The sequence below is a fragment of the Tympanuchus pallidicinctus genome, unplaced genomic scaffold, assembly GCF_026119805.1.
Source record: "Tympanuchus pallidicinctus isolate F22 unplaced genomic scaffold, pur_lepc_1.0 scaffold7, whole genome shotgun sequence".
Classification (NCBI taxonomy): domain Eukaryota; kingdom Metazoa; phylum Chordata; class Aves; order Galliformes; family Phasianidae; genus Tympanuchus; species Tympanuchus pallidicinctus.
In genome coordinates this window covers 15,653,698-15,759,267 of record NW_026294791.1, presented here as the reverse complement: position 1 = coordinate 15,759,267, position 105,570 = coordinate 15,653,698, and the positions used below count along the sequence as shown (strand labels likewise).

Genomic DNA, 105,570 nt, shown 5'->3' with positions numbered 1-105,570 from the left:
GGGGTGCACATCAACACAGGTGGCATAGTTCAGCTGCCAATAAACCAGGAGAGGTTTGTTCTGAAGGGTCACTGTCATTGTTCCCTTGCCCAGATGGTTACAGGACTGGAAATCTCACCAGAAATGAGCAAATGACCCTTTACAAATGGATTTCAAGTGAAAATGCTCAAATCAGCAAGCCTAAATCCGCAGCAGCAGAAGGATCCTTCTTATCACTGGTATACATGGGGCAAAGAAGCAAGCAGCAATAGTAAGCAAACAGTTACACAATCCCCATCACTATACTATGAGACATATACAGTTATCCCAACTTGGAGGAAGTGTCTTCATCTGCTTTCTATCCAGCACTAGCAATGAAGCAAGCAGCTACTTCTTCTGTTAACATATGGCAAGACTGTATGTCATGACTTCAGAAAGAACTCTCCTGCCCTCCTCTCTTTTTCATCTTCTCATAATATTTCCAAAGTACTTGAACATACAATCTCCACTGTTGCATTTTCAATTTGAGACATAATATGCTTGTAGTTTTTACCACAGAGCAGGCAAAGCCGAATTAAATTACTTCCCTCTCATATCAGTAAAGGCTTCCTTGTGTAGAAATTTCAGGGGGGGGAACAACAGATTTTGAGAACCTATTAGATGCTGTTTAATAGCCATGTTCAGCTTTATACCATCTCATTTTGCAAACAGCTCCCTTGCAGGAAGGAGCTCAAAAATAATGACCTGTCACTGACTTTACGGTTGTTTATTTTTATCCACATATTCTAAGGCAAGCTTTCGCCATAAAGTCAAGCAAAAGCAAGGGCTTTCTATGCTTGATGCACAGCAGAAAAAAAAAATATATTGTATTCAATACAAAATGTGTAAAGCTTTGAAGAGTCAAAAACAGTGGCATTTTTCTAAGCAAATGGCTCTTCTTTTGAATGTTAGCTTGTTTTTTCAAAACTGGTTTATACTTGTTTATATACTTGCTTATATACTTTCCTTGCCACAGTGGCCACATAAATATCAAGTAAACAAAAGAAAACGCACAGAAAGGCATAAGCAGCTGTACAGTATTATTTTCCATTACCTAACTGTATCACACAGCATAACACCGACATGATACCCTTGAACAAGACAGTACTGTAAAGTTTACCCTTCTACAGACGGTTGTCATGACCACAATTCAATAAGGAGGGAAAATTAGATCCCGGGCCACTTACTCTGCATTGTTAAAGCATGGGAACAGTGAGAAAGCTCACCTGGGTTCTTCCAATCTTAAATCAAGATAAATATGGCACGTCTGTTCTTACATAAGCTTTATAATTAGTCAGACAGTTCACCTATGTGAGTTGGTTATGGCTTCACTCAGAAAAGAATCTTCATTTTACAATCCTAAAGAATAGGCAAGTGATTTTTTTTTAAATTTTTTTAAGATAAAAGTACTTTATATTGTCTTACAATCAAGTAGCAATTGTTACCATAAAACTACAGCAATTATTCAATCTTTACACGAAAGATACAAAAATAGCGCTGAAAATATTTAAAAATAGACATCTGTAAATATTTTTCTAGATGGACAACAATGTGAATAATTGTTTTCATCTTCATAATAACAGCAATACCAAGGAAAATAAATTGATGTTACTGGATCTGGTATATAGGCTGTTCTGAAAGTAATGCCTCCTGTTTGTTTCTATGGAAACCATAACAGATGCAGAGCGCACAGTAACACTATTTGAGCAAATTCTCAGCTACAGAATGCTATTTCTCAGCATAGTCACCACCACTAGATACGCATCTTTGCAAGCAAACAAGAGCCTGCATGCCATGCTTGTACAAATCTGCACCAGAGGTAGCCCACTGTCACCATTGCTGAAATGCACCACCCACCGCCTCAATGTGCTCATATCCACTGTTAGGTTTCCATAAACATTCAGCAAATTCAGTTAATGTCAATGGGTGCCATGCTTTCTGCGTGGAGGAATTCAGTGACAAACCTTTGCTTCATACACATCCCATGTCACATGCCATTCTGCCAGGCTGCCCCTCTGCTGCCATCTGTCACACAGCAACAAACTGTAATGGAATACTGATGAGAAGCTGTGTATAATCAATGAATATTAAGATGTTATAATTATGAAATAAACAAGAGAGTTTGACAGAGCAGACTATGATAACAAAAAGAGAATAAGTAGAAGGCTTACCCTTATCCTAGGCTCACTCACAAAACTCCAGCAGAGCCAATCTCCAGGACAGATCCTTCCCCACTGGTAGCCAGCTCTTAAACAGGTCTAGGAGGGGTGCAGCCAGGCTCCACCCCTTGCGACAGCACAGGTGAATTGCCTTCAGCTGTGCTCCTCTGGCTGACTCATGGCTCGCCTCCGGTGATCAATCAGAGGTTCAGGCCGTGACTCAGCAGTTTCCATACAAGCTTCAAGCTCTACTGCTGTACCACCAACATCCATGTCTGATATTGTCTGCCAACACAGTAAAATAGGAAGCATTACTTTCAGAGCAGCTGTTGCAGATGAATTGGTCTTCACACATAAATGTTTTTTTCTAGTTCAAGCATTTTACCATTTCCATCTTTGCAGGAAGGAACAGGAATTCCTGAAAAAAATCCGTTTACTCCCTCACCTTCTCATTCTTGCTTGACAAATCTTAAACTGAATATATTTATTTAAATATATATTCACTATCACACTCATCGTTTAGCTAACTTAGACCACTGAGTCTCATAAAAGCAACCTATTTTCTTCCTAAGTAATTCTTTATTTATTACTTTTTTTATTATTATTATTTATTTTTTTTTTTTAGCAATCTACTGCCTGCATCTTTTGAAGATAGAATACCCATAGAGTCCGGTCCTATTTTAGATTGTAAGTCTGTAAAGCACTTATACATCATACACAGGGAACAGCAATTGCTCTGTGGGATAGTATATATTTGTATAGCTTGTATCACAATCTTTATTAGCCTTTGAACTAAGCCCATTTAATCTTGAACTGGAACTCATTTACTTTCTGCAAACTAACATTTAGCAACATAAATCTGTTCTGAAAGTCTTTCCCTAACACAATCAGATACAGTACTGAGGACTCAAAAAACACAAACTGGGACACACCTATAGATGTTAGCTCTTCATGTAATAAAGAACACCTCAGATGCCTTATAAAAATAAAATAAAACAAGTGACATCTTAAAAGACCTGAATTCTTAATTTGCTTAAAGTTTTATTTCAGATGCATAATCTTTCTGAAATTACTTGTAAACATTACATCAAGACTCTGTATGCTTGCTTGGTCTTTGGTAAGTTGCTACGTAGTTCACGATTCAAAGCACCTAGACATTGTTAAATGTTCCCATAATTGTAATATAAGAACCTAACTGTTCCTAATTTGCAGTTCATAGCCTACCACTACTGAAACCTCGCTGTTGGACGTGGCTGAACAAGTCCCTCAGTATATATACACACAGTAGAAGACACAAAGCTTTCAGTAGGTAGAGATATTTCAGAGCTGAAGTAGGGGGGTTGACATATAACATTCCTGTGTTATTTACAGCATATTTGAGCATGCCAGCTGAAGAGAGGCTTTCATTGTGAGGTGCATGTGAGTATGCCTCTGACATCAACCTTGGATAAACTATAACTCCTTATCCTGAAGACAGTGAGTGAAAGGAAAAAAAAGTACCTGTATGTGTGCATCTGCACTGAGGATGCTTAAGGGCAAGTCACTGTGTTCTTATTGGTAATAGTGCCTTTTCTGTATTGAAGACTTATGAGCATATGTAGCATTGTCTTAACTTCTGAAAAAAGCTGTGAGAACTGTGTCTTCCTACTGTACTAGCTGGTGGGAATTCTGTGGAGAGATGCAAGAGTAGTCCCAAGTAATCTTTCTTCCTGAGGCCAGTGCATAAAAATGAGCTTATTACTCAGAGCTGGAATTTAAGAGAGGTTTAATTCTCTCTGCAGTGTCGCTTTGTTGCTGTAGTCATATAATCAGCTTCTTTCAGAAAACCAACAGCTGCCAAGACTAGAAATTCTGGTAAATTGCCTGGATCTGAAAGAGGTTCCGGTTCCCAAAGTCTCTGAGAATTCAGTCATACAACGGTGTGATGCATTCCATTCCTCTGCTTGCTCTCTAAGCACAGCTCTGGAAGCAGCTACTGAAGCTTTAGTGACTTGAGTAAAAAAAAAATCCATAGTCAGCATTTCAGAGTGTAAGCCTAAGCAAAACCCTTAATATTCTCTTCAGCTATGTTCTGCATAGTTGCAAAACTAATTAGTCTCAAATATTTTATTTCACAGTGATTATAATATAACTTCGAGAACTGCGGCATCAGACAGTTTAATGGCAGGGTTTTGTTTGCTTCTGCATATACTGTAAGAACGTCTGCTAGAGCAGAATTCCCAGTTGTTGCGTGGTTAAATTTTGTAGCAGTACAGCCAGACCTACCTCTCAACTCTAAACTGAATTAGAAAAAAAAAGTTTAACATCCCCTCAGGACAAAGTTACATGGCAGAATATTGCTGCTACGCATGCAATGAAAAATCTGTTCTGGACATCAGTCTGGCCGGAGGGAGAATTAGTACAGCATTCCTTCTGCACTCCCACCACCTGGAATGCAGTATGGGCCTTCTCACAATCTTTCAGCAGACCTGCCAAGCCCCACTCAGATGGAAAGTCCCTCACTTTTTTTTTTTAATAGCAGCTCTGTGTCTGATGAAGACAAAATGCTTTTGAACGTCGCAGAATGACAGAATCCTTGTAACACTCCGAGCTGCTCGCACTCCTGTAAACTCAGCTGCAGGCGCTGAAGATAGAGCAGTAACCCTTTCTGTTGCTGCTGCCAGTGCAAGAGGGCTGAGTGGGACAGAAGCTGGTGTTCCCAGGCTAACACATTGGTCCAGTCATGAATTCCATACATCATTTCTCCACTGCTTATAGAATAGCGGCACTGTTATATTTGTTAACTTTGATATGTTTAAGTAAAATGTGCACCCTAAGTATCACTGTTTTGGCTAGTGTAAACGTAATGCATTTTCTTGCTTATACTTCAGTCTTTCCTCGTTCATGCCATGCTATCTCAGCCTGAAAGCCCTGATTATGTTCAAATCAGTACTGCTTATTTCTATTCAGCTAGAAAGACCAGAATCAAATATAAGGTCAAAATTAATTCTCATTACATCTGACACGCCTTTTTTATTTTTCAACAACCTTCACACAGGCATTGGTATCCCTATTTATATAGTCCTGGCTCCATCTGGGGCTGCCAAGACAGGACATTTTTGTTTGTTTATTTGTTCCTCCCCCCCCCCCTTAATATTGCTGTAATTTTAGTGCTAGGTGATCTTGAGATGAGTTAAAAAAATTAGCTGAAGATTAGTATAAGATCAAAGCAACAGCATGTTTGTGTACAAGGGGCTACAAAAACGTACCATAAACCAGATAGCGCCTAGCAGGGCTCCTCTGGTGCTACAGAAAATCTTCATAGGCAGTATAAATCAGCCCCCCAACCCTGGTGATTTTCCTGCCTATTATACACTAAGCTTACTCCCTGGGGGAAGTGCTGGGCCAAAGGAGGAGTCTGGCTTTTCTTTGCAGTGGGAGCTGAGGATACAGTTTCATGTCCCAGCCAAACGCATCCCACAGCTGCTGCCATCTAAGGTTGCACTCTCTCCTGCTGAGGAGGAGCTGCCTTGTCAGCTCTGCTGCCAGTGCCACGCACTTGCAGCCACACCACTGGCTGGATCAGATAAGTGCTCCAGATAAGAAATACTACTTTTATGCACTTCCGTATCTAGAACACCTACGTATGCATAAAAATGTACTTGTTTTCAGCCATATCATCTTGCAGTAATTTTGTTGCTTTAAAATGGATTGAGGGGTGCTACCTTTATTATGAAGCTGTCAATATGTAGAGGTGAGAGGACATAACCAAGGCAACACAAAAGGTTACAAAAATATTAATTTTAGAAAATGGAAATGAAAAGAGGAAAGGCTTATTTCTTCTTCTGTTCCAGTTACAGAGTGGAGCATTCAACAAGAACAAGCCAAGAAAGAAATACAAATTGACTTCCAGCTTTCTTCTGTGGATTGCCATCCCTCCTTCAGGTAACTAAATGTATGTTCCATGGTCACAGGCAGCTTTTGAGGTGAGAACTGCAATATTTCTCACTATGGGACAGGCAGCCTGCTTCCTGAGTCAGGAAAGCAGAAGTTTGCCAAGCAGGACTGCCAAGTAAATAAGACGACCCTGGGAATTCATTAACACCAAGAACGCTCAGCGTTGAATTGAAGACCATGGACCTTCCCAATGCAGGCAGGACTGGTGCTTGCAGCAGGGTGCTGATGGCTCTCTGTTGCAACAAATCCAAGTCCAACCTCCTGCCCATGAGGACAGCAAAGAGATTATCCAGGCCCAGCATAAAAAGATGCAAGGACAACTTTAGGATGAGAAGAGTCATATTCAAAAGGCCTGCCTGCAAACAAATACCCCTTAAAAGCTGATGCAAATTAATTGTATGAAGACAATGCACAAAGGTAAAGCACAGTAAGTATGGGTGAGGATTATCTAATTCAGAATTCATTTTGTGAGAGTTTAATTTTTGTTCATGTTACAACAGACTACTGAAAGTTTGCCTCTCCCAGAACCTTCACCAAATTATCTCAAATTTCTCAGTTAAGAACAATTCTAGAGTCATACTTGCCAAGAACAGTAGGAAATTCAGGCAAGAATTGGTAAGAAATTGTATTCACATGTTAGGTGACTACTGATAGCAGAACTGATTCTTTCTCTCTTCTGGTGAGTTCAGCAAACAAGCTGACAGTCAGGTAGCAATGGCCTGAAAGGACTTCTTAATTTACTGCAGATTCTGTGATTTAAGATGCCTGTGACAATGCTATGATACTAGTCCTGATTTAATGCTGTATCAGATTACTAATATGATTTAAGTACCAGCTGATAGCCTGTGGTAAAAAGGGCATCCTTACTTGCTAGACCTGTAAACTTAGGTCAGAATCTGCATTTTTTAGTATAAATTAGACAAGCAATGATCATGTAATTTTCTTCTGTTTAGAATCCACCTTAAATCATACATAGTGGCTGGAAGAAGATATGAAGGAAAAAAAGGAGACTCCATTTTTTTTTTAAATTAAAAATTAAAATGATTAGTTACTATTAATTACTGACATTTAGGAAACAAGAAGTGTGGTTGGAGATCAACTTTGTCCATAAGAATTACTAAAAGCCTATAACTTAAGTTATCTAAATGAGTTCAGTTTTGAACAAAATTGTGCAGAAAGGCTTTTACAAAGACAACTGTAGGATAGGAACAGGACTGTAGAATAGGAACAAGAAGATGAAATAAAACACGGGTGAAATGTAGTCAGCAAAATATCAACACACAGTAAGTCTGTGTATATAGGGACACTCACAAAATAAGTTAGAAACTGCAAACCTCACATAAGGTTAACCCAAGCTATACAAAATAGTTACTGACAAAATAGAAAGTAAGCAATTCTAGTCCTCTGAAATGCTTTCAGAGCAACTATGCTGTCATGGAGAATAACTGCATTGACCCAACCACCAACCAACCTTATCAGAAATGTAACGCATCACAAAGACCCTTTATCTCATAAAAAGTAATTCATCTTACCTTGCTCACTACAGCCTTTCTTTTGATGACTTTTTTTTGTTTTTTTTTTCTCTGTTTTGCAGGTATACTCTTAAGCCCTATTTGTTTTTATAGGTTGGTGCAACAGAAGTGCTAAGCCACAGCCTGAAGCAGTGGTTGAGCACCTGGTGGGAGGACAGGGCCAAGCCAGGGAAGCTCAGCTGCATGCAATGCCCCTAAGTGACAGGAAGGGGTGGAGTCAGGATCCACTCCTTCCCAGACCTCATTTAAGGGCTGGCAATGGAGGTGAGTGTATTTTGTTGGAGATCCACATGTACTTGAGGTGTTCTGTAGGTAAGCAGCTTCTTTCTTTTGTTTTAGAGGGTATGGCTGTTGTACTTGAGTAAGCCCTCCTTTGCTGTAGCTTAGGACTTTGCTTTGTTGTTATTGCTTTTTATTACATTACAGTTGCAGATGTAGATTTGTGAATCAAATTTTATTTTGCATAGCTACTCTGATGCAGAAAATCCAGGAAAAGGCTTGATTGCTAGTGAAGTCAAGAGGAAATGCTTTATCTACTGTGACTACTACTTGAGTGTGAGGGTATTAGCATTTTAATGCTCTGTTTGGAGAGAAGGTTCTGAGTGTGAGTATGAAGTGAGCTCAAGACAAGCACAACAGCAGCACTGTTCACTATGACAGCAATCAGTATGTTCAGTATGGTCATAAAGGTTATATTTCAATAGTTTTTTTCTGAGTTACAAAAAGCATTCAATAACTAAAGTAATTTATTCTTTGTACAGACAAAAAAGTAAATTTATTTCCCCCAGATTTAAATCTATGTGAGAAGCAAAAAGTCACATGAAATGAAACTTGCATAGCACGTAAGCCTTGGGGAAAATAACTTCTGATGTGAACTTAAAAGCTTCTGGAAACCTGTGCTCCAGAACTGGTCAGTGTGAGCTGCTGTGTTGTATGGAGCTAGGCTTATGCCTTGCAAAAATAGGGCATAAGCCTCTTCTGACAAGATACTTCTACAGCATGCTAATCAATGTGCTGTAGTTAATCTATGGCCACTTCTTATTGCTCCAGTTTAATGAAAAAATAATTCCATATACCATATTAGCATAAGCTTGGTCATATATTTATAACTTCAAAACATTACTCCTCCAAATTGCTTTCTACCATATGACTGGGAAAAAAGTACTTGTAGAAATGCCTGGTAGTTGGTGTTGTCATTCATTTAGATTTCTATACAGCTGCAGCAAAAATATCTGTTGTTCAGAATGAGAAATATCATACTCAATATCACTTAAACTACTGAATTTATTTTGCTTCCATGTGATTAATGTAGGAAAACATGTGACTGCAATTCCTTATTTTGCTTAACACAGTGTTTCTGCTTTAAACAAATTTAAGAATAAATAGTTTTTGCTTTATAAGTGATGGCGTTTATAGTTGAAATTGCTCCTAACTGCAATAGGAATTTAAATATTTCAGTAGATACTTTATGCCTACTGAGACTTTCTATCAAAAATTTAGCAGTATTCATAGAAAGTAGGCTATGGAAATTAATTAATATACAATCAATAGACTGCCTACTCCAGGGATCACGAAAGGCATGTGCTTTGTGTCTGCCTGGCTGTTCTGGTAACTTAAAGGGGATTTAAAACTTTTATCTACTTAAAAAAAAAAAAAAGAAATCCAACAATAGAAATTCAATGTAAATACTTAGTACTTAGTTAACTGCTCAGAACTTAAAGAAGGCAATACTACTTATAATGATAAGCTTTTAAAGAAAGTTCTAATGAAAATGACATTATTTACCAACTCTGAGTAAATATAGGGTTAAAAAAAATCTAGACCTAACAAATTAATAATCTTTACAATTAGAGGATTCTTAAAAAGGAAACATCAGTTTCCTAAGTATTTCTGCTATTCATTAGTGCTTTTACAGAGTGCTTTCAAAATCGTCTAACAATCAGTACTGAGCTGCTTCATTTCACGTATGAAGATTCTGAATGGAGCAAAACTAGTAAGAGAGGTGCTATATTTTAAGTAACTCTGCCTGTAACATGAAGGCTGTTAAGTAATTCTAGTACCTTGTATTAATTCCCACATATGGTATAAGGTCTAAGTTCTCAGTTTTTTTAAAGACTAAAAACTGAAGTAGAGTGACATATATTAGTTAAGGCTTGAAGGAATCATTTGTTCAGTTCAAATTCCAACATAACACAATGATTCATTCATTCTGCCTGACAAATCACTGAGCTGGGATATATATTTTAGGGAGACATTCTTCTAAGGGTAGACTTTGAAGGGCTTTTCTTGTCATGTGTTAAGCAGTTCCTGGTTCTGCTCCTGTATGGGAACAGTTGAGTCATGGCCTGAACCACTGATTCATTACCTGAGGCAAGCACTGAGTCAGCTGTGGGAGCACAGGTGTGAAGGCAATTTACCTGTGTGACTGGAAGTGGTGGAGCCTGGCTGCACCTCTCCTAGACCCCCACTTAAGGGCTGACTGCCACTGGGGAAGGAGCTCTTTCTGGAGATTGCTCCCTTTGGAGTTTCTCTGTGAGTCTAGGATGTCTGAGCATTTTCATTTAGTTTTTTTCATTTAGTTTTGATTATCTCTTTCCTTCTAGTTACATGACCTGTAAAATAACAACCTAACTGTGCCACTCTACTAATTATGTATTTGTTGATTGTACAGCTCCTTAATCCAAATGCCAAACTACTCTGCCTTTATGAATATCAGTCCTTTGAGCTGCATGCAGAATCAAACTGGAGGGGAAGATGACTTTTTTTTTCCCCTTTTTCTGGGTTATTTTTAGTTTGGGCTCAAACAGTTCACCATTCAGCTACGCAACCAGTTATGTGACAGAACAGAGAGAAGCACATGGAAGGAGGTATAAGCTGTAGAGGACAAGGAAAGGGTTTCACAAAGCAGCTCCGTTATCTGTAGTTGCTTTTCTGCCTATTTTTCTTCTCCATACTGTAATTGGCAGAAGGGAAGGCAGAGCTGTGGATCTGAGGATCGCAGTCTAGTATGTTGGTGTGAACTAACTTTCACAGGCAATTAAAAGCAAATATGCTAGACTGTGAACTAAGCAGTTCTGTTGTGGAAATGTCCTCGGGCAGAGGGGATGGCAGGACAGCTGGGTATAGCAATGTATTAAACACTGCAGCTGTTTTTCTCTTGCATTTGAGAGCTCTTCAGTATACTGTGTTAAACTTACCACTAAATAACTTGTTCCAATACAACTTCCTATGGAGTTATGGATATTATCTTTCTGAACTTAATTTTTGCTGTTATCTCCTTCCTGTTATTTATGTTCTTAAGTGTCTAATTTCAGTACTAGAACTTAGTATTTAGACCACAAGTAGGATTTTTGTAAGAGTGTGTGTGGACTAAATTTCACATGTTGTCTAGTTTGCTGAGCTATACTATAGAGAGGAAAATGGAAGCACTGGTTCAGGGTAGGAAGTTTGGAAAATGGCAGCATGGAATTAAAAGTCTGAATGTTTTCTTATTGTTATGGGAAATTCCACGAATAACAATTTGTGGAATTGAAGACTAACATTCAGATTTTTAAATCGGAAGGTAAGCAGAACAAATAAAGTATTTTACTTTAAGTAGTTAGAAGTTCCCAGTAGATTATAGCTCTATTTCACTGTTAATTCAAATAAATGGACAACTAATCAATATTTTCCAACATCAAACAGATTATTTTTGCCAAAAAATCATAAAATGATTTCTCAAATAGAATAAGATTAATGCTAGCAAGTGTACTGACCACACTTTCAAGTGACCTACGCTTAATCCCCATTAATCTTAAGAAAAAATGTTGGATATCATAATGACAGCAATTAATAGAGGAAGCATACATGAGATTGTGTATGAAAGAAAATTCATTTTATTGCTTGATTGAATCTGAACTGTGTTGTTTTTGTGGACTTTCAAACAATGAGAAAAATGCTAACTGTTGTTTCAGTATTTGCTTATGAATAAGCATTAACAAGGTAGTGCTTTCTTTCAAATCTTCTGAATGGAGTATCTCGGGAGTTCCCTCAGTCCTCTAATCCATAAAGGAATCAAATTTATAAAGATTTTTATTTTCAGTCTGTAACCTATTTACTGTAAACATGTTATTAAAACTTATTTACTGTAAACATTTTAAGTTTTCTAGTACATTTTGAACTTTAAATGGCATAACAGAAAAGCTAGTAGACGCTGTCTCCCAAAGCAAGGACTGGGGGGTTCAAACTTAATCAGCATCTCTGAATGTTTAATAATAGTAGGATCTATTGAAGAATGAAGAGCTAGTAATGAGTCACATGTGCTTATCACTTATCTGTAATAAAGCAGTATTTCTCATACAGATGTTTAAGATAAAAGCTTCAGTGGTTAGAAACAACCGCTTCAATTTCAGCATAAATTCAAGGTACTGACGAAAGGAGTTGGACTGCCACTAACCTAACCCAGAGAGAAAATGAAGGACAATTAGTTCATAGTTCAAATTATTGTTCTAGTTCTTCACACAATAACAGAAATGGCTGTGCCAATCCAAGAATGAAAGTAGGCAGCAAGAGAAGTGCGTGCTGCTGCTGCAGCAGGCTAGATTTGTATGTATGGCTTTAGAAATGAAACTCACTGGCTAAAAGATGCTGCTTCCTCAAATAGTTTAATGATTTGTTTATAACAAGTTAAGCCACAAGGGAATTCTTAACAGGCTTTGTTTGCTTTCTGAGTGAGAGATGGCTCCACCTATTTATTCACTAGAAACACTAACATCAGTAAGGATTTGAGTGCAATAGGAAATAATATTGAAGGATAAAAGTTATCCCCAGATCTTCATTTTGTTCCACAAATACAAACCTGATGATGGAGTCAGAATAAAAACAAATTTCTGGCCAGATCTCTGAGCATGCATCTTGATAGCTAAACAGTGCAAAGAGTGAAACTTTGACATTTTTATAGACCTCATTTTAGGGAAAGTAGTTTTATTTAAAATCATTATCACATGTCTACTGTGTAAATACATTTATTAAACTAAAAAAAAAAAGGTAACTGGCAAATACCAACACATTCCATTCCTACTGGTGCTTAAGCTGTGATGAAGTGCAAGCTTGTAAAGCTGCTGTGAGGAAGAGAAGTGGTTATTAACATCAGAAGTCTTGTGATTACGTACATTAGCCAGAGGCTTCCTGCATTAATATGATGGTGAGAAGAATGTGTGAACCCTGAGGATTTCCCATGGAGTCTCCCATGCTAGAATCAAGTCTGGTTACATTGCAATAAATTAATGTTTAGCTTTTAAATATGTTAAAACTGCTACTTGAGCAAGTAATACCAGATACTGCTTCCTTCAAAAGAACTTGGACAAAATTCTGTATTATAATCAAAGATGCACATTATAATCAGTACCTTGAAGAATGTAGATTTTTCTCTAGTTTTCTATTATCATTATCAGTCCAAAATTCCTGGATGCTTCAATACACATAACAGCTCTTAGTTTTTTCCTGAGTCATACTTAGTATGCAGTGAGTATTAAGTTGTCACGGAATTGAAAGTGATGGTATGCAGTTATAAGGCCACATTTACCTTTAATGCTGAGTAATAAACAGTGCATGTGTATAGCCATCAGTGGATTTGTCTCTCCAATCTTTACATGGCTGGATAGGATGCAAATATTAACAGGTAGCAATAAATCAGCATAACTTCAACTGCTTTTGCATTTGAGATGTGGTATTGTCATATAAAAATGATGTGTAAACTACAGAATGGGAAGGCATGAGTGAATGGAAAAATGGTTCAGAAAATACATCAGTATGACTTATGCCCTACCTCTGTTGCATTGCTGCATCTACTCCCTGGTCTTTAGAATATCCCTTTGCATTTGCACATGCAGAATGTCACAGGCTTTGCATTTACCAAGGCTTAACTGAGTATTTGGTGTTTAAGGGATAAGCTGAAAAGGGCTGAAATTGCCTTACTTTTTATCATCTAGCAAAGCCTGGACACAAAGAGTACTTAAAGAATAACTAAACACTTCAGTGCTGGAATAAAGCAGCTGCTCTCACACATGACTAAGATCACATGCACTAAGTGAAAAATATATCCCCTAATGAACATATGCCAGGAACTGTTTTGATCCAGTCTTAACAGAAATGAAACATTTATGTCCATGCCTGCCATATGGGAGAAGCACATTTCATGATTACTCCCAGCCTCTCCTTCCAAGGACTGACACAGAGCACTAGATGAAGTAAAATCACTTCAGATTATTCAGCAAAACATTTAAATGTCTGCTCTGTAGCTTCCTGGTGTCACCTTTCTGTTGCATGCCCATAATCTTGCTAAGCTTGTGCAAACTACTGAACTGTAGAGGGAAGTGATGCAGAAAGCGCAGCCATCTGGGCCTGCTGAATAGGAAGAGAAGAAAACACTCACTGCAAGAGTGTTATTAAAGCCAGGATTGCTTTTGCAGGAGTGCCAAATCTTACTAATTAATTTTCTGATTTATTCTTCAGTGAGAGCCTGGCAGTGATTCTATTATTCAAAAAGCAGTCACGGTCTATTTCTGAATCTTAAAGAGAGAGTCTCTTTACATCTTGTGGATTTTCAGTACTTTGTGACCTCCTAGCATTTGGTTTCCAGATACACATCTTTCCTTAAGACTCATCCCTGCCAGAATCCCTGCTGCGGATTGCTGCCACAGGCATGCGGTGAGGCTGGAGGCTGGGCCAGCGTGCCATACTCTTCCCCAGCAGCCTGGCCCAGCCTGCCCTCCTGTTACAGTCAGAGGCTGTTGCTATGACAAACCTAATCATGGCTTTTTTTTTTTTTTTTTTTTTTTTCTTCCAGCAGCAAACCCGCTATTGTTGTTGCGAGTTCAAGGACAGGAAGGTACGCACCTGCCTCCAGAGCGGGCCCGGCGGGAGGGCGGAGCCGGGCTGAGAGGGAGCGCTGCCCCGCCGCCGGTACGGCCGGGGGTCCCTCCTTAACTTATGGGTACCAGTAGGCTCTCGGCTGGTTCTAGCGGCCAGCCGAGTAGCAGACAGGAGCCCGCTCGCGGTCAGTGGGACGTGTTATTCATTCGCGGGCTTTTGCGTAATTCTCCGCGGTCCGGCCGCAGGAGCTGCCCGCATTCCAGCGGACACGCGCGGGGAGCCGCGGGGCAGCGCGCGACACTCTCCTCCCGCCCACCTCTTGGCGCCCACCCGCCGCCCCATAGGCAGAGGGCGGGGATAGAAGCAGCCCCGCCCCTCCCGCTCTCGCCCCTCTGCCCCCGGACGGCCGCTTTCCTCCCCTCCCTGTGGTGCGGCCGGCGCTCGTTGCGTCCCCGACGCTGACAGCTGCCGGCTCGGCGTTGCGCGTCTTACGCGCTCCTCGTCCTCCCTTCGCCGCCAGCGCGCCCAGCCGAGCCGGCGACGCGGCTCCGTAGGCAGGCCGGGCGGGGAAGCGCTCCGCCTCCGCCCGCCGCCCGCCGCGGGGATGTGTGATTGCCATGGCGAGGCGGCTCTTCGCGGGGGCCTGGCTCAGGAAGCCCCACCACGCGCAGGTAGGCCGGGGGCGGGCGGCCCGGAGAAGCCGTTGGCGGCGGTTTCCCTCGCGGCGTCCCCTTACGGGCGGGCGCCTTCAGCGCGTCCCTCGGCCACCGGTTCTCCCTTACCCCCCCTGCCCGCCGCCGGGGCCCGGCCGCGCCGTGCCGTCGATCTGGGGTGGCGACGGCGCGGCCGGGGGGGGCGTGGAACAGGTGTCGGGCGGGAGCGGGGCGCCGCGCGCGGGCCTCCCGTGCAGCCGCCGAGCGCTGCCCGTAGGTGGGAGCTGTCAGCCGGCGCTCGGGCGCGGGGCCGCACGGCTGCGGAGGGTCGGGGAGCGCCCCCCTGTCCGCGCCCGCAGCGCGCTGAGTCCGCACCGCTCCTCTGCTGCCCGGCGGTGCCCGCTGGCGGCGTTCGCCTGCGTGTTATCGGCCTCGCTCCTGCCTCGATGTGCGCAGGTAGGCGCGGAAGGGTGCTCTGGCCGAAAGCGCCGTGGTTTGTGGTGCAGCAGGAAGTTCTGCTGCGAGACGTCGGCGAGGGCCTGGTGGTACGCTGAGGGGTGTTCTCTGGGTTTCCTTCTGTCTGTTGCACTGTGCTTTAACTCATTTGAGGTTCAGCTGAGTTGAGGGGGTAAATGCCATATTTACATATATGTGCTACTTACGTTTGTCACCTATTGCTATATTACTAAATGCTTTCTACTAATTGGCTTATTGAAAAAGTGTGGGCTTCATCCTTATGCATTGTAAAAACCCAAGTGCTTTAATTCCTTCTCATCTGGAGCTTTTCTGATGCCGTTCTCTTTTTGAAAGTGCCTGGAATGAGATGTCAAAGCTGAGGAGCAGTGTTTAGGTGCAGGTGTAAGCTCAGCCCCTGCAGCATTTCTGTTCACAAATGTAGATCATGTGTCACCTGATTTTTGACCAGGAAACGTTGTCCTTGATCTCCTTAACAAAGCAGACACTTTTTAGTTCCCATAGGAGGAAGTCTGTGGCACGCGTGAAGTGAAAATCAGCTCACCGTGCCTGTACCCGCTTTCAAACTAGGACTCTGCTAATTGTTGACCCTGCTATAAGTTCTACTTTGTTCATAATATGGTGATATTGGATAACTGTTTCTATTTATTCTTCTCAATATTTAAAGGCATTGTTAGCAAAATGTATGATTTCTGCCAAGATCATTTCTTAGTCAAGTCAGAAAGTTAAATATTTGTGTCAGTTGGAGATGTAGCAAAAGTATTTTTGTTGATGCTTTCTCACACTAAAAGCTGTATCGGAATATTTTACAGATTTGTTTGGAAGAGAGCTAATGTGAGCTTTATGAAAATGACCTTTCTTTTCTCTTACATAGTTGAATGTGTGCTGGTAGTTGATGTCCGCAGAATGGCAGCATGCTGTCAATGTATTGACTTTGTGACTGCGTGTTGCTGTTGGTACGTGACAAATGCATTCATGGTTGAGCTGTACTGATTACTCACGGACTGAGTTTTTGCCTGCAAAGAGGCCACTGCTCTCTAAGTAAATGCTAGACTTAACTCACTGAGATGTAGCTGTGGTGAGATGATTAAGACTTGTATGGTGTTGCTATGCAATATTTAATGTGGCAGACCAGGGAAGAGGGTTGTACAATGGAAAGCATTGCTGACTGACTTCCAAATTTTGTTGGCTGGTGTTCCGTACTTTTTGAAAATTGTGCTGTGGAATAAGTTGAGAACATCAAGTTCTGTGACGAAGAACTTTATACCTACTCTAGATTTTCTGCTCTGGTAGTGGGAGCAAGATGCTGTTGGTTGGTTTGCAACCAATGTTCCGTGCCAAGTGTTCTATTATTATTTATTGTTATTATTTGACACACACTTTAGCTTGCTTGCAGTATGCACTAATCCGTAGGTAATCGCTCAGCCTTTCTAGCTAAGGGCAATCAAACAGCCTCACCTCTTAAAGTGAGCAGGACAAACTCTGAGGACATCTTGGCTCAGCTCAAAGTTTAGTGATTGGGATCCACAAAAACAGTGCTGAAACTTCATTGCAAAACGGGCAGTGACTGTGAAACACAGAATTTTCCCACTGTTTAGTCTGCAAGACTTGTAATAGTAGAAAACCAAATAAAACCAGAGCAAAAAGCTCCAAACCTTGACAAACTTCTAAACACCTAAATAATGCCCCAAAATATCAGTATTATTTATTGGCTGTTACAGTTGGGAGACTAACGCTGTTCTGCAGTGGTGATTAACGTTTCTTGAGAAGACATGAATGTCCCAAATTCAGGAAACGTGGTTCCGAATTTCTTTCTGGTAACTGTAGTTAATAACTGTACTGTGAGGCTGAGGTCAAGCCAGTAGGATACACACATCAATAACGTTGTAAAGAACACCGCTATGTTTGGGAGCTTTCTGGCCACTAGAGATTCTGGACCTCCTTTACAGACTCTATCGGGATGTTGTGTAACTGCCTGTAATGTAGAAGACTTTGAAGGCCCAGGTTTCAAAGGCCCCCTTAATGTATCATCATCATTTCCTCCAAGCTTTTAATTCTCTTCTTGTTGTTTAACCTTTTAAGTGGAAACACCCTGTTTTCTTTCTTGATTGCTATCCTTTATTTCAAAAGATACATTCTATGATGTTTGCTCAGCTTGACTGCTTAGGATACAAGTAAGTGAAGATGACAGCGTAATCCAAAGTGTGCACTGTAAGCTCTTAGAAACCTGAAATGCTTGCTATAAACCATAAATCAACCTGAACTTAAAGAGATCTGTAACATGCATACAATTTTTTGGTTCTCTCCTATTGCTGGTGTGTTGAACAAACTGTGTGAGTAGTTTGGAGTTTTGGAGATGTTTACTTGACTATGGTTATATGAAATACTTGACTGCATGAAGTTTTCTGTAGTGCAAAATAAATGAACACTTCCATACTTACTAACTATAAAAATGTTTTAAGTAAGAAGTACTCTTATCAAAAAATTGGCAAATGGTTGCATTGCGTCTGGATCTGCTACTTTCCATATGCTTTGGAGTGCATCCAGGCTTGAATTCTGCCAGAAGAGGCTTTCCAGTTCTGTTCCAGGGAATGAATGTCTAATTCTTATTCAATGCACATGACTCAGTTAAATGCACAAGTGATGGATGAAGTTGATGCTGTAATAACCTTTTAAGTGTTACAAGTGCTTTCCTTTATCCTTGTGTTCCCTGACTTGTGTTTCATGTCTTGATGGAAGAGTGGAGCATAAAAGAGAAATTATATTTCCTGGTTTTGGACTTTCTGCCCTTTTTGATCATTTCAGAACTCTCAGTCCTTCTGACATCCTGAATATTAACAGTTTTCTGGAAGTTCGTTGTGATTCCAAATGAAGCTTGTCTATAAGCATTGCTCCCTAATTTCTATCTGGGACTTTGTGCTCAGAAATATGCTCAAAAAGCCGCACGACGTGTGCAGTAAGTGTGGTGCATTGAGGGTGTACTGGCACATACATGGCCTCACCAGGCTTACTGAGTCTGTGTCCTCGCTGCATTAATGCTGCACATCAGTTCTGGCACTTCCTAGATGAGCCTATGTTCTTAGATTTTAAGGAGAAAATGCAAAATTTTTAGAGAGAATTTGTGGGAAGAGACATAAGTAATTCCCTCTAAACTGAACAGAGTAGAACCTCGTGGTCCTCTGAGCAGCTGCGAGCTCTGAACAGGGAGTAGTGCTGGAGACCCATCAGTCAGAAGCTGTGTGCCTGCATTGGCACAGTGCTGAGCCTGAAATAAACACAGCTCCTCCAGCAGCTCCTCCAGAACCTCACGCCAAGTCTATGATGTAGTCAGATGGCGTTTGGGGAGGGTTTTCTGTCCCAAATGCATTCTCTCTGTCTTTCTGAGACGGAGGACAAATTTGGATAAACCCTTATACAGAGGATTATTTCCTGTGCTATGAATACAGTTGTTACTCAGCCGTGATCCTGAGGCTTGTGGACGGCTGCTAGCCTCAGATTATACAAAATGCTATGCTTGTAGTGCAGAGCTGCTTTAAATAGTGCTTGGGAGTAACGTTTAGTATTGTAAATGTGCATAGGAGGAAGTGGCAAGAAGCTTTGAGAAAGGGGGGCGGTTTGTTGTCCCAGTAAGATTTGGGAGTAGTTTTTTAGAAATGAAACAGCTTTGCTGAAAAAAATCAAATTTATTTCAAATAAATCTGTATTAGATTTTATCTGCAATACTGTGTGTTGGTGTCTGTATTTCTCCCATAAGGTATTAGAGCTATTAGAAGTAACTTCTCTTCTGGGCTGTGTCTCTAAATGAAATCAGTATCTTTTCTTTCAGATAGATGGAGGATAATCATTAGCATTTACTTGTTGTGATTCTTGGTTCATAGGAACTTGATTTTATTTGAGGAGAGAAGGAATAAAGAAAATTATCTCACTAGAATTTTTCTGTAATTCTATTAATAGAAGAAAAATTTGTAGAGAAGGGTCTTGTGACCCTTTAGGCTGTAGGAACAACACTGTTGAAATTTGTAGAAATGAGGAAGTGATGAAATCAGTTTTCCCTGTAGGTGTTCTGCAGAGTTTTATTAAGGACTGCGTAACTAAATAGTTCTGAAATATTTACTTCTAAAAACAAAAATCAATTTTGGAAAAGCAAATGCTGTTTTTCCTCCTCACACTTTGCCCCAAGCATCCCACTCACAGCTGTGGAGCAGTAATCCCTCATACATTTTTATTTAGAATCTGTAAATCACATCTGTGTCCTTGTGGTTGTTTGTTCATAATCATCTGCAACTCGTGTTTTTTCAGAAGTTTTACAAGCTGCTGTCTCACACAGATGTTGCTTGATTCACTGAAAACTGCGTCGTGTAATGGTTGGTATCCTTTCTTGTTTGTGGGTGCGATTTCATGTGACACAAGAAGTTCTTGTGTTACTTTGAATCTTTGGAAGTGTGCATACTGAAGTTTAAGATCCAAACTGGGGCTGCTTTGAGCTTGGAGGCCCAGGAAGACATGCTGGTGATTTGCAGTAAACACATCCAGAAATCCTGTGCTGATGCAACTTTAATCATGGGCTGTTCTTGTTCGTGATATTGGAGATTTAAATGTGGAATACTTCTCAAATTATAACCATTTCTGGCAAGTCGTACTTCTTAGGCAAACAAAACTAAAATTTGCTTTTAAGGGAAAGTATGTGGAAGTGCCATAATGTCTGGCATTCAGCAGAAGAAAAGAGGTGCCTTGCTATAGCTTCTGCCTTTATTCAGTTACTTTGCTTTGGGATAGTATCCATTTTATAGCAAAAGATGAGGTTTTTTTTCTTAAGAAAAGTGTTTAACATGATGGGAACAGGAAAATAAGCCCTGGGTATGTTAAACTTCCCCATTTGAAGGAATAAGATTTCAATCTGCTCCCCATCCTGTATGTGAAGTGGCAGTTGGTGAAGCTGTTTCATCTGGGCACTGCCACCAAGCAGAGGTTCTGAGATCAGCCATTTCGGTGAGGATGCTGATGTCGCGGCAGAGGAGGTTCTTCAGGCACTGAGATGAGCAGGGAGGCTCGCGCTTCTTAGAGAAAGGACAGAAGCAGCTCTGCACCAAGTGATGATCTCTGTCCTTTGGGAAAATTGCACTAAGACACAAATCTTCATCCTCAAAGTTTGTGTTAGAATAATGAGATAAAGATGGATTGCAAAACTAGACCAAACTGAGTTCTCTACAAAAGGATAAGCCACCCTTAGGGAGGATATTGGAGTTTGTGAAGATGTTTTGTTTTTAAATAATTTGCTGTGCCCATGGATTTCAGAAAGAAATGGTGGGAGTGGTGATTTCCCCCCCTATATTCTCTGTGAAACTTGAATAACAACTTTAAAGAAATGGTTGGAATCCATTATAGAATACATTATGGGGTAGTCATGGACTTAGACTGCGTGAAATAGGTCTGTGGCTGCCCCAAGAAAGCTAGGAAAATATAACATTAACATTTAACAGCATGTTTATAAGCATTGGCATTCATTACATGTGTTCCTATCAAATGTAATTTTAGCATTGCTGAGTTGTAAGTTGAATCAGTTGAATAGTCAATCCTAGCAAAAAATAAGTATGAAAAACTAATGAACATGGCTTCGCTGAATAGTTACCAGTCATTGAATATGACCTGATTTTATCAAAACATCACGCTTTAATTATAAAAAGCTTTTGTACCTCTCTTCAGGTACTGCTGTATCTCGCTGTCCTTGCAAAGGGGAAAATTGTTCTTTGTTTGGTGCTGTATTGGGTTACAGAACCATTAGGCCAAAGAAAAATAAGCAGGAGACTCACCTAGGCAATCTCAGGAGCTGCTCTGTATGCACTCATTAGTTTCATTACTATGCTTAAACCAGTATAAATAAAGTTTAGATTATGAATGCATAGGTTTTAGTGGGATATAAGGACAAATAAAAGAAAAAAAGTAAATTATTGCTTAAGTCTTTAAACTTGCACGAATATACTGTGGTAGTTTTTATTTGCAAGTGCTACAGCTACTATGTAGTGTCTGCCCTTCAACCAGGGAAAAGTATGAAGGTGGCAGAAAAAGCCCAACACATAGTGCTCTCTAGACAGTGTGAGAAAAATGTGATTGTGTATTCACAGCAGAGCCAGAAGAGGCAGCCATCCATACTGTGCCTTGAATGCTTTGGCTCTGCTGGTTCCATTCACCTCTTGCTTCAAACCTGTGTTTCAAGAGACCTCTGCTGGAGGATTGCCTCAGAGCTGGCGAGCTGGGCTTCCTGTGCAGATTTGCTGGGGAAAGATCGATCTTTGTTGTTGTTTTGGTTTATTTTGTGCATCAAAATAACATGCCTGACAGTAAAAAGTAAACTATGCGGAGAATCCATCTGCCCTGCTTACACCTTAATTTGTTCTGAGGTGAGAACAGGGAGTGAGACGCCCCTGAAGACTTTGCTATGCTGTCTCAGCGCTGTGAAAGAGGGATTCTGAGGGCAATGAGTAAATTCTGTAGATGGGCAGTAGCTCAGGACAAGGATTCTTCAATAGGCAAGTTGTGCTGGGAGGACTGAAGAAGCAGACGAGGTGCTGAGTAGTGTTGGGACCTGAGGCTAATATTGTAGAGTTGGATGGTGTAGAAATAGACAGCAAATGGCTGGAAGAAAGAACAGCAGATGATGTGTGGCTTGAGAGGATTGTCAGGGCAAGCAGCTTGAGATAGATGTTGAAGAGAAAAAAAATAGTAGGTGAAAATTACAGGTGAATAATATGGAAAACGGACTGGAGTACAAGAGAGATTGAGCTTCAGCTGAGCATGAATGCAGATATCATCGTTCTCTTATGTATGGAGAAAATTATTCCTGAACCCATTGGTAAAGTATCCATTCTTGTTATTGCTGGTTCACATCTCAGGTGACTCTTACTGCTTCTCATCAGTCTGTTCGAGTAGTGTGGTTTGCAAAGTTTGTGATTCTTAATGTTGAAAACTTGTAGATGTGGTATTGCGAGGCTAGCAAATTAGGTTAAAATCTTCCAGTTCTGTCCCTTCAGTAGTGTTCTTTCAGAGAGAGCGTGGTATTTCTTTTTGACTCTCCCCAACCCCTTGCCTCCAGTATTTTTTTTTTCTTGGCTGTTCTGTACTCATCAGCCCGTTTTCTCATAGGTTTTCTAAATTGTTTCTAAACGTGCTGTAAACCACACAGCATTATTGTTGGTCTCCTTTTGTACTTCATCCAGTTCAGGTCTTCATATCCATGTTGTGGATAACATACTTCAGAGGAAATTATGTGTTACTCCAAGGGTCTTCATGGCTCTGGTAAAAACAGCTTAAATTGTTCCTCTCTTACAACACTCCCTATAATGTACCTTCAAAGAAAAATTGGTTGAAGGAACTTTCTGGCCAAGATGAATCCCCAGGAAAAAAACGTAGCTAGGTGAATCTTTTTTTTAAGTAGGCAGTTCTAGGTTACAGTTAAGTGGGTGTGTGTGGAGGAACAGCAATGCACAGCCACTGTGCAGGAAAGGGGCGGGCAGGACTGCAGCTGCATGGGCTGGCATCGCCTCTGGATGTTGTGGAACTGCCTTTTAGCTGTTTACCTCTTTCCAAGTGGAAATGGTGCTGGTCTTGTCTTCCACCTAAATAAGTCAAACCGACCTCCCCTGGCATTCTACTTATTTTAATCACTGTGAAAGTCAAACTCATTTGCTTTTACTGCTCTTACCACTGCTAAATGAACAAAATATTTTTTCTTTGTGTCCTCTAGGTACGTTTCTCTTATATGCGGATGAAGTATCTCTTCATCTCTTGGTTAGTGGTGTTTATTGGCAGCTGGGTCATGTATGTCCAGTACTCTACCTACACAGAACTATGCAGAGGACATGACTGTAGGAAAATAATAGTAAGTATGTTTAGCACAGTTTGCTTCTTAAGTATTTGCCTTGACTAGTTCCACAGCTCTTTTGGTCAGTGCCATGCATAAATTCATCAGATGCTGCTATTCTGTAATGCTGAAATAAGATCATACCTTCAATTACAGATAACACCAGTTAACACAGTTTTAATACAGTTATTGAAATTTTCTTTGACCTTCCTCCACTTCTTTTTTTTATTTCAAGAGCGAGATGTTGGGAGAGAGGTGGATATTGCTTACTTGAATGATTTGTTGAATATTTTTGTTTGTTTCAGTGTGATAAATATAAGACTGGAGTTATTGATGGATCAGCATGTAGTAGTCTTTGTGGAAAAGAGACATTGTATTTTGGAAAATGTTTGTCAACAAAGCCCAGTAACCAGGTAAGGCTTTAATCATTCATCCTAACTTTATCAGTTCCTACTGAAATGTCCTGTATGCACGTGTTACACCAGCTTTTCTCTCTTGGCTTCGATGAGAAACAGACTTCTTGGCTGAGAGGCTAGAGGTTGTAATGTAGCATTTCCCTTCTGCAGGTTGTCTGTCCTTATAGACACTTAAATAGAGAAGCTCTGTCACAGTGGAAAGAAATGCTGTTCTGCTCATGGTACACTCTTTGGACTTCAACATGTGCTTTATGGATGGTAACTGCTGTGCTGCAATCTGAGAGTGTTTGAGGCTGGTGATAGCTACATTGGCCCACCTCCCAAGGATTTGGATGAGCTGGCTAAGGCAGCAGATGTGATTAGAAGAGTTGCAGGCTTTCTTTTGCTTGTAGGGCATTAAGCAGTAGTAACTTTTCTCATGAGGTGAATAATGCAGTTGTAGAAAGAGATGTGAGGATATCAAGACAGACTCAGGAGCAAGAACCAGCAGCCATGGCAATAGCCTCTGTGTAAGTTGCTGCAGCTACCTAACTGCAGTTTCACATCAAAGCCCAAGTATAGCACAGATATGTTATTGTTAGTCGCTCTTTTTCTCTGAATATGTTCCATGAATGTATTCAGATAGGTAAATATTTGACGATTGGTGTTATGTGGATCATTTTTGTCTAGCTGTAAACAAAGAAATATTCCACTGACTGGATCCTCGTGGACGTATATACTAAACTAGCAGTAAATCTATAACTGCCATCAAGACTTTTTAATTTCATAGTTACAGAATCCAGTTTCCAAGGAGATGATCAGATCCTTGCACATTTGGACAGAATACCTATACTTCTGTACAGCATACCATTTCTGCACTATCCTGCTTCTCAAACAAAGTCAGCAGCCTCTTAGCCCAAGCAAAGAGTATAGTAATGCCAGTATACTGTTTCTCAACCTGTCTTCATATTTTGATAGGGCAGCATTCCTAAGTCCCTGCATAATGTATGTGAAGCTGCCATTGTTGAATTTGCTGTCTGTAAGCAGGACTTGGTTTTCTGATCTGTGCTGCTGCTCAACCACAGGGAGTGGTAGAAGTTTGGATGATGCTTAGGTGAAGGACTTAGGCAATGATTTTATCTTTTCCCCTATTTTCTTGCATAGATGTATTTAGGAATTTGGGGAAATCTGCAAGGGGTTATAAAATGCCAGATGGAAGAAGCTGCTCAGCTTGATTTTGGTACTGATCCAGAACCAAGGAAAGAAATAATCCTATTTGATAAACCAACAAGAGGAACCACTGTAGAGAAATTCAAGGAAATGGTTTACGGTTTCTTTAAAGTAAGTATATGCCTAGCTATTCTATTCTGACTGAAAGGCTTTTAACAATTGTTTATGCATTACAGTGGCTTTGTCTCTAAGATTGGGTGTGCAACAGACTTTTAGATTGGAGAAATGAGGAATGTTTGTGTGACTTTTCTGCATGCATTGGTAATAGTTGAAATTACAATGCTTCTGATTCCAACAATGGCTTTTTTCTTTATGTTGTTACAATGGAAATAGCTGTACCAAATAGCAGAATAAAGTATTTCAGTACATTTAGTCTGAATTCGTGCCAAATAGCATGGTACTCTGTATGAAGTGTAGTGGATAGTGTTATTTCTCTACAACTGAGCCTTAATCAGCTGAAAACCAAATTCTGTCTATATAATACATACTTACTGTAAGAAAATACTTAATGAGCTGCTCTGTTTTTCATTAGACTGGCCTTTAGAAAAAGACTGCCTTTTGAATTCTAGTCCTTGCATGCTGAAATGCAAAGAGTGCTGTTACTTTCAGATCATACACTAGGTGCCTTGGAAAACAGAACAGAAAGGAAGTTCATCAGACATCTCTAAGCAATAAGAACTAGAACATGATATACTCTCTAATACTAAAACAACAAAAAGATGGAGAACTACAGGTGGATTGGCAGTAGTTAATGAAATCATATATAACCTTTTTTTGTTTGTTGTTTCTAGGCAAAGTTGGGTGAACAAGGAAATCTTTCAGAACTGGTTAACATCATTCTATCTTTTGCTGATGGAAACAAAGATGGTAGAGTTTCTTTGCCTGAGGCAAAGTCTGCATGGGCACTTCTGCAGCTTGATGAGTTTATGTTAATGGTGATGTTGCAGGATAAAGAGCATACTCCCAAGCTGATGGGTTTTTGTGGGGATCTCTATGTGATCGAAAGAGTTGAATATACCTCTCTCTATGGAATCAGCCTTCCATGGATCATAGAACTTCTAATTCCTTCTGGATTCAGGAGAAGCATGGACCAGTGGTTTACTCCATCGTGGCCAAGGAAGGCAAAAATAGCTATTGGACTTTTAGAATTTGTGGAAGATATTTTTCATGGACCTTATGGTAACTTTCTTATGTGTGATACAAGTGCCAAAAACTTGGGATATAATGATAAATATGATTTGAAAATGATGGACATGAGAAAAATTGTGCCAGAAATGAATTTAAAGGAAATGATTAAAGATCGCCCGTGTGAATCAGATATGGACTGTGTTTATGGTACAGACTGTAGGACTCTATGTGACCAAAGTACAATGCGGTGTACCACAGAGGTTATTCAGCCAAACTTGGCAAAAGTGTGTCAGCTACTCAAAGACTATCTGCTTCGTGGTGCACCTTCAGATATCCACGAAGAACTAGAAAAACAACTGTATTTGTGTATTGCCCTTAAAGTCTCAGCAAACCAGATGGAAATGGAACATTCTTTAATACTGAATAACTTAAAAACATTACTATGGAAGAAAATTTCCCACACAACTGATTCTTAGTTTCTCCACCAGCAGAAGATACTGTCTGCCACTCGGGGTGGCCTACCATGTTTGATAAAAATGATCTGCAGCATTTTGTAAAAACGTGTTCTCAGATTTCATGAATGGCTCTTCAACTCTTCCCTTCAGTCAGTTCCTTGTTACAGGGCTTCTGAAAGGATGAACTTACCACCAAGCGATCCGGCAGAAGCCAATAGCACTCATGGTGTTCCAGTGCACTGCTGGGAAACAAAAACAATCCTGCATGCTTGACTGTTCTGTGCACTTTGTTGGAGCTTGAACAGGATGCCATCACATCAAGTAATACAACGTCTTAAAATTCTGTGAAAATTGTTGCTCACTTGTGAAATACCTGCAAAAGATTTTTATGAGGAACCACCGCTATTGCAAATATGGTGGCTGAGTCCAAGTTGCTGTTATGAATAAAATGAACTGAGATTGAAGTTTACTAATACCTTGGCATGGCAGAATTTGCACATCAATAATTTTTAAACTGTGGAAAAAATTAAAATTTTATTCTGGAAATGATAGGTTGTAATATGAGATTTAAATTGAATTCTGTTTACACCTTGTTACCTCATACTTTCATCTTGAATGTTTTAGTTCAACACTTGAATAGTCCTGATACAGTACACCATGTTAGGAGCCAAGATTTTTAGAATGTTACTACTTAGAACATACTTGTATTTTACATTTTCAGAAACACATTGCTGCTAAATTATTTTTAGGTACTGACAGCAGAATCATCCTAAGTTTTAAAAACAACACCAAAAAACCCTCCACAGTAGGACGGTGGTTTATGACAAGTGAAAGAAGTAACAGTTGTGGATGAAGTCTTACTACTGCCCACAGAAATACAGCTATATGCTTGTACTGAAATCATCCTGAATTATTGCAGAAATTATGCAAGTCAGAACTAGATCATAACTGCCAGACAAGGTGGATTGCTCAGGACCCCAGAATATTGCTTAAATGGGGACCCTGTGACTAGTAACAGCTAGGGACAAGGTGGAATAACGGTACTTTGTAGTATGTTTGTGTTCTGCTGTTTGTTTTTTTCCAGTAATATCTGAGTTGAAACTCTCAAGTCTTAAACACTGATCCAGGCACTGTACAGGGCATGACCACTGCACCACCTTCAATCATCAACCCTACTGTTCTACAGATTTTCAGCTTGTAGAGAGAGATGCATAAGACACCTTAATGCCGTGCTCACTGCATACATTTAATTTATATGTTTTAGGTATGAAGCAGTTAAAAACCTTAGTGATTTTACTGGCAGCTGTCCTTATCCCTTCACATAGCTGACCCCTTTAATCAGTTACAGCATAGTAAAAATGAGCTTTGTTTCACTATTTTAAAAGTGGTTGAGTTGCTTGAAGGTTCTATACTAAATGCGTTCCTTGACTAACATCAGGGAATTTCTCCACACTGTATGTAATAATGTGTGGCTTGGGCTGTGTGCTATTTGTAATCAGCTTTTTAGTTGAAAAATTACTTACTGTTTACTATTATCTAATTTAGTTTTTATAACTAGCAATGCACTGTAATCTAAAGCAGGATATTCTTGGTGGAAACACGACTAATTGCTACAAGGTTTGGGGCAAAAAAAATTACTGAACCCAAAGTACCAGTGGGCATTTTGAACAGCTTCTTGGAAAAACTAGAAAACATGTAATAGTGCAGTTTACTGTACAGAACCTCTATTTTTATTGGTGTTGCACCAAGCTGGAGCTGTAACTGAAAAAATATATATGTATACTTTTGTTTCCAATTAATAAGAGGCTTCCTATTTTTTTTTCCAATAGGTAGACTTCCTGTCATCAGTATTGTAAAGCAAAGAGTTCATCAGTGTATCCTACTTGGTGAAAGCATGCAAGCAATTTCAGTATCTCAGTTTCACAGACAGCTGTAGAATAAGGCAAGCTATAACCTCCATAATTAAGCAAACATATTCAACTTCAGAGTAAGTTCTCTTGTCTAATCCCTAAGTAATAGAAAATATTTAATCTTAAGATAGTACCTGCTTCAATAGCAGCCAGAACCTTTAAGTACTTATTTCACTTTGTGGAGGAATGTTCAATATGTCAATGTGTACTGCTATCAGCTATACTCATTTTCAGTCTGGGAAGCACTACTATTCATGTTCCTAAAAGCTTAAGGCTATCTGCAGTGGAGGTTTGTTTTCCTTAAGATACATATACATCTCTCATAGCATTATGTACACTGAAATTGTACAGAATTGTCAAGTGCCTGTAAAGATTATTTATTTTTAAGTCATCCTCTAGTTAAAAGGAACAAATTCCATCTAGTCACAATATAAATTAATCAAAATTATTTCCCCTTGCCATGGAAATAATTCTAGTGTGGTAGCTCTGTCTTTACCACTTACCTTCATTGAATGAGTTTGTATTGAAAAAAAACTGTAAGGCTCCATAGTATGTGGATTATAAAAAATATTCTGATATTTAAGTTGTATTAATAAGCCAGTCTTACACAGTTGCTTAGTCAATAAATTTATTGCCACTTTTTCCAAAGCTTCATAGAAAATTGTGGAAGTTGTCTTAACTGTCAGCTGCACGCTCCTGGGCCCTGAGGAAGCTAGCCTTCTTCTGAGCAACACGGTCTTTCTTCTGGGCGAGGGACATCTTGGTACTGTTCACTCTGCAGTGTAAACACACAATATAATATATTAACCAAGAAAGAGGCAAAAGTGGCGATGAAGGAAGCTGATAAATATCAAAACTGTGACTGAGAGTTCTGTGCTAGAACCACTTCCGTGTCATGCTCTATTTCTCAAGTTCTTTAGTTAAGGCACCACAAAGAAGTTTCTCAGGAGGTAAGCTCTTAGGGGACGAGGCACCATCACGTCCATTCCAAAATCTGTGCCTCCTCTGAAAAAACTGAAGTAGTTTAGTGCTGACATGTAAGTCAGCCTGCCCTCTCCTAAAGGGAAGTAGCCTTGCCCCTGAAAACATCCAAGTGTTAAAATACACACTTAAGGAATTCCAGCTATTCAGGCTAAAGACATGCTTTACTGCTCAACTTTGTTGCTGTTGGTTGTTTTTTTTTGTGTTTTTTTTTTTTGTCACAGTTAAAAGCTTTTTCTTTCCTGACAAAGTTATATATAAATCATTGTATCTTAATCTCATCTAAAAATGAGTGCCATAGAAATCAGTCCACTTAGTGCCATCATTAATTAAAATCTCTTCAACAGAGAAGTTAAACTTCATGTTTACCTCTTTTTCTTGACTTCTCTCTTGGGTTTCTTTTCATGGACTGGATTGTCCCGTATAGCAGCATGGGCTTTCTTATACATTTCTTCCATCTTGAAAAAGGAAAAGTTGTTACAGTTCTCTAGTGGTGCATTGCAAGGTTGTATCAAGTACTAAGACATTCTCAGCATCGAGGGCACTAGAACCAGTTACCATCACAAAACAGCTCACAATTATTCTCTTTAATAGGTTTCCTTCATGCGAATCACTGTTAAAACCTACTAGAATTCCTGGCCATCACAAGAAGTATACAAATATTTAAATATTAAAAATAAGTTGGATACAAAACTGAGGAATTACTTTTATCCTTAACTACAGACTACAGGTCTCCAAAGCACAGGCTAGCATCTTGGAGAGGAAGAGCTTACTTCCTATGGTCTAGTTTCCTTACGCTTAAATTGAAAGGCAATACAGAATCTTATTCCACTTCTGCCTTGAGTAAGAGCAAATAATTTACTTTCCTTATATAGCTTAGTGCTCTGAAAACTTAGTTCTTAAACCAGCATTATTTTACATGAACCTTTTCATCAGATGCAATCTTACCACTTGTCAGACTCTACCCCAGTATACATTACAAAGCTGCTTAGTAAGAAAAGTTGTGTGAAAGCAGCTTCTATTAACCAATCACATGAGATCCTGCATCATCCCCAGTAGCAGCAGTCTGCTGGCACCCACAGAAATAAATTAGCACGTTTACATCATTTCTGACAGCTGATACAGTACTATAACATACAGACCTTGGGGAAGCAGGCCAGTATGCAGAAATAATTCTTTAACATGTAAACAGGAAAACCGATCTGTCCAGTCACATAGATCAACAGCTGAAGCTACCAGAGGACCTATTCTGCCTCCTTTCTCCCCAGTTTCAGTATCTTTGCTGATGACTAATTAAGACAATAAGACATTTAATAGCAAAATCTTCTCTGAATGACTGCTTGTTTAGCAATGTATACAAAGTTGTGTTTACAGTAAAATGTTACTTGTTTTTTTACAACCCATAAAATCAACATAAAAATGTTCCAAACTTCAGAGCCACTGATAACAGAAACCAAACAGCAGACAAGTTATCTGAAAGAAGTTAAAAAAGGACCATGGTAATTTTACCAATCCTCTAGTGTTTTCTGTGGTATATTTAAGATTTCCCAGTCATGCTGCCGTAAGACATATAACAGCAGGTGTATTTCTCAAGATGGTGAGTTCCGCAACAGAACTAGGTTGGCATTTTCTGTATTTGCCTGGAGCCTACAGCTACCAGCAAGGTCACACGTTGCAAAACTGATTTGACAGAAGGCAGATCCTCAGAAATCACAGCTGCAGTGCAGGATTAGGAACAAGTGTGTAGCCATGCACAGAAACTTAAGTGTTAATTTCTCTATCAGAAAAAATATATGGTCTGTTTTAGGATGCAGTCTAAATAAGCAGGATATTAAACTTCAAAGCAGGAAAGAAGTCCTCATGTTCAAAAAACCCACAATATGCTATAGAGCCCTCAATAATGGAAAAAAAAAACAGACACATTTTTGCTTGTCTGGGGAACATACAATATAATCACATTACTATTTTACATAGTGAGCTTAATTGCATTATTAGAGAAAACCCTGTACATGAAGATCTACATAGCTACTAAAGGACAAGAACTAGACAGATAAATCTTACCCCATCAGGTGTAATATTGTTCTTTATGTACTGGGAGAACTGTTTTTTGTAAGCATCTTCATCCTCCTCCATCAGGTAACGCATATAATCTGCCACGTTTTGGCCCATAATGTGCTTGCGGTGAACCTCCGCATTGAATTCTTTACTTTCTGAGTCGTAACCAGGGAAGCGTTTGGTACTGTGAAAGAGCAGTTAAATGCTGAGTAACACATATTCCTCAAACACTCTGATTCAAAGGCAGGTTCCACAAAGAAACGACTGAGCTCATATTCTGCTATAGGTAACTGAGAAATAGGACACTAATTAAAAATGGAAAGATAAAGAAAATGAATATAAAGAAAAAAAAATGAAACAGAAGATTTAAAGTTCATCTCAGCTGCCATCAGTCCCGTCTTGAAACTATGCAGTCCATCATTTACACACCATGGACCTATTAGAGTGGTCAGTCATTGGGGTATCATCACACAGCAGCCAGGTTAGAAACAAATGAAGAATTAGTAAAAACATACAAAAAGACAAAACAAAAACACGAACAAGATGACACAACTCCAGGACAGCAAGAGAGAATACAAAAATCCACAACAGAGATCAGATGTTTTTTCCCTTCTTTGCTGTCTGAAAGAAGCAGGCAAGTGCAGTGACACTGCTAGTGCCAAAAATCTTGATTCCGTCACGTGTTACCTCTGACAAAAATGACCAAACCTCAAATGGCTTTTTTTTTTTGTTTCTGGATCTCATATGTACACACAGCAAAATTAACACCTACATGCAATTTGCTGAAGTCTTGAAACAACAGGAAAACTAAGGAATATTTACTGAAGTGCATTCAAACACCGGATGGTTTTAAGTGAAAGCAGTGAAGTGGTTCCTTGGCTTCTAAAAATTTAACAGCATCTCTTAGTAGTCACAAGAGTCATTGCAGCACTACTAGAATTGCAACTTGGAGTAAAAAAAGCCCAACTAAACAAAAAAATATTCCAGAACGTACGCTAAATTAATCATTACCAGGTTATAAAAATAGCTATCTCAGCATAAAAATGACACTACAAGTAGGCTGTCACACACAGAATTGTCTCAGGTAACTCCAAAGTAGTTTTTCCAGAGATGATTACCTGTGAGGGATGGACAGACCACCATCCACTGCGCCCTTCAGAGCACCAAAAACTTTGTTTCCAGTAGTAGTTCTGGCAAGACCTGCATCAAGGTAACATGTGAAAGCACCAGGCTTTCCATCCACACTTTCCACATTGTATTCATCTCCAGTCACTTCCACTTGGCCTTCATAGATCTTATCAAGACCAAATTTATTCAGAAGCTGCGGGGAAAAATAAAAGCCAAAACAATAGCAACACTTCTGATCTTCTGCCCATTTAAAGCCAAAATGGAGAGTCACAAAATTAAAATACAAAAGTTGCAATGGAATCTTCATACTTTCAATGATTTTTTTTTTTACAAAAATTACACATTCCATACTAGTATTAACGCTTATAATAACCACTGAAATATAACAGTCATGTCAATTGCAATCTCCTGGTCCAACAGGTACACTAATAATCTTCAGACCTATCCACAAGCTCATAGGAAAATGGATGAATACAGCTTACATGTATTTAAATTCTTATTGAAGGTACATTTCTTACATTTTTGTCCTGACTCCCTCCCTCCACCAAACTTAAGTGCAGAGACTTAAAAGTGGGCTGCCAGAGTTGAAACTGCATGTTGTCATACTTCTCTTTGTGATTTGACAGTCACAAGAGGCCATCAAATCTATATGGTAAAGAGTACAAGTTAGCATTCAGACAAGCCCACAGAATCTAGATCTATACTTCCAATACCACTTAAGACAGTGAGCTAGCTTTCCTGTTTTTAAGAAAAACAGAGCAACTCCTTCTAGACAATTTGACAGATACCTACCCTGCGTGCCAACAGCAGACCTGTACAGTACGCTGCTGCATAATTGGTCAGGCCAACCTTCACACCATATTTTGGCAGCTCATGGGCATACGCAGCACAGACAATCATGTCGCCTTCAATCCTGGCATAGGCAATCTGACAACAGTAAAAAAAAAAACACAACACAAAACAACACAAAACAACCATTAGTTTTCTCACTGTAACCGTGGGCTCAGTTTACCACTTCTTTGATATCTACTTAAGCCAATAGGAACTTTGTATAGAAATGTCCAGCAAACTGCTTTTCTTGAGAGCTCAAGGAGCTCTGTTTCATTTTTCTTTTCAGAAATTTCTTATGGCGTAATTAACTCCTCAAGTACTGAAGTATTCAAATCCATATTTGGCTTTGAGAAAGTAAATGATGGCAACCACTTTTATTTATGTCTTCATATAAAACGAGAGACCAGGAAACCGCCAACAAAAGCAACACTTCAAAGAATTTTTACGTATGTAGATGGATTCTGTCCTACTTTCTGCACGTAGTTCTCAAATAACACAGAACACTACTCATCTCCGAAAAATGCAAAAATATGAGTGTTTGTGAGGACACTTCATTACGAAGTGACTGCATTAAGATATAAGATCCTTGTAATCTCAGGGGTCTCCTGTGAGACAGCAATAGTATCAGAACCGTCTCCCTTTGACTTCCACACCTCCTCTGCCTCTAGAAGTTGCTCCTCTCTCTCTGGAGTTTCCACCTCTGGAAAGGCACAACTGGTCAGATGATACCTGCCACCACTTTTTGTTTTGAATTTCAGAGATAAAGCAAGCTCATCAAGGTCATACAGTTTAGTCTGAGCTGATTAAAAACGGCACTCTTTACTATTCTCCATAGATAAAACTATTTAATGAAGAAAGAAACAACAAGAAAACTTTCTACCTTCAACCTTACCAATGTGTATTATGATAGAACGTTCTGGAAATGAACCAGGAAAATGAATCACAGTAAGAAACTGCATTATGTGATGCAACATACAACTGCATACCACAAAAAGGTGCTTACTACTCTTATTTATCAGTCTCCTTTAATCTCAGTGAAACGATCTTAAGGCCTATCAGCTTCACATGATCCAATATCACAGTAAGAAGTCCTGAAGGCCAGGGCACCTTCAGATACTACATAACAGAAGTGAGCTGACAGGTCACACAGCAGTTTTCAAGCAAACAAAAAAAAACACCTCTCTTTTCAAAGCTCTTCAAAGACAGCAGAAAAGATAAAAAAAAGTTTTTCCCTAAAACCTTTAACATACTTCAGCATCTTTAGAAGAGTACAATCTCATATCACAACCTTGTTTTACAATGTTGACATTAGTAAAATTATTCTGTATTGTGACTATGGTGTGTTACTGACATTGTGTCAACCTTAAAGATCGTTCTCCAAGAAGCCACAGAGCAATATAAGAACTGCTTAGACTTCAAAACAACCAGCAAGTGCCCCATCAATCCCCCTTTTCTGTTCATTTCCAGGAGGCTGACAAATAAGTGGCAAGCACCACAGAACTTACCTGGCAAATGATGTCTCTGTTAGTAACACGCACAATCATTCTATACTTTGGGGTGTTGTACTTGTTTTTATCCTGAATTACCAAACGCTTGCGAGCATAGTAATCCGTTTTTCCCTCTGAAAAACAACAGTTACAGTGTGGAAAACATTTTAGAAAGAAGTAACAATATTTGTCAATATAATGTAATTCAGCAATACAGGGAGTTGAGCCATACCTCTCCTTCTCCTGAATTTTACTTGGTATCTCTTGAAGTAGGCCTTATTCTTGACAACTTTCACAAACCCCTTGAATAAGAAAAATAAGATGTTACTGACCTGGAACCACATAAGCCAAATCCATCCAAACTAAATGAATCATTATTAATAAAACTGTAGTGGACCAGGAATAAAATGACAGGTTTTCTTACACAACGAGATTAAAACCATCTTAAGGAAGAGAAAGCAGGATTTTTACCCTTAACACAAACTTTTCTGCCCATGACTTCACGTTTTCAAGAGAGAAAGAAAAATTTTATCTACTAATGACACGTTTTCTGCATAGGCTGCCACGACTACTCACTGCCAGTCACTCCCACAGAGCAGTCGCTCGGCCATTTCACCCCGACTCCCCCAACCAAAAACACGAGCCGTCCTAGCACCGCCCCGACTCAGACGCCCCCCACGCCCGCTGCTCTCAGGGCAGCTCCCCGCGGCAGGACGAGGCCGGCCTGTCAGCCGCCCGCTCCCCAGCCACGACCCCAGCGGGCCCGGCCCCAGCTGCCGCTCGCCCGCCCGCGGCTCCCGCTCGCCGCCACCCGCCCGAGGCCCGGTCTCGACCCGGCACCGTGCCGGCCGCGGCCAAAGGGTGAGCCGCGAGGGGCTGCGGGGGAAGGAGACGGAGGGGACGAGCCGAACCGTGCCGGAGGACCACCGCAGGGCTCCGCCGGAGCCGCCCCGATCCGCCTCGCGGCGCAGCCCCGGTGCCGCGGGCGGCCATTGCCACGCCAGAGCCTCAGCGGCCGGCGGCGGGCTCGGGTTAATCGGGCTCCATCCGGACGAGCGGAGTCGCGCGGCGGGCGCGGAGCGGAGGGCAGAGCACTCCTATGCGCGAGGGTCCCGTACGGGCCGGTACTGACCATCGTGCCAGGTACTGTCCGGTCTAGGCCTAGGCCGGGGCCCGCTCCGCACGACAACTGCAACGACTGCAGGGGGGAAAAGGCCGCTCCCACTGCGCAGCCGCGGGTCCTAGCCTGCCCAGCGAGGCGGGGCGCCGCCGCACGCCCTTCCTGTGAGCCCGGCGCGCGCCCTCTGCCGGCCCGGAGGGGCGCTCGCACCGCGCCGCTGCCTGGGACGGGGTGCGAGGGCGGGAGCGCTCCTCTGAGCTCCGGAGGTGTGACGTGCGCGGGAAAAGCCACCGCCTGCCGCCCCTCTGCGGCACCCGGCGTAGCGCCGCCCCGCGGTTCCCTACCGCCTGCCTCGGCAGGTGCCGGCACGGGGCGCGCGGCAGCACGGGATGAAAAACAATGGTTTTGGTATTAAAGATCTTTATCATATTAAGTATTTTATTCACTTTTTTTCCTAGGGAACGTTGTCGCGGTTGACCAATCAGTAAATAACTAGAATGGTAAGCTGACCAAAACCCAATTCAACGCTATTGCTAAAATAGAGCTGCTGGTATTTGGTCGAAGAAACCAAGAGCGCGTTACAGCTGTCGGATGGATGAAAGAAGGAAGGAGGCAGGAAGGAAGGAAGGAAGGAAGGAAGGAATTAAGGAAGGAAGCAAGCAAGCAAGCAAGCAAGCTCCCCCCGGTAGGACAGAAAGCGGCGCGCTCCCCTCCAGCTGCGGAAGCTCGGCGCTTTCCTTGCTAAGGGCCGCCGAGCTCCCACGCCCCGCCCCTCCCTCACAAATTCGAGGCCTCGTGCTGCCAGTCGTGATGCCGGCTGGAGCCGTGGCTGCGGTTCGGAAGGGCTCCGAACTCTTTGAGGTATAAGCTCCGATTTTTGATATTGCGATGAAGTAATTTTTGCAGGTAACTTTCAATAGCAGCAGGAGGAGCGTGTGCGTGTGTTTTCTCAGTCCGCGCTGTTCGCGGTGCTTCGGTGAGCTCGGGGTGCAGAGCCGCGCCTTCTGAAGCCCGCTACCCGCCCGGTCCCCAATATTGTCGTTCCACGGAGCAGCACGCGCGTCTGCTGGCAGAGTTCTTCGTTTCTGTTTTAAGCTTTCAGGAGAGTTCTAACTACCGAGGACCCCGGCGGGCTTCAGCCTGGAACTGCTCGCGCCTCTCTGCGCGAACGCGGCGGCAGGCGGACTCGCGCTGGAGCTGCCCCTGGCCTGCAGCGCCGCTAGGGTCGGGCCGAGGCCTGCGGCCGCACAACGTCGCCGGGAGCGGTACGGTGCAGGCGGTACGGTGGCGGCTGCCGGGCGGGCGCTATATCGACACCGGGAGACGCTGAGACGGAGCGGGCACCGGCCGTCACCGCCTCGCGCGAGGGGCGGGCGGCAGCGCCGCGCGGTGCGAGGCGGCGCGTCGCGTGGCGGGCGGCACGCGGGAGCCGGCGGCTGAAAGAGCCGGGACGAGGTGAGGGCCAACCCGCGTCGCGTTTCGCCGCCGCGGTGCTGGGGTGGCGCGGAGCTGCGGGGAGGGCTCGGCGGACCCGGCTTCGCGGCGAACGAACGGAGGCGGCGAGGCCAGAGACACGCGGCCACCCCGGCCGTCGGGCCAGGCTCCCGGCCGCCGAAAGTAGAGCGGCCCGTTATCGGCGGCCACGCGCGGGGAGTCCGAGCCGGCCACACCCGCGCTCACGGCGGCGCGAGAAAGAGGTCCCGGCGGGCCGGGCCCGGCGCTGCAGGGCTGCCCCTCGCGGCGGCTGCGCGCCGACTGCGCCTGCGCGGTGCTCGCGGGACGTGGCCCGGCTGCCGGGTCGGCGGGGAGGCGGGCCGGCGGGGGGGCGGGAGGTGGATCGGCGGGCGGCTCGGCGGAGGTCGGCGGCGGGCTACGGGGCGCGCCGATGCTCGCGCCTCTCCGTCGCGGGCGACGCTTCCAAGGTGAGGCCCGGGCGGGGCGCCCTTGCCGCTGAGGGGCCGGGGCCGGGGGCGGGGCGCGACGGGGCCTAGGCGGGGTGCGGCGGCCCGGCCGCGCCGTCCGTCCCGGAGCGTCGGGTTGGGCGGCGCGGCCCGAGTCGCTCGGAGCCGGGTTCTCCCCGCTGCGGCGTGCGCGCCGCGGAGGGCGGCCGGACCGGGGGCCGCGGGATCCGTGTGCCTCGGCCCGGCTGGGCGGGAAGGTGGGCGCTGCGGTGCGAGTGGGGAGAGCGTGACTGCGCGGGGCTGGCGGCGCTGGGTGGCGAGAAGGAGGAGTGCTCGCCTTTGGTCTGCGGTGCGCTCGTGGGGGTATATCTATGAAGGGAGATTTTTCTCAGTCGGGGTTTTTACGGAGGTATTTTTAAGCCGAAGCGTTTGGGTGTGTGGTTGTTGAGAAGGAGTTTTCAAAGGGTGCTTCAGAGGTCTGTCTTAGTGACACCTCGTGCTGCATCTGCACTGACTTGGTTGTGTAATAAGGACAAGAAGTCGACGATGGTGTTGTGGCTATTTAGGGTTCATTTCGTCTTCGGTATCCAAAGGTGTTCTGTAGTCACACGGAATTTCTGCTTATTTCCTGTGTTGGTGGTCAGAGAGCAATTTGCATGAGGTTGGTGTGGTGTTTGGAATTGTCAGTATGAGCTGAAATGAACAGCAAATTTTAAAACATTCTCATATTGTCCTGGGACAGTTTTTTGTAACAGGTGGCCTACAGGAGGTGAAGGAAGGAGTCACATCTGTGCAGAGGGGATCTGGCAGCATTTAGTGTGTTTTACTTATCTCTGAAAATGTTTGTCAGAAAACTTCTCTTTTCTCCCAACATTTTTTTTTATTCACTTGGTGGCTAAAAGATAAGGTAATTGGACTCTGTTTCTTTTAATGGTGGATATTTTGCTTAAATGTATCTATTTATTTTCCTTTCTAGCCCCCAGTTTCTGCTTCTGGTCATGGTTATACAGCTCTGCATTTACATACACACATCAGTATTTAAGGATATTTTGAGATAGCTAAGTGCAATTTCATGTAAGGGTTAGGAAAGGAAATAGAGGATGATGAAAGGGGGACAGGATCAAGCGGAAAACACTAGCTATTATGAATCAGCATTGCCTGAATTTGATTAAGCTGGGATGAGGACAGCTGTGGTGAGTATCCTTGAGGTCCAGCCAGCCCAGTAGTGCCTCTGAGAGTAGCAGATGTTTGCAGAAGAACAACTGAAAACAAGAATCTGCCTCCTCCTCAGATCTCCTCTGAGAGGCTGAGATTCAGGCACTTCCTGAGCTAGAGGTCAGTGGATTGGATTCTTTGTGTGTCTTTTTTCGTTGCCTTCTGTATGTTTTTCTTCTGTAGGCTTGTCTGATGGGTTTTGAGAAAGTAAGCAGGAGATGCTGAATGGAATAGGTGAAATGAAGTTTGTGAAGAGGAGGATGTGGGAGAAGCTTTTCAAAGTTGTCAGGAGAAGGGGTGGAGGAAAGTGAAGTGCTTAAATAGTTAGTGTCAGCTGCTTCTTTGGATAAGACTGAGGGAGAAGTATTTGAAAAATGGAAAAAAGAGGGAAGTGAAGTCCCTTCAAGTAGATTTTGAAAAAGCAGGGCTGTTTATCTTGCTAATTCAGTGTTCTCATAAACAGTCATGTAAAAGAAAAAAATCCTGGTGGTTCTTTGCTCGAACAACTTCTTTTCTTACCTTCATTTTATACTCTGAATTCAGTATTTTTTCCAATTTTTTAATAATAAAGATGTGTACTTAAATATAAAAGCAAACAGTCAATACATTAAGTTTATAATTTTGATTTTTAAAATAAATCCTCTGAGGTTTTAACTATGTGATGGTGTTCTTAGATGGCATGCTGAATTAAAGCCCAGTGTCTTATTTACCTTGTGAAAACCAACATCATCTGTTGGTAAATTTTTGGTTAATTTAAATGGGGCATACTGTCTTCATTGTAGTCATCTGCTTAAATGCCTTTGGTTAAAGAGCGTCTTGTCCTTCTGCCGCACGTGGCGGTCGGAACAACTGGGGGTTGGCATCTGACGGTGGCTTAGTCATAATGGAGGGGGACTTAGCTTTGCTCAGCTCACGTTCCGCAGGGAGGTATTCCTGTTGTTTACATGTATGCTTAGCAAAAGCTGCGTGCCCACAAGGTAGAGGCGGAAGTGATTGAGTGAAGTCTGGCTTATCCTTGATTGCTGTTCACTTGTTTAACAGCCTCAGAGCTCTGGAAACTATTGAGTTACCTGGGAAGGAGTGTTCTGGGGAGAGCCTAGGAAATACCTGTTCTGATTTGAGCGGTGAAGAGCATGAATGCCTTTTGGTCACGTTGAGAGAGACACTGCAGCGGCTGTTACTACAGGCTGTATTAACTGTCAACTTTGCTTGCTAGTTTTCTGTAAAACTAACCCTTCCAAGTTGGGTTGAGGCAGTTACTGTGTATTTGGGGTTGAAGTACAGTACCAGGGTTGGGCTTTTGGACTAAAATGAAGATGTTGGCTTAAAGAGCGACTGTGGACACTTAATCTGCTTGTATTGGTTCCTGACTTGAGAAACAGCCAAAAGCTGCTATCCAGTGTTATTTTTTTGTCTGAACAAATTTTGTCTGTCTCTGTAGTGTAGTATCAAATGCTTGCTTGATGACATCATAAAACATTCTTGATTTTTTTTTTTTTTTTAAATTTTGGAAAATATTAATATTGCAATGACACAGATCTCTGATTCACCAGTATTATATGCTGTATTAATGCTGGTGTGGGTTGGTTTTGTTTTTTAAATACGGTTTCTTCAGTCTGTCAGATGGAGCTTGTCTTTTACTAGTGGGTTGCTGCTATCAGAATTTGGCAGTGCACTTGTAACTAGCAGGATGTTATGGGACGAGCTTACTGTTACCTTTAAGAGAGGAAAAACTATTGTATGTCATTTAAAAATGGTAGCTATGTCATTTAAAAACTAGTAGCTAGTCACAACCAAACATTTGGAAAGTGTTGTTTTCCACATCACTGTGTAAAGTGATGTATGTAAGAACTTAGCTGTACATCTCTGAGCTGCTTGGCTTAGATGTAGTTTGAATGGCAGACTAGTTAAAGACTACTTTCAGACATGGTGAAAGAATTTCCAACTTCACTGTTCTCTGAAACAGCAGAGCTAAATTTCATTAAGCAGAGCAGTTATGTTTCTCGATGTTATTGTAGTTTTTATTTTGCCTTGGAACATATTAGTGATTGAACTTCCAGGGTTTGGCTCCAGCTTCAGCAAGTATTTCTTAGACACTTGGACAAAGAATTGCTAGATATTTTTAAAGACAAAATGATGGATGCAAGTTAAAATTCTGTGATAAAGTACATACCAATCATCATAAGACTTGGGGGTTTTATGTAATGTTTTTGGTGTCTCGCTGGCACTAAGGATGATCTTTGCTTTGTTGATCTTTCTTGCATTTTTTTCCACTTATTAGTGGACTTGTCCCACTGAAAAGACTTGGGAAGTTGGTGATTGAGGTGCAAGCTGTGATATTACTGACTATTGGTAGGTGATAATATGAGAAAAATCAAGAATATGTGAGCAAACCAGCATTCTTCTCAGTCTTGATCTGAATTGAATGAAAGAACTGGGAGTATAGAAGATGCTGATGAAGCCTGTAGTGAAACCATGTTTGAGGCCTAAACTAGGATTTTAGCTTGTCAGGAGGCATGAAAATGGGGTGATTCACCAGCTGCTGCTTCTGTGTCCTTCACTGAGTCGGTTCAGTTTGTTATTCCGGTATTAGAATGTTATTAACTTCTTGAAGCAAGCAGGATCTGGGTTTGTGGAATGCTATACAGCTTGCTTGAAAACTATGTATGTTCTTCGACCATAATTGTGTTAGACTTTCTCTTTATATACAGAGTAGTATGAGAACTACTTCTGTTTCCTTAGGAAGAGAAGAAAGGGTAGAGAGCACATGAAATGTACAAAGTGGACATTAAAACGTTAGTATTTCTTGAGGCTTGCAGTTAGTTTTACTTTGTCGTACAACAACAATAGTTGAAACAGCATTTCTGATAAGTGAGACACCCATAGCTTTAATACATGTTTCTTTCAGGGAATGCAGAGGTCAAACTCAGTGTCTGCAGAAACATGTATATAGATTGCTCTGAAAGTAATGCCTCCTGTTTGTTTCTATGGAAACGACAGCGGCACAGTGACACTATTTTTCAGTGCAGTTCCACCATTAGGTGTGCATTTTAGCTAGCAATGAACAAGAGCCTGTGTGCTGTGCTCAAAAATCTGTACCAGCCACGTGGTTTGGTGGGGTTCCTGGGTGCGGGCTGGGAGCTGAGTTTGAAGTGCGATTAATCTGCAGGCTCTGAAGGGAGACCTTTTGGGGGAAGCAAACGTGTTCTCGGAGTTGATTGAGGCTGTGGTTTTGCTCATGCAGAAATAATGATGATCAGTAATGGTTTGGTCAGCTGAATGGTTCTCTAGATTTGGTGTGCATCCCAGGTGTAGTGGGTTATCTTTTCTGCTTTTCACATTTAACTTGAAATTCAGCATCTGAAAAATGCTGATTTAACTGCTGTCTTGCACAGTTTTGACTGTACCTTCTCTTAGTATTCTTCACCTAATCCATTCCTACAGACTTTTACATGGCTTTTTAATGCGCTGTGATCTGCTGCTAAGTAAATTCTAGGTTTTTTTCCTACCTCCTCATCCACTTCAGATCTCTGAACTCAGAGTGTGAGTCTTGCATAAGCTGTACTCAGCTTGGATTTATTTTCGCACCTTGTCTTAATTACTTTGCTTTGTAGTATTTAATCCATTTGTATCCTTACTTCTCCCTGTTTGCGTCACAGGGTGCAACTCTAAATCAGTGCTTTTCTAATGTTTATATGTGGATATCTGCTCAAAACAGAAGTGTGACTTTTGGCAGTTGTTTGCTGTATTCTTAAGATTGTTCCTGTTTCTGCCAATGTTTACTTTTGGAGTAGTTGTGTTGCTTGTCATGTTTGAAGCAGTAAGAAACCTTTGAGAAAATACTCAGTCCTCTTAGCAAGTGACGTACGTGTGTTGTCTGTATTATAAATCTGTTACTTAAAATGAAACATGAATAATTTGCGCTTCAATAGCAATAAGCTGAAATATTAATGAATATATGAAATTTGAGTCTGAAATCTCTACCGTATATGTTATAAAAAGTGGTGTTGAAACCTTAGTTTTGAAAGTGCATCTCCAAGGTGAGCTTTAAAAATTTATGGTTTTTTTTAAGTATTGTAATACTGGCAAGGACAGTATTGCATTTCCTATGCATGTTTCCTATGCATTTGCATAGGAAAACCTAAGTGGTGCAGGAACCAAGTGGAACATTTCAGGTGCTTTTTGGGGGGGCCTGTAGCAGAAATGTTAAGTCACAGCTTGAAACAGTGGCTGAGCACCTGGTGGAAGGCAGGGCAACCCGGAGGAGCTCAGCTGCATGCGATGCACCTGGGTGACTGGAAGGGGTGGAGCCAGGATCCAGTCCTTCCCAGACCTCATTTAAGGGCTGGCAGTGAGCTGGAGGTGGGGGCATCTTGCTGGAGATCCCTGCCTACTGGAGGCCTTCTGAAAGTGAGCAACTTTTCTTTGTTTACGTATGCGTGGCTGCTGCGTTTATGCTTTCCAGAGACAATATTAAGCATACAGAATTTAACTTTTTTCTACATGCTGGCAGATGCTAAGGACTCCTGTACTTTGGTGTAAATCAGGATTGTGGTGCATCTGTTCCTCTTCCTCACACTGTAGAGGATTTCTGTTATATTCGAACAGCAATCAGCGAAGCTTAGGATTTACACTGATACATTCCTGCTGCTTCTCTGTCAGTTATGAAGTAGTTGACTGCTTCCTTATCTGTCCTTCTGCGTGTCCTATGCTGTTATTATCTTCTCAATTCTCAATACATTTTAAATAGTGGATTTTTTTTTTCTGTAGTGGGAAGTCTGAACTGAGCTGTGGTATTTCTGTACTGCAGAAACCAGTTCTGTTGAACAAATTCCTCTGTATTTTTCTAGTGTATTAGCAATATAGTTGCATGTTATTTCTTCTGTAATACTGAATTTCTATCATTGCAGCTTTTATTGCTTCTGACAGCTTTGGGTCTTCTGCAGAAATAAACAATCCCAATGTCAGTTTATGCATATTGTATCTTTTCCCTGTTCAGTGGAAGTAGTTGATTGAAAAGGTGAAAAAACAAAACCCCACAGCTGTTGTAGCCTCTTCTTGTCATCACAGGTGGCGACAGACAAGGTTGCAGGCAAGCTGAGCTCTACTCTCTCATGGGTGAAGAACACTGTATCACACACTGTCAGTCAGATGGCCAGTCAGGTGGCAAGTCCATCTGCCTCTTTACACACTACATCCTCCTCTACCACTCTGTCTACACCTGCATTATCACCATCCTCGCCAGCACAGCTGAGTCCAGACGACCTAGAATTACTGGCTAAACTTGAGGAGCAGAACAGGTAAATGCAAAACTTCTCGGTCTTGACTATAGTGATAAGATTGAATTGGGTTATTGTAGCTTCAACACTGAGACTGTTAAAGGAGGTTGCTGTTCATGGCACAACACCTTAATTTCAAGGTTAAGAATTAATGTTGTAGAGATGTGCATTCTTGAAGAATTTGTTTTTGTAGAATGTTCAAAATAGTTGGCTTTCTGGTTTAAAGAAGTGCTCATAACTGCTGCTTATTCTAGAAATTTGCATTGGAGTTGCACGATATTCAGTATCCCAACTGAAATGGAATATCATAGCAATGAGAATTGTGTAACTTCCTCCCATCCTTAGATAAAGATGGTATTTTTATAGGCTTTTTGAAATGTGAAGTACCTCACAGTTCCCTTCTTTTCCTTCTCGATTTCCACAGTGTAACCTGCTCACATGTAGCCTTTTAGCGTGTTATCCGTTTATCTGTGATGATGTACATGGAGCAGGATTTTCTGTTGGAAATTCTAGAAAAGTAGAAGTTGCTGTTCTGCTATTCAGTTTAAGGGTTTGAGCAGAATTCTTCAGTTTGTATTCTGTAATTTAGCCTGCAGCTCAGGCTATTTCATACAGGTACAGCTAATAAAAGAGGCTTTGCAGCCTATTCAGTGTTATGGCTGGAGGCGTATTTTTACAGATAGAGCAGTGTTCAAGCATCTTTTATTTGCAAGGAATAATAGATGCTTGCTGCAGTTATGCTAACAGTGACAGGTATGCAATGACTTAATCTCATGAAAGAGAAATCCCTAATCAGTCATTCTTGTTTGTCCTGAATTTCTTTGTACGCTCCTGTAACTGAGAAGAGGTAGTGATGCCAGCTGTCTCCAGGCATGTCTTCTCTTAATGTTCTGATTCTGCTGCCTGATAGTAAAGTAACTTCCAAGGAAATTGTAGCTGTCTAGTTCATGACTGAGAATGGAGGTCAGCTTTTAAACCACGTCGTCCTCTTTTCCTTATGGTTTATGGGGTTATCTTTCATTTGAAGGTGTACTGTGATTTGTGCTGTGCTAGTAGCCATTTAAAATGTATCAAAAGAAGAAAAAAAGGAGGTATAACATAAATAGAGTGCTTCTAAGAAAGCTAATTTGCATTTAATCTGAAGCTTTCTGTTCTGTTTATGACCAAGGGTCTCATTTATGCAGTATCTGTTCTTTGGACTGCTTATCTTTGTTAGGGCGTAAGATTTGTTCGTCCAGAGTAGTTATATTAAGCCCTGGAGTGAAGTTAGTTTGCTTTTTCAAAGCATGTTAGCTTGGGCTTGTTAGGTTTTATTCTTCAGGTTTGCATTCTTGATTTAGTACAATTTAGGTTAACTTATCTGTTTTCATTTGATCAATATATTTATTTTTTTAAGACAGATTTGTTGTTCATTCCCACATTTACTTTTGTGTATGAATTGTGATTAGAGGTTGTCCTGTCAGATATCTCACACCAAATGTTCTTTCCTTGTGAGACCCAATACTTGAAGTAAATTAAAATGCGGTGCTCTTATCATGGAGGGTGCACGGTAGTTTTGAAAGTTTGAATCTGCATTTTAACACAGTGAGAAGGAATTGTACACTGAATGCAGGGAACAATAGCTGGTGCTGGGTATTTGTAAAGGTTTAATTTATGTTCTTGACTTCAACATGAACAAGAACAATGTGAATTATTTAAGCAGGCTGGGAACTGAAAAAACTCGAACTGTATCAGGCTATGAATGTATGAAGCATTCTGTAATGCAGTCCTACTGGAAGTCTCCTCAAAATAATGAGTTAGCTCAGTCCAGAGTCCTGTTGTAACTGTTTGGCATTAGTAAATCATTTATAAAGTTTTAGGTGAAGGAGATCAGTTGTTGAACAACACGGAACTTGCATACTACTTACTTTGTAAAGAACTTCTCATTTTCAAATCCAAGGACAATGGATTTATCCAGGTAAGGTCAACCTACTGAAATCTAGTGAAACTTACATAAAAAAGCTGTGGTAATTAACCAGTCAGAGCCTTTTATAATCATCGTGTTTTTATAACTGTGGTATTTTTTCTGTGCTCATTTTTCATCAATAATTACTTTGCTCTTTTGACGCTGACACACTAATAGAAGGAATTTTGAGCTAAGTTTTCATTGTGCGTTGGTATTAGGATTTCTAAACATCAAAAAACAATAGGTGAAAGCTGGGCACTGGGAAAGCTAATGTAAGTATCTCTTAGCTGGGAGCTTAAACTGCAGGTGCTCTAAGACTTGTGTAAAAGGGTGATGATCTAATATGTACTTAAAACTTAATACAACGTTGCTAAAATGTTGCCAGGCTTTTAGATTTTGTGCAAGTGTGTGAAAAATTACTGAACATAAATCTCACTGCCTGATAATCCCAGTTCTCATATCCAAGTGCTGGGCTTTATCCATCCATTAGCTTTTGTTACCCAATTCCCATTTGCTAGAACTGAGGTTTTTTTTCTCATCCATTTATAAAAACACCATATTGAACAGTTGTCAGCATAAGTCAGGCATTACAGAACTGTAACTTACATTATTATGTGTCTGTATTTACATTATCAATGTGTATTGTGTTAATGGGGAGATTTTTGACAACTTTTCTTTAAAATTACTGTCTTTTCCAGTACCTCTGACATTCATTGATTGTTGAGAACGTTTAACTTGTTTGCTTGTGTTCTTTCTGTCAACTCAATGCATGAAAGCCCCTTTTTTTTTTTTTTTTTTTTTTTTGTGTGTGTGTGTGTGTTCCTGGTAAGGTCAAACCCTCTTGCCTCAAAACCTGCTGATCTTCTGTGTTCAGCTGCTAATCTCCAATTGGTAAATGTGTGGAAGAAGTTTGATTTGTGGTGCTTCTATACTTTCCCTGACTTTATTAAGATCTAGTTCAGGAGGTTGTAAGACACTGATTAAAATCTCAATTCTGATATTTATGCACAATGTGATGCTTGTGTTTGTTCCTTAAAAGGTTGCAATGTAATCTGCTATTCTGGCTGCAGAAATACTTGAGTGATTATAAATAGTAACAAGGAGCAGATCTACTTAAATTTATTACAGATGGATGTTGGAAAAACTGTACCGATGGCACTCTGTGCTCCTTCTTTGCAATGATGTTGGAAGCACAGATTTGTAAAAAAGAAAACAAAAACAGTAGTGTGGCAATAGCACGATAAGAACGTGTAGTTTCTTGTTGTTTTTGTGTGTCTGTGTGTGGTTTCTTTGCAGGCTCCTAGAAACAGATAGCAAATCCTTGCGATCGGTAAATGGGTCAAGAAGAAATAGTGGATCTTCTCTTGTATCTAGTTCATCAGCTTCTAGCAATCTCAGCCATCTTGAAGAAGACTCGTGGATCCTGTGGGGGAGAATTGTGAATGAATGGGAAGATGTACGGAAAAAGAAAGAAAAGCAAGTTAAGGTAGTTGGACACGTTTGTAGGATGAATTTGTATCTTGATAGCTTTTTGGCTCAATTTTTAAGATAAGCAAGTAAGAGAAGCTTCTAATTGTATCTATTTCAATCCTGAAGCCCTAGTGCTTCTTATGTAACTGTTGTTATACTTCAGTTTTGTCTGGCGAAGGACTCATTGAAAACCAGGTGCATATCATGAATACCAAAGCTTTCTGTCTGATTATGAGAGATTCCCTTTAATCGCATACTTGGTATTTTCAAAGTGGAGTTACTGAAAACCTGCTTAAGATCATATTGTAGCTGGATGCTGTGATATCTTTTTTCCCCCTACTGAACACCGTCTGTTTAAAAGCATTCTTATTAGAGGAGCAAATCATTCTATTTTATAAGGATCTGATACAAATTTAGTTCAATTGTTCAGGCCAAATTTGCTGACTCCAGGAATAACATCAAGTGGAAGAGAACAGTTTCTAAACTGTTTTAGAAGGTTAGAGAAATTTTGGGCTGTATATGTCCAGTCTAAATTGTGGACATGTGCAGGAACAGAATTCAACAATAATTTATATTTAAATTAAAAAATGTTTAGAGCATTTAACATTCACGTTTCAGAGGTAGAAAGTACTGGAAGTGTAGGATTTTTATTTGTGGGCAGCCTATTCTGTTTTGGTTCTTTATTAGCTTTAGTCTGTAGTTTTATGTGCAGAATACAAATTTCAGGGTCTTTTGAATAGTTTGAAGTTCATGTCTGTGAATAGATTGTGGGAAGGCAGAACGATGGGCTAAAGCAAAGTGTTTTTTATGTGAAGCAGTTGTGGAGAGAGAACATGACCTGAGAGTGGAAACAAGGGATGAAAATGAATTCAAGGCTCTATGCTTGCATAGGGAAAACAGTTTCTGGAAGAGTGTTCCCAAAAAGCTGTGAAAAGAAGACCCGTGAACCTGACAAAGAGAAGCAGATTGGTAATAAATAGATCAGATTGGATAGAATTCACTTTCTGAACTGCTTGCATGTAGGCTTTGCAAATAAAGTGTCATGCTGGTCAAGAGTTGTTTGGAGAATAAATATTTATTGAAAGTTAGTCGGTTAAGTGTACTTTTAGAGAGGTTTTTCGATGGTGAAATAATTCTCAGGTATGTGGGAGTTTTTTTTGCTTGTTTGTCAAAAATCAAGCTAAACTTTGGAATACTTGAACATCCATACTTCGTTGTTGGTTGTGCCAGTAGTTATGATTTTAGCAGCCCAAATTTCATTTCGTATTGGCTATGAAAGCTAGTCTTAAATTACTGGATACTTGGCAAGTTTCTGAAGCGTTAGTCATGTGTGTCTATGCTTTCCTTGTATGTGATATGATCTGTCCATGTGCCTTGATCCTCTCTGAACTCTTCCTGTTTCTGAAGAGAAACTGAAAGATGATGCAATTTCCACTTTTCTGTGTTCCTCTAAGAGTGTTGGTGGAATTAACCTTGTTATTTTGATTGAGCAAGTGCATGATAATGCAAGGAACTACTAACTAATCATTTGTTTATGCTTTTAGAGTTTTTGAGGCTTTAGGTGACTGAACTGCAGTCTGGTAGTGCGTTGTTGACATAATAGCTAGAGATAAAAGTGGAAAGCTGTCTTAGGCTTGTTGGTTTGGAGTTGGACATCTTTTGGGAAATAACTCAATGTCACATTCATATCTGAACAAACAGTTGCGGTGACATTACTAGGAAGGTTCTGGAAAAAGCTGATGATCTTTAGGATGTTGGAAAGCTGCAGATAGTGCTGCAAAACTCCTGCAGTAGAGTTCAGGCTTAACAAATGATTTGAAGCAGGAGTGTCTGTGGAAGTTCAAAAGATTAGTTAGTATTAGTGCTATCTTAATATTTGGAGTAGTAGGGTAAGTACTTGGACAAATAGGAGTAGAATAGAAGATGATTCTGACCTCAGAATAAATACCAGCAAAATAAAATAAACTGACCTGCAGGAGACAGTATTTGATAATAGTTCATAAAGCTTAAAAAAAAAAAAAAAAAAAGTAACCACAAACAAACAAACCTGTCAATGACAAAGGAACCTTCTTGTCTTGAATTGGCAGTCTTGTAGTTGGATCCTAGTTGCAGAAAGTACTACTAAACCTATTAACTTTGACTCATACTTTCTCCTCAGTTTTTCAGATTAAGCAACAAGACTTCTTTTTTACTTGTCTGTTCTGAAAAGACAAGTAACATACTTGGAATGATAGATCTCAGATAGATCTGAGAAGGTTTGAGTTGTATAATAACTAGCTGATTTTTATTTTTTTCTCCTCAGGGAATTTCAGGTAAATGAAGGAAGCTCAGTTGATGTAAACTATGTATTCTTGGTCTAGCATCAGAAATCACATTTAAATATTTCCTTAAATGAAAGAAAAATTTGAAATACTGGCACAAGAGAGAAAGTAGACTTTTTGTGACGTGTGTGTCAAATGACTTCTGATAGAAATCTTGTGCACTTCTTTCTGGTTGTCTGCGCTCCATTTAGTTTCAATTTTTTTTGCCGTTTACTTGTCTTGCAAGTTATTCTTAAGCAATGATTTCTTACGTCTTAAAAACTAGAAATATAATTAAGATTACTTTCTTCGATAATGTTTTGTGAAATATTAAAAATTACTATTACTTTGGCCCAGAGGAGTTCTTGTTGAAAATGTTTTTTTAATATTCAGCTTTTTTCATGGTTATTTACTTAAGGGGAAAAAAAAATAATAAAATCATTAATTCTTATTACCTATCAGGCTGCAGTTGAGGCTTACGCCTCATGAACTTCATAACTGGTTTGTGACATAATGTATTATTTTCAGGAAATGTTAATGGTTTTGTATCTTTGTGCTTTAGGAGCTTGTTCGAAAAGGGATACCTCATCATTTCAGAGCAATTGTTTGGCAGCTTCTGTGTAGTGCTCAAAGCATGCCAATAAAGGATCAGTATTCAGAGCTTTTGAAAATGACATCTCCTTGTGAGAAACTAATAAGAAGGGACATTGCTAGAACGTATCCAGAGCATGATTTCTTTAAGGAGAAAGACAGCCTTGGGCAGGAGGTTTTATTTAATGTAATGAAGGTAAGTCAGCATTTCTGTTCTTAAAAACACATTAACAAGAGTAAGCAAGCACAAAGGTTTAGAAAATAATTTACCTTCTGAATGTGTTGTGTCAATTTCACGCGTCCTGTTTTTTAAACTGACTCTACTTTTCAAATGACATTTCAAAGATAGCTTTCAAATATTGTATCCCTATTTAATATGGTTTTGTAAGAGATTTAAATCATCTGCTTACTTAACTTGCATTAAAGCAATTTCACATAGTAGCTGCTGTTAGCGTAATGGAGAAAAGTGTGCCGTGAATTATCAATACTGACAGGTGAGAACATAGTAAATCAAAGTGAGCATTTCATTTTCAAGTGTTGGTGAGCCTGTGTGTGAGAGAAGAAAACAGTAGGTGCAAGATAATGTGCAGTTGTTAGTGCACAAGCACAAAATAACATTGCCATAAAATGTCACTGTATTGCCCCCATTCTACTAGAGCTTAAATTTTGGTCATGTAGCTTCAACAGAGAAGTCAGCACTTTTCTAAATCGTAGTAATTTCCAGTTCTAAAATATGCATGGAAACATGCTATGTGTGTGGAAACCACCTGTAAATAGAGCTACGGCTCTGAATTGTTCTGAAACAGACTGTTTCTTTTGTCAAATCTTCTGTAGATGTAGTAAGCCTGTGCGTTTGGTATGGAAGCCTCCTTATCTTTTGAGACCTGGCAAATTCCTGTGAACTGCAGGCTTTTTTAGGTGTCCATTAATGCATTGAAGGCCAACAGAGAGCAAAGTTCATGTCTCTGTGTAGCTGCAGGTAGCAACTAAACGTCTGATCAAATTTTTTGTATGGAGTGTCTGTTTGCTTTGGATTTGGAAGAGCAAGACAAAAGTTGTTACCAAAATAACAGCATGAGCTAAGATAAATTCTTGTTAGTAATGAGGATTTAATTGTTTGGAGTCTTAAAGATGTTATTTTGTAGGCTTATTCTTTGGTGGATCGTGAAGTTGGATACTGTCAAGGAAGTGCTTTTATTGTTGGATTACTACTTATGCAGGTAAACATTACATGAAGAAATATATGAACCTTGAAAATCCCTGCTAGATTGCATGATGTGTGGTAATGATTTGGAAGGAATTTTTGTGGTGATTCTTTATTGCTGTTTGTTACAATGTAATAGTGGAGGGCTGTCTTTTATTCTGCATATGAAATGAAAGCATTCTCTGTTTCTGTGTTTTGTCAAGAAGCTACAAACTTTCTGAGTGAGAGAATACATTTGTTTCTTAAAGCTAAGGTGGGATCCCAGTCTTGCAAGTTACTCTAGGGCATGTTATGTCAGCTACTGATGAGTCATTCCAAATCTATTACACTGAACCTCCTCTCAGTTTAACTGGGATTTCACAAGTGTCATATTTTAAAAGTTGTCTTTGTATTAATATTCAGTTTTATAGACCAGGTTATATTGTAAGAAGTTTACAGACCTCCATTTCGGTTTAGAAGCCACTTGATAGGACCCAGCATATACAAGGAAAACTACAATAGTAATCATTGGTTATAAATTCCTTGTTTAGAGAAACAGCAAAACACTGTCTCCCCAGACATTCATTCTGTCCTTATGCTTCTCCTGAGTCTTTGTTTCTTTTGTTTTTATTTTTGATATAGATGCCAGAAGAAGAAGCGTTTTGTGTGTTTGTTAAATTAATGCAAGATTACAGACTACGAGAACTCTTCAAACCAAGCATGGCTGAACTGGGCCTTTGTATGTACCAGTTTGAGTGCATGATACAGGTATATGCAAAGTCTATCAAGCTTTTCAGTAACTGAGAATAATGAAATTGGAAATTGCAGTTCAAGAGCAGGCTTGTCTTTGATAATAGACTGTTCTTTGACAATAGCTGATTTCAAAACTGCAGGAGAAAATCTGTGTCTGTACAATGTATTTTTTAACCTTTGACAATGTCACGAGGACTTGTGTTGCTGTACTTCATGCTTATGAATTGTAAATCTTGCATTGAGAATTTTAAGACTGAAATGTCTTTTTACAAATTTGTACTCGATTTACAGCTGATTTTTTTTTTTTTTTTTTTTTTTTTTTTTTTTAAGTAAAAGAAAAGTTGGGCTGACAGGAACAAGTAGGCTTAATTTTGTGGTATGGAAATGTTTACATTTCTGCCATGCAGTGTAAAAATACTACAGGTAATACTGCCATGTCTGCTGCTTGGTTTTTCATACTGATAAACTTTCACATCCATATCAAGTGATATCTCTTCTGGTTATGTGTTATGTAACTGCTGGCTGAGGCAAATGCCAATTATTTTTCCCCATATGTCAGAGCCATTTGCACAATAAAAACCACTTGCAAAACCATAACAAATACATTTTTTCTCATCTTTTTCTCCAGGAGCATCTTCCAGAACTTTATGTGCACTTTCAGTCTCAGAGTTTCCACACTTCTATGTATGCATCATCATGGTTTTTAACTATATTTCTTACAACTTTTCCACTACCAATTGCAACAAGAATATTTGATATCTTTATGTCTGAGGTAACTACTCAATACTTATGTTCTGCTTCAAGAGTAATGGTTAAGAGCAGCTATTTCAGTAGTACTGTGAAGACTGTTCTGATGGGCAAATTTCAAATACCCTGCCTTTGGAGGTTTATCACTTGTTTGGTACGGGAAGATTGTGCATGTAGTTTAAGGAAAAGCAAGTACATATTTGAGTGTAGATGCTGTAAGCAACTTTATAGTCTAAGCCTGTTGAAGAGTCATCGTATCTGCCAGAAGTTCTGGATGCCATGTGATAGCATTGTGCAACAGGGCATCTGTTTTTCAGTAGCTTGGGGTGAAAAATAAATCTTCTGGGCCCACGTTAAAGCTTCATGGGAACAAGCAGATGATGAGGAGGGAGTATAGAAGAGCTGCTCCTGTTGAGAAGATGGCTAGTAATAGCTAGTAGCCAGAAGAACTTATGGAATTATTCAGTGGAATTATCACTGATGCCTAAGGTGTATCTAGGGTTAGAGCTTTGGGTGAATGTAAGTAACAAACCAAAGCTTTTATCCATTTATGCTTTTCCTCTGCCATAATGTTCTAGAAAACGCTAACTCAGAGGTGGATTCCTTCAGATCGTTTATAGTATCTAGGATATTCTTGAGGCAAGCATTCCCTTGAATCTGTTTAAATTGTTCAGTTATGTTATACCTTGTTTGAAACAAAAATACCTTTCTTGAGAAGTAAGTACCTTGTTTCTCTTTTAATTCATTACATTTTAGTACCAAATGTATTTAAAATTATTGATAAAGCTCCTGTGAAGTGCGGTAGCACTCTGGAGAGGACCTGATGTTAGGGCAAGTAGCCTGACTATTTGTCTTCAGTACAAAACAAGGAACCCAGGATCAATCTGTTGTTTAAAGATTTTTGATTTCCCTTTCTTTTGTTTGGGAAACTGGGTGAGCTTTCCAATGTTCTTAAATAATAGAATCATCTTTCAGCATTGACAATACTGTGAATAATTGTTGAATATTATTTTAACTTCTATTTACAGGGTTTGGAGATAGTATTTCGAGTAGGTTTAGCACTACTTCAGACAAACCAAGCAGAATTACTGCAACTTGACATGGAAGGGATGTTACAGGTAAGTTAAGATTGTAATATTTTAAGAGATGTGTGTGGTGTGTGTTTATTTGCAGTTATTAATTACATGTAATCTTGTGCTCTGATTGCTTTTAGCACTTTCAAAAGGTCATTCCACATCAGTTTGACAGTGGTCCAGACAAATTAATCCAGGCATCTTACCAAGTCAAATACAATGCAAAAAAGATGAAAAAGTAGGTATAACATTTTGAGAAAAGATGATACTATTGCTTGGAGTTATTGTTTGTTTGTTCAAAACTAGTTACTCATTACTTCACTCTGAATTTTCCATGTCTAACTTTTTGGGGGGTTGGTTTTATACTGTGAAGAGTTAAAAACTGAAGTACTGTTTGCAAAAGAATTCTACTGAAGTGGTATTTGCTATTGTTCCTGAATATAATCAAATCTCACTTAAAAACTAAAGCTTCTGAGGAAAGCTGCATGTTACAGAAAATTACAGAGCTTCTGTAAAGAGGATTTGAATAGAAAATCTGTTGTGGGATGGGGTGGTGTTAGGTGTGTAGTGTGTAGCTTTTTGATGTTTTTTCTGTTTGTTTTTTTGAGGGTGAAGTAGGGAGGGGAGGATAATTGTAAGGGTAATCCTGATTCTGAGTTTGAAATCCTGAGTATAATACTGCTACTTAAGGTTAGTTGCATGTCTTCACTTTTCTGCCGTCTGTAAATCGTACTGATAAATCAGTTTACCTTTCTTGTGCTTTTCCAGGGTTAAGTTGGGCAATTCTTAAGGCAGGCAGCTTGTAGTATATTGTGATGTGCAAGGAGAGCAGATGTGCTAGGGTCTTTCAAAATAAGTTTACTAATCCTGTCCACCATAGTGCCCAAACTTGCAGGGCAAACCCTTTCTCTGAAAACTAATATAAAAGCTTGCAGTTTAAAACACTACAATTCAGGCTAAACTTACTTGATTGCCTTTTGTAGAGGCATTGGATATCACAGCTTGCGTTTCTTGTTGCTGTTTTTTTTCATTAGGGCAATTCTGGAGCTTGCTTGAGAGGGACTAAAATAGTTTTAAGACTTGCCTCAAATCTCTTTGCATCTTTCTGTCCTCCAGGCCTTCCCAGCAATGTGTTCCTTTGACTGTACTGAATTGATTGTTGTGTAACTGCATTGAGTGGTTATAGTTGTTCCAAATCGTTGCCATTTCAAATCTGTATCTGATAAAGATTGTACAAGCAAGCATCCACATTTCACTATGTAGTCCAGCCTGTTTATGTCTGCAGAAGTATTTCTGTGCTTAAACTAATTTTAATGTTCAGTCCAAGTATTTACAGGAGGACTGTATTGGCAACTTTCAAGTGGTTGTTTAAACAGAGGAAGTATAACCTGTATCTATTTTCTTGTTGCTTGTTAGGTATTAGATCCCTTAAGTTGTCAGTAACATTTCTAATTATCCTTTACTATTTCTATTTTTTTAGGTTAGAGAAGGAATACACTACAATAAAAACAAAAGAAATGGAAGAACAAGTCGAAATTAAAGTAAGAGAGCCTCTATAAATTTACTTACAGATAAGTTTAGTTCTTAGATGTGGATTGTGTGTCTCTGATCTGTGTAACATAGAATTGTTTTGGAAGGGACCTCTTGAAGATCACCTGGCTTCAACTCCACTGACACAGGCAGAGATACCTTCCATAGATCTGGTTGCCCAGCGCCCCATCCAGTCTAGCCTTGAAAACCTCCAGGGATGGAGAATCCACAGTGACTCAGAGCAGCCTGTTCCATTGCCTTACCACCCTCTGAATGAAGGATTTACTCCAAATATCTAATCTAAATCTGTCTTTTAAAGTCATTGCCCTATATCCTCTTTCTATTGCCTCTGAAAGAAATTCCCTCTCCAGCTTTCTTGTGGATCCTCTTTAAATTCTAGAAGGAAGGACGTGTGGCTGGACATGTAACTGAGGTTCCCACATTGTTGTTTTTCAGCATTTGCATTGGACTGTTTGCTCATAAAGGGCACTTGACTGTGAAACTTCTGGTGAACAAATTTGAAGAGCATTAATCAGTGGAGATGTGCTGTACATAGTTCTCGTTAGTTTCTGCTACTAAACTTTGATTTACAGACAACCTCATTCATCAGAGCTCCTCATTCACAATGCTCTGTTGTAAGATATGGATAACCTGCAAGTTAAGATCTGCTCCTACAGGCTTAGGTTCTTTTACTGACTTGCTTTTGTTACATAAATAAGCTTTTGTTGTATTTTCCTTTCACATTTAAGCTTTTTAGAGGGAGTGAGTTGTATCCTTCCTTCTTGCCATACCTTTCTGGTCATTTGTCTTTCAATGTCAATTTTAAAGACAACAGTTCTTCAGAAAAAATTCAGTGAACGTGCACCTGGGAGCACAGAAATTTTCCATGCTTTTCACATTTTTTTATCCTTGTAAACAAATAGTAGACAGGTAGCATTCTTTACTTGAGATTAGGGCTTGCTGGGGTGGCTTATCATGTTAAGATTTGTATGAAATACATCAGATAAAAAAAGTACAACTATTTCTTACTTTGGAGGTAAATAATTGTTCATATAGTTTCTGACAAGAAAAAAAATTAACTATCCTTTTTATTGAGAAGAAAAGGAGAATCTCTGTAGCATTCATTAACTTGTCCTAATGGAGGGATTACTTTTTCATGTCCCTTCTCCATGAGGACTGTGTCCTGCTTTGATTATGAAGAGGAGGCTAATAGTGCTGTGTGGTTAAGCCCTGTGGTTCACTGACCTTCTTATAGCACCAATACAGTTGCTTTCATATTGCACAATACCTTTCTTATCTTTGCTCTGTCAAGCTGTAAAAACTCACCTCTAGAGTTAGTACATCAAATGAAAAGGCTGTTTAAAACAAGTATCACTGCTCATGTTGGTATTCATATTGATTTTTTGCAGCTGTGGTAAGATGTTTTGGTTTTCATTTTCTTAAGCTATCCTGCTTGGCTTTATCAGACTTCCATAACCTGAGAACTAAAGTTCTGAATTGTTTCCATTTCAGAGGTTGCGAACTGAAAATAGGCTCCTAAAACAGCGCATTGAAACATTAGAGAAAGTGAGTAAGCTAGTGACCAAATTGAATCTGTTATTTATATTAATTATATCGATTAGTCATCTTATTGTATGAAATGGGTCTCATAACTTACTATTTGTTTCCGGTTGATTTACAATGTTCACTAACAGTGCTTAGCCAAAAGCATGGCAATAACAAAGCTGTTAAGGTCAGTGCTTATGAATGTTTGGCTCTTATTTGAAATGTTCAATTTCAATATCTGGTTTCTGTAGCATTTTATTCCTCAACTAGAAGTATGAAAGTACAGAAGACTACATAAAATGGTGTAATGCCTGGGTGGAAAAGAGATTATTGTGAGAGAATCTCACTTCTGATAATCTGAAGTTGCTAGGTGTTTTTATGTACGAGCAAAATGACAGGCTTCTGAATGGTCAGAGAAGTGAAGGTGAAAGATTGTTGTCACTGAATACAGCAGTAGAGGGATGTTGTTGCAGCATTCACGTTTAGTACAGAAGTCTGCTGCTGTCAGCTATTAATTCATCTTACGTGATTTGGAATTTTTGTAGAAATTACAGGTACAGGGGGCTGGGGAAAATAATTTCTCATGGATATAGTCTAAAATAGGGTTTTGTTAGGCTTCTTTGTAGCTGGACATAATGTCCAAGTGTGCACGATAACTTTTGTCTTATGTACTGATAGCATGCAAGCATTGTACTTTAGCTTTCCTGTGTTGATATCATGCTTCGTGTGACAGACTGAATCTAGGAAGGTGTGCTCTAGCATGAGAATGTTCTTACCCTTTTTAATTGCAAATAATAGCTGTCTTTCAGCAAATGAAGTTGAATGTTCATGACTTACAAAGAATTGCTTCACAGTGAGGGAAAGGATAGACTAAATTTTATCTGAAATAATTGAACAGTGTTGTATTTCAGATGTTTCTCCAAGAAACCATAATAGATTTAACAGCCTGTGTCAAATTGTGATTAATTGTGATTTCTAAACTGTGGTTTGGGAAAAAAATGCACATTGTGAGGGACATCTTGTGAAAAGAAGTTGTGACCAAAAATTTTATGTATCTAGTTGTTTCAGATCTTGAATTTGTAGGTAAAGCTAACTGAAGGGAACGGACTCTGATATGTTTAATTCTGTAGCAAATGATGCTAGTGTTTTTTTCTTGTGGACTTGTAATAGTAAATGTCCCTGGTTTATGCTTGATTTGCAGAGGTTCAAAGTTTGATTTTATTTTTTTTTTTGCTAGGAACTCAATGATGAGCCACCTGACAGCTCATGTGCCTGTAAATTCTGTGTTTAAAATTTCAAGATTCATTTTCAGAATATCCCGGTCTGATTGGAATTGAAAAGCTTCAGAATGAAAAATCATCTATATTAGTTATTCTCATCCAAAATTCTTGTCATCAGAGCATCTAAGAACAGATCATGAAGGAAAAAAGAAAAAAAAAGCCTCATATAATTCTTTTGTTGGGAACTTGTAAAAATTTATTTCCTCATCCTCGCAAATGATTTACTTGTGATTTTCTTAGCATACTGTAATGACAGACACCTTAAGATGCAACCTTACTGCATTTAACTGATAGCTCCTATAACCAGCTCAAACTTTGTCCTTGGAATTTTTATAAGATTCTGGATGGTTTAACTATCTTTGAATAGAGTACCATCGAATCTGTGAAAATTGGGTGCTTACAAGGGTGGTAGAGTGCAGATGTCTGTAATGAAATTGTACATTTAGCAGGGTGGAGGAAATACAGTGCTTGTCAGCTTGCACACATTTGTTTGTAGTACTTCAGTAAGGGAAAAGACTCTGTGAACTGTTTGAGTTGCTGCTAAAGCTCATTGGAACAAAATATTAGCTGTCATAGTTGAAATTTTCTACTTAGGTCTTTCAGTGTGCACTGTTTAATTTCTGTGCTTCATCTTTGTGGAAGCGTTAGTTCTGCATGGATGTCTGTGCGCTTAGTGGAGTTGCCTTTGTGCTGAAATGCCTTCCTTTGGTAGTGTTCAGAGAAAAATAACCAATCTCCTGTAAAAAAGAAGTAGTCTGGCTTTGGTACCTGCTTGTATCAAAGATTGACTCGTTACATCTGTTGCAGTAAAAGGCTGCTTCCTGCGATTTCCAGCCTGAGTTGCTTTAACTTACATAAGAGCTCAACTTGTAAAAACAAGTTGCCTGTATAGAAAAATGGGTAGAATTTGGACACTTTCTTTCTCTGCTCTAGTCTTTTTTTTGTCACTATTATCACTCTTTTATTTTTTCTTTTCCTTATTCCTATCTGAATTTTTCCTTTGTAGGAAAGTGCTTCCTTGGCAGATAGATTGATACAGGTATAGTCTTCTAGTCTTTTACTGTATGACTCTTTCTACTTTCAGAAAAACCAAACTGCTTTAATGCATGCATACTTGCATGCTGCTCTCTATCCTTACCTTGTTGATTTGGAATAAATATATAGCTAATCTCTTACTAGAAAGTTGTTTAATATATTAAAAAATTAAAAAATATAAAGTCAGTAGTTGCACGTTATAATAATTTTCTAACCTAATGTAATTCTGGTGGAAATTTTTGTTTCAAATGGATTGAGACATTATTAACACTTCAATTGAATATTGCAAACTTAAATCTTTGCATGTACAGCTGAGTAATATTGCATGAATTGACTTCTATTGAATGCAGGTACACAATTGTGCTTGCTGAAAGGATATCAAGCTTAGTAACAAGGTACTAAAGCAGCTGCTTAGTACTACATTATCCAAAAATTCCTACTAATTGTATTCCATGCTGTTTGCAAAATCAATCCGAAATATGCACCTGAGTACTGCAAAGGCAGTCTTTCTTGGATTTGTCCTCAATTGCTTTTGAGGGGAAAAAACCCACATAATTATGTCCTAAGGGACAAGTGACAAGGGCCCAGGAGGCTGAGGAAAACTACCTCATAAAACGGGAGCTGGCCACCATCAAACAGCAGAGTGATGAGGCCAATACTAAACTGGAGCAAGCTGAGAGTACCATCAGGGAGCTCCAACAGCAGCAGCAATGGGTAAGGAGCCTGGCAGCACATCATCTCATGTTTTTCATTCACTTGTGTTTGTTTTTCCTCATTGTGACATGGTGTCTGTGCTGTCCTTACAAATGCTTGTGTATTGTGATTTTCCTTCTTAAGAAGTATACAAATTGGACTAAATGCTATTTTGATCTCTTCTTACTGATAGATGATGGAATTCATACCCTGGATAAATGTAAGTTTAAAAAAAAAAAAAGAGAAAACAAAAACAAAAAACCACTCTAAACCAAAACCAACACACAACCTTTTCATGTCTAAGAACTCTAGCCACTGCGAACTACGTCTGTCTGAATACTCAAACTTGAGAGTTGATAATGCCATTTCCTAGCTTCTCATTTAAGTTGCGTGCTTCAATATTGATGGTTTTTTCTGGTTACATGCATGCTTTCCTACTTCTTTTGCAAAACATTAGCAAAGTAGCTATCCCTTGCTTTGGAGACAGCACAAGAATTCATTAAAAGGTGTGGATTTATGTGCAGGTGGAACAGGAAAATATGTTAGCTGCTATATTTGGCAAATACTGTGTTTGTATGTACTATGAATTTTAGGTTGTGTAATGTGCAAGACTTTAGACCATTACTGTGAGGCTGAAGTTACTTTCCCTAAGCCACTTGCAAGGAGTTTGGTATCTTTTTTCAATAGAGGGAGGCTGCTTATGCCATCTTCACTTGGTGGGTAAGCTATGTGTTTGCAGTGTTGGTGTGACCATACCTGTACTGCCTTGTACAAAACTTGTTCAGAGCCCTAGACACCTCAGGTACATGAAACGTGATGTTTTAGAACTAAAGCATTCTGCAGCTACTTAATAAATGCCTTATTGGGCAGCACAATGGTTTATTTTACTCAGCGCCAAATCTCTGGAGGTACTTGCATTTGTTTTTGGGAAGTGGAGAACAGATTTACTGTTAACTTAGATACAACAGTAGTTTGTTATGTCTGTTTAATGTGTTCAGCTGTACAAATGATGCATCTTTTGGAATAGTTGCTGGGCATTGTAATTGAGCTGTGACACTGTAATGTGTAATGCTGATAACTTTAGTTGTATTTTCTTCAGGAATAAGCATGGCAAAATGATGGCTGTGGAAGTTGTATTTCACTTCAAAGATGGTATATATGTATAGCATGCCAAATGTTCATAGAATAGAAGTATTCCTCTTTCTACTGTCTAATTATGACAGTAATTTGGAAGCAAACAATAATACTCTTGGAGTGCGTATTAGTGGAGGAGTCCTAGTGACTGTTAATTCCTAATGGTTCTGAGCAAAGATATGGGAAACTGAATTGCAAAATTGTTTCTATATTGATTCTGTGGGTACAAGATATTGAATTGGTACTGCAGGAATAGAGAGAAAGCAATGCAAGAGTAAACAACTAATTTTAAGCCATACTTCCTAACCTGTGTGCTTGCAGCTTTGTTTTTCTCCACTTATGTGAGAGAGTGACAGTAGGAAATAGTCTGGCTGTTTGCAGTGTTGGGATTACAGATGGGTTTTTACTCACTAAACAGTACGGTTTTGAAGTGCAAGAAATTGTGCTGTGGTGATAAAGACAGCAACTGAATTAAGGTGGTGGAACTTCTGCCCTAAGCAACGGGAGCTGCTTGGGGGGGGGCGGCAGGTGGCTGCACCTCGGGCACCACCTAGTGGGAAGCCACGCATTCTGTCTGAGTTCTGGTATTCACTTCAAGCAGAATCCCCCAGTAAATCTTCTTACCAGTGTCTAGTGGCAGTGGCTCCTGGCAGTGCTCATTTTCCAGTATCGTCTTCATAGCTGCTTTGGTGGTGATTGTTTTTTTTTTTTTCCAGTTACTTCAATTTTGTTCATGGTTAGCAAAAATAACTAAATAAATAAATGCAGACTGTACTGATAGATGGCTGCATAGCTGGTCTCCTCATCTGAAGGTACAGCATCTATCATGCATCCTTGGTAGCCTGAATCTCTTCCAGTTATGAGTTCTGTTTCAACATGGTATTTAGTAGCATGAACACTATAACAAGCCTCAGTATTTGTAAGAAAGGTAACCTATCCTTAGTAAAAAAAAAGAAAAAAAAAGAAAAAAAAAGAAAAAAAGTTATGATTTGTGTTTAAATGCTACCTGAGGCGTATTTATAGCTGTGCTGTGAGAGCACAAAATGGGTGGATTAAAAAAAAAAAAACCAGAAATGTTGAAGATCCTACAGAGTATGTGTGTGCCTTTGAAGAATTGCTCCCTTCTGACACTTTTCCTTAGGGGTGGGGATTGAGATGGGTAGAAGAACATCCTTCTGACTGTATTCCAACAACTGAAGTCCGAATTACATGCAGCTTTAATTTTTTCTGTATTGCAATATTTGTAGGGAGTTTTCAGTTGAAACAGAGTGACTTAAATCTATTTAGAGGTATTTGTTACCATTTTTTCCCAGTATAAGTAATGGAATTTCTGCTATAGTTCTTATCTCAAGATGACCTGAAAGTTGTGCTGATGTTCGTATAATGAATTGCATATTAAGAGTCATCAAATATGTTCTACATATTTCTGAAAAAATTTTAGGTCATTTGGAAACAGAAGTGGGAAAGAAGCATGAAATAGTAAGGCTTGAGATGGAGACTTTGCATGTCATTTTACTTGGGATGCTAGCTTTTACATCTTTCTGTGGAGCGACTAACAGTGTAACGGTTTTAGAGTGCACAGTGTGTGTACTTTTCTTGTATTGCTACCTAGGAAAAACAATTGTAAAGTAAAACACCATTCTGAAGTACTACTGGAGTTCAGTGCTTCAGCTCATTTGTCTAAATGCCTCTGAAGAAAACGATACCAATCTACTGCTGTGGCAAGTGCAGTCTTACAGAGAAATCTGCCACAGACTTGTCCATGTGGTGGGCAACTGGGAGATTAAGAGGAACACTATTTGTTTCTTCTCTGTAGTGCTGATCAACTGTGATCTGTATAGATGGAGTTGTGCCTGACAAACCTTGTTCTCAGGTATGCTGAGGGCAGTGGTGTTTGAGGGATTAGGTGTGAGGGCAGTGAGACTGTTCTAAGATGCTCTTGGGGGGGGGGGTATTTTTTTTGCTGTTTTTTTTTTTCTCTCTGATTTTTTTAAAAAAGAGATTTTTGTTGGATATATAAGAACAAATAATCTAAGGATTTCAGCCCATTAAACATACCTCCAGAAAACAATATCAGTCTTTCCTAGAAATACTTGAATTCTTAGTGATGAGCCAGATCATCGGTCTGAATGCTTGAGAATTGAATTTACTGAATAAGAGGCAGTTCAGGAAGCTAAAAGTGCTTTATTTCTTAATATTGAGAAAGCCTTCCAGGTGTGTTACAAGTTGGAAGTTTAATTGACTAAATATTCTGATGAAAGCATATGCATTTTACTGGGTAACTTGTAGCCATATGTTTGGTTATAGTCACAGCAACTGCATTCTCAGTAGTTTCATTTCAGGAACTCATACCAGAATTACTAATAATGAAGAGCGTGGTAACTGACATAGGAAGAATACACTTATAATGAACGTCACAACCTTACTGAAGGTTTTCCTTTATTTTATTCACTTTATTTTACAATATACTTTACGTCTGAATTTTCAAAAATACTGAATTCATTGAAGTGCTATGGTTAGTGTGCAAATGTATAAGCAAAGTTAACAGGGCAGTATAGAAAAGGTGTTTTGCAAACAGATACTGTTATATACATTACAAAAGTAATATTAGGAATGTTTGGCAATCTTACTATGTGACATATGAAAGAATAATTTGGAAAAAAATAAATCCAGTTATGTGAGGCTAAGCACAAGGATTTAATTTGGGAGTAAATGATTGTAAAACTGGGTTTTTAGTATTTCAGGTTATAGAGGCACCTTCTGAAGATACATCAAGAAGAAGTGTTTCTATAGTGAAAAGGTTGGAATGGTGCTCAGAAATGTAGATTTGTGGTGTTCTTTGATGCAAATATGAGGGCTTAAGGCAAGCACATAAAGACAGATATTTAGCAAACAAAGTAGCATTTTCTAACATCAATTTGATTATAAATTTGTCAGTGATTTAACCTAAAGTTGTTTTTAAAAATTAAAAATCACAGCTTTGAGCTTCTGAATATTTTTAAACATTTATTTTGATCTTGGTTATACTTTATTGCCAATCCGCCAAGACTGGGTTTAAAGGAGTGGCATGGCTGCTTTTGGTGCTTGCTTTGTGGCTAGGCATTTAGAAGCATTTAACTGTGTCCTAAGTAGGCCAAGTCTGAAGGCGGATTTAAAAAACAAGTCGTGAGTCCAAAACTGTTCACATTACTCACGTGTGTTGTTTCCAAATCAGGATGAGTTTAGCTCTTCAGATCCACTATTTCCACTCCATTTCCTGAAAAGTCTAGAGGACTCCAAAGCAGGCACGCTGCGTTCATTTTTGTTTCCTATTCTCTTGCTTGTGGAATCTGAAGCAAGAAACAGAGTCCACCGCTCCATCAAAGTTGCTGTTTATGTCATTTGATAAACTTGTTCAAACAGCTAAGGAAGAAGAAAGCTGTTGCGTGTTCTGTGTCTCTGCATATTGTTTCATGTGCTATGGATGCCCTCCTATCGGATGCAGTGATTCTGGAAACATTGGCATTGTCTGTCTGTCCTTTCCTGACATTTCAGTTCAGGGCTACCTCTGCTACTTGCTGTGTGAAGACAATATGCAGATTGAAAATAGTACATATTAAATCAGTGTTGTGTAAGGAAAAGCTAATATCTTTGTGCAGTGTTCTTGGTGCGTTCAGCTGTGCAGCTAATAGTCAAGCACTTTTAATTGGACAGTCTCTGTGATGCTGAAAACTGTTTGCACAGGTTACGTTTGCCTTGTAGTGTTTTGTGTATACTCCTCTGTTGTAATTCTGTGGATTCATATCCTGTGTATTTTAAGAAATGTAATAAAAATGTATCTGTAAACAGGTGAGTTTGATCAAATACGGTTTAGATGTAGTTGGCATATACAAGTACAAAAATGAGAAAGTACTTCTGTGGCCATGCAATTGTGTGTGATAAATTCCTGTTTGGTCTGTTAGTGAAGTTTGTGAGTGAAAGCAGGGAATGTTATATCCTAATAGCGGCACACATAACTGAAAACTTCTCTGCTAACTCAGCAAACTAAGTTGTTTGATGCAAAAGCAAAGCAAGATATGGCTTTATAGAAATTCATGGAAGCCATAGGGCTTATCCTAAAAATATATTACAAGGAAGAATATATATTCTGTGAGTAAATAGGAGCCTAAAGGTTGGAGTGAAATAAAGAGGCAAGCCCAAGTAACAGTGCTTTGAAGCATACGTGACTTATTTTAAATTCAAGGTTATGGAAGGCTTCTGCTGAATCATAGTTTGAGTAGGGATCAAGAGAAGTCCTCATATTAACCTTGTAAATAGCTAACCTTAAGCCTTTTTTCAACACACCACAAAATAGCTACAGATCCTTCATTTTTATTTTTATTTTTCCCTAGTTTAGATAACATTGAGAAGAAGGCATGAATCGTTGCTCATGAGTACTCAGAGGGGTCTCAGTCTGATCCTGTACCTTTGGTCTTGTATGGCTGAAGTTGTTTCAGAAGAGTAGTAATAGGGTTTGTACATACATCAGTGGGGATAGACCTGTTAGTAGACCTTCTGTATCTTAAAGTAGTATTTCTAGTCTTAAGCATTTGAATGTATGGTTTTTCACTTCAAATCTGACACGACACCCATTTTGAGCTATCTGTGCTTCATACTAAATATATTTCTGCAAACTTTGTAGCATAAATGCAGTTCACGATACAGTGAAGACTTTGTGCTACAGCTGGAAAAAGAGCTGGTCCAAGCCAGGCTGAGTGAAGCAGAATCCCATTGTGCCCTGAAGGAGATGCAAGATAAAGTTCTAGAGATGGAAAAGGTAAACCAAGCCCAGGATCTTTGGTATAAAATAGCTCTAGAGATGGAATGCGGGTCCCTGTAGTTATTTGTGGTTGATTATAGCAAAAAAAAAAAAAAAAAAAAAAAAAAAAAAGCCACACCAAACAGAAATATCAAAAAACAGTAACAAAAACTAAACAAGATGTTTACACTGAGAAGGGCCTATGATTGCTTTCTCCTGTGCCTGTGTTGGAAAATGCAAATTCTGGTAGGGTCTTAACAGCAAACATCAGCTGTTTCAAAACTATATTCTGCAATGAGTAGCAAGCCTATGGTGAGCCTTGAAGTGATGTGGAGTTATGAGTAGTTGGAGCAGACACGAAAGAGGAGTTCAAGATTGCCCTTCCCCAGTCTTGTTCTTGAGTATCTCCCACTTTCTGTTATGGGCAGGAAAGTGTATCTGCTGTCCTTAGCATGAAACTCTGCTGCCTTTCAGGTGCCAGTCATTTTGTAGTTTTCTGACACCAGAACTCTAGCTGGATTCAAACAATCTGTCAGGCACTTTATTCTTAATTTATTGTCAGGTTTTTCTTCACAGAAAATAGAAAAATCCAATTGACCTTATTTAAAGCGCACTCTTCTGTTGTTTTGGGAGATTATTTCCCTATGAAAACTTGAAAAAGCTGCATATTCAAGAATGTGGACAAAACTTACGAGTTAACTTCACAGGACTCATCTAGTTAAGATTTTACTTAAAGAGCTTGACTGGGAATCTGACAGAGTAGTAGTGTTGTAGTTACACTGGTAAGAGGTCAGAATCTAGCATCCATGTCCAATCTGCTAGTTTTGTTTTGTTGTCCTCTTTGTTTTAATATTTCATTTTAAAATGTGTTATTACTTGTATATTTAAACTATGTTATCTATTTTATATGCTGCCCAAGACAGTCCCTCTCCACTCATTGTGGCCTGGGACAGCCAGAAGGTTCATACCCATGATTCTCTAAAAATTTAGAAATACCACTTTTCTTGAGCTATGGGAGTTAGCATATACTGAAAACTTTAAATATGAAGATGTTGGAGTTGTGGGGAAAAAATGATGTACCAGGCAAACTTTGGGTGTCAAGAAACATTTTAGTCTTTAATGAACTTAGGCATGTGAGAAAGCGACTCAGGTTAACTCCCCTCAGTTTCTATAAATACAGCTCTTTATGTGGCATGTCACTAACAGTAATCTGGAAAAACTCTGCTCGGTAACCTGAGACTTGAATGGCTGTAAGCATTAAGAATGGAATGTAAACATTAAGAAACAGTTAGTTTCTTGATTTGCTAATGCTTACAGCCCATGATTTGGAACATGCTAGTAAATGGTGACTTTGCTGTGTTAATGTTGAAGTACTACACTCAGCTCTCAGGAAAAACTGGAAGCTTTCCCAGCACTGTCTCTAAATACTTGATTTTGCTAGAAATTGCAACTGAGAAGTACAGTAGAAAATGATAAAGCACAATTGAACTTTGAGTGTTTGGTGACCAATGATTCAATAAAAGGAAACTAGCTGGGCAGCTGTCCTCCTTCCCTTCTAGTGTTTTTGCTTTATCCCCAGACTTTCATTCTTTGGTCACTTTTCCTAAGTAACTTCTGTGGTGTGCATTGCTGTTTTGTTTATCGCTTTCCAGTCTTTCTGCTTTTTTCATGTCTTCGTATACATCCATGTACTTTCACTTAAGAGCTTTCTTGACTATTAGTAAATATTAATGCATAGTTTCTTTATCAACATACCTTTTCTTTTTCAAAAGCAAATTATCTCCTTCCCAAAACTTAAATTTCCATTTATTTTTTTCTGTAAAACGGAGTAAGAACTGTAACTCTAAAGGTGTAACTTCTGTTCCTCGTTTGCTTTATTTTTGTCAATTATTTCATAATCTTTTCTCTTTTCTTTTTAATGTGCCAAAAGTAGTGTAAATAATCTTTGGGAGGGATAATATGCAGTGAAATGGACAATTTAAATATACTTGTAGTCATTAGATATATTTTTAGGTACTTTATAAGAGATGTATTAAGAAATTTTGGTTAGCAATAGGAGTTTTCATATTTTTGTTTTGGAGTGGATCTTGCTAAGCAATATTTTGTTCAGATGCATGTTTAAGAGGATGTTCCTTGTTCCAGAGGAACAGTGCTCTCCCTGATGAGGAAAATGTTGCTAGACTACAAGAAGAACTGATTGCAGTGAAACTCAGAGAAGCAGAAGCTTTGATGGGTCTCAAAGAACTAAGGCAGCAAGTCAAAGACTTGGAGGAACACTGGCAGGTATGGGCACCAAGAGACTCTTCTCTTTTTCTTCTTTTCTAATGGATGATGACAAGGCAAGAAAATCTTGAGATGTTAAGTAGGAACTAGTGACTGTGGACTGTGAAAATATCACTAACATCAGAAGTATGTTGGAAGTTGTTCTCTAGCTGTTGCAGATGACAAAGGCCTGTACTAACAACCAGCCATCCTGGTAGAAAGGAAATATCCCATCATTACTTCCACTTCAGTAAATATTAAAAGCTCTTTTTCAGGATGTATTTGAAATCCTGTGACTTAATCTAGTTGGGAATCACCGCCTTCGGTTTTTTAATGCTCTATTCTTAAAACTTGTATAGATTTCTAGATTTTTAGACCTAAAAGTAGCATTTTGAGCAACTTGGCATTGTACAGCTGAGACATCAAGGAGTTCTTTAAAGGAGATTACTTAAGTGAAATTAGAGAACACCAGGAAAGATGAGATATCAGCAATGATGTGGGTTTTTTTAGCGTCACCTAGCTCGCACCACTGGGAGGTGGAAAGATCCTCCGAGAAAAAATACAGTGAATGAACTGCAGGATGAGCTGATGACAGTCCGACTGAGAGAAGCAGAAACTCAGGCTGAATTGAAAGAAACCAAACAAAGAATGATGGAGATGGAAACACAGGTATGATATTTAGCATATGAATTGACCAGAATGCTGCCAGACTAGCATCAGATGGCCAATACCATTTAATGGTCTGTACCATTTATGGGGATGACTTTAGCTCTAAGATGTCATAGTCTCTTTTTTAACTGCTTTTTTCTTTGTATCTTAGATTGAGAGGGAGAATCAAGTGCACACAATCAATCTAGCATACTTTAATGTCCCCTTACAGGACTAAGCTTTCACAATTTCTTACTTGGATTAACTGGTAAACTCTGAATGTGTGTGAATCCTTATCTGTTCAGTTGTTACTGGGATGCTAACAAAAGTGTGCTTAAGGTATTTCCACCTTCACAAACCTTTACCTAATTGATGATTCACATATTGTAATTTCAAGTCTTAAAGTAACAGTGCTTTTCTTGTGAAATTGCCAGTACTAGATCATCTCCTGAAAGCCTGAATATGGTTACTAAGCAGGAATCTTGGTGTAACAATAGCCTATTGTCACTTTTCAGCAGAAGCTTTACCTTTCACCTGCTAAGAAGTGTATTTTAGCATTACTGAAATGTGCAGAATAGGCAAGAAACAACTTATCTGCTAAGATCCTTTTTTTGTAACTGTAGTGCAAGTTAAGTGGTCAAATCTGAAAGTGCAACGTACAATTGGTACATTCATATTAATTTGTGAGCTCTCCACTGAATTGATATTGAACGTGCTGTTGATTGATAAGTGTTTGTAACAGGTCTCTGAGAAATCTTCCCATGTATCAAGATGTGGTATTGAAGAGGGAGAGAATGGCTATACAATACGTGGTAGCTTACTACTGATAGAGGCACCAGTTTATTCTACACTAACTGAATAAAGGTGTTTTTGTGCCTTCTAAAACTTGTATTTAAACGTAAATACTGTTGATGTATGTTTTGTTGTTTTTCCTTTCTATTTGTTTTAGTCAGTAGGGGGCATAGGTATCCTGCACTCTGGGTTACATGCAATAACCTCAAGACCTCTAGGTTGCTCTTGCTTCAGTGTTAAGCATTGAGTCTGTGTTTATGTTGCTGAGCTGTCATTTGAAACAAATGCAGTGGTTCTCAGATTGTATTGATCTATGCACAGCCTCCTGTAAAAAATGTCTTGTATTAAAGCACTGATCTTCCAGGATTTCAGTGGTTAAAGAAGTGTGCATATAGTATTTCTGATATACTTGATGTTCTGTGGTTGCACCAGCTAGTAATTGTAATTGGGGTGCACGTTCACAAAGCCTTTGACTTACGTAAGTGCAAGATGAGTAGAAATGTGTACAGCAACTTTACGTTCTTGTTCTTAAAGTGAATTCTCTATTTAAGAACCCTTGAAATATCATGGTTGTGAAAAACAAACGTCATGCAAACTTTTGACTTCATTTAAAAAATTCTCAATGTTTTCCATCAAGTTTTTTTTTATAGCAAATGATCTGTCAAGTCTGTCTTGTCAGACTTTAGGGAGGTAAACTAATATGAAACATCTCTTATTGATGTGCTTTCTTTTTTTTTCCTTATCATAAATGTCAGAGTCAGATCAATAATAACCATTTGCGAAGGGCAGAGCTGGAGGTCACCAGCCTGCAGGAGAAGGTACAGTATCTTACTGCACAGAACAAAGGACTTCTTGCTCAGCTGAATGAAGCAAAACGTAGACAAGCGGAGATTGAATGTAAGGTAAACAACATGAATAGACAATTTGCATGCTTCTGTGTTTGTAATTTGTAGTGTTTTCCACTACTAATTTATTTTCCAGTTTGACAATGTCATCTTAAATTTACCATCTCAAAATCATTTGAGGTTTTGACAAAGCTGTTCCTTTGTGGTCTCACAAAGATAAACTTTGACTTCAAAGTGTGGTTCTGCTTTACTCTCTACTGCTGTCTGTGTGAAATGAGTAAAAAGACACTCTTCTGCTCAACAGATTCCGATTGCTATGTGCTCTGATTGTCTTAGTGACAGAAGACAACTTCAGTGCTATTACTGCAGAACTAGCTTGGGTTCAGAAATGGCAGTAAAAACCGTCTTTGAATGGAAAAAATGCACAGAGAAGAGCGTTAGGGTATTCACTACCTAAACAGTAAACTGCTTGTAAGAGATCAGCCTAAAAATACTGGGCAAGAAAGTGTTCAATTCCATCAGTGCACCAGAGCTCTACCTGTTGTTTTCATCCCAGACTTAGTTTCATAACTAAGTACTTAACCGATCCCTAATAATTTCTCTTTTAGTCATGTACATGCAATATGGAAAGGCAGTAAAGGATAAGCCCTACAAGGTTTTCTTTTAACTTGGATGAAACTTTTCCTGAAACGACTGTTGATACTTCTCTCAAAGTGCAGTCTTAGTTGGAAATTGCTATAATTAAGACCTAATGTACTGGAGACAGTAAAGCAACTTTCAACTTCACTCTGTCTCCAAAAGATGTTTGCGGAGTTTTTTATAAAATCAGCTGGCGCTGAGTGGCCAGTAATTTCTAAATAGATGAGTTGTGTGTTAACATTCATCCTGTAACAAAATGAATGCTGCCTGTTGTACTGCCGTTGCAGATTTAGCAACTTGAGCGCAGATGCTGTTACATAATGTAAGTTGGTCATATCTTAGTTGTGTCCATGGTGTATCCAGACATTTGTTTCTCTTTTTTGCTCATACAGAACACAGTTACCAGCTGGGTGTTTATTCCACGTTTTTTCCAATGTACATGTGTTTTGTTTTAACAATGTCAAGAGTGTAGTGAGTGGCTTGTTGCAAAGCTGCGAAGTCTGAAGATGAATTGGCACTCTATGCATAATTTTCCTATAATATATTGTTTTTACAGACTTGATTTCTTCTTGTAATCCTTTTTCTTCAAGGTAGTGCATCAATGTAATCAATTCAGTTTTGTAGTAAAATTTCATCTTGTCTTTGCTAATCAAAGCCATATTGTGTAATTTGTAATTGGCAACTTTTTGCTGGTTTCCCTTAGTTCTTTCCATAAGGAAAATGAAGCTACAGCAGTAGCAGCACTTGTCCTACCTATAGGTAACAAAAGTAGTTTCAGTGGCACTGTGCTAAGTAGTGTTGCTACTGACTTTGGCTTGGAATATAGAGAATATAGAGTAGGTTGAATTGAAAAAATAATTTTGCTCTGTAAATACTTAAAATAGTTAAAATAACATGTTGCTGATGCATAATCAAAACTGCAGTCTCAGTGGTCTTTCATATAATATAATGGAGCAATACAAATGCTAAGCTTATGTAGCACTAAGTATTTTAAGCTACACTTGTATTTCCACTTTGCATTTGTGAAGTTCTTTCGTCCCCTGAGTCCCCTGGAAACTGATGTTTGAGTATTTTTTTTCTTCCTGTCATTTCAAGAAATGTGAAGCTTTGCTCTAGTGTTGTTTGTCACTGAGGTTTTGCCATGTAACAATATTCGTACTTAAAAATCCAAGTGAGTCCTTGTAACACATCTTCAACTCCCCAGATCTCTTGTGTAAAACAAACAAAAAAAACCCCTAGTAGTAAATTCTGCAGCTTGTCTCTCTTGAAACAGTATCTTATACTTAAGTAGAAATTGAAATTTGTGTAGCAAGCTGTATCTCATTCCTGTGCAGTTTTCTGTTTTCTGTCACTGCTGTGTACTACTTCGTGGCTTTTTATGTTTGCTACCTCTACAGCAAGAACTTCATCTCAAACAGTTTATTTGAAACACAGCAATAATCTCTCTAATCAGCTGTGTTAAAGGACCTACAACAAAAGAACTATGTCCTCACCCCAGTTGTCTTTCCTATCAAATCCTGTGGTACTAACTGAGCATATGCCTTGTTTCAGTGATAAAGTGTCAGTGCCATCTAGAGCAACACTACTGACTCATCTCAGATATTCAAGTCAAATCAAGCCAAAGAGAGTCAGCTTGCAGTTGACTACATATGATCCTGTAGGCTTGTGGACTTGGCTTCATGCAGGCAGTCACACAGTAGAATTTAGCAATAATGGCTGAGCTTTGACTTTGGGTTCCTCTAAAATGGAATTAGGTGACTACAAATTCTGCTAATTAGGTACTGCAGAAAGTGTGATTTAATTACAGGGCTCTTTTTAAAACATACAGCATCTTTTCATGTAGCTACTGTGGACAAGTTTTGGCAGTTAAATTCAGTTTCAATCAAATTGTCTAAAAAAGTAAGAGTAGCAAGTATTGTGAATTAGAAGTACACGTTAAATGAAGTACACATTAAAATAACTGTGGTACTTGAACTTACCTACAGTAACTATAGTTTGTGGAGTTCCACCATTCTGCCATGGATGCTATACCTGGGACTCACCTGTCTTTTCCAGATGTTGCACTCTACCTGGAAGTATTATTGACTCATTATGTATCCCTTTTTTCCCTGTGGTTGTACCAAGCTGGTGACAATATAACACTGGTAGATTTGTGTTCTCAAGTCTTCAGGGCTTACCTCAATAAAACAGAAAGTAGAAAAACTTCCTTCTCTTATCAAAACTCAAATTGCAAATCACTGTTAAACTTACAGCAGGAATCTGTTCATTAGTTACAGGCATTAGTTTCATCCTACGTGGTCTTTGTTCTATACTGTCACTAAGACAGCTGAACATAAATGAGGTTGAGTATATCTCTTCTTATTTGTTTTTAGAGAAAGGTGAAATAAGGTGAAACTTCAGTGTGTCTTTGCTGTCTGTTCACAAAGGAGAAGCTGAAGAATGTGGTCCTCTGAAGAATTGTCCATACCTCTTTCTTAATTTACATTATAGTGTTTCTAGAACAAAGGGTATCTGTTTCTTGGACCTGGACCTTTGTGGACAATATTTTTCACAGGTATTAGGTGGTTGTAGTTTGGAATTAGTATTAGATGTTTACAGAATTCTATGGACTACAGAATTTAAAAAAAAAAAAAGGGGAGGGGGTTTCTTTAGAATATACTTTATCAGTAGGCATGGTACTCTTCAGCAGCGTAAGTTCTCTTTATGTAGTTCTGAGTAAAAAATGCACAGTTATTGATTGAAACTGGTATTATGGGTTGTCGTTAATTTATTCTTCCAGAGTAAAGAAGAAGTGATGGCAGTGCGGCTCCGTGAGGCAGACCGCATAGCAGCTGTGGCTGAACTCCAGCAGCACATTGCTGAATTAGAAATCCAGGTAACACATGCTCATATGAAACGTGTGTCTTCACGCTCCTCCTTCTTGTACCTTTTTTCCTGTCCTTCACTTTCTTTCTTTTTTTGACCTGTTGTGAGCAAGACACTACTTGGCAAAGTGGGATAATGCTGTCTTTGTATAGTGTGCCTCCTTTATAAGCAAAGGCCTTACGTTTACCTTCTGTGCGTACTGGTGAGCTTTTAATAATTGTTTCTGTACAAGCACCATGTGACTTCTTTGTTTTTACTTGTAATGAGTAATTTTCAATGCTGTATCAGGTTGGAAGCATACCATTAAAAAAACCCACATTTTGATTTTGGCAGACATTCCTGTCTGCATGTAATTTTCTGCTATGATCAGAGTTAGATTTGTTCTAAAACGTACCTCCATTATTTACTTAAACCAATACTTCTATTTAATGCTGCGTATCACTGTAGGATTTGAAGATGCATTCTGTAGCCCTTGTACTGTTCCAATTTTTTTTGTCTTGAGCCCACTGCTCCCATAATGAGAGAATCATAAATGATTTCTATTTTTTTGGCTAGGAGAAATCTTGATGGGTTACTGCAGACTGTCATTCATGTACTTGCACACTGTTTCCCTACCTGAATTTTGTTGTCTGTCTGTGAAGGTTTTCTTGGTTATTAATCCTGGATTCAAAGCTGCTTGTTATCTAGTTTCCTTTCTTTTTCTCTTAAACTGGCAGTGCTAGTGTCTGATTTCCCTCTGAAATTTCTCCTTCAAGATGACTTCATTTTACGGTGTGAAAGTTCAACTACTTGTATTTTTTCAAAATCTTCATGTATGGTATGAACTTGCTTCATAAAACAGTTTTTTGTTTCTTAACTCTTGGTTACCATTTTGCTAACAGCATGAGGAACATGTCAAGTAACGTGTTTGCATATTGTTTCTGTAAGATCAACTTGATTTATGTAGATGACTGTACAAATAAATTTGATGGAGTTTCCATAAAGAATTTCAGTTTGAATACTTTTTCCTGTAGTGAAGCAGGCACTAAATCTATTAAAAGATAAAGCAATCAGTTGATCACATAATGCTTAGATAATGCGGTGATGAGTACATTAGAACTACTTAGATAAGTTAGGATTGCATATGACTCAGTTATCTTCTAGAAAGATAGTAAGAGAATAGCTGAATTCAGGTCAGGCTTTGTCTTCTATGTTAGCAATCTGTCTGTAAAATAATTGTTTTATTCATTCCAAACTATCTGGTTTTGCAGGTGAGGAACCACCTGCACTTTTTTGCTTTTTTCTACTGTAACACAGGCTTTAAATGCCATCCTGATAACTTTGGCTAAAATGGATCTTCCAGAAAGCACAGTAGATCTGGTGTTGTGAAATAGAGAATACAACAATCTGTTGGTTTTTTTTCTTTCACTGAATTAGAATTTTTTATGTAAACAAATCTCTTATAGCTCTCTCCTATTCCCTTTCCATACTTCTGCCTAAGCTGTGAGTGTCAAATTATACAGTTTTTATCATATCATGGGCATTTAAAGAATGTAGGTGCCAGAAGGGTAAGTAAGTCTTTTGTAAGTCTGCTTTATACATGCAAGGACTTCACTGCCCCTGTTTTGTCATGATATTTCACTGTCTCATTCACTTGTTTCTCTCTCCTTCCTTTTCACAGTCACTTCTTTGCTTGATGCCATCTTTAGCTTTTTCTACTTTTCACAATTAGGTTGCTTTCTTTTGTCTCCTACTGAAGTGCATTTCAAGTTCCAGTCTTTTTTTGTCACCTTAGATGACCACCTGTTAGTGATTTCTTCATCTGTAGCCTCAAGATCCTTTGTTTTCTGTACAAATGACAATGACTGCACTTTGCGTATAGTCAGAGCATGAAGTCATTCTGTGGCTGCAGTATGTACCTAGGAGTTTCCGTGTTAGAGTTTGAACTACTGATCTCAAGCTTGTAGTAGTTCTGAAATATAGCTTGTGTAATTGTGCAATACATGTTTTGAGTGTTAACTTCATACATACATTTAAAACAGCAGTGGTTTAATGGAAATAAATTCCTTTTATGTCTTCTTTCACACTGCAGACTTGTCTTGAAAATTTTCTCTTGCGCTGTGGAAGATTCTCTCTGCTTATAGAACCTTGCACAGATATTTGACTGATGTTTTGACAGCAAATATGAAACTTAAGATCAAAGTTCCTTTCAGGTGCTCAGGCTCAAAGACGTCTGAAGCATCTGCAACAACAACAACAAAAGTTGGAGTTGTGAAGTATTTACTTCCAAAGCCAGCAAGCTAAAACAAACTATTGATCCTACTGCTTCAACAAAACCTGTTTTTTAAGGAAACAACAAGTCTCAATATGGGGATGAGGTACTGAATAACTTTTTTCTCATTAGAGAAAGAGCTGCCTCATTCTTTTCCATTCAGCTTGCTGCTGGAATGCTGTGACCCAATGTCAGTGGTGGAGGGCCTTTTAATTGAGGCTTGCCTTAATGACTTGAAACACAACATTTAATATAAAGTGCATGTAACTAATCTTGGCGCGTGGATGTCTCAAAGTGATTATGCTGAGTAAGAGGCATCATAAGTCTGCTTTTGATTATTCTGAAGCTGATGAAACTTACCACACAACCTTTGTCTTTTGTGTATGTGTGTGTGGAAAATGGTGATTCTGTAGGAAGCAGGGAAAACATAGGGATTCAGTGCAAGGTCCACATGGTCCATAGCAATGCCTGACTTAAATCGGATTTTTCTTTTTAAATGTTTGTGTAGGTGTAGGTGTGAGACATTGGCATTAACTTTTGCAGAGTATCACTACTCCCACATATAAACTGTTCTGACATACACAAATGCTAGATTTAAATCACATTTTGAGGTCACTCTTAGTTTTGGTTAGTAATAATGACAAGGAGAAGGAGGTAGTTTTATCATTTAATAGTAGATGTAATTTTGTAGCAAGTTTGCTGCGATTCAATTATAAATATTTAGTTATATTTATGTATTTTGAATGTCATTTTATCTTAGACATTGATCTTGATGCTGACCTGTTAGACTTCTGTGTAAATGTGTTGAAATGCAAAAATAATCCATGGGCATTCTTACTCAAAAGTCTGAGACATTCCTTAACGATAACGTAATTAGAATGCCTAATTCACAGAAGTGATGGAGAAAAACCTTGAAGCTGTGTATAAGCAAAGGTGTCCTTTGTCAGCCATTTTTTCCTCCAAGACCAAGGAATGGATATTTGCTCTTTCTGCCTGTAGTCCATCAGTAAATTCCTGGGTTTGCTTCCTCAAAGAATAAATCTTTCTTGTTATTACTTGATCTGATGTAATAGCTACAAACTGCAACAAGCAAATGTTCTAACTCCTTAATATCAGCCTTTCAAATACTGTTACTTGTGGTTTGTCTCTACACTCCCTTATAGCTCTCAGGAAAATCTCTTCCAAGCCTCACTAAATCTCTACCAAGCCCCACTTTCTGGTCTGTAAGAGCAGGTGTTCCTTCTGGTCATGTATAGTTGGTCCTGTTGGTTATTCAACACTGGTAGAGTTTTTGTTGCTGTTAGTTTTTTTTAAGCTTTCCTTGAAACAGTTGAAGGCAGAACAGGCTAAAAGTGAGGGGGAGGAAAAAAAAATTTTTTTTTTTTAAATTCAGGCAAGGTTAAATTAAGCTGCAGTTATCAGTTAATGTCAGCTGGCCAAGATAAGCATGGTGCCCGTGAAGCATGGACACTGGGGAAACAGAGCTGGGAAAACTGTGGAACTCTCTTCTGCATTTTAATCTGTTTCTCTCCATTTCCATTCAAATTACTGACTTGTTGCTACCCTCCTAAAATAGTCCATGGCTAGTTTGGTATGTGGAGATACAGAGCACATTTCTGTTATAGAAAATTAGTTTTACATGTGAGTAATCTCAGTAGGAAAACTCGTCTGTTGGTTAGGTTGATCTGGTCAGGGGGGTAACATCACTTCCTTCTTGGTGTGTTTCCTGGCAGATTCGGAGAATTGTCACATTTACCCATACTTAACCGTGTCAGAGCTGCTTTGAGAACAACTGTAAAGGAAGTCCATGATTGTGCTAGTTCTCTCTCCCACAGTTAAAACTTTTAGCACTATTTCACTAGAATGAAGCCTTTCTATGGCCTCTGTTTAATAAGTTTTCCAAGTACTGACTGTTGAGTAAAGAAATTGTTTCCATCTTTTCAAATTACAGGAAATGTTTTTTCTCTTATCAGTAGTGATATGTGATGTTAGTGATGTGTTTTTTGAAAGTCTAGAATGAGTCACTGTAAAGTCACTGAAAGGACACTAGTTACCACATTTACCCTTCTGAATAAACTTCATTTACATCTTAGTGCTCTGTCTTGCCACAGAGGTAAGAGTTTAAAAGCCTACCCTGAAAAGAGTCTGAGGCAGATTGGTAATAAGTAAATATTTTAAGTCAGGGCAGGGGAAAAAAAAAATCAATACCCTTGAGGAAATCTCCTTAGATATTTTTTGTTAAAGCTGATAGATTATTATCTGAGGAACGACTGTCTCATGTCTCTTCATTTTTGACTACCAGTAAAACTATTGATTTGGTTTTTGTGTTTTTCATAGTTATTTATTAAAGTAAAAAAGATCCCTACATATTCTCTTAAATGATGTAGTTTCTGACATTTATTTTCATACTGTAATCATCAAGAGTATACTGGAAAACTGCTACTGTTGGAATGCAACTGGAATTCTATTATTTTGACCTTCTTAATCTTAAACATTCCTTGGTTTAAAGAGCAAAAGCAGGCATAAGTTCTCCAAGGTGTTTCAGATGTTTTTGGTGAATTTCTAGTTTGAACTCCATTTTATCATAACTACTAACTATACTTAATTTTTATGTGGGGTTACTGTACAGTAACAGCTTCAGGTATTTAAGATAAACATTCTCTGAAGCAGTTTGTCTCTATGCTATTGACTTGCCAGCTGTGTATCTTGATCCAGTGGTTGGATTCCATATACTCAATAGTTCTTATATACATCAGATAAACGTGCTGCTAAAGACTAACTGCTGTTTCTTGGGAAGATGTAGAAATGGTTTTCTCTTAAGAAGTCAGCCAAAGGAGGACTTCAGTCTGATACTACAGCCATGTATCTCATTTTATGCTTGTCTATGGGCAGAATTCTTACTCAGTCTAAGAAGCCAAACTTTGAGGAAAAGATACATTCTCAGGTGCTCTTGTAGTAAGTAGATCTTGGTGTGCAGACAAGTGCAGTAACTCTAGTACTTCAAAGCAGGGTGAGGGAGGGAGGTGAGAACTCCCACAACTGAAGGTGCTTAAATATTTTAGCAGTTACTTTTTTAGTCTTCAGGGCTCATTTCCTGCCCTTCCACTGCCTGTGCTACTCCCTCCTTATGTAGCCTCTCAAGTCAGTTTGGACTGCATGTGGCTGCTTCATCTGTTACAGCTACTTTTTTTCTTAGCAGAGCTGATACCTGCCCACTGGGTTTTGGCTTTTTTCCCCCTGGTACAGAGACTTGTGACTGCGCCAGTGCTGGGGGAGCTGGTCCATTTGAAGATACAGTAAGACAAGGAGAGGCCAAAATTGAAATAACGGCTTTTGAATGACACAGCACCAACTAGTACTACATTTCTAAGATCCTTACTGAGAAGGGGAGATGGGCACTGCAGTGTTGCCAATATGAAGAAACTGTATACTGTAGAAATTCATGTAGAGATTGATTTACTTGTGATGGGGGTTTTTAAACAAAAAGTCCTTGATTCTACATTTGCCTAACTTTAATTCCTGCACTATTTCAATTTCTTAACCCTTTTTGCTTATTGATGTTATCTAGTTTCTTTAAGTACGTTATTTCGAACTTAAAATGTCTATTAGTTGTCAGGAGGCCAGGCATCTTTGTATTGTGACCTCTCCAAATACCACAGATTTTCTGCAATTGTTCTAGCTCTATTAAAAAAAAAAAAAGACAACAAAGGAACATTAACCACATCCTATGCATACAATATTAGATCTTTAAACTCCTTTAACACTTTAAAAGGTGTGATATGCATACCTTAAGTACACATTAAGATACCATTTAAAATTTAACATTCATTTTTGAGCCAGTCCAGTTTTCTGATAGTTTTATTCAGGAATACAAAACTGCTGAAGCACAACATAAAACCAGCTGAGTTAAACGCTTGGTTACTACTGAGCTAAATGGTACAACAGGAAGCATTCAATAACTCATAAAAGCACCTTATTTTTTCTGTCAGTGGGACCATCTAGCAAATGAGGAAGTCAAAGCATATGGAAATGTGATTTAATGAAAACAGATAACTTTGTTGTTGGTACACCTTTTCTTAACTAAAAAAAGTCAAAACCGGATTTAGAATAAAGGAACACCATGAGTAGAGCAGTTAGCTTCCCTTTTTCTTTTTTTTTCTAGGAGGTTTTACACAGGATAAATTTTATTTCCTTTGTGCTTGAGCACTCTTACTATTTAAGATTGATGAGATTAGGATTTTCTTCATCTTTTTTCTGTGGAAGACTTGCCAGATCAATCCATACTAAAAACACACATCTTCCAGCACATCGGCATGGCTCAACACTTGAAACGTGAAACTAGCAATAGTAATAGGATTGACTAAGAAGAAATGCATCAAGACTGTTCTGATTGTAGGCTCGGATCTTCTGCGCTTGGACCACTGTCTTTTGGGCAGGTGATCCTCTGTTCCCCATCTCAAGTTATTCTTAAAATAGCTGCTTTCTAGTGAACTAATTGCAACAGCCATATCCTGGCAGATAATGTGATGAGGATGTAATCATTAAGAGTGCACCAGTATTGCTGCCTGAAGTATTGAATTGTTTCAAATTCTCTTCAGTGCTTGTTATTGTTTTCACTTCTCGCTTTCTTTCCCACTTCCATGTCACTTGCAGCCTAACTAATTCCCTGTCCCTCTTTTCAAGGCAAATTTAATTCACATGTAGAACTGAGAACAAGGAGCTCTATCAGATTGCCCTATGCCACATGGCTAGATCAGTTTGAAGAGTTAAAATTTTATCTATGTAATATAGTGTCATATTTGAGACTGAAAAAGCCAAGCTGAAGTTGCTAAACCTTTCTTTATAAGCCACTAAGTTAAGCATGAACTTAAAATCCCATGTGTGGTTTTCTTGTGTGAGAGAAACGTGTCTAGCATCAGTATGCTTATTGTATGCACTTTTAAGTAGTCATGATGGCATAAAAATTAGTGCCCAAGTGTATCTAATGTAATCTAGAATTATAATGCACAGGAGGGAATCTAACCTGCAGGAGGACAGAATTTGGGGTTCATACTACTGTAGTGGAGATTTTTGCTATTTAAAGATATGTGCACAATGACAGTGGTCATTGAAAAGAGACTGTCAGGTCATTACCAAGATCCCTTGATTAATAAAACTTCGTTCTTTTTTTTTTTTTTATTTTAATGGTAGTCAGGAAGTACAAGATACTGTTGTATGTATTACCTGGTGTAGGTTGAGAATGAGATCTAGAACTACAGAACTCTTAGGAGAAAGTATTCTGTGTTTGTGACATATCAGAAAAATAATAGTAGGGAAAGACGTTCCTATTGCTTTCTGGAATATTAAAAGGGACTGCACATACTGAAAGCTCCCTGTCATCAGATTTTGATCTCCTGTCAACTGTCACAATGAAAAACTAGTGTTAAAGGATGTTACAATGAAAATTGAAATTTGCCTTTGATTAACGAATACTTATTAGAAGCTGAAAATTGCTAGCAAGTAATAAGAACTCAATATAAATATAAAATGTCTGGAAAGAGAAACAGTTTTGTATTGAAGAGAAACATCAGTCTCTTAAAGTTCTAAATAATGGAGGGTAACAAGGCTTGTACACTGTCAGATGAACAGAAATATTCACAAATATTTTTAATTGCTTTTATCTGACAGGTGTACGATTTCAGCTGTCTGCTTATCTGATTTATAGAACAAATGATATTGTTGTAAAAACTGAAAAATATTTTAATTCTAGAACATGTGATAACTGCATGTTTTCCAGTGGTTTGCTTGTGCACCTGCATGAGTACCTTTTAAAAAAGAAATGACATAAACAACTTGGAAGGAAAAATAACATAAGTAAAAAAATACATCCTTGCTGCTCTGAGAAATGAATAGCAGCTATGAAGAAGATTCTGATATGTTGCCTAAAATGTGTGGCACCCTTCCAATTTACCCATTGAAAATAGGCTCTGTAGCTTATAGAACATGGACACAAACAGTTTGTTGGAAATACTTGTGGTTTTCTAAATTGTTTGCAGCTAGATAAAAGGATCGTCTTCTGACCTCTAGTGTTCTCAATGTTGCAAGAGGAGGTTGCAGCAGAAGTTTTCTTTTAAAAATGTGTTGTAGAAAATCACGTTGCAAGGTTCCTATGCTAAATACATTTTGATGAACTGTCACCTCTACAAAATCTGTAAGTTCTGAAAGGAAAACTGAAACTGTCTTTGACCTTTATTAGTGACGAGGACCCTGCAAGCCAGGCTCGTACTGACATTCAGTTTAAGCTGACTGGAGGTAGACTGTTCTTCCATGAGCAAACTTAATGTTAAATTGTTCTGTGATACATGTTAACTTTATGGTGTTATTTAGAATAAAAAAACATTTAAGTTTAATGATATATTATTCCCAGTAATGTATACTGTATATGGTATGTAGTAGCAGCTTTCAGCTATTTGTGCAGTGCTGAATTTGAGTAAATCTTATTGAATTTATTGTTAGCATATCATAACAGCTTGGAAAAGGCCTGCATCGTGTCCTCTTATGCACTCCATTCAGATGTTTACTCTAAAAAAGCTGTGGCACCTGTCTTATATTTGGTGTAAGAAGCTGGCTTTCCATTTCTGACACCTTGCTTTGTGGTTACATAGTAACTTGGAATCAAAGGAACAACATGCTAAAATGGAAAATTCTGTTTCAAGTGAAGGACTTACATGAAAGTTCCTTCCAAGTGCTCCTGCTGTGACAAGAGATGAAATCATCCTTGTCTAAATTCTTAGCATCGGTGAAGCTTTTTCTTCAGATTAATGTAAACTGTATTACTTTTGCTCTGTAAGTTATGTTCCTTCTGTTTGTAACTTTGAATACTAACTAATAGTTATCCTTGTAAAGGGAGATGAGTTTTATATACATCAAATCTCTTTAGTACAAGAAAAATAATGATGTTTCTCACTTGGTGTGTGTGAATTTGAGCCATAGATTGACTTGGAACTGAATTCAATGTGGTGTAATGCACTACTATCCCATTGTAATTTATGTGAGTTAATAGTAAATATCACAAAGTAAGTTTGTGATGTGTACTCTGATGCAATAAAAAAACAGCTTTTAAAGAGAGATATCTTTGAAATAGTTGACACTACTCAGGGCTCTTCTCATTGTGTAGTCAAATGGTTTGGAAGGCAGTGCACTGCTACCAACTTCCTGGCACATGTTGTGTCCTGGTGGCGTTTCAGGGAAAGCTCTCGGTTAAAGCTTTTTGTCTTTTGAAGAGTAGTTGACATTTCTCATTCTCTGAAATTCTGTTTGCAAATTACTTTCAGCTTGCTTGTTGAAATGCATTGTTTGCTTTCTTCGAGTAGGAATTCAGCTACTGTTAGAAAGCCACCTGTTCCACATACAGTTGGGTTTCTGTATTGTATTGGCTGTGTGTGATTTGCAATTGGTGCAAAGACTTATAACATTTCAGCCAAAGTTGGTGCCTGCTTCAGAAATTATTTATCTGGGGGGAAAAAAAAAGATTATTTTTTTTTCTTTTTTGAGATCTACCAAGGATTTGGTTTGGTCATATTAGAGATAAGCTGAAAGTTAGCGTTGGAGGCTTAATGTTTCAAGATAAAGTCACCTGCAGTTAATAACTGCATTTACTTGACAAATAAACCTCCTCTTCATCTGTTTATTTTTGTACAATTTATTGTTGTACCTCTTACAGCAGTGACATTAGGGAACATTCCTCTCTTCCCTTCTGCTTTGTAGTATTTCTGCACAATAAATATCACTATATTTTAAAACTCCTGAAGAGAAAACTAGAATTGTCATACGTAGTGTTCCCTAGTGGATCAACTTGTTCTGAACTGCTAATGCCTCTGGATACCTGCAGAAAACTTCATCTAAGTGAAAAATGCTGAGAAGTGTGTGTGAATATCTGTGCATGATTAAAAAAAAAAAAAGCAGACAACTAAAATAGCATTTTAAGATTGTATATTTGTGAACAATTTGAATAAGATTCTTTTTTTAACCAAAACAGAAAGAAGAAGGAAAGATTCAAGGGCAGCTTAATAAATCTGATTCTAACCAGTATATCAGAGAACTGAAAGATCAGATAGCTGAGCTGCATCATGAGGTAAGTGGTAAAATACTGCCTGATATCTTGTACCTGTTGTCATATCTCTTAAGTGTAGCAGGCTTTTCTAGTAGCTGTTAGAGCTTCATTACCTGATTTTGCCAATTTAAGTTATTTGAAATAAATGCAATAAAACGAATACTTGTATATGCATATTGTATTTGTAACCTCATGAGTAAGAAAACTAAAATTTGCTTAGTTACGTGATTTGATTTTACTGAGGATGGCATTTCTTCCATCTTGTTAATTTCATGAGTTGATCATACATTGCTGTGTTCAGAGATGGAAGCATGAAAACAAGCTCCTTTGCTTTCACTTGGTACAGGTCTCAAGGTTAATTCAATTAGAAAATAAACTGTTTGCATATGCAGAAGAGTCTGTAGAGATCTCTTTTGGTGTTTGCTATTATAAGAACTAATTTTGTGGTAGTGTTCTGGGATTGCTTAAAAAGAAAAAGGATGCTGGCTTAATACTGTTTAACAGATACAGTTTTTAACTACCAAAACCTTTGACCTATGAAATTTCTATCTTCAAACTTCCTTGCTTTAATAGTTGTAGTAACTATTAGTAAAAAAGATCAGAGGGTCCTGAAACTGAGATAGCTTATGTAACCTCTGTGCTCACTGGCTTATTTCAGTTCATCCTGTGCTATGAAGAAATGTCTTATCACTGCACTATGTGCAAAATGCCTGGTCACCTTTGCATTATAGTCTGCTTCCACGTGTCTTGTAATACTCAGCTCTGGTAGTAGTTAAAAACTGTAGTAAGTCACTCTGAAAGTAATGCCTCCTATTTATTTCCATGGAGATACAGAAAATGCTGTTAGAGTGAGTTCTCAGCCACAAAACACAATTGTTCACCATATGCACTGCCAATAGCCAGGCATTTTCACCAGTGATGAACAAGAGCTTGCATGCCATGCTTCTACAAATGTGTATGATCATCTGGAACATGGCTCGTCTTCCATGCCATCACTGCTGCTGAAACACCACATCCACTGTTCAGTGTCTGTAAATGTTCAGCAAGCATTGGTGAATTTCACTGGGTGCTGTTTTTTTTCCACATGGAGGAATTGAGTGACTCAAATTTGTTTCATCTGTAGACACTGTTCTCTCAGTGCCCTCCTGCTGCCATCTGTTGCACAACAACAGAATGTAGTGGAGTATTGGAGGGGAGGCTCAACCTCTACTGCCCTACCTCCAACATGTGCCTGTGACGTTGCCCAACATAACAGAATGGGAGGCATTACTTCTGGAGCAGACTGTGTATTAAATAGATAAACACAAGTAATTAATTTTATTTGCTTTATTGATGTGTGTATGTGTATATACATATAGATGTATGTATGTAGGTGTATATACATCTATATCTAAATGTTCCTGACCTGTAATTTACCAGGATTTTTAAATGCTGTTGCATACTGCACAGCTCTGACAGGCTGCAATTGCTGTCAAGCAGCTTTGTTACTTGTCAGTAAATTCTGTAAGCTTGTCTCATCTGCCTTTGGTACAGAAGTAAGATCTGATGATGCTATTTATACTCTGTCCCTTGACCTCACAGTTTAATCTGCTCTGATATGATGTAAATGACACGAGTATACAGGCATTGCAAACTTTCTAACCAGGTTTGCATACTGATTGTACACTGGGTGCTAGGAGTTCAGAGAAGTTCCTATTGATTAGACAGTAAACTGTTAGGTGGAAGCAACTTCTATGGAAAAAACATCTTGTTTCAGAAAGTAGTATGGAAGTAAGCAGCTAACTTGGAGGGAGGGGTAAAAGCCGTGGAAAGTCGGGCTGCTCTCATTTTGCATTAAGTAAAGTTTGAGGACTTAAGGAAAAGAGGTCATAAACTAGTTTGTCACATGTTGAAATGAACTACTGGAGGGAGGAAAGGGGAAGAGGTACTTTGTAGTTGCCACTTTTTTTTCTTTTAATTCAAACTGAATGAAATTAAATGATTTACAAACTGCTGAAGTTCTTCGTTTCATATACTACCCCTTTGTGCATACAGTCACTGTATATATATTACACAGCAACTGTCTCTACTTCCTGTTGGATGTTGCAAGGCTCATATGTATTACCTAGATTACAGGAGTGGTATGAAAGATTAGAATTAACTTGTGTACCCACAAACTACACTGGCAGACCACAAGACACCTTTGGAGACAGAAGCAAGTGGTTTCCTGTCTGTAAGACTTTGTGATTTAGGACTGAAATGCTGAATATTAGGTTGGTATTTGAAGCAAATCTTTGTAAAATTTGTCCTTGTCATATTACTGGATAGACTTTGTCTCTTGAATTGTTCTGGAGAGTTTGATTTCCTGCTAGATTTCAGTTTTTTATTTATTACTGATTTATTTCAAATGTAGTCTTTAGTTTTAAACTCAGCACAATTGTCATAATAAGCTAAAGGCTCAGTATGTGTTGAAGTACCCTAAAGCAAGCAGTCTCTACAGTGACAAATCGTAGAGTGTTCTCTACAACGTGCAGCAGAACAGTACTTTCACAGCTGCATTAGGAAACTAGGAAGTTTCATGAAGCAGAAGCAGGAACTTGGTGCTTCCTTCCCTGAATGTGAGGTTTTCACTTTATATTTGATAATCACTGACAAGAGTATAAAATTCAAAGTATACAAGAAGAAGAGAATGGCACTGTTTGTCTAACTGAAGAAGTCATTACATTTTTTTAGATGCAAGTGGAAATTATTTTGTCCACATGGGATCAAGTTCCCGTTTTCAAACAACTAGCATTTGGTGTGAGATACTGTGATGTATCTAAAATCTAAATTTTAAGGTACTGATTTTGCTCGTTTCCTATCATTTTAATGCAGTTTGAACGCATTGTAGATGGTTGTGGAAGGGTTTTGTTTGTCTTAAGCTCTGTTTTTTACAATGTTTTCTTACACTTGAAGGATCTGGTAGTTGTTTTTAGCTCAGATCTGGCCAAAGAATACTGAGAAAAGAATGATGCATTTTTTCTTTGCTCTTATGTAAGACAAGTCATTGGCACTTTTGGCCTATAAAATATTCTTTAAAACTCTCAATTTCTACTCCTTGTGTTCTTAAGGGGAAATAAAGACATTAGTTTCAGATTAAAAAAAGAGTTTGAGATATCTGTGGGGTCAGTGAAACCTGTGAGTTTGTCATTTTGGACTATAGCTTTCAAAAGGTACTATGGTCTCTGTCATCACTTCTCATTCCCCAGGAACATGTACCCCCTATAAAAGACTAAATTAGGACTTGGCTGTGAACTCATTCTAAAAGCATAATAAATACAGAAAAGAGTTAAAATAAAAGTGTTGAATATGTAAGCTGTTCAGTGCCCTTCACTTTGTTTCTTACACTGTTTAGTCACCTCCAGCAGCCAGCATAACTTGTGTCTTTAAGGAGGGAGATCAGCTAGTTGCTGCTTATCTGTCTTTGCTGTGCATTTATTCACTTCTCTCCCAGGGCATGAATTAAGATCCTCAAGTGAAATGGGAGGAGGAATAAATTCCTGCAGATGTACAAATGTCATTTTTATCACTGATAAGAGTACTTACTGAAAGCTAGGAAGAATTACTAAAGTGTTTCCATCTTGTTATAGTCTTTATGAGGTGCCAGCTATTGACCAGTGTCAGAGACAGTACGTGGAGCTAATTTTGTGGTAGCTGCTCTATAGGAGATGCTTTTTATAAAATAATTGCTCAACATATTTTGAGGGGAATAATGAGAAAATCTTGTGTGTTTTCTGTATTGGAATGAAAACCAGAATCCTGATGTTACTGTGCTACGAAGGTTAGTGTTCAAAAATTAGAAAAGCCTCTGCCAGCTGTTCTCATTAGCAACATTTCAGCAGGGCTGGTGGAAAAGATGACAGATGACTGAAGCATTATTTTCCAAAACAAATTTTTGAAGTTTTTAGAAGACTATAATGATTTCAAAAAAAAATTATGGTGATTTAAGTTCTTGTGTCTTTACAGTGAAGAAAGGGGGATTTTTTGGAAGTATCTTCCCTTTTTTTAGTATTTAAAAACTCAATGAGCTCTCAAAGTAGAGACTAGTAGTTTACTGACTTTTCCCACTTCTGTAATTTTATCTAGGGATGGAACTGATGTTACATTGTAAGAAACTAATGCAGTCAGTAAGATTCTGATATAGATATTATCTCATGGTCTGATCTCATTTCTGGCGAGCTTATGTTTTAAGATTGCCTTAATGAAAAGAGATATAAAAGTTGGAGATTACATACAATGCTTTTAAAAGATTTTGCTTGTGTGATAAAATTCAAGACACTTTAGGTAATTACTTTGAAGATAATGCATAAGATATGACCAAAAGAGTAATTGGTAATATAGCTAAAGCTAAGAATTAAGGCTGTATTTTGCAACTTAATGTAGCTTTCTAGACTTTTACTGCTGAAACTAGATTGGAGAAGGGAAAGTAAGCAATAGCCATCAGCAAGAAGGATGAAAAATCTCATACACGTCACATATACAACAATCAAATAAAATTTGACGTTATAATACGCAGGAGGGGCGTTCAAACCATGTTAACAATTCCTTTTGGTCTTAAAATACTGTGAAGTTGTATGGTAAGTAAGCTGTGTTTAAAAACTGCCAAATTATTTCCTCTGTATTTCTGGCATGCTACCAAGGAGCATTCTGTCTTTCCTCTTTATTTTCTTACTAGTTCTCCTTTGAGTCAGATTTAGTGCTTAGCAAATCAGATGCTCCATAATCTGAAATGCCTCTAGACAAGAAGCAGGGAAAGCAATTCTGAACTTCGCTCTCATGTGCTTGAACTGCTGTTGTTCAGCTACTCTGTTTGGATGTGCCTGTGCTGCATTTGTCACTGCAGTGTGGGCACATCTTTAAATGGTATTTATAGCTGTGAATGGGTTGTATGTAGATTTGGGTAATGAATGTAGAAGGATTAACTGGAGGAAGCGAATTCTAGTTTGAACTACTGGAAACAAAGATCTTCACTGAAGACATTTATAGGGTGGTGACTTGTAGAGTAACATCATATGGGTTAGTGAGTGGAGATCAAATGGATCAGCATGTAGATCTTGGGAATAGACTTAACTAATTTTATCAGAACTAGATATAGGGAAGTCTCAGAAAGTCTTATTACATGTAAAGTACTATTTACATTGAACATAACACTTTATTCAGTCTCTTGTCAACTTCCTCTCCTTTCTATTGGAGATAATGAGGTTCAGTAAAGGTTGGAAGAAGCATACTGTTTACTTTTCATGTAGTACTGGCAGATATGCATTGGGCTCTTTGTGACTGTCATTTTTTTTGTTCTTTTGTAAAAGCAGTTAATTTCTATGATTTCTGTCAATTTTTACTGTTCTTAATTCATAGTTTTCACTATGCTTGCTAGAAATACTGTATTAAATTATGCAAAGTAGTTTTCATTACTGCCTAGAGCCAAAGTATCACCTTCTAGTAGTTTGCTGTACTGGATGAATGCTTTCAAAATATGTGGTTCTGTAAATGTTTTCTTACTTGATAAGAAATGCTGTCTTTGAAAGGAAATATGTTAGCCCTCAGATTTACAAAGCATTTCAACTTGTGGTAGAAGTCTATAGCACAATAAATCAAGAGCTTTTCTTCCTCCATATCTTGCAAGCACAGTTGGACAAGAGACCATCAGATTTTCCCTCCCCACAAGTGAAGTTCTTGCAAAGCTTCTGGACAGCTAAAAATGTAGTTGGTCTACTGGTACGTGTCAAAGATACAGAGCCTCCGTGCTGGTGGAGTCTGATTTAAGTGGTTGTGGTCAGTCTGAGGAACCTGTGATGTGATAAGATAGCGTTTGTGAGGTCATGTGGTTTGTGAACTCCAAGTCTAATGTAGCAGCTTTGTCTACACAGGATAGTTAAATATATACTGTGTGCTTTAGAAAAGTGAATTGCTTTATTCCTTTAATTCAGCCTCTCCTTGAGAATCAAAAGATGTTAGACTGGCTGGATAATACCAATATTGATACAGAAGTATGATGCTGAACAGATATGGAGTCCCATTACTTTATCCAGTTAATTGTTCTTCATAAAAGAGTTGGCTTTAAAAACTGTCTGGCTTAAACTAAGCAGTGAACAAGTAAAAGCACTGTTGCTGTGTCTATTTTGTGAAAATTGGTGGATTATTTTGATTAGTTTTGAGTAGGTGTTTGTAGCCTAAACCAGACATGCTACACTTGTCCAAAAAGGTAGGATTGATTTCATAGTGGTTTTAAATTACACGCTCCTCAGTAACACCTTCAACAAAATGATGGATGAACAGTGTAACCAGGCACAGTGATGCAGTCTCCTCTCAGGGCAGGTATGACTTTGTTCACCATGGTGGGACTAGAAGATGAGGGCAACAGTTTTAGATACAAATCTTAGCTTTCACTGCCACTATGGCAGATTAGATTTGATGATAAAATAAATGAAGTTTGGTGATTGTAGGAACATTTCCCTTTTATGTGTTCTCTTTTCTGATTGTATCCTGCTGCATCTAAGCTCCAGATCTGTCTTGTGGAGAAATACACTAGTTACTGATTGCAGTAATAGAAGTGAGTGCATCTACCTACACTGAACTATACAGAGTCCCTGTTTGGTGTTTACCTGGGTTGTCAAAGGAAGTAAACTGATCATAAGTAATATTATTTTACTATTGAGACAATAATTCCCCTTAGTCATTTTGTTGTTGCTTTTAAGCTGTGTGACCTGTCTACTGTATTACATAGAGCTTTGTCAGGATCTGTCATGTGTTTCTGCTTATAAAAGTTCTGTTAGGAATTCAGAAGTGGGAGAAGTACTGGTTTGAACTTATAATTGCTCCTTGGAAGAAATTGTCAGCCACCGTGCACAGGTGCCATCTATTTCCTACTTGAGAAATAGCTCAGGAGAAGAATGCTGTGTGTTAGCATGTTTCTACCCTTCTGAAATGGTTATTGTTCTCTGAAAGGCAGGCAGCACAGATAGAAGTAATTTCAGGTATCAGGCAAAAATAAATGTTACTTTGTCTGCTTGAAAATGCTGAGGTTAACTCCCTGTTTTAAAAGAATAGAGCGAAAGTGCGAAATGATCATTTCCTGTAACTGTGTGCATTATGGGTACGTTTTCAGTCTCTGCATCAGCCAGTTGTGCTCCAGCCAGCGCCTGAGGTTTCGGTCATTTTTCTATTTATAGACACGTGCTCTAGGGAGAAGGAGCAGTGAGATTTAGGCAGCTCCTTGGGTCTATGATAATCACAGTACATTCAATGTGATCATGCTGCTGTTTTAAAATGTTTTTGTTGCCATGTCCTCCAAATAAACACTTTCATTAGAACTTCTCGTGGGAAGAGTTTCTGGGAACTTTCCTTCCACCTACCAACTAGCTACTTATAGAAACTTCCCAAGGCTAACGTAGCTTAGAACTTTTTGGAATTGCATATGATCTCATTACAACAAATTTGTCAAGATCTCCCTCAACAGTCAGAACATGACTTAGTTACCAGAGACTGATTTTTTTTTTTTTTTTTTTTTAAATTTTAAATATACATAGTTTAAAAGTTGAGTGCTTTCTTAGCACTGTTTTTTATTTCATACTTGATACAGAATTTCAAAGGTTAATTTGATTACGTGGCTGTAGATCAAAAACAGTCTTTAACCATATAGTGCAGTGATCAAAAAGTCATGACCTCCCATTGATCGGTTTATTGGTTTCCTGTTCTGATTCACTGGAAACCTTCTGGTCTGTATGCTTGTTGCTAGTTCTAATCTTTGTCACGTTTGCAACACAGCAATACTGTCTTTACTAAAACTGCTATACAACATACATTTACCATATTTCCTTTTGAATCTAGAGCTCCTTAATTAAAGTACTGAAAATGTCTTTTATTTTAAACAAGGCAGAAAATGTGCACTCATAGAGCAATGTGGAATGCACATTGAAACAACTAGCATTGAGCTTTAATGCATTAAAGCTACCTCATAGTTTATTCAACTTGTTGGTATCTGTAGGGTTTTTATCAAGCCTTCTACACTACAGTGAAACAACATATTCACAGAAGCTAGCAATTTAAAACAGTCCACATATTAAGCACTATAAGAGAATATATCTTTAAAAGCATGGAATGGCTAAGTCTTGGAAATTTCTTGCTGCTGTTTCGCTTTGCACTTGTGACACATTAAGCAGTGGCTTAAATTCTGTCAAGTAATATGGTCAGCAAAATTAATTTGTGGTAAATACAAACATATTGGCACACAAATTGTTTTTAACCCTTTTGTTTTTGTTAAAGGGTGACCTGAAAATAACTGTTTTAACAGGATAATTTTGTTAGTTAATCACATAATGAACTTAGAATTCAAGTTGTCTGGATTAATCTAGGAAAAAAAAAATCTTTGGGCTTTTGTCTTTCAAGAACAGCAGCCATATTTGTACAACCAAAAAAGCAGCCCATGTCCTTTCTGGTAAATTATGCTATTGCCCCTGTTTGGGCCCACAATAAAATACCAAACTATCACTAACTTTTGATGTCCATTGTGAATTTTGTAGACTTCCTATTTTAATCACATCAAACTCTGTCTCAGTTAGGCAAATGTGCTGAGTCCCAGACAGTCCTGAGTGTTCTTGGGCATGGTTTAAGATTCTCCTGCAGTGTCTGGCTAACACCATGATTTCAGAGAGACTGGCTAAACTCCTATGCTGTTCATTTATTGAATACTCCTGTTTTGTACTGCCTTGCAAACACGGCTTTTGAGAGTATGGAGAAAAGGAAAATATAAATGCTAAAGCTATGTTATGGTTATTTCAATCTGCTAGAACCCAAATTTATATGGAAGCCCTCACCTCTGCACTTCAGACTGACTTTATAATGGGGTTTTTGTCCATGTATTAAAATTCTGTATTAAAATTTTCTTGAAATAGTTTTGCAAACACTTTTCAAATGCATTCACTCATGTTTCTGTTTGTGTCTCTTCAGCAATGCTGAGCATATTGAAGGGCTTGCATTTCAACAAAATCTCAACAATTTCCTAATTTTCATTAGTTTTTTTTTTTTTAATAATGTGAAATTAAATCTCAGAGGAAGTAAATATGGCATCTTAGTAATACTACTTACTTACAAACATATTTGTCTGTCGTGTCCATCTCAAAATTGGTACGTTGTAGCTCAAGCTGAAGTGGAACTTCAGTAAATCGTTAAAACTCCAAATTGTTCTGGAATAGTCTCAATAGCTTAAGTCATAATACTTCAAATAAAAGCTGTCTGAAAACATGAAGATGTAACCAATTTCCTGAATTCCTCTGCTAAGAATATCTGTGCAGATCTCCATATCTGCCTCAAAGTGAAAGAAAAAACAATTTCACTTCTTTCTTTTCATTTTTTTGTCTTGGTTTTGTGTATTTCTCACAAATCTTTTGTGGTCTGCAGAATGTACTCTTTTCTGCTTCATTTTCTAAGTCTAGTGGTAGATGGAGCAGTGGAGAATCCAAAATGGCTTTTGTAAGAGATGCAAGGATGACCATTTCCGTAACTTTTCGTATGGATCTCACTAAACAGAATCCCATACAGGTCCTTCTCAACTGTTGCTCTTCTAAACAATGAGTCCATGTTATTAAGGCCTCTCCCTCAGGAAAAACAGCAATGATCAGGTGAACTTGAGTAAGCAGAGTAAATGGGAGTTCCTGGATTTGGCATCTATCCTGGTTGGTTTGGGCTTCTTGAATCATCAGTAATTTCCAGGAATGACCCTTATGTCTGACATTGCTGGTAGCTGTGTTTATAGCAATGGCTTTGGGGTAGGCGGGGGTGGGGAGGGGTGATGGACAAAAACAAACAACAACAGCAAACAAGTTTAATGTTCAGTAATGTGAAACAGGAAATTCACTGGTGCTGAAATAAAAGCCACAACCTTGAGTCTGGTCTTGGTTATACTGACAGTGCAATTCTAGTTTAGCAAATATTTTACGTTTATTTTAAAAATTGTTAGCAACTGTTGTCTTGTTTCTAACACAAAGAAAGCCTGATGTGATATACATTGCTGAATGTTTTACGTGTTTGTTTGCTTGAAGGTTGTGCAAGTTATCAGGAAGGTCTCAAAAAACCAAAACTCCTGCTTTTCGCATATGATCCTCATATAAACTGCATCATAACTGAGGAAAATGAAGGATGCCTTTCAGATATACATTTTTTACGTTAACCTGTTCATTGCATGATGTTGTTCTGCTTTTCTTAAATCTGAGTTTTCAGAGAGCAATAATTACAAGCTTTCATTAACATGCTCTGATGCAGTTCTGTTGCAGTGCATAGCAAGCAGTCCTTGTATAAGGAAGTTGATTTTATTGGGGAACTTTACAACCAGCATTTGCATTGTAGCTGTACAGCCATTTAACTTGCTCAGAATCCTTTTAAATGAAGGATTGCTAATATTAGTTTCTGCATCTGTTTAGTTTAGCTCATGTTTTCTCCGTTTGTGCAGAGTTCATGTAGCAATGGTTTCACTCTGAAACCATTGTGGTTCACTGTGGATGTACAAACTCATATTTAAAAATGGGTTTCAGAAGGCATGAGATGTCTAAAGGAGATGCTTGTGTTCGTGGAAGCGAAAATGTAGTGTGAAAATGCTTGTTAACATTGTTTGTTCTTTTTGTGTGTACATGTAGAAATGCTTCAACATTATGTCAACTAGACATAATACTGATATTTGTCTCTCAAGTTACACTTCCCATTTGTTCATTCTGAAAAGCTGTGACTGCTTCATTTTTTTTTAAATGAGCATTTTTCCAAAGAAAGTTGCTGGGAGTCTTAAAAAGAAACAGCAATATGCTAGAGTGTGCATTGGACTGGAGTGCAACAAACTTAACTTACGTCTCTTGCCAGTAACAGCTTTGTAACACCCACATGAGTGGTTGTGTTTTTATATATATATATTCTGATCTAATTTGTGTATCGCTTACGTACCTTGTTGTGAGTAGATTCAATTTGTACTGACAGGCGTTCTTAGAATCCTTGATTTTTTCAGAATTGGATAAATCTCAAGAATGATGACTGAAGCCTCTTAAAGGAAATAGCGTCAACTTCTTTCCATCTATGAATTCCAAGCTTTAAAAAAAAAAAACAAAAACAACAACACAGAAAATCTCAGGGGTTAAGCGAAAACATTTCCTAGGGTTTAAGTAGAACTTCTAATTGTAAAAGCCTCAACTTACCAGTTATATTTAAAAAAACAAAGGGACTTAGCTGCAAGCGAGTTAAGTTTTTGATAATCACCTTTCATTTAACATTTAAGAAATTATGTCTTGTACTAAAACGTCTGAATTTCTCTTTACTATCTCTCCCTTATGCCTGGCTCGATGAGGCAGTCAGCATCAGGTAAGAAAGTTTATTGGGGTTCAAGCATCTGATTGCTAATACTGACAGATTTTTTTTCTTTTTTGTACTTGTGGAAGTACCCCATTATTTATGAGTCTTTTAATATGTTGACCAACAGGACATGCAGATTCTCTTTAGAATGCTGAATCTTTTAAGCCCAAAAAGATGTGTACATGTGAATATTAAGTCATTTACTTGTGACAGTTGTGTTTTGGAATCAAATGGCTTTTGAAGGAATAACAGTTCAGTATATTTTAGTTGCATATTTTTGTTAACTCCTTGAAATATTCCGAAGATCGTATTCATGTGTTATAGTGAAAACTGGCCAAAAGCTGCAGTCATCTAGACGATGTGACCTGAATTTGAGAATTAAAGCAAGACCTGCGGGTTTACCAGGCCTAGTTTTACAGACTGTATGAGATTTGAGGTTGTTGCAAAACTGAAGCAGTAGAAACGACCAAAATTCATCTGAATTGGGGTGAGACGTGTCTAGTTCCCTTCATGAGAAGTAGAGTCAGACCTAGGACTGAAAGGATAAAGTGGCACTGGCTGTCTTTACAAAAGAGAACATAAGTGACAGATCTGAGTGTGCACCCAGGCTGTAAGTGCATATTATGTTCAACATGGCTGCAAGAAAAAAAGCTGTTGTTTTTCTTCAGATGAAATGATAAGAATAGCAGTAAAACTAGGTGTTTTTTTTCCCCTTGAGTCCTTAATTAGACTTCCAAATACATTGATGCAATGTTTTGCTACGTTAATAACATCTTGATGTGACCTTTACTATGTTAAACTTTTTCTATGTTCAAATAATACGCTAATGGTAGAGATCTCAAGAAGTCACTCAAAACTCAGTGAACAAAAAAAAAGTGATTTATCAACTGGAAAATCTTAAGCTATGCCTGCATAGTAGCAAACATGGAGTGGCTATTTACAATTCAGGAAAAGTATTTTATAGTTATTACTGAGACTCCTATAGTATCACTGGTTCAGTGTATGACAGCAACAAGAACCAACAAAATGATGTTGGGAATCAAGAGGCAGAATATTAAAAAGAAAAGAAATACCACTTTATTGCCACTACAAAACTTTAGTGCAAGGATACTCCCTGTCCCACAAGCTGGATGTAGAGAAGTTAAGGAAAGGCTGGAAGGAAGTTAAGGAGCAATTCAAATCAGTGGTTTGGAATGTAACTGGCTGTAGGGAACCGGGGGGATTGGACTAGAGCATCCCCAGTAGTCTCTTCCAGCCCTTACACGTCTGTGATTGTGTGAGTGCTGCTGCTTCATGAGGAAAGGCTAAAATAGATGGGACTCATTGATTTTGTAGGTAAGGCAAAGGAAAGAATTGTGATCAGGACTTCAGGATCCTGACTGAGTTGTTTAGTAAAAGGTGAAAAAACATCTGATGATAACTTCTAACTGATACTAGTTAGCATCTATTACTTTGGAATGCATACTGTCTACAAGTTGCTCCAAACGCTTTGAGAAGCCTTCCCAAGCCCTCCTACTGCAGCAAATGCTACAGATAATAGGTTTATTTCAGAAACGTGCCTAAATAAATGTTAGATTGAGGTGCCCTTGAAACACATTCCATTCTGAAAGTACTTAAAACTGAAAGTCGTGTGAAGGTCTTCACCCTCATCTGTTGGATGCTTTTAATTTCTTGAAGATTCCAGTGTCTCATTTTATTAACATTCATATTTGAAAGAATTTAAGATGCAAGTCTTAAATCTGTATTTCAGTTAAATTTTCATTGTTTTCTAACTATGGTGCACTATCACAAAACCCTATGTATCAACAGCACGTTACTTCTGTTTTACAGTTAGAAATCTCTGTGAATGACAGCATGCACACTTCAACAAGTGTGGTGATTTTTTTTACAAGTATCACGGTGTTTTGTTTTGTTTTGTTTTTACACATGGCTGAACTGGATCTTTCCAAGCTGGAAGGGACGCTGGAGTCTGCTTAACCAGCTGCTCAGAACAGTGTTGGCCAATGATTTCAGAACAGGTTGCTCAGGACTTTGTCATGCGGTTGCTGAAAACCACAGAGGATGGAGATGCTCAGTCTCTCAGCAACCTACTCTAATTCTTAATTAGCCTTACAGTAATTATTGTCCCTTCGTATTCAGACATCCTTCTGTTCTGTGTTATAATCATCGTCTTCTCCCATTGTACGTTTCAGTGAAGAGCACAATTTTTAGTCATCTTATGGCTTGAGCTTCCGCCTTTTAACTTTTTGATGATGTCCAGTGAATCTTTTCATCAGCTTCCTGTACTGATGAACAGTTGAGGTAACGAATGCAAAGTCGTGTGCAGTCTGGGTACCAGATGAAGTAAGAACCCGTAACGTACTGGCTATGCTTTTGTCCATGCAGTGTACTGTGCTGTTAACCTTGGAGCTGCTTGGAGATACTGCTGTCTCCAAGCCTATCACGTATCAAGGCTCCCACAAAATCTTATTCAGAGTTAGTGTTGTCCCCATGATACAAATTCTGTGCTACAGTGTTTCTGTATTTCACTGTGCAAGTCATTTTTCAAGCAGACGGATGTTGCAGGACTATATGAGTGCACAGTCTTCTTGCACATTCTTTGCAGTATATTCATGTTTCTTCCTAGCAATATAATTCCTTTTGAATGTGAGTAGTTGAACAAGAAGGCAGGCAAGGGTAAAGCTGCACACCAAAAGAAGTGTTTCTAGAGGGCAACAGATTGTCTTTTTGTTGCCTTAATGAGAGAATACATGTTACAGTTTTTCCCACACTCTTCAGGATTTTGCATAACCAGTAATACTATTTTCTCCTTAGGGAGCCTTTTTCTTAGACTTACACTTGGTGTTAGGGAAGGCTACTGCTTGAAACTGCTAAGCTGTGATTTTTGTCACGTTCCCTAAAGGTGTTCATCAAAAGGTTTATCTAGAGGCATCGCACGCTGAAGGGTTCAGGAAAGCATTCAAGGTCACTGGCTTGGCTCTCAGAGTTCAACAGACGTTGAATATCACCTTTACAGTTCAGATGAACTTTAAGCAAGTCTTTAAAAAAGTGAGTTCCTTGTGAAACTACTGCAACTTAAGTGTACAAGAACATTCCAATACTAGTTAGTATACATAGTTGCCTCCAAGTTTTAGGTCTGCAGTATGAGCCTATGTTCCTAACAGGAGCATTCTGATAAACATCGGAGTGATCAGATATATGGAGCTTTTACATACCATTTACGTTTGATTTGAGGCTTCTAGAATGATTGAGATTCTTGCAACCTTTTTTCCAAACGGTTTTACTTGTATTTCTTGCATAAGCCCCGTGTGAATATCGAAATTCCTTCTTCCCCAAAAGAACAGGTAAAATCTGTTACTGACATAAACAGCAAGGACCTGCATGCTGCTCTTATTTATCAAGCTGAATATCACTTCAAATTTCTGAAACATGGAATAGGTTTGTGATGCAAGTAGCTTCTCAGGCTTTTTCTCTCTACTTTCCAGATCTGACACTGTTAAGAGTTGCTTACAAAATAGCACTTGATGCATCCTCCTTTTTAAGCAGACAAGAATGACATTAGGAAGTTTCTGTAATGCATTTCAACGTCTTTCTAATTCCTTAGGATTCTTATCATAATATTTAACAGTTGCTAAGTATTGACTCTGAGACAATTGGCACTAAAAGTTAGGACAAGTGAAATTCTAAAGAAAAACTATCTCAGGAAAATGTTCTGGGGGCCATGGTTATTTTGACTTAATGAACAGGGGATTTGCCAGAGCTTCAGGTTTTACATTCAGAAACATGGTTGAATACGTGGTTAAGTACCTTATAACTCCAGGTTGCATTTTGAGCTAGTTATTATATCTGGCCACAGCCTGAGAATCTTTTTTCTTGTTTGGTTTCTTAAAATTGAAATTATGATCTATTTGTGTTGTATGGGGAAGTTTCTCTTGTTGTCTTGAAGTATCACCAGCTCTGAACTAGATAATGAAAGGCTGCTTAATCTTGCAGTGTAGACAGAACTGAGTGTGTTTGCTGCGTGCTTTTTTTCTGTGGCTGTATGAAACTAACAATACTACATGTGGATCCTTCTGCTTAGGAGTAGGGGAGGGCTTTTCTCAAGTTGAGAAATCAGTGATGGGGAAAGGATGGAACTTCAAAGGTATAAGATGTGAAGGCCAAAAGTGCTGTCCAAATGAGTTGTGCACTCTAGAAAACTAACAATCAGCCATTCTCGTGGGGATGCTAAAGATGCAGTGAGTAGCTTGGAGAAATCTGTCACTTGTGATTCTGGGTACCTTGATTATTAAGCTTTAAAACTGAAATAGCCCGGGTGTGCGAGAAGAATTTTGGAGCATTTAAAGTGCTCTTTGGGGCATTCTTTCAAGTTCTCGGGACAGCCAGAAATGAGAAGTCATTTTGTTCAGCTTCCAGAAGTCATTAGGAAATATTCTACATCTAAGTTAAATTAGTTGAGGAGAGATTATTGGAAGTGAGTGGTTTTGTTTTGATTTTGCTGCTGGACTCTTTAGCTCTGATTACCTTAAATCCCACTTGTTTGGTTGTTGTTTTTTTTTTGTTTTTTTTTTTAACAGATCAAATGCTTAAAAGGACAGAGAGACTTCTCAGACCAACCCACTTTTGATGGGATCCACATTGTCAACCATTTCACAGGAGATGATGAGTCATTTCATTCTTCTGATGAAGATTTTATAACTAACTCCATACAGGAGAGTGGGGTAAACTTTCGCTTACGCAGGAGGACTGGTCAGATGGCTTTGGATCACGCAGTTGTAGGCAGCAGTGACAGTGAGACTGAAGAAAGCACACTCCAGACTGGAAACTTGGACAAGATGGTTTCCAAACAGAGGAGAATGGAATCTTACTCTACTACTGTGTGATGATCACTGTGACTAGCATTTGAAGACTTCTGTGTTTCTTTAAGGCTTAAATTGTCAGATAATTGAAGGCATCCAGCAGTTGGTTTAAGTAACTGCTGGATCTGTTCTGGCCTGTGATAAATACACACATGTACTGTCCACCTGCCTTCTCTTTGCCAAATCTTGCTAGTGACGTACCATTGCTGTGACGCAGGCTGGGAAGAAGTTAATGGATGACAGTTCTGACAGTATTACTGAATGTTCCTTGTTTTAGAAACTGCAAATATATAATTTCTTTAAATGTGTGAGAAACCCTTTTGCTGTTCACAAGGATGGGAATTATTTTCCTCAAAAGAAATTGCTCTTGTGCAATATTTTATGCTCTGAACAAATGTGTATGTTTTACATCGTTATCCATTTGTGATCAAGATGGACTCTAACCATCTGATCATATGGCATATATATAATTGTGCTTCTCGATTACTTCTGTTTTATTAAAGTTACCAAATGCCCACAGAAGGCTTGAAAGAGAAGCCATAATCTATACTACTTCCTATATACAAGTACTGGTCACTAATGTCATAAAGGTGTTTTTCACCCTTTTCACTTAAATTTATGTGCATCTGCTTTTGATGTTGCTAAATAATACCTGGTCTGAATATATTAACTACAATAATGTTTATTTTGTACATATTTATATAACTGCATCAAGCTGAAAATGTATATTATACCATTTTATACGAGGAATGTAAATGTTGCAATATGACTGTCTCATATTCTACCTGGAAAATGAGTTCTGTATATACACACTAGAAATGAATTGCTAAATAAAAGCAAAACACTAACTTTACATTTAGTTTCGGTCTAGCTAGCTAACGAATTCCTGTCTAACTGAAATGCTTGTTCAAAACACTATTGACTGAAATCTTTTACCTTCATATATATGTAATGAAAATAAATTTTTCACAATTTAACAAGGTTGCAGCATTTACTGTCTGGTCACTTCTAAGCTACAGCCCTTGGTTACCCTCCGGCTCTGAATTAGAGCGGTACTTTGAATAAAAAGAAAGATTATTTGTGTATTCCAGGTAACAGTTCTAATGAGGGTATCAGTGCAGTGAAAATGTCTGCATTTAGTTTTCTTGCAGTTTTTTATTGTCGTTATCTGAGAAATAGTCTAGATCCTGTCACCAGGATGGCTTTTTGTTAGCCAAAGTGTGAGTGCTGAGCAATTCTGCTTTCACCCTCTCCTGTAAACTAAGATCCAATAACACAGCCCCCTGCCTTGGTTCTTGAACAGAACAACTTCATCTAACATTGTCATATGAACACCCTTGGAGACAAGCTAGTTAGCAGTTTTCACCACTATTAATATTCTTATCATACATACATAAACAGTTCTTGGAATTTGTTTTCAAGTAGTATTTGCAACTGTATTTTATTTAAGAATAAAGAAGGGCTATGTTGGCAGTAATAGCACGCATGTGAAGTCTTACTGTGAGAAGCAGCCTAGCTATTAAAAATCATGGAACTGTGGAAGCATAGTGCTGAAGACGTTTGAAGAACATCTGAGCTCCCGGGAAAACGGCAGGAGGGAGGAGGAAGAATATTTCAAAGAACAAATAGGGAAGGCTGAATGGAGGAAGCATCTTCTGGGTGACTCAGCTGCTTTATTTGTTTAGGCAATGCAATTTAAATCTCAAAGCAAACGGGTGAAAAGTTTTAAGTTACCCACTTCTGCAAGTTCTGCCTTGCCTCATTTCTTCAAACTATTCCCACATCTTGCTGCTGCCTACACTGTATGCTGTATAGCTCATGGAAATTGTCATCACTGAGGAAGATTAGCTTGACTTTGGTTCTAATCGCTATTAGAATCTCATGTGCAAGAACAAGCCGTGCCTGCTTTCTTTGCTAACAAGTAACATTTTTTTTTCTTTCCAGTGAGGATCCAGTGACATATTTTGCAGCTGGGTAATTGTTACCTAAGATGATGGGTGATAAGGTCTTGTTGCCTGTCATCAATACCAGCTGCAAGCCTCTCTTAAAGGTAATGTTCCATAATAAGTGGCAGGAGCAAAATGCAGTTGGAGGTCTGTATAAATGCTTGAGTGCTATAATTTTGCCTAACTGCCTTACTGTTCAAGTGCTAGTAAATAAGATCAGTTAACAGGAGTTGTTTCCTGAACTTTTGTATTTTTAAGTATTGCTAATAGTATAATTGCAAACGCTGAGTAGCAGCACAAATAAAAATGTCAAGGGAAAAGCAAAGGCCTTTATCCAATACTGCACCTGTTTTAGAGATGATGGTCAGTGGTTGAACATGCTGCAGTTTCAGAAGTTTTATGTGGAACATCCTCAGAGGGCAACACAAAGAATGCTGTTGAGAATAATCATACTTCTTCAGATGTTCTGCTACAAATGAAGCTAATTTCTTTGCCTATGTGTGTTACGATCTGAATACATACCAGAATAATGGCAATATATTAACAGTGTAGGTGGTACATTTACTAGTAAGTCAATAAATAAGGCATATTGATTATGCTACACATCATGACGTTGCTTACGTGACCTTCTAAAAAACTTCATAGCTCTCTTAGGTTTGTTGCTTTGCTACATTCAGGCTGCAGAAACTTAATGTGAGTGTTAAAAAGTTAAAATCATGTGAACACAGAAGTTAGCCTCAATATGTGCATATTCAAGAATTCTGAATTTTGATAGTGTCATACACAGTTTCCATTTAAACTCTCTGTTTGGTAGTAAAAAATGGTTCTGTTTGCCCGGTCTCATAATCAAATACTTCCATTAGCTACAAAAGCTTGAACGTTTACTTTTTTGTTTTTGTTGTTCCTTCCTGTACCTTGCAAAGGTGCAACTATTTTAGGATCTGATAGCGTGGGCTGTTGTGCTCAAAGGAGGGCTGCGAAGATGGAGAAGGCTCTAGAAGGCAAGGCATGTGAGGACTGGCTGCAGTCACTGGGATTGCGCAAAGCAGAGCCGACGGAGGGGAGGCTTCACGGTGTGCAGCTCCTCACAGGGAGCAGAGGGGCAGCGCTGAGCTCTGCTGACCCGAGGGAAGGGCGCGGAGCTGCGTCAGGGGAGGGGCAGCTGGGGGTGACAGACTCTGCACCAGAGGGCGGTGGGTGTGAAACAGGCTGCCCAGGGCAGTGGGCGCAGCACCAGGCTGCCCGAGTTCAAGGAGTGTGTGGGCAGTGCTCTCAGATGTACGGTCTGCTTTTTGGGTGGTCCTGTGCGGAGCCAGGAGCTGGACTCGATGATTCTTGTGAGTGCCTTCCAACTCATGATATCCCACGATTCTATGTTTTATCTTCCACTAAATGAAAATTTCAACTGTGAGTATAAATTCCTCTACCATTTTCACTAAAATAAATTCTTGTAAGACAACAAAAGAAAAGTGACTAGCACAAATTTTACAATACCACTTTGTAAATAATGTAATACTGTACTTAGTCACTATTCAGCTCTTTTGTGGAAAAGCAACACTGAAGAAAATGCATGGTTTTGTTCTGATTTTATGTAATCAGTGTTCTAAATAAAAGATGATGTTAGCAATTCTGAGAGAAATTTGATGCTCGTTCCAAATTCATACTTTAAAATCCAAAGTGGAGGAAAGATTTGTTAGTGTAAAATGTCCACAGTTTAGCATGGATGTGCTGCTACTGGATATGCTGCTAACTCCTGCAGAGACATCAAAGAAGTGTTGCACATTTTGAGAGAAGGCAAAGAATAGAGGACAGTGCAGATTTCCTAGGATGGTCAGTAGGCTCATCCTGGAGGCTAAAAAGAACAACCACCAACCAGCAAGCCATAATATCGAGCTTAGTACAATCTACCTGAAAATCGCAGTGTTTGGTTTAACTGTGCACCTGCTAAAGAATTTATGTGTGCTGAGATGGAATGCAAGAGTTCTGTAGAACCTGATGGATCTCTGGATTTCACGGTTCCATTTTGTTCTACAAAATACTCTTAACAGTATAATCATGTTGATACATTTTTTAAATTCTCTTTTTTAAGGGGGGGGATTTTTAAAATTATTTATTTATTTTTTTACAAACAAGTTCAAGAGAAGATAAATCAATGAAATAAACATATGCAGTAGCCATTAGAACCAGAGATTCTGAATGGTGGAATGAAAAGTGCACCATAAGTTGAGTTCCAACATAAATTCTAAATAGCATGATGTTTTATTTTGTTAGAGTGGAGAAAACATGCTAACATACATCTACTTAAACATACATAGTCAACCGATTGACTCAGATACAATCATACACGTACTTGATCCAAAATATAACACCTT

The 105,570-nt window shown here is 38.8% G+C and overlaps 3 protein-coding genes, 1 long non-coding RNA gene and 1 other non-coding gene across 17 annotated transcripts; 2 read left to right on the top strand and 3 right to left on the bottom strand.

Moving 5' to 3' along the window:
- Positions 1-1,001: 1,001 nt before the first annotated feature.
- Positions 1,002-14,798, bottom strand: LOC128072597 (uncharacterized). Its single transcript, XR_008202371.1, has 3 exons — positions 14,522-14,798; positions 2,190-2,595; positions 1,002-2,061 (listed from the first exon to the last, which is right to left on the bottom strand). It is a non-coding gene; the product is annotated as an uncharacterized LOC128072597 (long non-coding RNA).
- On the top strand, positions 14,202-27,239 carry DIPK1A (divergent protein kinase domain 1A). 4 transcript variants are annotated; one of them, XM_052666549.1, is made up of 6 exons: positions 14,202-14,332; positions 14,475-14,513; positions 23,366-23,500; positions 23,788-23,895; positions 25,042-25,218; positions 25,899-27,239. In XM_052666549.1, exons 3-6 carry the CDS (start codon positions 23,381-23,383, stop codon positions 26,709-26,711), a joined length of 1,218 nt encoding a protein of 405 aa, XP_052522509.1. In that variant the 5' UTR covers positions 14,202-14,332; positions 14,475-14,513; positions 23,366-23,380; the 3' UTR covers positions 26,712-27,239. The 4 variants fall into 4 exon arrangements, with proteins under 4 accessions (XP_052522509.1, XP_052522508.1, XP_052522511.1 ...); XM_052666548.1 differs by having other exon boundaries at positions 14,472-14,513; XM_052666551.1 differs by having other exon boundaries at positions 14,262-14,332; positions 14,475-14,587.
- A 1,972-nt stretch (positions 27,240-29,211) lies between these two features.
- On the bottom strand, positions 29,212-36,362 carry RPL5 (ribosomal protein L5). Its single transcript, XM_052666554.1, has 8 exons — positions 36,215-36,362; positions 35,315-35,384; positions 35,101-35,216; positions 33,557-33,691; positions 32,755-32,957; positions 31,643-31,820; positions 29,951-30,039; positions 29,212-29,375 (listed from the first exon to the last, which is right to left on the bottom strand). The coding sequence occupies exons 1-8, from the start codon at positions 36,215-36,217 to the stop codon at positions 29,276-29,278; spliced, it is 894 nt and encodes a 297-aa protein (XP_052522514.1). The 5' UTR covers positions 36,218-36,362; the 3' UTR covers positions 29,212-29,275.
- Positions 32,018-32,111, bottom strand: LOC128072866 (small nucleolar RNA SNORD21). The gene has a single exon (XR_008202473.1). It is a non-coding gene; the product is annotated as a small nucleolar RNA SNORD21 (small nucleolar RNA).
- A 1,654-nt stretch (positions 36,363-38,016) lies between the features above and the next one.
- Positions 38,017-102,232, top strand: EVI5 (ecotropic viral integration site 5). Of its 10 annotated transcripts, none has more exons than XM_052666532.1 (20): positions 38,017-38,124; positions 44,389-44,618; positions 47,839-48,028; positions 50,875-51,099; positions 52,049-52,123; positions 52,729-52,854; positions 53,468-53,611; positions 54,615-54,704; positions 54,800-54,897; positions 56,140-56,200; positions 57,702-57,755; positions 60,021-60,053; positions 60,617-60,763; positions 66,537-66,671; positions 68,796-68,936; positions 69,426-69,584; positions 71,111-71,257; positions 74,619-74,714; positions 84,973-85,068; positions 100,971-102,232. In XM_052666532.1, exons 2-20 carry the CDS (start codon positions 44,470-44,472, stop codon positions 101,274-101,276), a joined length of 2,472 nt encoding a protein of 823 aa, XP_052522492.1. In that variant the 5' UTR covers positions 38,017-38,124; positions 44,389-44,469; the 3' UTR covers positions 101,277-102,232. The 10 variants fall into 10 exon arrangements, with proteins under 10 accessions (XP_052522492.1, XP_052522493.1, XP_052522496.1 ...); XM_052666533.1 differs by lacking the exon at positions 38,017-38,124 and adding an exon at positions 38,270-38,360; XM_052666534.1 differs by lacking the exons at positions 38,017-38,124; positions 100,971-102,232 and adding exons at positions 43,354-43,728; positions 88,520-96,160.
- The last annotated feature ends 3,338 nt before the right edge of the window (positions 102,233-105,570 follow it).

What these genes read in the sequence shown, in the direction of transcription:
- EVI5 (XM_052666529.1), top strand. Translation starts at nt 43,522, where the DNA reads ATGTTAAGTCACAGCTTGAAACAGTGGCTGAGCACCTGGTGGAAGGCA. An exon ending in AGAAAGAAAAGCAAGTTAAG is followed by an intron (nt 48,029 to 50,874) that starts GTAGTTGGACAC and finishes TTTGTGCTTTAG; the next exon opens with GAGCTTGTTCGAAAAGGGAT. An exon ending in ACATGGAAGGGATGTTACAG is followed by an intron (nt 54,705 to 54,799) that starts GTAAGTTAAGAT and finishes GATTGCTTTTAG; the next exon opens with CACTTTCAAAAGGTCATTCC.
- DIPK1A (XM_052666547.1), top strand. Translation starts at nt 15,115, where the DNA reads ATGGCGAGGCGGCTCTTCGCGGGGGCCTGGCTCAGGAAGCCCCACCAC. An exon ending in GGAAGCCCCACCACGCGCAG is followed by an intron (nt 15,169 to 23,365) that starts GTAGGCCGGGGG and finishes TGTGTCCTCTAG; the next exon opens with GTACGTTTCTCTTATATGCG. An exon ending in TGGTTTACGGTTTCTTTAAA is followed by an intron (nt 25,219 to 25,898) that starts GTAAGTATATGC and finishes TGTTGTTTCTAG; the next exon opens with GCAAAGTTGGGTGAACAAGG.
- RPL5 (XM_052666554.1), bottom strand. An exon ending in ACAGAGACATCATTTGCCAG is followed by an intron (nt 33,692 to 35,100) that starts GTAAGTTCTGTG and finishes TACTGTTGTCAG; the next exon opens with ATTGCCTATGCCAGGATTGA. An exon ending in GTCTGCTGTTGGCACGCAGG is followed by an intron (nt 32,958 to 33,556) that starts GTAGGTATCTGT and finishes TTTTCCCCGCAG; the next exon opens with CTTCTGAATAAATTTGGTCT.